The sequence below is a fragment of the Mya arenaria genome, chromosome 16 (genome assembly GCF_026914265.1).
Source record: "Mya arenaria isolate MELC-2E11 chromosome 16, ASM2691426v1".
Classification (NCBI taxonomy): Eukaryota; Metazoa; Mollusca; class Bivalvia; order Myida; family Myidae; genus Mya; species Mya arenaria.
Genome location: NC_069137.1, coordinates 36,039,508 through 36,183,686, shown reverse-complemented (window position 1 = coordinate 36,183,686; position 144,179 = coordinate 36,039,508). Strand labels below are relative to the sequence as shown.

Below are 144,179 nucleotides of genomic sequence, written 5' to 3'. Positions count from 1 at the left end.
TTATGCTTATAATTTTAAACGTTTCTAAATGTCACTCTCGTCTTTTAAGCGCGCTGTAGACTTAAGATTAATGTTTCCGCTTAAGAGGCAAAACATACTAGTCAGTTGCATCACGGTCATCGCAGTATCTCATATTTGGCGGGATTCGTCCGTGGGTTCAATAGTGATTTGATAATTATGATGATCGTAGAAAAGCGGATTTTAAGAAAAACTGTTGTTTCGGAATGGTCTATTCTGTTCTGTAAAGAAAGATTGATTTTATTAAGCCACGATTTCGTAGTGATAATGTATGTACCTTTTTTTCTGTCTGTTTATGAAGTTTGAACGATCGGAATCCGGCCTAAGTACGAGCCTACGAGCGGTATGAACGCACAGCAATGATTTGTACGTCAAATGTCAAGGACACAATACAATTTAAATATCAAAATGAATACTGTTGATAGAACTTATTTTGACTGAACTTAGTCCGGGTTGAAACTTTACCATGTATACAAGGATTTTCAACAAAACGTAAGTACATCAATCGATCCTGAGAAAACATTGTCTTGGCTATATTGATCATACATAGTAGGATTTTCAAAACGGTTTCACAATTATAAGGCGACGTAGCACACACATCAGCCAGGCCTGAAGGTAACACTGAGAGGTCAACATTTGAAACAGTACTATTGAAACATTAATTAATTGAGTACATAATAATTTGAGAAGTTCGAGTTTTTTTTAAATTTTTCAAGTTGATCGTTACCAAATAATATATCATACTAAATATAAATAGTTTTCGTCTTACTGTTGAACTCCATGTATGTCTGTGTTGCAATAACATGGAAAATATTCTGACTGTGTCTGAAGCTTTTTTAGCGGGCTTGACATGTCGCCACTTGGCGTGTATTATTGCCGTGGTTGAGTTTATAAAGGTCTCCCCGCACTCTATAGAGGCTGCGTTATTGCTTGACTCCGTCACAGCCCCAAGTGTGACTGAAACATATTTCTGAGGCCAAGGGGGTGGGTTAATCCCATTTGTTTGTGGGAAATTTGCCAAATGAGTAACCGCGGACTCTACGATGAATGAAATATGTGGTCACACAGCCCTGAATTTTGGATATGTTTTTTTTCATTGGTCTTGACTTGTTGTAATTTAAAAATTGGATAGCATGCGTGTCTTGAAAATGTAAAAGCTAGAGTACGGTAACTTTGATATTTTTAAAGTATGAGTAAGACTCGCGGACAGTTCATTGGCAAGAGAGTGTTCTGAGATCAGGACGTTTCGTCCAGTGTGCATACATATATAACAATGTGAACTGACCTCTTTGTTGTTGAATTCACAGTTGCCTCACTACTATCTGAATTCTAAAACTTCTTCAATACCAAAGAATATGTTGACATTTTGTATTAATTTATTTTTCTAGTTGTTTTTTTCAAATGATTATCTACATATTTATGTTGTTTTTGTTTGTTTTTGTTTTTCAAACGGCCCGCGTTCGATTGTTTTCCAATTAAGTATTCAATTACAAGGTAATTATTACCCATACTTGACTATCTAGACATAAACATGTCGCCCCTAGTTCAGTGTATGCTCTTTTTCACTGGATATAATTTATTTTCTATATTTGAATAGTTTTTATTGAATGAATTAGGCGTAGGTCAAAAACCTACAATGTGCTTGGACCCGAAGCTTACCATCAACTTGCATAGCATATACCATGTATCATTCTGGACTTCTATTAGTACAATGGTTGTGTACAAGCTTTAAATGAGAAGAATTGAAAAATTGTTTATAATATATACATTTTTCCGATATTTTTTTCTTGATGCGTTTGTTCATTTGACGTTATGTTTTTGTGGTGATATGTATTTAATTGTTTATGGTTAGACCTGATTTGTAAAATCATACTCTGAAATACCTCATCCTATCATGTAAAAACGAAAACAGAAAAGAAAAATATTTTTTGTCACCACAACGTGGATAATAGATCATCAAAATAATTGTAATAATAAGTGTTTGTTTACCGGGCTCGGTAGTGTTAAAAGCTGATTATTATATCGTTCTTTATGCCATGCGTAAGTCCATAAAGTCCTTTTCATTTTATTCCATAATTTCAAACAGTAAAATATATGTGAAACACTGAATATTCTATAAGTTGTTCGATTTAGAAAAAAATGGCATCTAGTACACTAAATGAATTTATTATAGACTTAAGGATAATATACCTGCCAAAAATGAATGAAACGGTTGTTTCTTAAATACAGAATCCTTCACGTTCTTACGCCAAGTTATGCGAAATCAAAGATTGAAGTAAATACATAAAAGTTGATGATATGCTTGTCACAATATTTTTAGGACATTCGTACTTAAGGACCTATGCAAAATTATATGTCCCAAAAGTGCAAATTGTCTCAGTGTAAGTCGTCTGGTTAAGAACTTAAAAAGATTATGAATACAATTCAAACAAATGTAAATATTCCGTAAAATTATGTTAGTGTTATTGTTCTGTTCTTCCCTCTATTTTATTGCAGGAAAAATGGCCTTTGTAAGCTTCATGTAAATAACGATATGATCTTAAGCGATCCTTCCTGAAGAAGTAATAAAAATCAATGTATATTGTATGTCGCTTAAACGTATTTCATATGAAAGCTCTTTTCCATGTAAATTAAATAAGGATTTCGTTTAAACCTTGATAATTATAAAACATACGTTTTTATTTCCGACTCAGTTATTTATTCAACGTATTGATTTAGATATATCATTGGTGTATAATTGAGGTAAAAGTCATGTTAAGAAACCTTACATAAACACAACTGTGCATTTACTGCTAGGACGTGTTTGCAAAATGTTTGTTATGTGTTAATTAGTCTTTAAAACATGCAGTAAATGCCTTTCAATAATATAAAAGTGATACACCTCTTCGTCAGTCAAAATAAAACAAAATCTTATGTCAAATAGTCAATAGGTTTGTCAAGCATTATGTTCTGTGTGTACCGAGGACTTTTCTAAACTTGTGATAAATCTTTTTCCGTTACAGGGATTTCAATAAAAAGTCGAATCAATTTCAATTTAGGCCTCATTATCCTGTATAAAATTCCGCTCCTGTGACCTCATTCTTTTCGGTTTTTTTATACTTCAACGGTTGTCTCGACTTCTATGGTGTAACCATAACCTGGGTTTAAGTGAAAACCTCAACCCCCAGTTATTTCATGCCCAAAAGTCGCCAGCGGATTTATGTGGTCCCTTGTTATTCGAATATAAAACAACATAACCAATTTTAAAGGTTTTACTGACTAAGAATTGTTCCAGGAACAATATAATCCTACAAATTAGTAAAAATATTATAAACTAAACTAGGTGTCGTGCAACCAATGAACACATTCTTAATATCTGAACAATTAATATTTGCAGTCGGACTCCTCTGGGAGAGATATCGTGAAACGAATGAGTATGTCTGGAAAACTGAAGTTCGATTTGTAATTGAAAAAAAATCTATAAATTGATGGGAAAACTATATAAGAACCATTTTTGAATAAATTAAATTGTTCCTAGATTCATTTTGATACATATTTAAATGAATCTTTGAATCTCAAACGTTCAAAATATCTTATATTTGTTATACATCGTCTACCCCCCATTTACATGTGTTATGCCAATGTTTAAAATACAATTCTACTTAATTAATTTCTGGAGCCGTATAATAATTAAGTATGTAAACCCCTTCTAAGGGGCGTAGGTTAGAAATGGGAAAGAGGGGCAACCAATCACCTTTATTAACCACAAAGTGTTCGACACAAGGAAGAAGTTGTTCGACCGCATACACGATGGATTCAAGAAAAAAACGGTTAGTGGCAATATCAACTTGATATTCAATCTAGGGAATGTTTGTGTGTCGCTTTGTTTAAATGCGTTATAGATACGCGGAAAGATGATGTACAGACAGTCTTGGCCTCGCGTCAGGACCTACCGCCTGGGGCGAGTGTTGTACTTTCTTATCTTAAATTGTGCATTTTCTCGCCTGCTGTAACCGCTTTTATACCGTATCAATTATTCAAAAATAATTGTCAAGTGCACCTTTAAATCTTTTTTGGAGAGATTAACTGAACTACATTCATTAAAACAAATCATTTTTCTTTGTGTAATTTTACTGTATGCTTTCTGGTGGATGTTTCTCAAGTGAAATAATACGTTACTGATGTGTTTTGCAGTCATTATTTTCTTGGAAAAAAAGCCTCACATAATTATTTCGATTGGTTTAACAATCAAACAGATACAAGTGAACCTTACATATATTCATAGCATTTCAGTTTTTTTTTTTCAAATTGAAAACATAATAAATTAACAATGTATATTGATTTCACTCTTTTTTCAGTTCTGAAATGATTTTGAAAAACGCACGTGCACTAGGTGTTTTGAGGAATGCCATAACGGTAGATATTAGCAAAGAGTGGTTTCTATTTGTTATTTAAAGTATAGGAACAGTGGGTTTGCAACGACACGTCTGTTTAAGTCTGAGAAGAAAACGTATGCAATCGCAGACAACATTACACCAGAGACATATTTAAAATCCAATCGCCAATTCTTCCTCCAAGTATAGGGCCGTCGATGTCTGACCCTCCATCAGACAATCGTTTTGGCATTGGCATAACAGGATGTGGACATCATACACAACAATTTCAACTTTTCGTATTAAACTATTACTTAAATGAGTCATTCATGCTGCATTTTGCATATAGTCATAATAACTTGTAATTTTTATACCCGTTTCATAATTATTGATGTTCTTCCAGCTCACGAAAATGAAATAGGCTAGCTGCTAACTACGCGTTTGGATACCAGGGCACGTTTTTGGCATACATAATCCCGCCGGAGGATTTATTCCGACAACCATCGCATTGCTCATCGGTATCGCCATATATAGGGAGAAAATACCGAAATACACGGTTAATAGCTAGCCTTGTCAACGTTTTCCGGGTGGTTCCGTGGTCTTGTGTCACACTAGTCAATCTAGGGACAGCAGTTTCTATTCCCAACCGCAACACTAATATACTAATCATCTTCCGGGATGGACGTTAATCGGGGTCCCGTGTGACAGTTCTATATTTTGCGGCACGTCAAAGAATTGGATTGGCTCAAACCAGGGTTTTATTGTGTCTGTGCACCATTATCGAATTATTTTAGATTACTAACACTCTTACCCGAGCACCCGTCGAATGGGCAAGGCCCGAGTGCGAGTTTAAAGAAGCATACACACCAATTGGTGGTTGAAGCAATTCAGCAACCCAGTCATAATTGCAAACAATGCTGCTTTTTTACAAGAGTAATGCAATGATGAAAACGGCAATAGAGCATGTCATTGGACAAACAACATGTATGTGGTTTATTAATAATGGCCTAGATTTTGTTGTTATTGTTTATAAAGGTTCATAAATCTTCGTCTTAGTGTGAGAGTAAAATCACAACCTAGCCCGACTTTAAATTAAAATTGGCTTCAAATATTGTTATGAACACAGCAAATAAAATGCAAGAAATAATAATTTGACAATATATTGAAAGGCTTGAGGAGATGGCTACATAAATCATGGTTACCGAACTGGTCTTAACGTTGTCAGTAGGACTAAAACATTCGAACAGGGTCTGCCGCGAGACATTCAGACCAATCTACCGGCTAAGTTAAGTAGTCAAATTACATTATATATAATATTGAACCTTTCGGCGACATATACAGTACAACATTTGGGGTACTTCTCCCAAAGGTTGTACTTTTTCATGAACATCCGGCGCTTTACCTTTAGGCGACAGTCAAAAATTGTATATTCTCGATGGCTAGTATTTTGGGAAAAAAAACATCATTAATTATGCTTTACTACATTTATTTATGCATATTTTATGAAGGAATATGCAAAGGATATATTATTATAGGATATATAGCATGTAATGATAATGTCTTCCAAAGGTTGTTCAAATAGGCAAAATGTCCCAAAGGTTGAATTTGTATATATATATATATATATATATATATATATATATATATATATATATCTACTTAGGGCATTAAGGAGACCGTATATATTTTACGGCATTAAGATGACAATTTGTATATTTTTTGTTTTATACTTTATTTTGCTTTTTTGTTGATAATTTAGTATTGAAATGATCATTTAGTATGTGTACAAGGCTTCTTAAATTAATTAACAAAAAATATACGTAATTTGCGGTCTCCTTAATAATTTGTAAGTATGTCGCAGGTTTTAAGGGGACAGTTATATATGTCGAAGGGTTTATGGAGACCAGTGTATATATTATATTATTTTTGAGGCATTAAGGGGACCATCCGTATTTTATGGCATTAGGGGGACAAATTATAAATATCTTACTTTTGACAGTAAAGGCTCCCTTAACCTTAAAAGACAACTTTGTAATAGTATTTTTTTTATAATTGTGTGTAATAAATCCACAAACAATGACCAGTCGAAACGGGAGGACTGCAAATTTCTTAGAATATTCATCGGAAATCTTTTACAGACCAATTCATTCATTAAATGCAATTCAGCTTCAGTCACTTGGTATGTGTACCGTTTGATAAACAAAAAATATAATGGCCAGGGGCGGATCCAGGAATTGTCGTTAGAAGGGGGCGTTACTTAGGGGCGTTTGCAGGAGGATTGAGGGTTACTCAATCAAGACCATCCATGTTTTAACAATTTGTAGTCGGAAATGATGCATTATGTGCGTATTTTATTATTTTCTTCTCATATATTGACACAAAAAGTAAACTTGGACGATTTTAAAGGGAGCGCACGCCGACTGCGGACCCTTCTCAATCCGCTAGTGAATGGTGACTTAATATTTGATATATTATGGTTAAATAGAACTTTCAGTTGACTAATATTAACAGTTAGCTCATGATTAAAAAACATTGTTCATTGGGTTCATTGTGACCCATAGAAGTTTTTTTTATTAAAATCCCAACTTCCCCTTAAATTTTACTTGCCTAAAACGCTAACCTAAGTCAATCAGGGGCCATAACTTGTATTAATGATATGGAGTTAAGTAACCTCATTGGCTGATAATCCTGAACAATTGTGTGAAGTATTAAGTCAATTGACATGTGTTTATTGTTTTTATTCCTCATAAGTATTTCTCAATCACAATCAGAGTATAATTCTTTCAAAAAGCACCTTTGAACCAGTAAATGCGCATTAAAAACACGTGTATTGTAATTTTAATTTAACGCTGAATACAAAAGTGCATGACATAGTTATTTACAAATAAATATGGCAAGATCCCAGTTCGTAGACAAGCATTCAAGCAAATATGTGTGATATTTCATAGTCATTGATCATTCAAATATATTATATAAGAACAGATTTCAATAAACTACAAATATAATAAAGCGTTAGGAGAGTAGAACTATAGAATATAAATGTGTATATGTAATCACATGTGTAACAACTCCACCACAAAAAAACGACATAACATTTTGTTTTCTGTTGATTTTTTTATTATTTTGATAACAACAATATATTTTCATTGTAAACTGCCGTCACATTTTGAATAGAGATTAATGTGAACGGAATATAGAAAGTTACGCATGCGAATTGAGAACAAATTGTCAGTCATAAATTCAAAAACCATAACTCTATTCTTGCTTATTACTGACTTATTGCCCTTTGTTACTTTTTTTTTGTACGGAGTATAACTTGAAAAGTACTCGATGGAATTCATTGGAACTTCATACAATGGTAAAGCACAATGAGAGGAAGTGCAATGTTTAAGAACCATAACCCTACTTAAGCTAATTACGGAGTTATTGCCCTTCATTTGTTTTTTTGTTGTCAAATATTTTTCCAGACATTAACTTGCAAACTACAAGATGGAATTTATTAAAACTGAATACAATGGTAAAGCACAATGAGAGGAAGTGCAGTGCACAAGAACCATAACTCTATTTCAGCTAATTACAGAGTTACTGCACTTTGTAACTTTTTTTGTCCGGTGCATAACTTATAAACTATTGGATGAAATTTAATAAAACTTCATACAGTGATAGATCATAATGAGAGGGAATGCAGTGAATAGAAAATGCAATTCTATTTCAGCTAATTACAGAGTTACTGCCCTTTGTTACTTTTTCTTGTCCGGAGCATAACTTGAAAACTATTGGATGGAATTTCATTAAACTTCATATAGTGATAGATCATAATGAGAGGGAGTGCAGAGTATGGGAACCGCAATTCTATTTCAGCTAATTACAGAGTTACTGCCCTTAGTTACTTTTTCTTGTCCGGAGCATAACTTGAAAACTATTGGATGGAATTTAATAAAACTTCATACAGTGATAGATCATGATTAGAGGGAATGCAGTGTACAGGAACCGCAATTCCATTTCAGCAAATGACAGAGAAACTGCCCTTTGTCACTTTTTCTTGTCCAGAGCATAACTTGAAAACTATTAGATGGAATTTAAAAAAAAAACTTCATACAGTGATAGATCACAATGAGAGGGAGTGCAGTGTACAAAAACTGCAATTCTATTTCAGCCAATTACAGAGTTACTGCCCTTTGTTACTTTTTCTTGTCCGGAGCATTTCTTGAAAACTACTGGATGGAATTTAATAAAACTTCATACAGTGATAGATCATATTGAGAGGGAGTGTAGTGTACATGAACCGCAAATCTATTTCAGCCAATTACAAAGTACAGCCCTTTGTTACTTTTTTCTTGTCCGGAACATAACTTGAAAACTACCGGATAGAATGTAATAACACTTTATACAATGGTACAGCACAATGAGATGGAGTTCAGTGTACATGAATCATTACACTATTTTAGCAAATTATAGAGTTATTGCCTTTTTCTGTGTTTTTTTTTTTTGTCAAACTTTTGTCCGGACAGTAACTTTAAAACTACTAGATGGAATTTCATAAAACTTCATACAATGATAAATCATAATGAGAGGCGGCGTTCGCGGGTATTATTGACCTTCAGTGATAGCTCTAGTTTACAAATAAATATGGCAATATCCCAGTTCGTAAACAAGCATTCAAGCAAATATGTGATATTTCATAGTCATTGATCATTCAAATATATTATATAAGAACAGATTTCAATAAACTACAAATATAATAAAGGAGAGTAGAACTATAGTATATAAATGTGTATTTGTAATCACATGTGTAACAACTCCACCACAAAAAAACGACATAACATTTTGTTTCCTGTTGATTTTTTTTATTATTTTGATTACAATAATATATTTTCATTGTAAACTGCCGTCAAATTTTGAATAAAGAATAATGTGAACGGAATATAGAAAGTTACGCATGCGTATTGAGAACAAATTTTCAGTACCAAATTCTTTTAAACACAGAGTGGAGTAAGACCTTGATATTCAGGCATGCTTTATTGAATAATTTAAAAGATGACCTAATACATGTTTATGTTCCTGTCAAACCAGTTCTTTCAACTTTGTTTTATTGAATTTTCACTCTTTAGATTAAAATGTCGTGTTAATTGGTTGCGTAAATTTACATTGCAGCAGATGTCGCTGTTTTTGTCAGATATTCTTACCGTTTTCGATGAATTCCTAAGTATGGACAGTCTGATTTTCCTTAAGCACTGGCTTTATTTTCATACGAACTCAAACCAAATTATTATTCTCAAAACAATTGGGATCGTTTCGACCAACTCTTAAAAGGCGATCGTGATTTTTCGGAAATTAACGTCAGACGGTCGGCAAATCTTTCGTAAGGACACAAAAAAAATCATTTTTTTGAATATTGAGTGCAAATTGGTCCATCGCAATGAAATCATGTGCTTACAGTTAAGACTACGCTTCAAGTGATTTAAAAAAGTATGTTGTAACGATCATTTTACCAATAAAGACTATAGTTAAACATTTTTTACATACTAATATAAAATTCAAATCTTAGTATGAAAACAGGACATGAATCTTTAAATAATTTAATTGTCATTGAAAAGTTGAGACAATATAGTTTTAGTAATTAAATATAGTAATGCTAACATTCTATAATTTTATAAATCTATAGGATACATTTATATGTTCAGACACCTGAGCATTCAACGATATAAAAGAACCATTAAAAGTGTTATTGGTATAAGGTGGACAAAATAGGGAATTTTCAAAGACGAAGGATTTGTTTATGATGAATGTTGACTAAACAGGGAATTATTAAACAAGTGAATGTGTTCATGTTTTTGGCGGTCTTAAAATGAATATTTAGAGAACAGAAATTGTTCATGATATAATGTTTACTAAATTGGGGGAAATTAAAAGATGGTTTATGTGTTCCTGTTAAAAGGTGGACTAGGAAGGGAATAGCAAGAGACATTGGTCCTGCTCATGATTAGTGTTGGCAAAATTAGTTAATATGAAGAGACAGTAGATATATTCATGAAGAAGGCGGACTAAAACGGTATAAGTAAGTAACTGTGAATGTGTTCATGTTAACGTACGGCTAAATAGGGAAGAGTAAGAGACATTGAATGCTTTTATGTGAAAAGGTGGACTAGGTGGAAAAAGAAAAACAGTATATGTGTTTATGTTTAAATGAAGACTAGATAGAGAATATTAAGCGACAGTGGCTATGTTTATGTTGAAGGTGGACAATATAGGGACAGAGGATGTGTTCATGTTTAACATGAACTAGATATTCATTATTAAGCGACAATTGATATTCTCATTTTGCAGTTTAACTAGATAGGGAAAGTTAAGAGACAATTGATGCATTTGTGTTAAAGATGCGCCAGATAGGTATTATTAAGAGACAGAGAAAGTGTAACAAAGTGGCCGATTTATCTTTATATTGATGTGAATAATTAATGTATTAATATTGTAGGTATAAACAGATGTTGTGGTGGTATACAAACGTCTCGGCTCGGGTTTTATTCATAGTGCAATTTAGTTTAAATATAACTTTTAAAGTAAAATACATGAATTTTTATCTTTGAAAACAATTCAAATTATTGGTCCGAAAGGTTAGCATGCAGTGTTTCTTATGCAATTGTACAACGTCAATGTGTTATGTAAATATCATATGGTACTAAAGTCTAATTATGATAAGTATAAATAATGTTTTGGAATGTCTGGTACTTATTATCAAACGTTGTCCATCTATTGGAGCTTTGTTCCGACAAAGGTTGTAGTTCATGTGCGTTGTAGACAATGAAGTAAACGCGCACTAAGTTGATGTTTTTATTCGAAATTAGATTGCAGTTTGGAAAAAGTTTGTATGTGTATTTGAATTCATTTTTGTGTTCATTATTAACTTTATTCATGATAATTAAACGCCCGACATAAACGCGCATGACAGAATTCAAAATGGTGTTTAGAGTTAATTTCAAATAAATATGTCAATGTGTCCATGCGTATACAAGAAGTAAATCATTTATGTGATATTTCATTGTTCATTGTCATCCAATAAATATATATTTTAACAATAATTGGTATTAGTTAATAATACAATAGTTTACATCAAATAAAGCGTGATGGGAGTACAACTTTCTACGTCCTTATCCGTAATCATATCTGTATACATAAGTATATCCCAACGAAACACATTCACGTTGTTGTTGTTTTTAAATATTAAAAACCAAAATATTTTTTTCATCCTAAACTGCTGAAGAGGTTTAAGAAGGCAATATGAAGCAAATTGTCAGTCCGATATGGACATATTTGGCCTTTAAATACAGTATGAAGGTATTCCCGTGAGATTCAAGCATGTGTTTTTATTCAATTTACTAGATGATGTTCGAACTATAAAAGAACATGCGTGAAAAGAAATGCAATTGTTGAGTTTGATTTCATTACAATTTTACTCTTTAGTCCAAAATGTCTAATTAGTTAACTTTGGTTATATGCAATAACAACATTTAGTAAATCACCTTCTATATGGCAAATAAAACATATTACTAAACAAGTATAACAGTTATGCATATAGTCAATGTCACTATCGCGACAATTCGCGACAGTCCGGCCGACGATAATGAAATACAACCTGTGTTCTTTGAAATGCATTAAACGTATTTTATACGTTTGCTTAAGTAATCAAGTTTGCACTTATCACAATTGTTAATCCTATTTTGCCATCAATCACAATGATGAATACTTGGTCGTTGTCATTATACAGTTACATCTGCGATTAATTCTTTTGTTGGCACCTCCAATGCCTTTCGTGTTGGTCTTTTATTTTGTCATCAATAATATGTTTCATTTGATTCCATATCTGAACTGTCGATTTGGGAAATTTCAAGGGAATATAATACATTCAGCAGTCTTCCTTTGCCACTAATCCATCGTATCATCTACCCTCTCAGTAATTTCTATTTTGAGCTGCTCCTGGATCACGGAATCATACTTTTCAATGCATCAGGATGAACTTGTAGTCTACGCACACATGATTTCAGTCTATCGTAAGAAAGAGTTCGGTTTTCAGGTAAATTTGGATTTCTTTTTTCCATGTGCATGTTACTTCATATCTACCAGTACTTGATTGTTTTGTTAATTTGTTTCAATATTTGTCGAATGTCTCAAACTTATCAGTGATTCCAATATATGCAATATTCCAAAAGCCGGTTAGGCCAGGCTTTTTCTGAATGGCACTGTCAAAACTGGCGTAAATCTGATTTTGTTAAATGTTTGAACCATATGTCAGAGTCAGCATATAAGTATCCGAATCATTCTCAACATCTGTGTTTTCACATGTTCTTCCACTAAATATCCATCCCAATTTAGAACTCAAGAGATACAAACCCGGCTTGATTTTTTCTGGGTCATAACTATGTCTAAATAATAGTCGCTTGCTATCGGTATATCAATGGTTAATATTTCTCTTTCAACAGGAATTTTATCTGCAAGGTGTACACTTTTAACAAGATATTTGACTTGATATTTCAGGAGACAACTATTTGGACTTCTTTGTATGTTACCACTGATTGTCGGAAAAATGTTAGCAGTCATGGTTTCTCCAATTATCAATTTGATTTGAATTTGTGTTGACTTTATCTTCATTGTTGAGGGTTTGACCTTACCAAATGTTACAAGTGTTATGTCTTAGTCTTGTTCAGATTTCAGTCCCAATAGTTTTGACAATCGTTCTGTTATGTATGTACGTTGGGATCCAGAATCCAAAAGAAGTCTTACACTTTTACCACTGTTATGTCCAGGTTTAAAAACATCCGTCTCTGCCGTTTGCATTAGCACAATGTCGTTTGTACTATAACCGGTGTTTCAGCACATGCGTTTGGAATAACAGGCTCTTCAGTCAAGTTTGACATTTCATCAGCAAGATTAGTGTTTGAAGCCTTTGCTCCAAACCCAATGTTCTTTGGGCATAAACTTCTATAGTGTTTACTGTAAATCCCACAATGAACACACACTATCTTTTCCTTGCAATCATTTGTCATATGGCCTTCTTTTAAACATTTGTAACATGACCCTTTTAAAACCTGTCTTTTTTCTTCAGTTGTTTTAAATTTGGTGCATTCGTCATCTCTATAATTTTCTTTGCAATATCTGCATTTATTTCCGTACACTTTAGTTTGCTTTGGTCCTGTTTAGAAAGCTTCTACAGAACTTGATGCTTTGTTCTCGTATTTTGCAAAATTCGACCCTGATTACCTCTCTGGAGTGTATCCCTTAAACAAACGTCGTTCACTCTCTTTATGTCCTGAAACAATCTTGCCAGCCTTTTCATTAGCAATAATGAATTCATGTTTTTCATTTCTAAGACTCTTCACAGTCCAATCAACACTTGCACCCTTTTGTAATTCTTACTACCTCAAAACATTTGGTGGGAGTTATGATGTTATTATTGACACAAATTATGTTTTGATTCACATTTTCTCCCAGCACTTCCAAACTTTCTGTGGTATCAATGAATTGCCTCAAACTATAAAGTCTAAATGTTGCTGGAGATACATTCATCTTTTTTTTGTAATGTATATTGATTACTTCTTGTTTGTTTCCGAATCTCTTCTTTAGTATGTCCACTGCAATAAGGTATTTATCGTTCGATAAGGCAAGTCCTTAAATTGCACGCTGTGCCTTTTTTTATTTTACTTTTGAGATAATCGAACTTCTCAATGTTTTACAGTTTTTCATTGTTATGTTCAATACACTCAAACGAGTCCAAAAAGCTGTCCATTTGAGTTTATATCCGTTGAAGTAGCATATATACAACTTCGGAAGCTTTACAGAAACACTTTTTTATATTAAATAAACTTTTGCTTTCTTGCATTTTTTATAGATCAGAATCAACAGATCCTTCTAGTTTCTTTGGCTTCGCATCACTTTAATCGAATATTTCATTATCGTTTTCAAGAGATTCAGCACATTGTAACGCTTACGGCACTTAGTATATGAGCAGTATCCTCCTCTAACACCTTTTCAGTTAATTGTGTGTCTTCGCATGTGTAATTCCAACTTGTTTGTGTAATAGACTTTCACCTTTGTTTTTTTAATCCACAATATTTTGCAAAACAATCACTTTATAAATTCGTTTTGCTTCTTATGCTTCCGGTTGTTGTTATTAGTCCCGGATTCCGGCACCATTCAATGTGGCGAAGTTTGTTTTTAACTTATTCATTTGGCCACAGATTTCGCAGTTTTCTTTCTTATATTTGTCCTCGTTTGCGACCAAATTCTCAATTAAAGAATGTCTGTTTTCAATCCAGCACATACTTATTATCATATGGACTCTAATCAAATTATTATTCACGGATAACACGTCATCGTTTCGGCCATATCTGAAAGGCAACGGGGCGGTTCGGATATTCACATGCGACCCAAGGTCATTAGGCCGGCCTAAGTACGGTAACCTACAAAAAATCATGTTGAGATATGAGTGAAAATCAGTCCATTTATTTCATCTTTATTTAAAAAGTGTCGTCATTTCTTCAAATTCAGTCTGATTTTACTGGAGTTTCAATCTTTAGAGCAAAACCTCTTGTTAATTGGTCACTTTAATGTGCATTGCTGTCATTCCCAATTATGGTCTGTCTCTTTCTCTGTAACACAGGCTATATTTGAGTATGAACTCTAACCTTAATAAATCACACGTGATCTATTTCGCCATATTCAAAAAGGTGATCGGGACATTTTTGGAAATTCCCATGAGACGGCCAGCCGGCCGATCTATATTCCATTTCCCTTGCAAAAACTTTTTATAGTTGGAATATTTTAAATTAGTCCATCGCAATGTAATTATGTAATGAAAATTTGTTCAACGCCTCTTTATGGGGGCCTTTTTCACAATTGGTGTGTCTTTTGTGTGTTTTTTAAATCCAAATATATAAATTATGACCTTGAAAATGAACACATGATAATATATAACCATACGCGATCGTTATTGAGGAACAATACTTTGCCTTCTAATACAATGTAGTTCAAAAGTTGGGAGTAACATAAAAAACAGTCCCTGGCAGGAATGAGAAACAAAGACAACAATAGGTCAAATTTATCCGATGATCGTTTAACCTTTAACAGTATAATGTAATATTTAAACTATAAATTGGATTATTATTAAAGTTGTAGCATAAAAACAACACCAGTCATTTTTATTTAGTTACATGCACATTTGAACAAAAGACACTGTTTTTTAGGGTATAACAAATTCCAAACAGTGTTGCTAACATCGAATAGGTAATAAAAAAAGATACCTGCATTATAAGCATTAATATATAAAGATACAAGAACGCGGGCATCAAACAATTTCTGTTGCTCTACTGAGCAATGCATCAGCAACGAGTTCGTATGTAATGGCATCATATTAGCTTCGATGATGGACGATGGAAGTTATGAGGAATAACGATATCTTTTTAGAATGTTATTATAGTGTTTAAGTTGTAAAAACTGCCTTGGTTAAAATGACTCCTAGCATCGTTATTGCACTTTGCATAAAACTTGCCCCGACTGTATTCATAAACACAATAACTTAGCTAAAAACAATTGTCTAAATCTAACATATTTTGCTTTAAAAGTGCCCTGTTTATTCGTAATATCGGGCGACATTGAGTCTAGCCAAGGACCAAATGGTGATCAGGCGACAAGCTTTTCAAATCTGCAGCGCAATATCAAAATAATGCGATCAAAATTAGACTGCATCAAAGATCAGCTTTAAAAACTTAGATAGTTTATGTTTTGCGTAGAAACATCTCTCTCCTGATATTAATGATGCTAGTGTCATATTAAAGAATATGAAAAATGGAAATTAATTTGATGTAAAAAATCCCATTTATTTGTTAAAATCCTGACTTCTAGGAGATAATTTCCTATTTAAAAATATGAAACCCGGGTAAATATATATGATATGTTTTGTTAAAATCTGTCCTTCCAGGCATTTGTTGTTCCATACATTTATTTTAAATATAATATCGAGTTGAAATATGTTGTTCCATACATATATTTTAAATATCATATCATGTTGCAATATTTGATTCATATATATGTGTAATATGCACATGTGTAATATAAAAATGTCACAACACATGTTTGTAGGCAATTAAATTGGAAGCATTTTTAATGATATCATAAAGCAGTTCATTTCCCGTCTTAACAGAAGAGGAAAAGGTAATGTCACTTCATGATTTTATAAATAGAATCATTTTCAAACGTTCGTCACTTCTGATATTTGACCAAGTAATAACGCCATAAACATTCTAAAAATTATGATGTGATGTCATCAAACTAGGGACGACGACACAATTTTAAAGAAAGCAATATTCATTAAAAGTTTATTGTTTTATGTTGTTTATCTTACTTGATATCATACCAGTATTCACACAAACTTTTAGCGGAATTAAAATGATCGGATATATAATTTGTTTTAATGATTCCGGGTACTACAATAAAGAAATGCTTGTAGCGCGGGAATTGGTTATTGCTTTGTCAGTTAATAGTATTTGGCCAATTATTAACGAAGGTTACTCAAGAAATTGCAGATGTTTTAACAATACAACTTTAAAACAGAAGCATGTATGCTTATTGAGTGCAGCAAAATGAGATAACGTTGTATGCATTTTAGAGCACATTTCAACAAATAAGAAATTTATGCAAAAAAGGTTGTGCCTTACACATTTCGACATCATGAATTTCTGTCACTAACTTCGTCATAAAAGATTGATTTTGTATAAATTTTAATAAAAAAATTCGTTGCTCGTTTTAATTATCTTTTATGTTTATTGATATGGTTCGGTTCGATTTAAATTTAGTAATATATTTTGTTCATAGTGGCGTTTTTCAAGACTAGCAAAATATGTACTATTGTTTTCATTATATTCTACATGTTGTGCTTTTGACTTTAATTTCAATCCGTTTTTCTGTAGTTATTATATCTAATTCTTGTTTAAGAACACCTATATCTTCTATCTGATTGCAATTATTACTTAAGTGTGTGTTTAATAGTAATATATTGATTCTTCCGATTAAATCGTTTTCATTTTGTACTATTTCTTTTTTAGTCTCTTTGATCAGTTCCCATAGTGTATTTGGGTTAGAGTTACTATTTACTTGTATGATTTTATAGTAACTTTGTCCTCTCATTAGCTCTTGCGTGTTAAGACTTAGTATTACTGTTGAATGGTCTGTTTTAAATCTTGTTTTAATACTACTGTTAGGTATTGTATTGCGTAAGTAATCAGAAATGAGAAAATAATCCAGACGAGAGAATATTACTGGTTTTATATTGGAATGCCAAGTATATTGGTGTAAATTTGGACTGTTTTCGCGCCAAATATCAATCAAGTTATAATTATATATTATTCTGTGAAGTGTTGCTTGACATTTTCATTTGTATCTGTTCTATCATTCTTCTTGTCAATGGAAGGGTTAAGCACAGTGTTGAAGTGACCTCCAATTATTATATTTTGTTCATTACTGTCAACTACAAACAATTCTAATATGTCGAACAACGTTGTTTTGTCAGCATTTAGCCCATAAACATTAACTTAAGTAATATATTTATTATGAATTTGTATCTCTTAGGTAATTAGCCCACCAGCTGCTAGCTCATAAGAATTTAAGCATTTATCATTCGATTCTTTATTAACAAGTAAGGCAACGCCTACTTTATTAGATTTATTTCCACTAGAAATGAAAAACCTTTCCACTCTCAAAGAAAGACTTGTTGAATGGGTTTTTTGTACAAATATTATATCATTATTTTAAGACTCAAGTATTTAGATACTGTGAGGCGTTTTTGCTTATGCCGAGTCCTTTAGTGTTTAAAGTACAGAACGTGATACTCATTATTTGAGGATTGAAAATAAGTGAAATCTTTTCCTAGGAATTGACCAGTTATCTTTCAAAAATATACGTTACGAAAACATTGTGGCATTAATACTATATTTGCCAAGAAAAATAATAAAATAATAGCTTTGTCAAGAGTATGAGTACAATGGTAATTTTCAGATAATTTGCAAAGTGATGTATTTTATGATTTGAAATTATGCATTAGCATCGTTGCAATATAATTTTACCAACAAACAGTATAATAACATGTTATCAATAATGCTATGTTTAAGCGCGATCGCAAAAACATGTCATGCTTTTTTTCAGATATTCAAAGAGATAAACACCAACAAATACATACAGCAATCGTCAAATGAAAAGTAATATAATTTACAAAATTTATTAATTTCGTACAAGTGAAAAATTAATTGAACAATCGTGTTATTCTATCTGAATAGTAGTCTCATTTGCTCATGTAATTGAACAAAATGCGTCAAAACAGTTTATATAAAATGTATCTAGATATAGCTTAGTTAAAAAGGTTCCAAAACTACCAAAAATATAACAATCCTTTAACGTGTCAACATACATGCTCTAGCACAATTTACCAGTTGCTAAGAATCCTAAGATAGGCTATTGACACTATATTATTTTTTTTGCAAGTACAAAACCGCACATGATTAAATTGTCTTATGAGTTACTTAAATAATATCGCACTAATTATAAGAAATGTATGGCTTATGCGACTGGTCATATTTATCGTACATCATATTTCATAATCCACTATACGAAGCATTGTGTATATATGGCTCCTAGCAACTAGACTGTCATGCACTAATATATATTTGACTCAATTTTAAAGTATGCATTCTAATTGTATATCCTTTTAGTAAACATATCATTTTAATAGGTATCAGTAGATGACAGAAAAAACTTGATGAAAACAAATTCTTTTATCAGGTATACTTGATTTATGGGTATAAATCTAACTTCTAAATGGATTTCCGAAAAAAAAAAACAAATGAAAACCAGGAAGGCTAGCATATCCAAAGTTATTGTATCAAAGAAAGGAAATAATTTAAGTTATATCTCCGGCATGACCATGGGTTCTGAAAAGTTTAGAAATTTAAATAATTTTGTTTTTTATTTTAAGGTACAATAACACCATTGACAATTTTCGCTGCACATTTTTGACTAAAAATAAATAAATAATTCCGAGTATTTAAAATGAACTAGATATTGGTAGTCTTAACATATTTGGATTGAGCTACGAAGTGGAAAAGGAACCTTATTTGTTATGTTCAATAAATTTAGGAAGTACATTAACAAGCCATGATATGAATATAAGACAGTTTGCTGAAGACTAGCATTTATTTTTTGTATTTTACCAATCATAAATTTAGCTGCATCGGGCGATATTTGGTTTTCGTACATACTTGTAATAAATGGAATAATCTTTAATAAAAAATGCCAGGAATGATATGTAATTACTTGTTTATTTTTCCAATATTCTTCCTTTTAAGCGATGGATGGTCATTGGCGTATCATTTTCTCGACAACTTATGACCATTTGTTTACTTATATTTCCACAGCAACCACATATTTCGTCTAGACTTACTTTGACTGCATTAACAATCCGTGTTTTAAACAACCCAATTGATTAAAAATACAAAACATGAATCATCATTATTTTCTTTGTTGTAATATGAAAAGAATCGGCGAGCCGTATACTACTGAACGTGTTTTTTTGGTTAAAATACCACTATTATAAAATAATGGGACGATTGTTTAGAAATCTGGTAAAGTTATCAACGTGATTAACGATATTGTTTGTAACGTTTAAATATCAACCTTTTGATGATGGGCACATTTATTTAAATAATTAAATTGTCTATAAACATGTGTTTTGATACTGTTTTCTTACACATGCGCATATAACACACACATATATATATATACATGAAGAAAGCAAACTACAACACCTGAAATAGTTGTCTCAAATCTTTGTTAGAAACACTGCAGATCATAAGTGTTTCCATTGATCCTTCAGAGCAGTCAATATTTTAAAGTGCACAACGATGACGTTAACAAAGTTGTTAACTTTATCAAAGTTCTGAACAATCGGCCCAATGTATCTCAAATTATTAATGATAATGAATAAAAAAAGTAATATTTCCTACCTTACTTATGACATTGTCCTGCGGATCTTAGGTATGTAACACTGATATCATCTGATTCGTGGGAAAATAAGAACAGTTAAAGACATTTGTACCTATTACGATCAAAACGTTAAAAATTAAAACTAAATTTCATGATATATTCACTACTATATGAATTGTTATATTTTTTTATCTTTACGTTTTGCATATGTGGCATGATATAAATGTTCATATAGTGCCAAACTATCCTTATGTATTGTAACACTTTGGTACACATGCTGTAAACCTGAAATACTTTCAGTATGAAACATTCAGTTTTATGAATAGCAATACCTTTATAATCGCTACATGTAAAGAAAACAGAATCATTTATTCACATACATGTATGTGTTGATTTCAAAAGAGTTTATTTTTTTGACGTTTTCATATACAGGAAGATACATTGAAAGTTAAAAAAAGGTAACTTTTTACAACAATTATTCGGCAGGGACCTACTGCTCGTTATTTCAAAATCAGGCAAGAAAATCTCCAATTGTCCGATGAAATGGGTGTGTGTGTTGCTGTTTGTTTTCTAATAAAATTGATTAAACACTGTTACCAACACCAACTATGTGAGTGAGCCAGAAAATTAAACGCTGAAAACTAACGCGCATGACATGGATCAAAGTTATTAATTCAATACTATAGTTCAAAGGAAGCGTGAGGAGAGTATAACTTTACATTAAATATATTTTCGTCATATTTGTATACAACGAAACAAGTTCACGTTGTTGATATCGCTAAGCATTGATAACCGCAATATATTCGTATCGTAATCTGGTGACAAGTATTGATAAGAGTGCAATGTGAACAAAATATTGAAAGGTACGCAAGGATATTTAGTGCACATTGTCAGTCAGAAATGAAAATACTTGGCCTTAACATACAGTGTGGAGTTAGCGTCTGAGATTAAAACATAATTTATTAAAGAATATACTAGGTGACTTTTAAACCATTTAACAATGTTTGCACAAAACTGCTATACATTTTTAATTACCTGTCATACCATTTCTTGCAACTTCATTTGAAAAGTGTCGTTTTCTTTCAAATTCAGCTGTAGCTTCAGTTTTAGGAGCTTAACTTCTTATTAATAGGTATCAGAAATGCTTATTGATGAAGACTTTGCAGTGTCAGATGTTGTTATTGTTTCCGACAAAATCCCCAACTCACCTCTTTATCTAGATTGAGAATCCGCAATGGAATCCTGCTCTAAAAATGGACTGAAAGTTATATTTACTTTTTTTTTTGCATTGAAGAGTGTTCCGTTTTGTTTTGTTTTCGGTTTATTTCTTTCTTTGCGGATCTCACTAAGAGTTGTTTTTCGACTTCGAAAATTAAGACAATTGTTTTCAACTTCATTTCATATGTGTTGTTTATATCTTCAACTTCGGTTTGTAGTTGTTCTGGACACTTTATATTTTAACATCAACATGACAGATATTTATTAACATTCGTGGTCTAAGTTAATGTTTGCTGACTGATCCACATTCAAAAATGTTTTTTGGGCACATTCAAACATGGGTACCTAGTATGCCGATGAAAACAGGGAAACACACATGATAACTTTTAAGGTAATTGATCATGTTTTAATAAACAAAATAACATGAAATAACATGATAAATAGGCTCACCCGATAAAATCCCTCCACCTTGCAAGATAAACTTCCTCCATCCACGGCACGAACCTAGTACTCTTTCAAAAAAGAACTATTTCATACTGCTGACGTACTTCTCGAACAGTATTAAAAATAAACGTCTTTAAAAAGCATCTGAATTCGACCAAACGGGTCTTATTTATTTTGTGTTGTACAATGGAAGCAAAAGCACACTAAGCTAATGTGTTTGTTCAATCCAAGAATATAATTCCAATCAAAGGGCATTTTGTTTTTAATATATAATATGCATTTAAATATTTATATGAAAAACTTCAGAAACAAGATCAGTAGTTAACAGTTTTAACGTAAACCCGGTGTAATGGATGGCACAGGGTAAACGCCCAGAACGTATAACATGAAAAAAAAATCATGACATGGAACAACAGCAAAAAACTCTACAAACAACAATGCAATAAATATGTTCTTTATAAACAGTATTCCTAATTATTAATCACCAAAGTCAATCGCGCACGACATAGAATTAAACATTGCGATTAGAGTTAATTTAAAATACATTTGGCAAAAGCAGTTTAGTATATATGTCATATTACATAGTCATTGGTCATCAAAAATCAATTTAACTACGTACAAAATTCAACGATTTTTAGTTGTTGATTTTCTTTTCAACAATGTGTTTTAAAGCAATCTGCTGAGAAATTTTGAATAGTTGGCGATTCGACCGACATATTGAACGCACTCATGAATATTGAGTGCACATTATCGGTCAGAAATAGAAATAATAGGCCTTCACATACAGTTTCGCGAAAGCCCCTTAGATTCAGGCATGTATTGTTAAACAATTACTTAGATGACTTTTGAACCATGACACTCTATTTTCAAAAATCTGTATCACATGTTTAAATACCTGTCGGACTATTTCTTTCAAAAGCGTTGTAATATCTTCAACTCATTCTAATTTCATTTGAGTGTCACGGTATATTATAACAAAAAGTCTTGTTAATTGGTCTCGTTAATACATATTACTGCAGACTAGTATAGATATTCTTACCGTTTTCGCTAAATTACAGTAATGATATGTCTATTTAAAAGGATCAGCTCTAGATTTATAAGCGTTTATGAATACCTCTTGAACGTTTACGCCATATCCGAAAAAGTCGTCTTCCAGAAATAATATTGCTGCAGATGTCGCTGTCAAGATATTCTTACCGTTTTCGACGAAATTCCCTATTATGGTATGTCTGATTCCGCTCTCGCACTGGCCTTACTTTTGGCACACTCTTAACAAAATTGTTTTCTCTAAAAGATGGGATCGTTTCCGCCAAATCTCAAAAGGCGATCGGGATGTTTAGGATTCACGTCAGACGGCCGGGAAATATTTTTTAGTGTACAAACAAAAACCTTGGTTTAATTATTGAGTGAAAAACAGTCAATCGTAATGGAATCCTGTGCTTACAGTTTACAGTTTAAGCAACACTTCAATTTGTAAAGCCTATGGAAGCTAGTTGTGTTGTTTTTGTGTTATTTGTGCCCTGAAACTGTTAATGAACATGAACATGAAAACTCATTTAATATAAAACAATACGCAATCTATTCCAATGAATAAAAAATAATTAGCCTTTTATCTGTTCAGAAGGTGAAGATATATAAAACTTTCACTGGCAGCAATGAAACACAATGACGGTGATTTGTAAAATATATCTAATTACGATTACATTACCCGTAAACACTATAATAGTTAAATATTTTTTTCGACATACCAAAATTAAATTTAAATCGTAGTATGAAGACAAGACTAGAACCATTAAGTATGGTAATGCTTACACCAAAATTAGAATTATAAAATGTTACAAATGTAGTGGATGCATTTATATGTTCAGACACCTGAGCATTCAACGATATTAAAGAAACATTGGAAGTGTTTATGGTATAAAATGGACAAAAAAGGAAATTTTAAAGACGAGGAATTTGTTTGTGTTGAATGTGGACTAAACAGGGAATTTTCAAAAAAATGAATGTGTTTATTTTTAGTGGCAGTGTTAGAGGTAATATTTAGAAAACAGAAATTGTTCATGTTAAAATGTTTACTAAATAGGGGAAAATTAAGATATGGTGGATGTGATCCTGTTTGAAGGTGGCCTAGGAAAGGAATAGCAAAATACATTAGACATGCTTATGCTAAGTGTTGGCAAAATGATGTTATATATATAGAGACAGTAGAAATATTGAAGGCGAACTATAACGGAATTAGTAAGTGACGGTGAATGTGTTCATGTTAACGTACGGCTAAATAGGGAAAGGTAAGAGACATTGAATGTTTTTATGTAAATAGGTGGACTCGATTGGAAATAAAGAAGAGACAGTATATGTGTTTATGTTAAAAGGTGGACCAGATAGGTAATATTAAGAGTTAGTGGCTGTGTTTATGTTGAAGATGTGCTAAATAGGGAATATGAAAAGACTGTGGATATGTTAATGTTGAAGGTGGACTAGATAGGGACATAGTATGTGTTCGTGTTTAAACATGAACTACATATTTATTTTTAAAAGACAATGATTGTTGTCAAGTTGCAGATAGGAAATAAGTTATAAAGACAATAATAGGTTAAATTTATCCGAAGATCGTTGAACCTTTAACAGTATGATGCAATATTTTAGCTACCCATTGGATTATTGTTAAAGTTGTAGTATAAAAACAACACCAGTCATTTTATTTGGTTTTATGCTCATTGCAAACAAAATACAATGTTAGTTGTTGTTGTTGTTGTTGTATTTTGGGGTGTCTATAAACGATTCAAACCATTGTTGCGAACACAGTAAATTAAAAAAAATGATACCTGCATTGTATGTATTAATACGTATATTAAGAGACACGAAGCTGTGCATCTAACAGTTTTTATTGATCATGGCATCTCATAAGCTGCGATGATGGACGATGGAAGTAATGAGGAATAACGATACCTTTTCATAATTTAAGTAGAGTGTTACTCACTTAAAACCTTAAATCCTCGGAATGCCCTGATGGATATGAGGAAAACTGTGTTAAGCGAACCATTTTATTATTATTGTAATTTTGACTGGCAATTGATTAATATGGTAGTTACCTTAACTACAATATATCCTTTGTATTTGATTTGGGTCGTTACCGTCAAATTTTACCTCATTCACTGTTAACTGTCGCCTCCCTTTTACTATAAAATCCTATAAAGAGGATCTTTCAGATAATATTTACCAATGCTTAAATTTACATTTGATAACCGTAATCGAATATGCCATTAATGCGTCTCTTAAGCCTATCAAATATATTTTTTTCTTATAGCCTAAGACGAATATTGAAAGGTTTTAATTTAATTTTAATTATTTCCTTCATTTTTATTGCAACGTTTTTTCTTGTATTCATATTTATTCATTTTCTTCACCCTTCTCTTTTCTCTGTCCAGTTCTCCTGTTCATTCTTATATGCTCACATGGACTGTTTCATGAAATCTGATGACAACCAAGTATAAATGTCAACGTCATCAAATGATGTTTTGTGGTCAAGGAACATACAGAATTGAGCAAGATTGGATTGTTTTTCTGGTTAATGAACTTTCGTTATGAGACAATTGTAGGGAATTTTTACTTGGCTTTGCAATGTTCGGAATTATTTTATAAATCTTGTCGTAAATTTTATACTGCCTTGTTTAAAATGACTCATAGAATCGTAATTGTGCTTATGCAACTACTACTGTATTCATGAACACTAAACCTAGTTGCTAACAAATGTCTAAATCTAACATATTTTTTATTTAATAGTGCCCAGTTAATCCTATTATAGGGCGACATTGAGTCTTACCAAGGAACCAACAATAATCAGATGGCATGCTTTTCAATTCTTAACCGCAATATCAGAAGTATTCGATCAAAATTAGACTACATTAAAGATCAACTTAAAAACCTTGATAGTTTGTGTTACGCGTAGAACCATTTTTATCCTGATATTATGATTATGATGATAAATGATTTTATTCTAATTGATGAACATATCTTTTCGTTCCGAAAAGACAATCCTTCAAATTCGGGAGGTTTATAAATTTTTATACGGTCTTTTTAAAACCTTTTAGACTTAAAGCATTATCTCACTGAATCGCTTAGGGTAGAAATTAAATATCAAAGTGATTTTTTCTTCTATATCTCAATCATCATCTTAGAATGGAATTCTGGGACAGTTAATATTTGCCTTGAAAAGACTAATGACTCGTGTTAGACTAGCATTGTTCTGGGTAATATCAACGAATACCTGCTGAACTCCTAAAACCGTAAATTAAAGGATATAATGAATCTTAAAAATCTACAAAATATCAATAAAACACCGACTAGAGTATACTTCTAAATTCGCATCAAGTGTTTCAATTAAAGAAATGTTATGGAACTACAAAACTGAAGCATTGATTGGCTTGTTTGATACACGATGGAAGTTTTGATGATCAAATGAGTTTACTACTATATTCATCAGAACGGGCGATACGGAAAACAGTAACTAATGGGATAAAATACGCAAAAGAAATATTTAACTGTAATTTGGAAAACATAATGGTTCAGTTTAATAGTTCAAATCTGCGTTTATATTGGAAAACTGTTCGAATGCTTCTAAAAGTCAATGCAAACAATGGAAAAAGAATACAACCGTTACTTAACTCAGATAATTCGTTTACTGACTTTGAAAAACAAAATCCCTGAATGTTTGTTTTGTTTCTATCTGTAGTATGGACTATCAAAATGTTAATATGCCGCCTTATAACATAAACACACTCAGCGAACTTAATAATAAATATGTTACCGAAACCGAAAAATATTACAATATTGATAACCTCGATACTAATAAAGCTAGTGGTTTAGCTATAAAATAAGTTATAAAACGTTTAAAGCTACTTCCTTTTCGGTATGCACTCCTCTTTGTATCTTTAATTGAATGCATTTAAACCTCGAAATGAATTTGTTTTGAAAGGCGATCGTACTTATTGAAATATAATCGTGTTTATTGAATTATTATCATAAATCTTTGAATAGCTGCGTTGGAAGGATATAGGAATGTTATTGTTTTCAAACACGTATACAACTATACAATTGTCTTTTCAAAAATCAGTCATGATTAATACCTCGCCATTCTATAACCATTCCTCTTATTGTTATCTACACTCAAATAAAACTCCATCCATCGAAAATTCAACGGATGATTTGCGCATGATAAATAAACCGCGCCCACATCTTGTATTTGATTTAACAGCACTTACTTATATGACATACAGAAGCACTTAGGTGTCAATTGAAGTTCTGACGGAACCTGGCACCAACATATTGGAAACATTATCATATATGCACAGAAGGTTCTTTGCTCAATGCAAGCTTCGTCGAAAAATTCTCAGTCAAATTTACCTTTCATACTTAAGAACACTCCTCGAATATGCTTCAGTAGTATGGGATAATTGTATTGCATATGAAAAAGAAAAGTTCGAAAAAAACTTCTATATAAGGCAGCACGGTCTGTGTCAATTGCAAACTTGACTAAAGAAATTGATTTGATTAACCTATCGGATATGTAAAAATGCAAAAACTTACCCTAGTATGTATATATAATCTTGGAAAACTATCATCTTACCTACCGCAGCTCAATCCGGTGACAGTAAATGAAACTAACCCTTAAGATCTACGAAACAGTGCAGATCTAGTAACTGTCTATAGCAGATTAGAAATCTACCGTCGTTCAACAATACCTTCCGCCATATCATTGTATAATAAGCTCAATATAGACACACGACACTCGCCTTCACTCTCTTCTTTCTAAGCGTATTTTTTTCAACAAATGTTTTATGGACCTGATGTTCCAACTTCATTTGTCGTTGGAGAACGCCGCTAGTCGGTTTAGCATGCACGTATTATGTCGTAAAGGAAATTACTGCAGTGCTCTTAATTCAGACATGTTTAAGAATGCTCACCACTATGTGGTCACTTTTATGTCGAGGAAAATGCCTAACGCTATTTCTATAACTGCTCCCTATTATAGTCGAAAGGCAGATACTTTTTCAGAACACAAGATAAGATCATCCTTTCAGCACTTACAAACTACATTTCGGATCTTCAAATCTCCGAATATAATCAAGATAATGTTGTAATATTTACGAAAGTACATCGATATAAAATGTACATTTTATCGTTTCCTTTTCACTCCACAGAAGACAATAAGCTCACCACTTCTTCCTCCTATCCTTCTCATTTTCACTCTCGATATATCTATCTCTCAAAGTTATTTTTTGCACTATTTTTTTTACTTTTCATTAGTTGTATTTATTGCAATACACGATATATAGTTGTTAAACCACTTTCTCGTAGTTATAAAAAACCCATTATTATCACACATGAGTGTATGTTCAAATGATATATTTCATTTGGTTTTATAGTTTATCTGACAACGTATTCAGCTTGCTTTTTATGTTACGTTTTGGAAAGAATTGTAATTGGTGATGGAAAAAACTCGTGGCCCAGTTTATTTGCAGGTCCTTATTATAAGAATGCAAGACTGTTACATTGCACTGTTTCTGTTTGTTTATCGTTATCGCCATCAAATATTGTGTAAATGTATCGTCATGTATTTTTTTTTTTATTTAAATGTTTTTTTTATATAATAAGTTTTGTTTATACCAATCATAATCCGTTCAATCAAAATACAAAATCGGACTTTTCCATGTATGAACGTGTAGGTCGACATCACGAAAGACATCTGAAAAAGAATTCCACATTGACAGGCGTAGCCATTTCACGAATACTTACATAGAATGATTCGTCAGTATTACCATTCTGTACGGTAGGGCGAACTGTGATAGCCTGCTCATACCACTGTACGTATATTTGTGAGTTTAAGATAACCAAACATTCTTCCCGGAAACAATATAGACTTCGTCTTTCAATTATGAAGAGACAGTAGATGAGTTCATTTTAAAGGGTGCTTTAAATAGTTAATATTTAGTTGATGTGTTTTAATTCAAAGTGTACTAAAATGGGATTATTAAGAAACATTGGATGAGTTCATGTTAAAAGGTGGACAAAATATGGAATATTTAAAACAGAGGAAATAGTTTAATTTAATATGGACTAAACAAGGAATATTAGAAAGTGGATAAGTTCATATAAAAAGGTGGTCTAAATAGGGAATATTCAGATAAAAGGGACGTGTTCATGCGAAAAGGTATACTATTTAGGGAATGGTCAGATATGTTGAATATGTTCATATTAAAAGGTGGACATGGTAATGCATACAAAGAGGCAAAATATTTTTCATGTTGAAAGTGGGCTGAATAATAATATAAAGAGACATAGTTTGTGTTCTGGTTCAACTTTGGCTGGAAGAGAATACTAGAGAAAGTGGTTGTGGTTATGTTGAAAGTGAACAAGATAGTGATTATTGTTATTATTTAGTGTTCATGTTGCAGGGGGCTGAATGTGGAATAAGACAGTGGTTGAGTTCATGTTTAAGGTAAACTAGATAAGGATTATTAAGACACAGTGGGTGTATTTGTGTTAAAAGGTGTATTAAAAAGGGAATATGTAGTGTCACTGGGCGTGGACATGTTAAAAGGCGAACTAGACAGGGAATATTTAGAGAAAGTTTATTTGTTTTTGTTGAAGGTTGGCTAGATATGGACTATTAAGAGCCTCGGATGGATTCATGTCAATAGGTGTATACAATTAGGAATGTTTAGTCACAGTAGAAATTTACATGTTAAAAGCCAGACTAGATAGGGAACATTAAGAAACATTTGATGTGTTGCGGTTGAAGGTGAGCTTGGTAGGGAACATTAAGCGACATGCATTGTGACCATAGGGTAGATGGACTTCGTATGAAACACAGACAGAGACGTGTTCATGGTAAGGTTCGACTTGATTGGAAATAAACAGACAGTGGGTGTGCTCATGTCGCTGGTGGACCAGAGGCAATATTGACAGTCAGTGGATGCGTTTATGTTAAATATGTACTAGATAGGGAATATTAAGAGCCTTGGATGTGTTCATGTTAGAAGGTCGACTACTCAAGGACTGTTTAGAGGCAGTTCAGGTCGACATATCAAAAGGCAAGCTAGATAGGAAATATCAAGAGAGAGTGGATACGTTTATGTTGTAGGTGTTATAGTTGGTTTGTTCATCTACAAGGTGGGCTAGGTATTGAATATAAAAAGACAGCGTGTGTGTTTATGTTGAAGGTGGACTAGATCGGTATATTAATACACAGAGTATGTGTTTATGTTGAAGGTGGACTAGATAGGTATATTAATACACAGATTATGTGTTTATGTTGAAAGTGGACTAGATACGTATATTAATACACAGAGTATGTGTTTATGTTGAAAGTGGACTAGATAGGTATATTAATACACAGATTATGTGTTTATGTTGAAGGTGGACTAGATAGGTATATTGATACACAGAGTATGTGTTTATGTTGAAGGTGGACTAGATAGGTATATTAATACACAGATTATGTGTTTATGTTGAAGGTGGGTTAGATAGGGAATATTACGAATCAGAGGATGTGTCCATCTCAGAAGGAAGACTACATTTAGACATTTTAGAGACAGTGGGTGTTTCAGTGTAAAAGATGGACAAAATAGGAAATATCCAAGGACTAGATGTGTTCATGTTTTGAAGACGGACTTAAAACGGAATGTGTAGATAAAGTATGTGTGTGTGCGTGCGTGCGTGCGTGCGTGCGTGCGTGCGTGCGTGTGTGTGTGTGTTGAAATGTATAATAAATAGGGAATATTTAGGGACAGTTGTTGTGTTCATGTACTAGTTTGACGAAATATGAACTATTTAGAGACAGAGGATGTGTTGAAACAAGGAATACTATTGAATATTTAGAGAATGTCGATTTCGTGTTACAAATTTGAGTTAATAGAAAATATATGGAGACAATAGATGTTGTCATGACAGTTAGAGACAGTTAATGAGTCCATATGACATGATGGAGTCAATAAGACCTGTTCAGTGATTCGGTTGATACAGTGGAATTGGGCCAGGCTTCGTTGCCTGTGTAAATTCGATAATATACCAAAGGTCGCGTGGATGTACTTGTAAAGAGGCAACAAGATGTAATATACTCCCATAGCTCAAGTGTAAGGTGCCATGTCAAATTAAGTTTATTAGGATACTTGACCACGTGATGCTTATCTGCAGTCAGTTGGTCATGTGACATCAAACTCGGATTTTTAATCTGAAATGTCAAAAGAAAGGCACAAAAATGTTTCGAAAATCTTATACAAAATCCGCCAAAAACCGACCTCAACAATCACTTGCCAACAAAGTTTCATCACTCTACATGATAATGACACTGGCAAAGAAATTCGCCCAGAAAATATACATGTGCAGTTACCCCACCTGCAAATGCTGAAAATGCGCAGCATTCAACGATAGTTAATTCCATGTCTGCGATGAATGACAAAATCTCAATATCTGTGCCGGTGTTGTTCTGCACATCTAACACTTAATTGTTTATCATTAACCTGAATTTTATTCATTGATCAGAAAATGTTGCGATTGTTTGTAAACACTCATGATCTTGAACTGTGTAATCTGCGACTAGCGAATCAATTGTAACATGATGTGATAATGTTTAGTGACTGACACGTCTATATATATTTTTTAAATTTTTATTGATATTGAGGTATTGAAATGCAATTTCATTTGCTATAAACGTATTGAATATAATTGGACTTTTTTGAGAACTAGTGTTTGGGCACATTTAACATGGGGAATATCGTGCCGATGGCATTATTAAGAAAACAGTTGAAACAGTTAAAATTTGAGTAGCATGTATCGTGTTTATTAAACAAAAAAACTGGATAAATAGAATACTAGGTTAGTGCCGTGGATGGAGGAAGTTTATCTGGCTCGGCTACGGAATTAATCAGTATTCTGTACATGTTAACAATTATTATTTAATGATACAATACTTACCATATTTTTTATGAATAGTGAAGTGTTGCACAACACTTATATTAGGAGTCCATTTAAGGATAGTTGTGCTTGTTTTTTTTAACCCCGATACCTTTTATTACATTAAATATGAATACAATTAGTATATAACCATAAGTAATCGTAACCGAGGAAAACAATTTTGCATGTGAACAGTTCAAAAGTTGTGAACTACAAATCAAAAGTAATTTCAGTTTCGAAAACAAATAACACTAAGTGGTGAAAGTAATCCGAGTATCGTTCAAACTTTGGGCACTTAATTTGAACATTTTATCCACACATTGAATTCAAATTATAATATAAATTATTAAACAACACTAATGCATTTTTAGTAACATGATATATGTGTAAAACGTATTCATTTATTCAGAGACGAGAACCTGTGCATCTGACAAGTTCCGTTGCTCTTCCGGATTGTGTATCGATAAGGGTTGGATATGTGACGGAGATTTGGACTGCACTGATGGAGCTGATGAGGAAAACTGTGGTATTTTAGCGATAGTTTATCGTTTTAGTTGTTAGGAACGGTCTTCGTCTGTAATCCGTCTGTCTGTCCTTTCGTACGTCCATCCGTCTGTCCTTTCGTGCGTCCGAACGTCCGTTAACAACTGTTTGAAAGACATATTCTCCGAAAATATAAAGACAAATTCGATGAAACTTCAGGTACCTTTTGGTGTGAATTTCTACAAACTAAAACAAGACGTCTCGATTGACCTAAACGACAACATCAAAATTGTCGACTTCTTGTTTTTTTCCCCTCTCATTTGTTTTAAACGTCACATGAAACTTCGTTGGGTGACAATCTACAAAATATACAACAACGCATTTAGAAAATATCTTTTTTGTCTAGCTGTAAATAAGATACAGCAAAAACATTTGTTTCTTCTTAATCGTCATTTCTTAGCAATATTCCCTCAAGATTGTGAAACAAAAAAAAAGGTTTTTTTTGCAGATTGTAAATCTCATATTGTTAAAATCCCATAATTCTCAAAGCAAGGGCAGGTAATATTGCTACATTATTACCTTGATTTTGAAGGAGTTTGGATTTATTGTCTATATTTTTAGGAACAAAATAATTGATTTTATATTTCATGAATTCTTCGAATTAGTCACTTCTAAGGTAATTATTGTTCTTTTGATATACTTATAGGTTTAAGTTATTGTTATATGCCTTAATTTCGTAGAAATATATTGTTTAATTGTTTTCCCCCGATACTGGATTTAATAATCAGCCTTTTCCATAAACCCTTGTACAGAATTGAACATAAGTCAATATCTTGCTTACTTTACCACTATCAACTTTTAAAAACATGAATTTGAATTGTTTGTTAAATTAAATAAGAAAATCCATTATGTGCACCGTCAAGTTATAGTGAATATGGGCGGAACAAATCTGGTCGGTCTTGGTGTAATGATAATTTATTAAGTATACATGTAATCGAAAGACTTGTGTGTAGATACTACTGTATCAGATTTAATTGTTTCTATTAACACACTTTACTGTACAGGTTGAAGGCCCAAATTCGTATATTTTAGGAGGCGTATTACAATAATCTTGGACAGTCTTTGTTGAAGTAGTTTTACATTTCGTTTGAAACAACTTTGGTAAATGCGTCAACAAGTTCACAATCTTATCAAGTTTATGGCGAAAATCAAATATTGACAGTAAGTTACCCTTCAGTTTATGGACGGGTATGGTACCGTGTAATCTTCAGCTATTCAGGGAATGTATTTATACAGTGGTGTTATAATTATAGACTAGGTTATGTATTTATTTATACGTTTGATATACGCCTATTTGTGAGGTTAAAATATCTCAACCATTTTCAAAGGATTGTGATGGCAACAGAGATTGCTCGTAAGAAGGTGATGAAAGCAACTGTAATATGCGGACAGTCACCTTTTCTTGTATTTATATTGAACCATTATGATGATGGATGTTTGTCATACTCGAATATATATTTTTGGTATTTTGGACGCGTGATCGAATATTGAAATCATATTATCGTCGATGGACGCTCAACACGGTTGACAATTAAATCTGATCATACACCCATGGATCAATGTACGATTTTCATAGGACGCTGTTTTATTTGTTCAAGTGAAATGCAAAATGCTTATATTAAGTTGTTAAGGGACAACATAATGAAATACCAAATTCAAAATATGTTATTGTGTTTTCATTCATACCACCATTTTGTATTATTCATAAATATTATCAGCATACAAGTTAAACTTGTTATTGTACAAAACACAAATCAATTGTTTTATTTATTATTTTGTAAAATAGTTAAAATCAGAGTTATAAATATAAACATACATGTTATATTCAATTTAATATTTAGCTCGGAAAATATTGTTAGATGGTTTTCGTGTCGATGGTCGATGCTGGTTGTTTATTTCGATTCTGGATTATATATCCAGCACTTAGCGCCACTACCAACTTATTTAATCCGCTCAATTATTGAGGGTCTGTTTTTAAGTGCGTCTGGTTAGCGTCTCATGTGTGTATGTCTTCTCCGTTTGTTAACAAATATACTATAAGCATACATTTCTATTATTTTCGTATTTACAAACATCAAGACAAGCTTACAATTCATTTTACGCATATTTATATTTAGCTAACTATTCTATGTGTGATTGATCTGCATTGCCTTGTTAACAAAGACAGAAGTAAACACGTGAACTCTTTAGTCTAGCCGTCTTTATATTAAAATGTGCTCTTTTTCTCTTTTAATATGCTATTCCAGATGACTGAACAACACGTGTGTGGCAGGACATTTGACTTTCCATTTTTGGGTCGCGTGATGCATCGGCCGCCTGATACTTGCAGTGCTACATACATTTATACGTCTTAAAGCAGCAACCATATAAGAAGACTGATCCTCTCACCTGGACCGTCGTATTATAAACTTTTCTCGTTCAAACAAAACTGATAACACACAAGAACTGTCCACTAAGACATTACAATTACTCAATACACATACGTAACTAAACACCATATCAAACAAGAATTCGTGCACGGTGATGTGTTTGAAATTGTCAACAAATGTAGACAAGCGATTTTGTTGGACAGTAAAATATCTCCAGAATTTATAAATGCCCTATCCACAAATACACCTACTCACTGATAACCCCATTAAGGAAACCGACAAACAAATAAGTTAGCTTTCTGATTGCTTCATTAAGTAATCCGACCAACAAAATAGCTCGCACTCTGATACACACATTAACATTTATGTTAAATGTTACCTCAATTATGTTGTTACTCTTATATAAATAGTATTGAGTCACCAGACATCCAAAAGACACATGATTGTTGGTGGGACTATATAAATATAAAAAAACAATTGGGTCACCAGGCATACAGAAGTCAAATACTTGTGGGTTGGATTCTTTAAATAGAAATAATATTGGGTTACCAGGCATACAGAAGTCAAATACTTGTGGGTTGGATTCTTTAAATAGAAATAATATTGAGTCACCAGCCATACAGAAGTCAAATACTTATGGGTTGGATTCTTTAAATTGAAATAATATTGGGTTACCAGGCATACAGAAGTAAAATACCTGTGTGTTGGATTCTTTAAATAGAAATAATATTGGGTCACCAGGCATACAGAAGTCAAATACTTGTGGGTTGGATTATTTAAATAGAAATAATATTTGGTCACCAGGCATACAGAAGTCAAATACTTGTGGGTTGGATTCTTTAAATAGAAATAATATTGGGTCACCAGGCATACAGAAGTCAAATACTTGTTGGTTGGATTCTTTAAATAGAAATAATATTGGGTTACCAGGCATACAGAAGTCAAATACTTGTGTGTTGGATCCTTTAAATAGAAATAATATTGAGTCACCAGGCATACAGAAGTCAAATACTTGTGGGTTGAATTCTTTAAATAGAAATAATACTGAGTCACCAGGCATACAGAAGTCAAATACTTGTGGGTTGGATTCTTTAATAAGAAATATTATTGGGTCACCAGGCATACAGAAGTCAAATACTTGTGGGTTGGATTCTTTAATAAGAAATAATATTTGGTCACCAGGCATACAGAACTCAAATACTTGTGGGTTGGATTCTTTAATAAGAAATAATATTTGGTCACCAGGCATACAGAAGTCAAATACTTGTGGGTTGGATTCTTTAATAAGAAATATTATTTGGTCACCAGGCATACAGAAATCAAATACTTGTGGGTTGGATTCTTTAATAAGAAATAATATTTGGTCACCAGGCATACAGAAGTCAAATACTTGTGGGTTGGATTCTTTAATAAGAAATAATATTTGGTCACCAGGCATACAGAAGTCAAATACTTGTGGGTTGGATTCTTTAATAAGAAATATTATTGGGTCACCAGGCATACAGAAGTCAAATACTTGTGGGTTGGATTTTTTAATAAGAAATAATATTGGGTCACCAGGCATACAGAAGTCAAATACTTGTGGGTTGGATTCTTTAAAAAGAAAAAAATATTGAGTCACCAGGCATACAGAAGTCAAATACTTGTGGGTTGGATTCTTTAAATAGAAAAAATATTGGGTTACCAGGCATACAGAAGTCAAATACTTGTGGGTTGGATTCTTTAGTAAGATATAATATTTGGTCACCAGGCATACAGAAGTCAAATACTTGTGGGTTGGATTCTTTAATAAAAAATAATATTTGGTCAACAGGCATACAGAAGTCAAATATTTGTGGGTTGGATTCTTTAATAAGAAATAATATTTGGTCACCAGGCATACAGAAGTCAAATACTTGTGGGTTGAATTCTTTAATAAGAAATAATATTGGGTCACCAGGCATACAGAAGTCAAATACTTGTGGGTTGGCTTCTTTAAATAGAAATAATATTTGGTCACCAGGCATACAGAAGTCAAATACTTGTGGGTTGGATTCTTTAATAAGAAATATTATTGGTCACCAGGCATACAGAAGTCAAATACTTGTGGGTTGGATTCTTTAATAAGAAATAATATTTGGTCACCAGGCATACAGAAGTCAAATATTTGTGGGTTGGATTCTTTAATAAGAAATAGTATTGGTCACCAGGCATACAGAAGTCAAATACTTGTGGGTTGGATTCTTTAAATAGAAATAATATTGGGTCACCAGGCATACAGAAGTCAAATACTTGTTGGTTGGATTCTTTAAATAGAAATAATATTTGGTCACCAGGCATACAGAAGTCAAATACTTGTGGGTTGGATTCTTTAAATAGAAATAATATTGGGTTACCAGGCAAACAGAAGTCAAATACTTGTGGGTTCGATTCTTTAATAAGAAATATTATTTGGTCACCAGGCATACAGAAGTCAGATACTTGTGGGTTGGATTCTTTAAATAGAAATAATATTGGGTCACCAGGCATACAGAAGTCAAATACTTGTGGGTTGGATTCTTTAATAAGAAATAATATTGGGTCACCAGGCATACAGAAGTCAAATACTTGTGGGTTGGATTCTTTAAATAGAAATAATATTGGGTCACCAGGCATACAGAAGTCAAATACTTGTGGGTTGGATTCTGTAAATAGAAATAATATTGGGTCACCAGGCATACAGAAGTCAAATACTTGTGGGTTGGATTCTTTAATAAGAAATAATATTGGGTCACCAGGCATACAGAAGTCAAATACTTGTGGGCTGGATTCTTTAAATAGAAATAATATTGGGTTACCAGGCAAACAGAAGTCAAATACTTGTGGGTTCGATTCTTTAATAAGAAATATTATTTGGTCACCAGGCATACAGAAGTCAGATACTTGTGGGTTGGATTCTTTAAATAGAAATAATATTGGGTCACCAGGCATACAGAAGTCAAATACTTGTGTGTTGGATTCTTGAAATATACATTATGTTGGGTCAGCAGGCATCGGGAAGTCACATCTTCGTTGGATGGATTTTGTAAATAGAAATAATATTGTGTTTGCAGGTTTCGAGAAGTCACATATTTTTGTTTGGAATCTTTAATTAGAAAATATTATTCCAATGACTTCACATTTGTACGATGTATTCAATGACATGAGTGCATTGATAAATTGTGATTTATTTTAGAAGTATTCAATTGTAAAATATCTTTATGTATCTAAAATAAAGCAAAGTTAACTACAGGGGTCATGGATGAAGGAAGTCACCTCGAACGTCATTCCCACAATGGCAGCCAGTTTCAACAATGACAAACTCAATATTCTTAAGTCCCTTGGTGCTGTTTAAATAAAAAAAATCGATTTTAGTCGTAAATGGAATGTCTTATTTTCATTATTCTTATGTGTTTAAACTAGTATTTCGGCATTATTAAATATGACCTTAAAGTAAAGGAGATGAAATTACCATTTGTTGCCATAAGTCACATTAAGACAGATTTGAGAGTTTTAACGTAGCAACTTAAATCCTTAAATTGAAACGGCCCTCAGCTTAATACCTTCTGACGCCCCTGTTTTTTTTAAACTGACTATTGATCATTTCATGACATGAGTGCATTGGATTTTCAAACAACCAAATTAATACCACGTTATTTTGTGTATTGCAATTTTCTGCGTTGTATGAGTACATGAATTAATTTTCTACCTTTGTTTGCAAATAATGAGTGTTCATAAATTGCCAATTCAAGGTTCAACTTTGAGATACGTAAGCGATTTTCCACTGAAGTCGCTTGTTGTACGCCAAGTGTGATAGTCATAAAGTATATAAAAAAATCAATGAAGATGTACATGTATATAAATTCGCATTGATGTATTTTGTATTTAATGTAACAATTATTAGGTCACGAGCTCAATCGTTAGCCTCTCTCTGCATCTATCCTCAAAAATTCTTTAGAGATACTAGCTTTAGCAGAAAAATTCGCATAACTTTCCCAGATCTTCCTAGTTCAACTCAACATAATATATATAATATATTAACATCATGTTTTCGAACAAATGAATAATACAGAAAAAACATAATCATAACGTTATAGTAATTGAATCAATTGATCATTTTGAATCCGAATAATTATTCACCCATTCTTCAAGTGGTTTGTTTACCCAAATTGTATTTGAATATGTATATGTACTTACATTGATGTATGTTGTGCTTATTCTAACAATTATGGCGTGTATTTTGTCATTTTTATTTAAAATTATGGTGGTTTTTAGTCGTGATATCGTCAGAGGATGTCAAACTCGTGTTTTGTACATATTTTTTACATTGAATAAATATCCTTTTCACTCAGTGTTGTTAATTTTTCACATGTTCTAGATCGAACTTGACATGGCCAGCCCACAGGTATCTGAAAGGAATGCATACATAAGGTCACACCAAATAAATATTTCGTCCCTCGGATTTTTCCAAGAAAAGAAATGGAGCAAGCGAGCAAAAAAAAAAAACAACACAATTTTGTCATTTTTCATAAAAACCAAAGCGAGCGAAGAATGTTTTTCTTATAATCAATATGAATGAGAGAGATTGTTCAATAGAATTGCCTTTAAACCCATTTGAATGCAATCTTGAATTTAACCTTTAACGGACATTGGGAAAATGTCCGAAAACATACTTTTTGTTCATCCATTTTTAGTACACACATTATATGGATAAACCAAATTTCTAATTAAATTAAAACATATTTAAAGGATGATGATCATTTATAATTAAAAAGAACGCTGCTTTTAGGAGAAATTTGAAAAGACTTATATAAATGTACCTGAATTACTTTAACATCACTTTCAACTGTATTTAGACATTCATAAGGACTGATTTCGGATGTTTAAAAAATCAAATTATACACTGGCATTATCAAACATCAGACTCCATATACATTTAAATTTCTTGACTTTATTTCGTTTAGAATATCACAGTAAATGCAATTGCATACATGTGCTTATCAAAACAAAAAGAACAAGGGTATGTTCAGAATATTTTTATGGTCAATTTTATGCACCAGCCAATTGTATATGGCCCCCAAGTCCGGAATAGCGGGGGCGGGTCAGTGGTTACAATTGACTGGTGCATTATAATCCCGGAATATGCTGCATTTCTAATTTAATTAAAACATATTTTAAGTATGATGATCATTTATAATAAAAAAGAACGCTGCTTTTAGGAGAAATTTGAAAAGACTTATATGAATATACCTGAATCACTTTCAGTGGTTACAATGGTAACTGGACAATTCGGCACCAAACGAATTCGGCATAGTCAATTTGGCACCAACACATTCGGCACCCAGTCGACTCGGCACCACAAAGCATAGTCAATTCGGCACATAATTCAAATTAATATCTCAACTTTTCTCACTTTCATTCACAGTTAAATAGAAACATTCTTCAACTATAACTAAAAATCAGTCTGACTGAATATATATGCACACAAAAAACATTCAGAAAGTTGCCACGCGACCCCCGTGTACTCAATTATACCATATGGTTATCAATAAACAATGATATGTTAAAGCTTATTATTAATTTTCACACCAGGGGTTGAACGGATAGGGTTGATAAACGAGACACATGCCGACACACTATGACATGTGTTTCTACAGATAATAATCTCATCACACAACAAATAACTCTGTAATAAATTTAAAGTCGTCTTTTTATTTAAATTATGTTTTTAGTAGTTCATGAAGATATTCGATTTAAGTATTCTATGCATACGGAATAAGAAAGCAATTTGTCAATAAAATAATTTAAGTTTAAATAATAATTATATTCCTTTCCGTGTAAATGAATTTAGGTTTAAAATCAACTTTAACGAGTTCATTTTTATAAAATCACTTACATTGGGTATTATACCATAGCATCTTTATGTCATTTTTGCAAAATATTTTCATATGTTTTTTGGGTTTGTTTTTTTTAACAGCGAAAGTTTCAGCATAAAGTTTTAATGTTAACATTTTTATTATGTCACGTATATTGTTTGTTATCTCGAACATTCCCTTTGAATTTAGTATAAAATAAACGGATTTAACTGCTTTTAAAATATTTGTATCCGTACTTAAAATTAAGAATACGGTACGTTATATCAATGACAATGAATACAGAAATAAGAATTGAAAACAAAATAAAAAATAAAGTAGCTCTATAAATATTTCCGGGAAAAATTATTATTCTTGAATAACATTTAAACCCTTAATGCTCAAATACATGAGTAAAAACTAAAATAAAACGGTGCCGAATTATCTTGGTATCCAGTCGGATGGTGCCGAATTGGCGGTGCCGAATTAACTTAGTGCCGAAAATGTATGTATGCCGAATTCGTTTGGTGCCGAATTGTCCGGAAACCGTTACAATTGACTGGTGCATTATAATCCCGCAATATGCTGCAAAAGAAAAAAAAAATATGGTGATATACTTAGGCTTACCTATGTTTTGGTCTATCCAAACCAGTGTTTAAATCGCCATTTGTGAAAATGTTTTTGTTCAAAACTGTTATTTTGTCCGAATCAGATAATACTTAGTTCATCCTTCCGATTTCAAAAGAGTCACTATCAACGCAATAGTACTGTATATCTACCAGTATCAGATACACATACTTTATTGCATAGTAATTGCTTAAATTAATGATTCTATAGTTCATGAGACGATGAACAATGACTTCAAGCATGCTCAATACATATTTATTGTCAAAAATAAAGTTTAATTTCCAAAATTCCAGCCACATTGTTTATACCGGAAGCCGCCGTTTTGATTCAATTTATTGAAACCAATGCTAAACCGATCGATATAGAGTTTATAACACTATGCATCCGTAACTTCTCTTTACAAAAACACGTAAACTGGCGTTAAAAAAATAGATATGATTATTTTTCAGCCTTTTAAAAAAATCCTGAAAAAATCTAGTTTGAGATCAAAATGTAAGTGCGGGCGCACAAAAATATTATTGTTTTTTTTACATTTTTTAAAACAATAGGAGCGGTAAATCCCCGGAACGAAGCATTTATTTAGTGTGGCCTAAGTTTAACTTTTAAATGCGGGTTAAACTGAATCATCCTAAGCTTATTATAGTAGCAGTAACAGTACATAGCTAAAGCGTGGCTTATAAGCTAATTTATTTATTAATAAAGTCGCCAGAGGTCACATGGCTTTTAAGGCTTATCAACGACGACTCAGGTCCTGTGCCCTATTAATTAAAGACCGTACCAGGCATATATGGCGTAACATGTTTTGCAATTAAACGTATAGATTCTGAATAGCTGCGTAAGGTTTGCGACTTAGATATCTGATTGAAACGGGAGCTTGATATGTTGAATTTTATTGTTTATGTGCCAGGATTTTTTAATTTAACAATTCAAATTGGGTGTTTATATGACCCGGAGTTCAGGGGCAGTTTTATTATTTTGAGTAAGAGGGGGCGTAGTTTGGGAGCACAAGTTAGGAAGAACGCCCCCTTTTCAAAGAATACAAAAACAATACATTGCTAAATGAGTTTAATTTGGGCGTAAAGTCATCCGCAAGAAATGCTTTAACCATTTTAGTCAGAAATAGTACATTCAAGTGCATTCAAGTGCATTATTTTCATATTGTTTCTCGGATATTGACATTAAAAACAAACTTGGAACAATTTTAGAGGGGGCGCGCGCCGGTTGCGCCCCCGCTAAATCCGTTTGTGGAAATAGATGTGCAAGTGGTGTTAACAATTGTTTCAACGGTAGTCCGTAACGACACTCGTTTAATATGACGTCATAATGTTATTGCTAGTTCATTATTGTAAGGCTGGTGATTGTTTACACGAGTGAAGCAATTTAATGGCAATTAAAAAATGAAAGTTGGAACAACATATTTTTTGTTGACAACCCAATTATAGCATGTTATCTTGATGACGCATTTTGATTCTTCTTTTCACGTACAAACTTTTCAGAATAAGATGACTCAGCCATTTGTTTTAACAAATAAAACCTAACAATAAGCTGAAATAACACTTAATATGGAATGTATGCGTTACTAACAAAAACATCAAAAGGTTTCATGCCCGAGTTAAACTTTTCTTTGGTTGATAAATTTACTCATAAGTTATATCAAAATAAATAGAACAAAACACATGTTTATTTCCACACATAACATCACACATATAAACATCAATGAAGTAGACTATGATTGCCCATAATTACCTAAGCATCTTACAGACAGTCGACCTATAGCCTTGCACGAGGGACACCATGCATGTAGATAAAAAAGGCAGGTAGTAAAATTAAGCCATGTGCGAGGAATACCACTCATGTACATTTCAAATGTTATAAATTAAGCCAATTACGAGGGACACCACACCTGAACATTTTAAAAACAATCAAGGTAAAGCCTTGCACGAAGGACATCACACATGTACATCTCAAAGATTGGCAAGGTAAAGTCTTGCACGAAGGACATCACACATGTACATCTCAAAGATTTCAAGGTAAAGCCTTGCACGAAGGACATCACACATGTAAATCTCAAAGATTGTCAAGGTAAAGCCTTGCACGAAAGACATCACACATGTAAATCTCAAAGATTGTCAAGGTAAAGCCTTGCACGAAGGACACCACACATGTGCATCTCAAGGATTGTCAAGGTAAAGTCTAGCACGAAGGACACCGCACATGTGCATTTCAAAGATTGTCATGGTAAAGCCTTGCACGAAGGACACCACATATGTAACTCTCAAAGATTGTCAAGGTAAAGCCTTCCACGAGGTGCATCACACATGTACATCTCAAAGATTGGCAACGTAAAGCCTTGCACGAGGAACATCCCAGATGTACATCTCAAATACAGTCGACGTAAAGCCTTCCACTAGGTACATCACACATGTACATCTCAAAGACAGTCGACGTAAAGCCTTTCACTAGGTACATCAAACATGTACATCGCAAAGATTGTCAACGTAAAGCCTTCCACTAGGTACATCCCACATGTACGTCTCAAAGCCAGTCGAAGTAAAGCATTCCACTAGGTACAACACACATGTACATCTCAAAGATTGTCAAGGTAAAGCCTTGCACGAAGGACACCACATATGTAACTCTCAAAGATTGTCGAGGTAAAGCCTTCCACAAGGTACATCACACATGTACATCTCAAAGCTTGTCAAGGCAAAGCCTTCCACGAGGTACATCCCACATGTACAACTCAAAGACAGTCGACGTAAAGCCTTCCACTAGGTACATCACACATGTACATCTCAAAGACAGTCGACGTAAAGCCTTCCACTAGGTACATCACATATGTACGTCTCAAAGTCAGTCGACGTAAAGCCTTCCGCTAGGTAAATCACCGTGTACATCTGAAAGATTGGCAACGTAAAGCCTCCACTAGGTACATCCCACATGTACATCTCAAAGACAGTCGACGTAAAGCCTTCCACTAGGTACAACACACATGTACATCTCAAAGATTGTCAAGGTAAAGCCTTGCACGAAGGACATCACACATGTAAATCTCAAAGATTGTCAAGGTAAAGCCTTGCACGAAGGACATCACACATGTTCATCTCAAAGACAGTCGACGTAAAGCCTTCCACTAGGTACATCACATATGTACGTCTCAAAGACAGTCGACGTAAAGCCTTCCACTAGGTACATCACACATGTACATCTCAAAGATTGTCAAGGTAAAGCCTTCCACTAGGTACATTCCACATGTACATCTCAAAGACAGTCGACGTAAAGCCTTCCACTAGGTACATCACATATGTACGTCTCAAAGACAGTCGACGTAAAGCCTTCCACGAGGTACAACACACATGTACATCTCAAAGATTGTCAAGGTAAAGCCTTGCACGAAGGACATCACACATGTACATCTCAAAGACAGTCGACGTAAAGCTTTCCACGTGGTACATAACACATGTTCATCTCAAAGACAGTCGACGTAAAGCCTTCCACGAGGTACATCACACATGTACATCTCAAAGACAGTCGACGTAAAGCTTTCCACGTGGTACATAACACATGTACATCTCAAAGACAGTCGACGTAACGCCTTCCACGAGGTACATCACACATATAGATTTCAAAGACAGTCGACGTAAAGCCTTGCACGAGGTACATCCCACATGTATATCTCAAAGACAGTCGACGTAAAGCCTTCCACGAGGTACATCACACATGTACATCTCAAAGACAGTCGACGTAAAGCCTTCCACGAGGTACATCACACATGTACATCTCAAAGACAGTCGACGTAAAGCCTTCCACGAGGTACATCACACATGTACATCTCAAAGACAGTCAACGTAAAGCCTTACACGAGGTACATCACACATGTACATCTCAAAGACAGTCAACGTAAAGCCTTGCACGAGGTACATCACACATGTACATACATCTCAAAGGCAGTAAAAGTAAAGCCTTGCACGAGGGACAACACACCTGTATATCTTAAGGGCAGTCGAAGTAAAGCCTTACACGAGGGACAACACACCTGTATATCTTAAGGGCAGTCGAAGTAAAGCCTTACACGAGGGACACCACACCTGTATATCTTAAGGGCAGTCGAAGTAAAGCCTTACACGAGGGACAACACACCTGTATATCTTAAGGGCAGTCGAAGTAAAGCCTTACACGAGGGACACCACACCTGTATATCTCAAAGGCAGTCAAAGTAAAGCCTTACACGAGGGACACCACACCTGTATATCTTAAGGGCAGTCGAAGTAAAGCCTTACACGAGGGACAACACACCTGTATATCTTAAGGGCAGTCGAAGTAAAGCCTTACACGAGGGACAACACACCTGTATATCTTAAGGGCAGTCGAAGTAAAGCCTTACACGAGGGACAACACACCTGTACATCTCAAAGGTATTAAAAGTCAAGCCTTGCACGAGGGACACCACACCTGTATATCTCAAAGGTAATAAAATAAAGCCATCCACTAGGGACACCACACCTGTACTTAGCAGAGGCAGTCAAACTAAAGCCTTCCACTAGGGACACCACACATGTACATCTCAAAGGTAGACAAGGTAAGGCCTTGCACGAGGGACTCCACACCTGCACTTCTCAAAGGTAGTAAAATAAAGCCATCCACTAGGGGCACCAAACATGTACATCTGAAAGGTAGTAAAATAAAACCATGCACTAGGGACACCACACCTGTACATCTCAAAGGTAGTACAATAAGGCCATGCACGAGGGACACCATACAGGTTCTTCTCATAGGTAGTCAAAGTAAAGCCATGCACGAGGCACACCACACCTGTACATTTCAAAGGTAGTCAAACTAAATAGGCCAGTGACAATATGGCTGAAATTGCAAATAAAGGAAAAAAATGCATAGAAATGATTTTTTGCATATTTGTGTATTTGTGTTGTTTGATATATACTGTGAGTGGACAAAAAAAAGTAAAAAAAAAATATAACAGTGCAAAATGTGATTTTTGGGGTAAAATGTTAAATATTGTAAACAAATGTATGAATTTCTGGAATTTTTCTGTATCAAATTTGGATTTAACAATACAAAATCCATAATAACTCTATTTAATAGGTATTATACAGCACCATAACAAACCTAATGTTTAGGCACATCATATATTGTTAAACTTGATTTTTGGGGTAAAATGTTAAAAAATGTAAACAAAAGTATGAATTTTTGGGACTTGCCTATATCAAAATCAGATCTAGCAAAAAAAAATCAGAATAACTATATATATTAGATAGTATACAGCCGTATAACATATCTATTTGTGTAGACACATCATCTATTGTTAAATGTGATTTTTGGGGTAAAATTTTAAAAAAAGTATGAATTTCTGGGATTGGTCTATATCAAAATCAGATCTAGCAGTAGAAACTTCAGAAAAACTATATATATTAGATAGTTAACAGCACCATAACATATCTTTTGTATAGACACATCATCTGTTGTGAAAAAAGGAATTTTGGGGTAAAATGTTAACAAATGTAAGCAAAAGTATAAATTTCTGGAATTTGTCTACATTGAAATTAAATTTAGCAATAAAAATTCCGTAATAACTGTATTTAGTAGATAGTATACAGCACCATAACATACCTAATGGGTCGACTCATTATTTATAGTGAAATATGATATCTGGAGTAAAATGTTAAAAATGTCAACAAAAGTATGAATTTCTGGAATTTGTCTACATTGAAATTAAATTTAGCAATAAAAATTCCGTAATAACTGTATTTAGTAGATAGTATACAGCACCATAACATACCTAATGGGTCGACTCATTATTTATAGTGAAATATGATATCTGGAGTAAAATGTTAAAAATGTCAACAAAAGTATGAATTTCTGGAATTTGTCCATATCAAAATTTTATCTAACAATAAATGTCAAAAATAACTTTGTTGAATACTTAGTATACAGCACCATAACATACCCTATATATTTACACATCATCTTTTTAAAAATGTGAGTTTTGGGTAAAAATGTTTGAAAAAAAAACAAATTAATGTTCCCTTTCTGGAGTTTGCCAAGAACTGGACAAAATTAAGCTGAACGGGTACCTAAATAACTGTATTCAACTTATATTTAACTGCTCTACAACAAACTTAAGTTGCAGATTATCATAAAATGAGAAAGGTGATTATTTGGTTAAAGTGTTATAACTATAAATGAACTTGAGAATTTCTTGAATTTGCCAAAAGTCATAATGGAATTTAGCATTGACACATCAGAATATTATTATTATTATTATTATTATTATTATTTTTTTTTTTTTTTTTTTTTTTTTTTTATTTTTTTTTTAATTTATTTATTTAAATTATTTTTCATTAGATAAATAATCAATCATAGCAAGGAAATGAAGTCAACGTCATACAATATTTAATATAACGGCTCATCGTTTCGCAGCAAAATCAATGACGTTGATATAAACAGAAATATGAAATACAGACAAAAAATCGGACTATTAAAATTTTATATGATTTTAATCATGAGGACTTAGTTATTGAGCAGATGCTAATGTGGAGTGAGCAGATGTTAATGTGAAGTCTGAAAGTGTTGGAGGTTTGACAAAGGGGTCGGGGTATGAATAAGATTTAAATGCTGTTGGAATTCTGTCGCTGCACTTGCAAGGAAGATAATGTAAGCCGATACGAAGAGTATAACCAGTGGTGTTTCATCATATGAGGGTAATGCTAGTGAAGCAAAACAGATTGGTGAAAATGTGGTAGATAGAGTGGTTGGCAAAACTACCAGTATGAAAGAATTCACGTTTAGAAAAAGACATTGTTGTGCTTATGAATGACAATGCTTGGATCAAAAGTGATGATGAAGTACTATGTGTTAAGTAGTACATATTGCGGGTATTTCTACAAGTTTAGGACTGGAAAGGACACACTGTTTTGAACCCGGTTGAAAGGGGTTGGGAAGTAGTGAGTAACAAACTACTATATCCGGTGACCACTGAAACAGCACCAATTCAGGCTGATATTATGAAAGTTGTACAGTGCGCTTGTCAAACTGTCTGCCCTAATACAGTAACATACGGCTTCAAGAAAGTTGGATTTGATTGTGTAAGGCCTGCTCCGCATGCAAATGCTGTGGGAATGCCATCAGCGTTTAAGGTTGTGCATATCTTATGCTACATTAAGGCACTGACATTGCTACTCTAATCAACTAAAAACAGAGTTTAATGTATGTAAAAAATAACAAATTATACATATCTTACAAAATATCTACAAATTCACTTTTAGTATAAAACATGAACTTTAAAAAGTTACACATTAATTATTTGGGGCTTGTATTCATTGTTTGTGATCAAATTCCAGAAATCAACATTTTCGTTCATGCTTTCAGAACTTTTTATCTCAATACCACATGTCTTGTTTGATCTGATAGCATAAAAGTTTCCAATGTTATTTTCCAGAAAATGTAGCTTATGTCAGTTCTGCTAAATAGTCATTGTTTGTGAAATAATTGTTCTGTCGTTGATCCAGGTATAGGCAAATACCAGAAATTCGCAAATACATTTCTGTTTTTTTTTCATTTATTTTTTTATTAATATTTTACATAATATTCAGCCACATAAGCTGTTTCTATACTTTACAGTAAATTATGTTTCAATATATGGCAATTGAACGTGTAAGTGATTAATTCCTAAAATTCCAGGTTTTGTTATGTTTTACCCTAAAAATCGCACTGCTTACAACTTGATGTTTCCATACTTCAGGTATGTTATGCTCAAATATAATAACTATTAAATACAGTAATTCTGGTAGTTTTGATGCAAATGTGACAAAAGTTATTGACAAAATCCAGAATTTTTCATTTTTATCTAATGTGTCAAACTTTTAACTTCAAAAATCACCTTTCACACAATACGATGTTTCTATACTTAAGATTTGCTATACTGTAATATAATACTTATAAAATAAATGATAAATAAATAATTCTGGCTGTTTTCTTGCAAAATTTGGCTAAATCATTGGCAAATTCCAGAAATTCTAACTTTTATTTAATTTTTCAAACATTTTACCTCCTAAATCTCATTTCTCACTCTACAATGTTTCTATACTTAAGGTTTGTTATACTGTACTATAATATCTTTTAATTACAGTAATTATGGAAAATTGTATTGCAACAATTGACACAATTCTTGGCAACTTCCAGAAAATCTCATTTTTATTTAATTTTTCATACATTTTACACCAAAACTCACATTTCACACAATACGTAGTATCTATGTAATACTATGTAATACTGTAGTGTGATATCTATTCATTACAAATATTCTGGTAATTTTATTGCAAAACCGGCAAATTCCAGAATTTCTCATTTTCATTTAATTTTCCAAACATTTAACCCCAAAAATCACATTTCACAAATTTACGTACCTTTAAAACTTTAGGTATAGTATAATATAATACGATATCTATTATATACAATAATTCTGATGACTTTATTGCAAAACTTGACAAAGTAATAGTAATTCTGGTTATTTCAATGCAAAATTGGATACAGTTATTAGCGAATTCCAGCATTTTCATTTTGTTTTCCAATCATTTTAACCCAAAAATCACTTTTCACATAATTACGTAGTTTCTATACTTTAAATATATTTTACAGTAGTATAATATCTTTTTAATAAAGTAATCCTGGTAATTTTATTGCAAAAAATGACAAAATTATTGGCAAATTCCAGAAACCCTCATTTTTGTTTATTTTTTCAAACATTTTACCTCAAAAATCATATTTCTCAAAATACGGTATATCTTAACTTTCGATATATTAAACTGTATAATAATATCTATCACATACAGTAAATCGGGTTATTTAATTGCAAAATTAGACACAGCTATTGGCAAATTCCAGAAATTCTCACTTTTATTCTAATTTTTTCAACATTTTACCCCAAAAAACACATTTTGCACCATGTGATGGTTCTATACTTTTAGTATGTTAAATGTGATGCCTGATTTGACACAAATCCATCAATAGAAATTCTGTGCATTTTTTTTCCCCATTTTTTTTATTTTCCCTGGACTAAAAGCCTTATACGAGGGACACCACATCTTTATATCTCAAAGGTAGTCAAAAATAAGCCTTGCACGAGGGGCACCACATCTGTACATATCAAAGGAGGTCAACTTAAAGCCATGCACGAAGCACACCACTCCTGGACATCTTTAAAAAAAAGCAAAGCCATGCACAAGGGCAACACACAGTAAACAAGATACAGAACGCTAAAAGACAACACACATTAAACAAGATACACAACGCTACAAGACAACAAACACCAAACAAGATACGGCAAGGCCACAAAACAACAAACACTTAACAAATTACGAAACGCTGTTAAACAACACACACCAAACAAAATACGCAACGATGCAAAACAACACACAACAAACAAGATACTCAATAACACACACAACAAACAAGATACTCAATAACACACACAACAAACAAGATACTCAATAACACACACAAACAAGATACTTATTAACACACACAACAAACAAGATACTCAATAACACACACAACAAACAAGATACTCAATAACACACACAACAAACAAGATACTCAATAACACACACAAACAAGATACTCAATAACACACACAACAAGCAAGATACTCAATAACACACACAACAAGCAAGATACTCAATAACACACAACAAACAAGGTACTCAATAACACACAACAAACAAGATATTCAATAACACACACAAACAAGATACTCAATAACACACACAAAAAAGATACTCAATAACACACACAAACAAGATACTCAGTAACACACACAAACAAGATACTCAATAACACACACAAACAAGATACTCAATAACACACACAAACAAGATACTCAATAACACACAACAAACAAGATACTCAATAACACACACACACAAGATACTCAATAACACACACAAACAAGATACTCAATAACACACACAAACAAGATACTCAATTACACACACAACCAAGATACTCAATAACACACACAAACAAGATACTCAATAACACACAAAAACTAGATACAAAACGCTACAAAACAACACATACCAAACAAGATACATAACGTAACAAGACAACACACAGCAAACAAGATGTGCAATGCTACAAAACAACAATTACTAAACAAGATACCTAACGCTACAAGAAAACAAACACCAAACAAGATACGCAAGGCCACAAAACATCACACACCAAGAAAGATACGCAACGCTGCAAAACAATACACACTAAACAAGATACAACGCTGCAAAACATCAAACACTAAACAAAAGACGCAACGCTGCAAAACAACAAACTTTAAACAAGATAAACAACGCTACAAAACAACATATACAAGATAAGCAACTTTACAAAACAACAAACTACAAACAAGATATACAACGTTACAATGCAACATATACAAGATAGGCAACTTTACAAAACAACAAACTACAAATAAGATTCGCAAGGCCGCAAAACAACACATACAAGAAACTCTAGAAAACAACAGACTACAAACAAGATTCACAACGCTACAAAAACATATACAAGCTAGGCAACTCTACAAAACAACAAACAACAAACAAAATACACAACGCTACAAAAACATATATAGTAGAGGCAACGCTACAAAACAACAGACACCAAACAAGATGCACAACGCCAAAAGACAATACACATTAAACCAGAGATGCAACTGCACAAGACAACAAACATTAAACATGATACGCAACGCTACAAAACAACACACACCAAATATATATCAAAACATTAGATCAAAACTAAATTTGAGTGCGATAAAAATAACAGGGTTTCATTTTGCAATTTGAGCTCAACTTTTAAATTTATATTTAGATCATTAGATCAGCGGTACAAAAACAACGGAATACACTTTTATTTTACATGTATTTAAGTTGATCTTAGTTACTAATTTAAGTTCCATTATGACCATTTAAAAATCATGATGTTCAAATCAATGTCGATTTTATTTCTTCTACAACAAAGTAGATACATGTATATCAGTCATATGCAAGGATTATTTCATAACATTTAACAAAAAGTCTATATGTCTTTATGCCACTTATCGACCCTTAAGATTCCCATTTATGTGCCTTCGTTTTATGTTGTGAACTGTGATTTATACACAGTTGGTTTGAGATCGCAATTCCTAAAAATAACGATTATCATTATAGCTGAACCTACAGTGATAACAAACCATGATTTGATTAATGTCTCCTTTTGCCTAATAGAACCGTTATCATCAACCTAATTTGAACAATTTATAAAGCGATATATTGTGAAAGTCGTATATATAGTAGATTGATAAAGCTTAGCAAGGTTTTAATATTTGTGGATTTTTAGGAGGTCGATCAGAATTATAACCTTCAATATAACATTGCTTTTGAATGATTAGATAATGGCGTCGTGAATGTTTAACCCTCGCAAAATTGGCCAACATCATAAACGTAATCGTGACCAAGGGAACTCACAATACTCAAACATTGTGACTACCACAAGCAAGCACTTCAATGTGATGGATTATATCCGCATCCCTCCACTCAGTAGTAAATACATCGGTCATGACATTTGCATAACTTCAGTCGACCTTTGATACTTTTTCTTAATAGGTGTGTTTGACTTGATTTGAGTACGAGTGTATTTGATATATGAGCGATCTTACTCATAGAATTATAAACAAGATTTGATTGATCAGTTTGAAGCGTGACGAAAAAAGGTCAGATCAATTTTATTTTTAGCGACGGATTATTTTCTGATTTTATTTACGTAGAATACCGACCTAATAATGAAATTGCTTCAATTTAATTCAGTTGTTTGAAATATATTCTAATTTTAAAACTTTCATTTCTTTCTATAATGACTATATGTATGTTTGTAACAATTATAGATACATGCATCAGTATTTCTTATGTATGTTTGTAACAATTATAGATACATGCATCAGTATTTCTTATTGAATTTATGCTCGGCATAATCTTGAACAACTGTCAGATGATTATTGAAACATCAACTATCAGATAATTATTGAAATTACAAATGTCAGAAAAATATTAAAACATCAACTGTCAGATAATTATTGAAACATCAACTGTCAGACAATTATTGAAACATCAAATGTCAGATAATTGTTGAAACATCAACTGTCAGATAAATATTGAAACATAAACTGTCAGAGATTTATTGAAACATCAACTGTTAGATAATTGTTGAAACATCAACTGTCAGATAACTATTGAAACATCAACTGTCAGTTAATTATCGAAACATCAACTGTCAGATAATTATTGAAACATCAACTGTCAGATGATTATTGAAACATCAACGGTCAGATGATTATTGAAACATCAACTCTCAGAAAATTATTGAAACATCAACTGTCAGATAATTATTGAAACATCAACTGTCAGATGATTGATGAAACATTAACTGTCAGATATTTATTGAAACATCAACTGTCAGATAATTATTAAAACATCAACTGTCAGATAAGTATTAAAACATCAACTGTCAGAAAATTAAGTAAACAACAATGTGTAACTTCAAACAAGCAATGGTTCGGGTTCCAACAACTCAATAAACGGTTTTCGGAAAATTGAAGTATTTGCTGTCACATATCAAGCATCTAAGTATTTTATATAACATATTTTAACTTTTTTATGACAACTGACCATTTTTGCAATTTTATTGCTCGTATATGACACAAATGTTAAAACAAAATTCGATGGTTTACTCTAGAACACGTTACTGAGTTTCCCTAACGGGTAGATGAGATGTGAAACTATAGCTGACTCTTTACCATGTGTGTAGGTCTCTTTTGCGGGTATTTGATATGTCGAACAATGGTTGATTCTATACCAGGTGAGTGAGTCTCCTTTAGTGGAAGACAAAATGACAAAATATGCGTTGTTACATCATCAGGTCAACAGAAACATTAACACGTTCATAGAACGTTTAACTACGGTGATGTGAAATACACCCTATTATTTATCGCGTTAAAACGAATTACGAACCTAGTTAAAACGACCAACGAATCTAGTATAAAAGACATACGTTTCTCATTTAAACATCTTGTTGAAACGCCATATAGGCCTTTCAGAATAACTTAACGATATCACTCGAAATTATAACGTGGAAAATATTGCTATGAGGAGATAATTATTATGCGCAGTAATTTGGCGATTCTGATCGGCCAATTATGTCGTGTTTACGAGATACGTATGTCGTTTTGACGAGTTACTGAGTCCTTTGAACGAGAAACATATGTCGTTTTGTTATTCTTTGGAATAAGATACAAAGTTGCTTTAACGAAAACCGTATATAGTTTTAACGAGATAAAACATCACACTAATTCACATTTATTCCATCGGATTAAAAATACTATCAAAATACTTGTAAACAATAGTCATGGAACTGATAGGGGAGAGATGCAATACCCCGGGTAAACTGAATTTGGCGGAAGGGGTCACTTAGGACACAGGTGCAATTCCCCGGATAAACGGGGATTGGCGGAAGGGGTCACTTAGGGCACAGTCGCAAATACCCAGGGTAAACTGGGTTTGGTGGAAGAGGTCATTTAGGGCACAGATGAAATACCCCAGATAAACGGGGTTTGGCGGAAGGGATGGAAGGGGTCACTTAGGGCACAGGTGCAATACCCCGGATAACCGGGTTTGGCGGGAAAGGGTCACTTAGGGCACAGGTGCAATACCCCGGATAAACGGGGTTTGACGGAAGGGGTGTCTTTAAAAGGCATAAACCATGTTACCAACGATAAAACCCAAAAAACTATACTTGACGCGAGATGTAGAAAATATTATATACATTTTTTGAGAAACGTCTGTTGTTGGTTTACAATCGCTATTATATCAATCCTGTTGCACTCTTCTAATACTGACTACAATAAGGCGAGAAGTCATTTGACCACTTATAAAAAACGGCTTTCTTAGAAACATGGAAATCTCCTTGTGAAGATCCTTTATAGAAACAATTGAAACCCATCAGATAAAAACGTATGAGTGGCATGGTCATTGTTTCATTAAAGTTGACAGTTAGTACTTCTTGACTCCACTTACTAATATAATCACTTTATATGATGAATGCATACTTTGTAATCTCTTATATTTAAAAGTGTGTATGTGTTTGGACAATTATCTGGAGGGTTGCTCACATGCCCTAGTGCGTACTTGACAACATGAGCGAACGGAAAAATGCAATACATCCTTATATTGACATATTAAAGTATTCATTATCATTAGATATTGTTAAATTTGCTGCAATTGAGTATTGATTGATAACGAAATGGTTTTCGGCAACAGACTTTTGTAATTGTGATGTCATATATGTCATTGGTCAAATGCTAGTGTGAACGCCATGTTGAAATAAAGAAGACGCCTTGACCTTTGTGTGTAATATAATATGAACGGCAAGTGTCCTGTTTACAACATGCTAGACAAAAGTAGATATTTGAATAATTATAAAACGTTTGTTTATACCGACAACAAAAGTTGGAATAAGTTGATTTAGACAAGTTACACGGTTAAACAAATTATGCAATGCAGAGTGCCAATATCAACATGGTTGTATTGAAAATGTGCTTGTTTTATTGCAAGACGATTACGAATTTATGCGAGATGTACCATAAAGCCAGCACTGAAAGGGTGTTGAATTAGCGACAAGCAGCACAGGCAAACGTGCATGTTTTTGTATTTCATTTTTTTCGAGGTACGCCCGTTCTATTTTCAAAAGATCGCTATAATTGATTTCTAACATATACTTGTACACCTTTTGGAATACTTAAATGAATTTTAAAGTGAACAAATTCCATGTACTCCACAATACCCATTGTCTTGGCCAGAACAATTTAACCACCACTTAAAAAGCTGAATCACGGAAAGTATATCATAAGTAGAAAGATCATTGTTAGATCGAAACTGGTACTCAGCCATGAGAGTATAAAACAGATACTCAATATACAACTGATCAGAGCCTGTTCATTGAATGGCATTCGCGGTTTTAACTGAATAAAAGGTTTGAGGTTACCAACAGCTTGGTAAATCTGCAACAATGTCGAGAATCTTCACCTTCTGGATGCTTGCCATATTCGTTCAGGTTTCTCAGGCCGCCACACTGAAGTTTGAAAAAGAATCTCTTCAGATTACGACGGATACTCAAGGTAAGCCTGTTATGGTCATTTATGAGATATTTTCAGGCGAAGATGGTTTAAGAATATAATAAAAACCATGAATTCAACGGTTTCTATTTGATTAAAAGACAATAATGTTCAATCGATTAGTCGTAATAATGGCGCTAAAATAAATAAGATTTTACTTGAGACAAGATAAAAAAGATCAAAAAGTCGTGTTGTCATGGGAACATAAAATCCACATGAAGCGTTTAATAAAATATACAATTACTTACTTCCCATTTTCCAGAGCAATTGTTATTTCATGTTACTATTCCACGAACTTCGAGGTCAACCATCATATATTTCTTAATTCCATGTGGTATATTTTGCTTTTATTTTACAGGTCCTAGTTTCATATGTAAGAAAGGGGAGTGTAAGCTGTGCGGTAATTCCAGCAAAACAGACACGGGTAAGCTCTTGTTTCTTGTAAAACATGTTGAATAAGCTAACACATAACAATATATGTAAGAAAGGGGAGTGTAAGCTGTGCGGTAATTCCAGCAAAACAGACACGGGTAAGCTCTTGTTTCTTGTAAAACATGTTGAATAAGCTTACACATAACAATATATGTAAGAAAGGGGAGTGTAAGCTGTGCGCTAATTCCAGCAAAACAGACACGGGTAAGCTCTTGTTTCTTGTAAAACATGTTGAATAAGCTAATACATAACAATATATGTAAGAAAGGGGAGTGTAAGCTATGCGCTAATTCCAGCAAAACAGACACGGGTAAGCTCTTGTTTCTTGTAAAACATGTTGAATAAGCTAACACATAACAATATATGTAAGAAAGGGGAGTGTAAACTGTGCGGTAATTCCAGCAAAACAGACACGGGTAAGCTCTTGTTTCTTGTAAAACACGTTGAATAAGCTAACACATAACAATATATGCAAGACTAATCGGTAGTTTGCGTCGAGACAAACGCAAACTGGGTTCAATGTAATTAGACAACTTGCTTGTAGGTTATTAATCTAGTCCAACATTTTGAAAGTAAAAATATAACCAAAAAACGGAGGACCTACGATTTATTTAACTAATTATCTACTGTTAGGACGACGCATACATGTTTACTAGGATTAAGAACTGATCATCGCCTTTTACAACATAAAGAACTGGTCAATAAATACTTTCTTTCTTCAACTTTGAATTGGGATTTTTATCATGACTTTAAGTTACCCCATATACATCTAATGGGGGGGGGGGGGCATACATATTTTACAAACATTTCTTGTTTATTTTTAAATTTTTTACTCATTTGTAAATATACATATTTTACAAACATCTCTTCTTGTTGTTTTTGGACTCAGTTTTAAATATGAATTATTGTACTATTACATTTTAGTTTGCATTGTGGCAACTGATAAGGGCGGGAGAATTCATATAAAGCTGACCTTGAATGACAAGTCGTTGGTAGAAGGGGATATATCAGGTAAGATAGTTAGATATGACAGTAGTAAGAAAGTTATGTTGCGGAACGCTACTTGTATATGTACGTGCACATTGGAACTACTTTTTGAGTGCTGCGTCATCACGATATGCGTACTTTAAAACCGTTTGAATTGTGTAATCGATTTCCAGAACATATGCAAACTTTGTGACCTATTCCACACAGGTTAAAGTTCAACGGTACGATAGCAACACTCGCAAATGACCTATAAGACTAACTGTCAATGTAACGTGTGTATTCACTTAGAAGTACTAGCAGATTCAACCTTTTAATCATTTAACATAACAGAATTGCAATGTGTAGATTGCCTGACATACCTGTATTACTTTGGTCAGTTTTGTACTTCTTGTATGTGCCATTGCAGATCTTGCAACATAATATGATTTACATATATTATTCAACATGATAGGATCGTGACGTTTATAATTTTTGAAATAGAATGCAGTTTATTTAGCATTCATTTAGTTTTACAGTATTGATATCTGTAATTTATTTGACATAGTACAACTGCCACATGCAGCCATTTACCATAATATAACTGTCATGTGAGGACTATAAAATTTAAAAAGGATTTTCATGGGTACTTTATTTTGCATATTAATTAATGTTATTAGCATGGGTATATTATTAAGCATAAACTGATTTTCATGGGTAGATTATTTAGCATAAACTGATTTTCATGGGTAGATTATTTAGCATAGTATGATTGCTATGGATATATTATAAAAGATACTAGCAAAGTCATGTGAAGTTTATTCAACATTAAAGGAGTGTCATTTGCCTACTGTTTAATATTATGTGTTCGTGATATGTTAATCAACATATTACGTATACCGGGTGTTGTTTATTAACCAGAGGCGTGCAAAAATCCACGAGAGTCGAATACGACATTCCGGATCAAAACGCTGTACTAAAACCCTTTCATTATAAACATAACTGGTGAGATCACTTAAAAGCCACATGTTTTCATAATAGATGTCGTTTAATCGACGCACTATTTTGTTTTATGACGTCATTTTTACATCGCGCAACGATACTTGTTATGACGTGACATCACAAGAGTGAAAAACGGCCGTATTGCACTGGAGTGGAATATGGACTACCGTAATTTGCGATATGTATTGCGTGTGGATTTATGAAGGGTATACAAAAAAATGCTATTTGAGTACTTGATATTGTAGTAAAACATCTGTGAGCGAAGCCTAATCTGCCCATATTCAGTTTCTGTTCATCTTGTGTCCCCTTATTGTTTACCAGAACCTCCTTAAAACCCTTAAATATAGGTAACATAAAGGGACTTTTGCCTCATCATAATGGGTTGTTTATTTTTTCAGGACCTGGAACTCGGTCCATTTGTTCTCGTAAGAATCCCATACCTAACGTAGAGGAAATATGTATTATCCCGAAAGATGTGGACATCGCAAAACTGCACTCTTGCCTCGATGTTTCTGTTAAGGTAGGACCAAAATATCTTTAAAGATGAATTGATTTGAGAGTTACCTAACTATTAAGTATGGTCCCTAGGAATCATTTTTCGACAGAACAGTTTCATGGCTACCTTCTTATTGCCCTCTGGTGTCAGTTATCATCGATCAGATCTTAATGCATATTGATAAGTCAAAAGATTTACTGTGACATACTGTGCCAATCAATTATAAAGCTTTATTCGCATTAAGACCCTTTTATTTGTTCTCTGCCACTTATATTTACATATTACGATAATATGACCCATAGTTAAAATCCTTTTCTTTGAAAGGTAAAGAAAACGACAATCAGCACATCAATTGGCTGTTTCACTATTCCGAAAAAGAACTTTCTAGATCGCATCGGTAAGCTACTTTTTGTTTCCATTCAGATTCTAAATATGAGATACTGGAACAGAAACTAGAGACACAAGCACACAACGTTCAATAGACACTCAAACAGGCACACGTAGTTCAATATAATTTCAGCGAGGGACACCCAGTCCAATATGGACCAAACAAGGCAAACACTCAACGAGGCACACAGTTCAATAAGCACTCAACGAGGCACACACAGTTCAATAAGCACTCAACGAGGCACACACAGTTCAATAAGCACTCAACGAGGCACACACAGTTCAATAAGCACTCAACGAGGCACACACAGTTCAATATACACTCAACGAGGCACATACAGTTCAATTGGCACTCAACGAGGCACACACAGTTCAATAAGCACTCAACGAGGCACACACAGTTCAATTCAATAAGCACTCAACGAGGCACACACAGTTCAATATACACTCAACGAGGCACACACAGTTCAATAAGCACTCAACGAGGCACACACAGTTCAATAAGCACTCAACGAGGCACACACAGTTTAATAAGCACTCAACGAGGCACACACAGTTCAATAAGCACTCAACGAGGCACACACAGTTCAATATACACTCAACGAGGCACACACAGTTCAATAAGCACTCAACGAGGCACACACAGTTCAATAAGCACTCAACGAGGCACACACAGTTCAATAGGCACTCAACGAGGCACACACAGTTCAATAAGCACTCAACGAGGCACACACAGTTCAATAAGCACTCAACGAGGCACACACAAGTCAATAGGCACTCAACGAGGCACACACAGTTCAATATACACTCAACGAGGCACACACAGTTTAATAGGCACTCAACGAGGCACACACAGTTCAATATACACTCAACGAGGCACACACAGTTCAATAAGCACTCAACGAGGCACACACAGTTCAATATACACTCAACGAGGCACACACAGTTCAATAAGCACTCAACGAGGCACACACAGTTCAATATACACTCAACGAGGCACACACAGTTTAATAGGCACTCAACGAGGCACACACAGTTCAATATACACTCAACGAGGCACACACAGTTCAATAAGCACTCAACGAGGCACACACAGTTCAATAGATACTCAACGAGGCACACACAGTTCAATAGGCACTCAACGAGAAACACTCAGTTTAATAGACACTCAATGAGAAACACTCTGTTCAATCGGCACTCATTAAGAAACACTTGTAATCAGGAATGGAATTTTGTTCCGTAGTTATCACTTTGTTATTGATTATCGTTCTTATGTGACGATCTCCTCCAGATGCCACAAGCAGTGTTGATTGAATATTGGTGAACATAATGACACAAAACCACATTAATATTGTCTAAGGAATTCCGTAAAAACACAATTGGAATTTTAAGAAACCTCTGATGAAAGAAATATATTCGTATAATGAACTCTTTATTACACCAACGAAATGCTTGCCAAAATATGTACGTCAATACAAGAGGAAAAAAAAGAGTTTTAAAACCATTCGAATTTTTTATTTTGGCCTTTCCCAGCAGATAAGACCTTTTTAGCAATATTGATCATCATAAATCGACATACAATGTATAAGGTATCTACTTAGACAAGTTGCTTGCTGCGATAAATAGCCAATGTTTATTTTTCAGTTGGTGAAGGCGATATTTCCATCAATGATATCAGTAGTATACTAAGCTTTGATGCATCCCCCGAAACCGTTGACGATGACATTTACGGAAGCACCATCTGCCATAAGGGAATATGCAGAATGTGTAAAACTTACAAGCATCATGAAGGTAGCATACTTGATAGTATCGTACCACCGATGAACGTATCCTATGTAAAAGTATGTGAATAGTAAATGCCTGGGGCCGTTATCATGAAGCATCTTAGTGAAATGGCTAGATTTCGCGCAATACTGCATTTTTTCAAAGTTGAATTTAAAGAAAACGTTCAAAATATATACACCACAATTATGAAAATAAGCAAGAAAATGGTCTTAATGGTAAAAAGATATGAATTAATTTTATGAAAAGTAGCTAGTTTTTTGAAATAATCGATGTCAATCATTTTGGATTTTTTCACGTAGTTGAATTTGTGAATACGTCCACCGGTGACCTCATAATAATTTGGTCTTATTTGGGGTTTTATGAGCAGAGAAAGAATAAGATAATATTCAATCGAAAATTATGTTATGGCACTTATGGTTTGAAACAATTGCAAAACAGTCTATTTCACGTCCGTTCCATTTGAACTAAAAGAAAGAAAAATCACAGTACAATGACTTAAAACCTTGACTGCATTTTCTGTGATTAACATATAAGTTATCAGCGAGCACTTCTCGTTCAAATGCTACCAAAAGTATACGGGGTAACCGGGCATCAACATTTAACATTGTCGCCACTTGCTCGATAAACTGGCAAGCTTACTTGTGCATTGTAAACCGTAATTGATAAATGTTTCAAACGATCGTAATTTATTTCAAAGTCGGAAATTAGTAAAATAAAAAGAATGCACTAACATTAAGATACAGTTTATTATATGATACGCACGAATGATAAATATTCCGTTTGTTTTGTTCTTTTATCATTATTTACGTGTATGTATTCCACGATTTTTTTTCTGATACCACCAAATTTTCGCTATATTCAGCAGGTCATATGTATATCTTTGTTTATCTATTCAGCGTGTGTAATTGCAAAGGCCCTACACAACGGGATGGAAGTAAAAGTAGTTTCGAGCAAATTTGTTCTTGTCCAAGGGAAGATAACAAGTATGTTTATTTCATGTTATACTTAATTTTAATCTTTTTTGAGAAGTAAAATGCAGAAGCACATACGCATAATAATTTGCCATAAATTTTCATTGGCTGTACCATTTAGCTAGTCTGAAAACACGAAGACAATCAGCCTTCACCCTGACGACAATCAGTTTTCACGATCAAGACAACTAGCTGTCACCATGAAAACGGGTTAATACAAATTGACATCATATAAGTAGCATTTCCAGGGTTATACAAAACGCATAACTGCTAAATGTTGTATATTTTGCAACTATTAATAACTTGATTAATCGGTTAACGACAGCAATCGATCAGTATCTACTCTTTTAAACGAAGTACAATTTAGCTTACTAATTCTTAATCCATGTGCATGTGTTTGTCCAAGTTTGTCCTGTGACTAGCACATTTCTTCCATTGGATTAACAGTTATGAATATTTATATCAAGGTGTTTAATTTTGCGTCATGTTAATAAAATCAAACTTGTAAAATGTTCTGGCCTATTTGCCAGTTTAGGTTCCCTGTAAAAGAAATTAATATTATATGTACTCCTCCTCTTCATTATATATTCATTCGGATAACAAAGGGAGTGTGTTACCTCTATTATACAAAAAAAAAACGTAATACTTGTAATTCAACCATTTGGTTGACCTGTTATAAAAGTACGAGATTTAAAACGAAATTTCACCCTTAAATACGAATCCAATGAATCCAAGTGTTGTTTGTTTCTTTGTTTGAACGCCGACAAATTGTATATATTATACACTTTCTTTTTACTTGTACAAAAGCATAATGAAATTTAAAACTAAACATGAATATACGCAACAGAAATTTACTACTATTTGCAAATAACATTAGCAAAATTTACTTTTTCATTCCGGTAAACCAAGGGCTTGAAGGATTTGAGCGGAGTTAAAGCCAATATCATTCAAATGCTTTTGAATTTTGAAACGCTGAATTGATGTGCATAGAGAAATACATGTACCCTTCGTTTCATATTGTAAAATATCCCTATCGTTTTTCCCCAGACAATACGGATGTCTCCTTCTGTAAGCAGTACCCTGAACTCAAGGCCATTTGCATTGTTGCATGGAACATCAGTCTGAGAAATATGTCAGCCTGCGTCAACATCTCAGTTCAAGTATGATTTTTTCAATACATGTGTAGTGTATTTAAACGTATTAATGCAATGATTAATAAAAGTTTCATAGATAATTGTTGTTTTCTTCATTGATGTCAAAACCTTAATTATAATCCAAAATTAAGGTCAGTTAATAAAACACCATAATAACACCATAAAACGTGTCTGATGGCATGTTGTCTCCTATAACGTGTCACATGTAAGTGCACTGGACAACGTGTCAAACATTAAAGTACACCAGACAACGTTTCTGATGGCATGTTGTCTCCTATAACGTGTCATATATAAGTGCACTGGACAACGTGTCTGATGGCATGTTGTCTCCTATAACGTGTCATATGTAAGTACACCAGACAACGTGTATGATGGCATGTTTTCTCCTATAATGTGTCATATGTAAGTACACCAGACAACGTGTCTGATGGCATGTTGTCTCCTATAACGTGTCATATGTAAGTGCACTGGACAACGTGTCAAACATGTAAGTACACCAGACAACGTGTATGATGGCATGTTGTCTCCTATAACGTGTCATATGTAAGTGCACTGGATAACGTGTCAAACATGCAAGTACACCAGACAACGTGTATGATGGCATGTTGTCTCCTATAACGTGTCATATGTAAGTGCACTGGACAACGTGTCAAACATGCAAGTACACCAGACAACGTGTATGATGGCATGTTGTCTCCTATAACGTGTCATATGTAAGTGCACTGGACAACGTGTCAAACATGTAAGCACACCAGACAACGTGTATGATGGCATGTTGTCTCCTATAACGTGTCATATGTAAGTGCACTGGACAACGTGTCAAACATGTAAGTACACCAGACAATGTGTCTGATGGCATGTTGTCTCCTATAACGTGTCATACGTAAGTACACCAGACAACGTGTCTAATGGCATGTTGTCTCCTATAACGTGTCATATGTAAGTGCACTGGAAAACGTGTCAAACATGTAAGTATACCAGACTACGTGTATGATGGCATGTTGTCTCCTATAACGTGACATATGTAAGTGCACTGGACAACGTTTCAAACATGTAAGTACACCAGACAACGTGTCTGATGGCATGTTGTCTCCTATAACGTGTCATATGTAGGTGCACTGGACAACGTGTCTGATGGCATGTTGTCTCCTATAACGTGTCATATGTAAGTGCACTGGACAACGTTTCAAACATGTAAGTACACCAGACAACGTGTCTGATGGCATGTTGTCTCCTATAACGTGTCATATGCAAGTACACCAGACAACGTGTATGATGGCATGTTGTCTCCTATAACGTGTCACATGTAAGTGCACTGGACAACGTGTCAAACATGTAAGTACACTAGACAACGTGTATGATGGCATATTGTCTCCTATAACGTGTCATATGTAAGTGTACTGGACAACGTGTCAAACATGTAAGTACACCAGACAACGTGTCTGATGGCATATTGTCTCCTATAACGTGTCATATGTAAGTGCACTGGACAACGTGTCAAACATTAAAGTACACCAGACAACGTGTCTGATGGCATGTTGTCTCCTATAACGTGTCACATGTAAGTGTACTGGACAACGTGTCAAACATATAAGTACACCAGGCAAACGTGTCTGCTGGCATGTTGTCTCCTATAACGTGTCATATGTAAGTGCACTGGACAACGTGTCAAACATGCAAGTACACCAGACAACGTGTATGATGGCATGTTGTCTCCTATAACGTGTCATATGTAAGTGCACTGGACAACGTGTCAAACATGCAAGTACACCAGACAACGTGTATGATGGCATGTTGTCTCCTATAACGTGTCATATGTAAGTGCACTGGATAACGTGTCAAACATGTAATTACACCAGGCAACGTGTCTGATGGCATGTTGTCTCCTATAACGTGTCATATGTAAGTGCACTGGACAACGTGTCAAACATGCAATTACACCAGACAACGTGTATGATGGCATATTGTCTCCTATAACGTGTCATATGTAAGTGCACTGGACAACGTGTCAAACATGTAAGTACCCCAGACTACGTGTATGATGGCATGTTGTCTCCTATAACGTGTCATATGTAAGTGCACTGGACAACGTGTCAAACATGTAAGTACACCAGACAACGTGACTGATGGCATATTGTCTCCTATAACGTGTCATATGTAAGTGCACTGTACAACGTGTCAAACATTAAAGTACACAAGACAACGTGTCTGATGGCATGTTGTCTCCTATAACGTGTCATATGTAAGTGCACTGGACAACGTGTCAAACATGCAAGTACACCAGACAACGTGTATGATGGCATGTTGTCTCCTATAACGTGTCATATAAAAGTGCACTGGACAACGTGTCAAACATTAAAGTACACCAGACAACGTGTCTGATAGCATGTTGTCTAATATAACGTGTCACATGAAAGTGTACTGGACAACGTGTCAAACATTAAAGTACACCAGACAACGTGTATGATGGCATGTTGTCTCCTATAACGTGTCACATGTTAGTGTACTGGACAACGTGTCAAACATGTAAGCACACCAGACAACGTGTATGATGGCATGTTGTCCCCTATAACGTGTCATATGTAAGTGCACTGGACAACGTGTCAAACATTAAAGCACACCAGACAACGTGTATGATGGCATGTTGTCCCCTATAATGTGTCACATTTAAGTGCACTGGACAACGTGTCAAACATTAAAGTACACCAGACAACGTGTATGATGGCATGTTGTCTCCTATAACGTGTCACATGTAAGTGTACTGGACAACGTGTCAAACATGTAAGCACACCAGGCAACGTGTCTGATGGCATGTTGTCTCCTATAACGTGTCATATGTAAGTGTACTGGACAACGTGTCAAACATTAAAGTACACCAGACAACGTGTCTGATGGCATGTTTTCTCCTATAACGTGTCATATGTAAGTGCACTGGACAACGTGTCAAATATTAAAGTACACCAGACAACGTGTCTGATGGCATGTTGTCCCCTATAACGTGTCATATGTAAGTGTACTGGACAACGTGTCAAACATGTAAGCACACCAGACAACGTGTATGATGGCATATTGTCTCCTATAACGTGTCATATGTAAGTGTACTGGACAACGTGTCAAACATGTAAGTACACCAGACAACGTGTCTGATGGCATGTTGTCTCCTATAACGTGTCATATGTAAGTGCACTGGACAACGTGTCAAACATGTAAGTACACCAGACAACGTGTCTGATGGCATGTTGTCTCCTATAACGTGTCACATGTAAGTGCACTGGACAACGTGTCAAACATGTAAGTACACCAGACAACGTGTATGATGGCATATTGTCTCCTATAACGTGTCACATGTAAGTGCACTGGACAACGTGTCAAACATGTAAGTACACCAGACAACGTGTATGATGGCATGTTGTCTCCTATAACGTGTCATATGTAAGTGCACTGGATAACGTGTCAAACATGTAAGTACACCAGACAACGTGTATGATGGCATATTGTCTCCTATAACGTGTCATATGTAAGTGCACTGGACAACGTGTCAAACATAAAAGTACACCAGACAACGTGTCTGATGGCATGTTGTCTCCTATAACGTGTCACATGTAAGTGTACTGGACAACGTGTCAAACATGTAAGTACACCAGGCAACGTGTCTGATGGCATGTTGTCTCCTATAACGTGTCATATGTAAGTACACTGGACAACGTGTCAAACATGCAAGTACACCAGACAACGTGTATGATGGCATGTTGTCTCCTATAACGTGTCATATGTAAGTGCACTGGACAACGTGTCAAACATGTAAGTACACCAGACAACGTGTATGATGGCATGTTGTCTCCTATAACGTGTCATATGTAAGTGCACTGGACAACGTGTCAAACATGTAAGTACACCAGACAACGTGTATGATGGCATGTTGTCTCCTATAACGTGTCATATGTAAGTGCACTGGATAACGTGTCAAACATGTAAGTACACCAGACAACGTGTATGATGGCATATTGTCTCCTATAACGTGTCATATGTAAGTGCACTGAACAACGTGTCAAACATTAAAGTACACCAGACAACGTGTCTGATGGCATGTTTTCTCCTATAACGTGTCACATGTAAGTGTACTGGACAACGTGTCAAACATGTAAGTACACCAGGCAACGTGTCTGATGGCATGTTGTCTCCTATAACGTGTCATATGTAAGTGCACTGGACAACGTGTCAAACATGCAAGTACACCAGACAACGTGTATGATGGCATGTTGTCTCCTATAACGTGTCATATGTAAGTGCACTGGACAACGTGTCAAACATGCAAGTACACCAGACAACGTGTATGATGGCATGTTGTCTCCTATAACGTGTCATATGTAAGTGCACTGGACAACGTGTCAAACATGTAAGTACACCAGACTACGTGTATGATGGCATGTTGTCTCCTATAACGTGTCATATGTAAGTGCACTGGACAACGTGTCAAACATGCAAGTACACCAGACAACGTGTATGATGGCATGTTGTCTCCTATAACGTGTCATATGTAAGTGCACTGGACAACGTGTCAAACATTAAAGTACACCAGACAACGTGTATGATGGCATATTGTCTCCTATAACGTGTCATATGTAAGTGCACTGGACAACGTGTCAAACATGTAAGTACACCAGACAACGTGTATGATGGCATGTTGTCTCCTATAACGTGTCATATGTAAGTGCACTGGACAACGTGTCAAACATGTAAGTACACCAGACTACGTGTATGATGGCATGTTGTCTCCTATAACGTGTCATATGTAAGTGCACTGGACAACGTGTCAAACATGCAAGTACACCAGACAACGTGTATGATGGCATGTTGTCTCCTATAACGTGTCATATGTAAGTGCACTGGATAACGTGTCAAACATGTAAGTTCACCAGACAACGTGTCTGATGGCATATTGTCTCCTATAATGTGTCATATGTAAGTGCACTGGACAACGTGTCAAACATTAAAGTACACCAGACAACGTGTCTGATGGCATGTTGTCTCCTATAACGTGTCACATGTAAGTGTACTGGACAACGTGTCAAACATGTAAGTACACCAGGCAACGTGTCTGATGGCATGTTGTCTCCTATAACGTGTCATATGTAAGTGCACTGGACAACGTGTCAAACATGCAAGTACACCAGACAACGTGTATGATGGCATGTTGTCTCCTATAACGTGTCATATGTAAGTGCACTGGACAACGTGTCAAACATGCAAGTACACCAGACAACGTGTATGATGGCATGTTGTCTCCTATAACTTGTCATATGTAAGTGCACTGGACAACGTGTCAAACATGTAAGTACACCAGACAACGTGTATGATGGCATGTTTTCTCCTACAACGTGTCATATGTAAGTGCACTGGACAACGTGTCAAACATGTAAGTACATCAGACAACGTGTCTGATGGCATGTTGTCTCCTATAACGTGTCATATGTAAGTGCACTGGACAACGTGTCAAACATGCAAGTACACCAGACAACGTGTATGATGGCATGTTGTCTCCTATAACGTGTCATATGTAAGTGCACTGGACAACGTGTCAAACATTAAAGTACACCAGACAACGTGTCTGATGGCATGTTGTCTCCTATAACGTGTCACATGTAAGTGTACTGGACAACGTGTCAAACATGTAAGCACACCAGGCAACGTGTCTGATGGCATGTTGTCTCCTATAACGTGTCATATGTAAGTGTACTGGACAACGTGTCAAACATTAAAGTACACCAGACAACGTGTCTGATGCCATGTTGTCTCCTATAACGTGTCATATGTAAATGCACTGGACAACGTGTCAAACATTAAATTACACCAGACAACGTGTCTGATGGCATGTTGTCCCCTATAACGTGTCATATGTAAGTGCACTGGACAACGTGTCAAACATGTAAGTACACCAGACAACGTGTATGATGGCATATTGTCTCCTATAACGTGTCATATGTAAGTGCACTGGATAACGTGTCAAACATTAAAGTACACCAGACAACATGTCTGATGGCATGTTGTCTCCTATAACGTGTCACATGTAAGTGCACTGGACAACGTGTCAAACATTAAAGTACACCAGACAACGTTTCTGATGGCATGTTGTCTCCTATAACGTGTCATATGTAAGTGCACTGGACAACGTGTCTGATGGCATGTTGTCTCCTATAACGTGTCATATGTAAGTACACCAGACAACGTGTATGATGGCATGTTTTCTCCTATAACGTGTCATATGTAAGTACACCAGACAACGTGTCTGATGTCATGTTGTCTCCTATAACGTGTCATATGTAAGTGCACTGGACAACATGCCAAACATTAAAGTACACCAGACAACGTGTCTGATGGCATGTTGTCTCCTATAACGTGTCACATGTAAGTGTACTGGACAACGTGTCAAACATTAAAGTACACCATACAACGTGTATGATGGCATGTTGTCTCTTATAACGTGTCACATGTAAGTGTACTGGACAACGTGTCAAACATGTAAGCACACCAGACAACGTGTATGATGGCATGTTGTCTCCTATAACGTGTCAAACATGCAAGTACACCAGACAACGTGTATGATGGCATGTTGTCTCCTATAACGTGTCATATGTAAGTGCACTGGACAACGTGTCAAACATTAAAGTACACCAGACAACGTGTCTGATGGCATATTGTCTCCTATAACGTGTCACATGTAAGTGTACTGGACAACGTGTCAAACATGTAAGTACACCAGACAACGTGTATGATGGCATGTTGTCTCCTATAACGTGTCATATGTAAGTGCACTGGACAACGTGTCAAACATGTAAGTACACCAGACAACGTGTATGATGGCATGTTGTCTCCTATAACGTGTCATATGTAAGTGCACTGGATAACGTGTCAAACATGTAAGTACACCAGACAACGTGTATGATGGCATATTGTCTCCTATAACGTGTCATATGTAAGTGCACTGAACAACGTGTCAAACATTAAAGTACACCAGACAACGTGTCTGATGGCATGTTTTCTCCTATAACGTGTCACATGTAAGTGTACTGGACAACGTGTCAAACATGTAAGTACACCAGGCAACGTGTCTGATGGCATGTTGTCTCCTATAACGTGTCATATGTAAGTGCACTGGACAACGTGTCAAACATGTAAGTACACCAGACAACGTGTATGATGGCATGTTGTCTCCTATAACGTGTCATATGTAAGTGCACTGGATAACGTGTCAAACATGTAAGTACACCAGACAACGTGTATGATGGCATATTGTCTCCTATAACGTGTCATATGTAAGTGCACTGAACAACGTGTCAAACATTAAAGTACACCAGACAACGTGTCTGATGGCATGTTTTCTCCTATAACGTGTCACATGTAAGTGTACTGGACAACGTGTCAAACATGTAAGTACACCAGGCAACGTGTCTGATGGCATGTTGTCTCCTATAACGTGTCATATGTAAGTGCACTGGACAACGTGTCAAACATGCAAGTACACCAGACAACGTGTATGATGGCATGTTGTCTCCTATAACGTGTCATATGTAAGTGCACTGGACAACGTGTCAAACATGCAAGTACACCAGACAACGTGTATGATGGCATGTTGTCTCCTATAACGTGTCATATGTAAGTGCACTGGACAACGTGTCAAACATGTAAGTACACCAGACTACGTGTATGATGGCATGTTGTCTCCTATAACGTGTCATATGTAAGTGCACTGGACAACGTGTCAAACATGCAAGTACACCAGACAACGTGTATGATGGCATGTTGTCTCCTATAACGTGTCATATGTAAGTGCACTGGACAACGTGTCAAACATTAAAGTACACCAGACAACGTGTATGATGGCATATTGTCTCCTATAACGTGTCATATGTAAGTGCACTGGACAACGTGTCAAACATGTAAGTACACCAGACAACGTGTATGATGGCATGTTGTCTCCTATAACGTGTCATATGTAAGTGCACTGGACAACGTGTCAAACATGTAAGTACACCAGACTACGTGTATGATGGCATGTTGTCTCCTATAACGTGTCATATGTAAGTGCACTGGACAACGTGTCAAACATGCAAGTACACCAGACAACGTGTATGATGGCATGTTGTCTCCTATAACGTGTCATATGTAAGTGCACTGGATAACGTGTCAAACATGTAAGTTCACCAGACAACGTGTCTGATGGCATATTGTCTCCTATAATGTGTCATATGTAAGTGCACTGGACAACGTGTCAAACATTAAAGTACACCAGACAACGTGTCTGATGGCATGTTGTCTCCTATAACGTGTCACATGTAAGTGTACTGGACAACGTGTCAAACATGTAAGTACACCAGGCAACGTGTCTGATGGCATGTTGTCTCCTATAACGTGTCATATGTAAGTGCACTGGACAACGTGTCAAACATGCAAGTACACCAGACAACGTGTATGATGGCATGTTGTCTCCTATAACGTGTCATATGTAAGTGCACTGGACAACGTGTCAAACATGCAAGTACACCAGACAACGTGTATGATGGCATGTTGTCTCCTATAACTTGTCATATGTAAGTGCACTGGACAACGTGTCAAACATGTAAGTACACCAGACAACGTGTATGATGGCATGTTTTCTCCTACAACGTGTCATATGTAAGTGCACTGGACAACGTGTCAAACATGTAAGTACATCAGACAACGTGTCTGATGGCATGTTGTCTCCTATAACGTGTCATATGTAAGTGCACTGGACAACGTGTCAAACATGCAAGTACACCAGACAACGTGTATGATGGCATGTTGTCTCCTATAACGTGTCATATGTAAGTGCACTGGACAACGTGTCAAACATTAAAGTACACCAGACAACGTGTCTGATGGCATGTTGTCTCCTATAACGTGTCACATGTAAGTGTACTGGACAACGTGTCAAACATGTAAGCACACCAGGCAACGTGTCTGATGGCATGTTGTCTCCTATAACGTGTCATATGTAAGTGTACTGGACAACGTGTCAAACATTAAAGTACACCAGACAACGTGTCTGATGCCATGTTGTCTCCTATAACGTGTCATATGTAAATGCACTGGACAACGTGTCAAACATTAAATTACACCAGACAACGTGTCTGATGGCATGTTGTCCCCTATAACGTGTCATATGTAAGTGCACTGGACAACGTGTCAAACATGTAAGTACACCAGACAACGTGTATGATGGCATATTGTCTCCTATAACGTGTCATATGTAAGTGCACTGGATAACGTGTCAAACATTAAAGTACACCAGACAACATGTCTGATGGCATGTTGTCTCCTATAACGTGTCACATGTAAGTGCACTGGACAACGTGTCAAACATTAAAGTACACCAGACAACGTTTCTGATGGCATGTTGTCTCCTATAACGTGTCATATGTAAGTGCACTGGACAACGTGTCTGATGGCATGTTGTCTCCTATAACGTGTCATATGTAAGTACACCAGACAACGTGTATGATGGCATGTTTTCTCCTATAACGTGTCATATGTAAGTACACCAGACAACGTGTCTGATGTCATGTTGTCTCCTATAACGTGTCATATGTAAGTGCACTGGACAACATGCCAAACATTAAAGTACACCAGACAACGTGTCTGATGGCATGTTGTCTCCTATAACGTGTCACATGTAAGTGTACTGGACAACGTGTCAAACATTAAAGTACACCATACAACGTGTATGATGGCATGTTGTCTCTTATAACGTGTCACATGTAAGTGTACTGGACAACGTGTCAAACATGTAAGCACACCAGACAACGTGTATGATGGCATGTTGTCTCCTATAACGTGTCAAACATGCAAGTACACCAGACAACGTGTATGATGGCATGTTGTCTCCTATAACGTGTCATATGTAAGTGCACTGGACAACGTGTCAAACATTAAAGTACACCAGACAACGTGTCTGATGGCATATTGTCTCCTATAACGTGTCACATGTAAGTGTACTGGACAACGTGTCAAACATGTAAGCACACCAGGCAACGTGTCTGATGGCATGTTGTCTCCTATAACGTGTCATATGTAAGTGTACTGGACAACGTGTCAAACATGTAAGTACATCAGACAACGTGTCTGATGGCATGTTGTCTCCTATAACGTGTCATATGTAAGTGCACTGGACAACGTGTCAAACATGCAAGTACACCAGACAACGTGTATGATGGCATGTTGTCTCCTATAACGTGTCATATGTAAGTGCACTGGACAACGTGTCAAACATTAAAGTACACCAGACAACGTGTCTGATGGCATGTTGTCTCCTATAACGTGTCACATGTAAGTGTACTGGACAACGTGTCAAACATTAAAGTACACCAGACAACGTGTATGATGTCATGTTGTCTCCTATAACGTGTCACATGTAAGTGTACTGGACAACGTGCCAAACATGTAAGCACACCAGGCAACGTGTCTGATGGCATGTTGTCTCCTTTAACGTGTCATATGTAAGTGTACTGGACAACGTGTCAAACATTAAAGTACACCAGACAACGTGTCTGATGGCATGTTGTCTCCTATAACGTGTCATATGTAAATGAACTAGACAACGTGTCAAACATTAAATTACACCAGACAACGTGTCTGATGGCATGTTGTCCCCTATAACGTGTCATATGTAAGTGCACTGGACAACGTGTCAAACATGTAAGTACACCAGACAACGTGTATGATGGCATATTGTCTCCTATAACGTGTCATATGTAAGTGCACTGGATAACGTGTCAAACATTAAAGTACACCAGACAACGTGTCTGATGGCATGTTGTCTCCTATAACGTGTCACATGTAAGTGCACTGGACAACGTGTCAAACATTAAAGTACACCAGACAACGTTTCTGATGGCATGTTGTCTCCTATAACGTGTCATATGTAAGTGCACTGGACAACGTGTCTAATGGCATGTTGTCTCCTATAACGTGTCATATGTAAGTACACCAGACAACGTGTATGATGGCATGTTTTCTCCTATAACGTGTCATATGTAAATACACCAGACAACGTGTCTGATGGCATGTTGTCTCCTATAACGTGTCATATGTAAGTGCACTGGACAACGTGCCAAACATTAAAGTACACCAGACAACGTGTATGATGGCATGTTGTCTCCTATAACGTGTCACATGTAAGTGTACTGGACAACGTGTCAAACATTAAAGTACACCATACAACGTGTATGATGGCATGTTGTCTCCTATAACGTGTCACATGTAAGTGTACTGGACAACGTGTTAAATATGTAAGCACACCAGACAACGTGTATGATGGCATGTTGTCTCCTATAACGTGTCAAACATGCAAGTACACCAGACAACGTGTATGATGGCATGTTGTCTCCTATAACGTGTCATATGTAAGTGTACTGGACAACGTGTCAAACATGTAAGCACACCAGGCAACGTGTCTGATGGCATGTTGTCTCCTATAACGTGTCATATGTAAGTGTACTGGACAACGTGTCAAACATTAAAGTACACCAGACAACGTGTCTGATGGCATGTTGTCTCCTATAACGTGTCATATGTAAGTGCACTGGACAACGTGTCAAACATTAAAGTACACCAGACAACGTGTCTGATGGCATGTTGTCCCCTATAACGTGTCATATGTAAGTGCACTGGACAACGTGTCAAACATGTAAGTACACCAGACAACGTGTCTGATGGCATGTTGTCTCCTATAACGTGTCATATGTAAGTGCACTGGACAACGTGTCAAACATGCAAGTACACCAGACAACGTGTATGATGGTATGTTGTCTCCTGTAACGTGTCATATGTAATTGCACTGGACAACGTGTCAAACATGTAAGTACACCAGACAACGTGTCTGATGGCATGTTGTCTCCTATAACGTGTCATATGTAAGTGCACTGGACAACGTGTCAAACATTAAAGTACACCAGGCAACGTGTCAAACATTAAAGTACACCAGGCAACGTGTCTGATGGCATGTTGTCTCCTATAACGTGTCATATGTAAGTGCATTGGGCAACGTGTCAAACATGTAAGTACACCAGACTACGTGTATGATGGCATGTTGTCTCCTATAACGTGTCATATGTAAGTGCACTGGACAACGTGTCAAACATGCAAGTACACCAGTCTACGTGTATGATGGCATGTTGTCTCCTATAACGTGTCATATGTAAGTGCACTGGACAACGTGTCACACATGTAAGTACACCAGACTACGTGTATGATGGCATGTTGTCTCCTATAACGTGTCATATGTAAGTGCACTGGACAACGTGTCAAACATGTAAGTACACCAGACAACGTGTATGATGGCATGTTGTCTCCTATAACGTGTCATATGTAAGTGCACTGGACAACGTGTCAAACATTAAAGTACACCAGACAACGTGTCTGATGGCATGTTGTCTCCTATAACGTGTCATATGTAAGTGCACTGGACAACGTGTCAAACATGCAAGTACACCAGACAACGTGTATGATGGCATGTTGTCTCCTATAACGTGTCATATGTAAGTGCACTGGACAACGTGTCAAACATTAAAGTACACCAGACAACGTGTCTGATGGCATGTTGTCTCCTATAACGTGTCACATGTAAATGTACTGGACAACGTGTCAAACATGTAAGTACACCAGACAACGTGTATGATGGCATGTTGTCTCCTATAACGTGTCACATGTAAGTGTACTGGACAACGTGCCAAACATTAAAGTACACCAGACAACGTGTATGATGGCATGTTGTCTCCTATAACTTGTCACATGTAAGTGTACTGGACAACGTGTCAAACATGTAAGCACACCAGGCAACGTGTCTGATGGCATGTTGTCTCCTATAACGTGTCATATGTAAGTGTACTGGACAACGTGTCAAACATTAAAGTACACCAGACAACGTGTCTGATGGCATGTTGTCTCCTATAACGTGTCATATGTAATTGCACTGGACAACGTGTCAAACATTAAAGTACACCAGACAACGTGTCTGATGGCATGTTGTCCCCTATAACGTGGCATATGTAAGTGCACTGGACAACGTGTCAAACATGTAAGTACACCAGACAACGTGTATGATGGCATATTGTCCCCTATAACGTGTCACATGTAAGTGCACTGGACAACGTGTCAAACATGTAATTACACCAGACAACGTGTATGATGGCATGTTGTCTCCTATAACGTGTCATATGTAAGTGCACTGGACAACGTGTCAAACATGTAAGTACACCAGACAACGTGTCTGATGGCATGTTTCCTCCTATAACGTGTAATATGTAAGTGCACTGGACAACGTGTCAAACATGTAAGTACACCAGACAACGTGTCTGATGGCATGTTTCCTCCTATAACGTGTCATATGTAAGTGCACTGGACAACGTGTCAAACATTAATGTACACCAGACAACGTGTATAATGGCATATTGTCTCCTATAACGTGTCATATGTAAGTGCACTGGATAACGTGTCAAACATGTAATTACACCAGACAACGTGTATGATGGCATGTTGTCTCCTATAACGTGTCACATGTAAGTGCACTGGACAACGTGTCAAACATGTAATTACACCAGACAACGTGGATGATGGCATGTTGTCCCCTATAACGTGTCACATGTAAGTGCACTGGACAACGTGTCAAACATGTAATTACACCAGACAACGTGTATGATGGCATGTTGTCCCCTATAACGTGTCATATGTAAGTGCACTGGACAACGTGTCAAACATTAAAGTACACCAGACAACGTGTATGATGGCACATTGTCCCCTATAACGTGTCACATGTAAGTGCACTGGACAACGTGTCAAACATGTAATTACACCAGACAACGTGTCTTATGGCATGTTGTCTCCTATAACGTGTCATATGTAGGTGCACTGGACAACGTGTTGAATATGCATGTTAGTACACCGGGCAACATTTCTAATGGCGTATTGTCTCCTATCACGTGTCATTTGTAATTCACTGGACGACATGTCAAATATGTAAGCCACTAGATATACACACAGTGTGAACTGCAGACCAATACGCATGGATTAAGGTAAACCAACACTGTTATAAAAATAAAGACAGTGTATATGCAGGTACACAATAACTTCGAGCGCAGCAACAACATTCATGGTATTCAGAGACTATCAATGCATCCATCATTAATTTTTCTAATTAATATAACGAGTTATTAATTAAACTATTACGTATTTGAGGCGATATTGGAACAATCATAGTTCTAATACAATGTAGTTTATAATTGACGACAATATATGCCAAAACTCGGCCAATACGGTCGGCTAATACTGTTTCTGCCGTTTAGATTGGCTACTGAACTCGCCAAATACGGGATAAGAGGAATGGACTGTTTTCTTTGGCTGTCGAAACTCGCCCTAATACCTCGGAAAATAACTCGGCCAATATGAAGTCGCCTTATTAATAACATGATAGTAGATATATTAATTTTATACTATTTTGCTAGTAAAAGCATTATAGGTTATTAAAAGGTAGAGTTTAATAAAATTTTAAAGTTAAAGCTATTTGATATGAGGTTCCAAAACCGACAGTTGAGATTGAACAAACGGAGATAATCGCGGCATAATGTATGTGGCATCAACAAAACAAGTGACGTCATTGACGCTACCGCTGTTTAAACATCCGAATACATACTACGTTCAATATAATTTAGAAGCATGGTTTCTCGTCGTTGTAGTCATTTTGTGTTGTTCAATGTTTTCTAATTTTGTAAATACTGAGTATAGATATAAAGATTTAATATTATAGAATTGTTGTATATCGGTGTATAAAAATAACTCATCTGACAGTGCAATGACCAACTGTTTTTATACACCGATAAACCACAATGAAATCTTAAATCCTTAATAACACTATTTCAATAAGTTGTTCATCAAATATACAGGGAAACATTATTTAATGACTTCGACGACGCTTTTGACGTAATATCATTGATACGTTTTTCCAGCCTGCTTGGAATTTGACCTGTCGAGACACGCAAGCAGTGACGTCAACTACACCTACAACACTGTCAGCACGGTTGACGAGAGCGCATGCTTTCTGGAATGTTTTGACACATCATACTGCAGAACTTTCCGGTATTCAAGCGGCACGTGCTACATATACACATGCGGAAGTGATTGTGTAACATCATATTTGATTCCCGGTTCTTTCGACATATATCATCGAACGTGTTATGGTAAGTAGGAACATTTATGTATGGTCGTATCTCATTTATTTTGTTATTTTTTATGTATCTTTCTTAAGAATCAGTAACATATTAAAATAGCGGAATACACGCAAATAATGGCAAAAGAATTAATATGTTGTATTTATTTCAAATAAGTAAAATATAACTCGAATTCGATCTCAAAACCATGAGATCTTATACATGTATAATAAAACATAAACTGCTTACGTAATTGGTAAATGTATAGTTTTGTCTACGTAAGATTAACATTGCCGGATAACCTTTTTGAGCGTTTTCTGTCCATCCATGCATATTCATTTAAACGAGATTTTTTCAGTCAAGTGACCAACGGTATTTATGAGGTATAATGGACTTAAGTAATATGGTTACCGACGATGTCTGTCCATTTGCCAATATTCAGAATATTGCGCTTGCTTAAGATATTCCTGCTTATAATATATTTTTTGGAATTTAAGTTTATTTAAAGTATTTCCCAGTAATGTATGAGCCCAAATCAGATAAAACATGAACTCGAAATATGCGCACAAATCTTTTTTACTACTAGATGTGTATCAAAAGATGGAATGTAGTGTGCTTGTTAAATATTGAACATCACAACTAAAACAATGTTCAACGTTGTTTATTTTGATCCTTCAAACTTATATAGCCACAACGGATATACACAGTTACTAAGATCATAGTGCCTTTAAATAACCCACATTACTCAATATGTCCAAAATTAGCCAAAACTACTACATACACTGTACACTGAGACGACTAGGATCTTTTTTCAGAATGCCCTAGAATAGCCAACACCAGGGAATACACAGTAACACTGACGCGGATATGTTCCTTTTCAAAATGCCCTATAATAGTCAACACCACTGAATACACAGTACCACTGACACGGATATGTTCCTTTTCAGGATGACCTATAATAGCCAACACCACTGAATACACAGTACCACTGACACGTATATGTTCCTTTTCAGAATGACCTATAAAAGTCAACACCATTGAATACACAGTAACACTGACACGGATATGTTCCTTTTCAGAATGACCTATAAAAGTCAACACCATTGAATACACAGTAACACTGACGCGGATATGTTCCTTTTCAAAATGACCTATAAAAGTCAACACCATTGAATACACAGTAACACTGACGCGGATATGTTCCTTTTCAAAATGACCTATAAAAGTCAACACCATTGAATACACAGTAACACTGACGCGGATATGTTCCTTTTCAAAATGACCTATAAAAGTCAACACCATTGAATACACAGTAACACTGACACGGATATGGTTTTTTTTCAGAATGCCCTACAATAGCAAACACTAGGGAATGCACAGTACCACTGACACGGATATGTTCCTTTTCAAAATGCCCTACAATAGCCAACACCACTGAATACACAGTACCACTGACAGTATATGTTCCTTTTCAAAATGCCCTATAATAGTCAACATTACTGAATACACAGAAACACTGACACGGATATGTTGTTGTTTTTTCAGAATGTCCTACAATAGCCTAAACCACTGAATACACGGTACCACTGACACGGAAATGTTCCTTTCCAAAATGCCCTATAATAGTCAACATTACTGAATACACAGAAACACTGACACGGATATGTTCCTTTCCAAAATGCCCTACAATAGCCAACACCATTGAATACACAGTACCACTGACACGGAAATGTTCCTTTCCAAAATGCCCTACAATAGCCAACACCACTGAATACACAGTACCACTGACAAGGGTATGTTCCTTTTCAGAATGACCTACAATAGCCAACACCACTGAATACACAGTACCACTGACAAGGGTATGTTCCTTTTCAGAATTACCTACAATAGCCAACATCACTGACTACACAGTACTACTGACACGGAAATGTTCCTTTCCAAAATGCCCTACAATAGCCAACACCACTGAATACACAGTACCACTGACACGGAAATGTTCCTTTCCAAAATGCCCTACAATAGCCAACACCACTGAATACACAGTACCACTGACAAGGGTATGTTCCTTTTCAGAATGACCTACAATAGCCAACACCACTGAATACACAGTACCACTGACACGGATATGTTCCTTTTCAAAATGCCCTACAATAGCCAACACCACTGAATACACAGTACCACTGACAAGGGTATGTTCCTTTTCAGAATGACCTACAATAGCCAACACCACTGAATACACAGTACCACTGACACGGAAATGTTCCTTTCCAAAATGCCCTACAATAGCCAACACCACTGAATACACAGTACCACTGACAAGGGTATGTTCCTTTTCAGAATGACCTACAATAGCCAACACCACTGAATACACAGTACCACTGACAACGGTATGTTCCTTTTCAGAATGCCATACAATAGCCAACATCACTGAATACACAGTACCACTGACAAGGGTATGTTCCTTTTCAGAATGACCTACAATAGCCAACACCACTGAATACACAGTACCACTGACACGGGTATGTTCCTTTTCAGAATGGCCTATAATAGTCAACACCACTACATACAGAGTAACACTGACACGGATATGTTTCTTTTCAGAAAGCCATACAATAGCCAATACAACTGAATACACAGTACCACTGACACGTATATGTTCCATTTCAGAATGCCCTACAATAGCCAACACCGCTGAATACACAGTAACCCTCACCGGGCTATACTTGGGAGACACTTTGACAACAACTTGCAATTTCGGCTACGAACACTCCTCGGGGGATTTAATAAGGTTTTTCTTTTACAAATATTGGTTGTAATTTAAGTACATCGTCCGTACCCTGGTACTCGAATTCTCTTCACACTTCATTATGAACTTGTAAAAACTACTTTATTGAGACCCAAATGAACAAACGATGGTTTTGGTGATTAGAATCATTCTTAACAAACTTACTAAGACGTATGATTCCATATAGCGGTCAGAACAAGTGCAAAAGCCAGGGTTCTTATATCTGTATGTATGTCGATCTAAAGATCTCTCGTGATGCATTTTTTCAAATTTCCTCGGTATCTAGGACCTGCCAAGGAGGTTACGCGTGGGGCGGAGACACGGCCAGTTGTAGCCCAGTAGATTGCGACATACCTTCCACCATTGCGCATGCATCATTCACACTTACTTCAGGAACAACAACATACGGAAGCTTTGTAACGTATTCTTGCGAATCCGGATACATTCCAACAGGCGAAAATAGATTTGCCTGTGCCGACACCGGCCAATGGACTGGTTTGGGCTTTTCTTGCGAAGGATGCGGTTTTCCACCTAACGTTTCAAGTGCAACGTATACTTTGACGTCTGGTACAAACTACGATAGTGTTGCAAATTATGTTTGCGTTACAGGGTACGTATTTAGTGCGACATCTCAGCTCTTTTGTGACTTAAATACACAGGCCTGGTCGGGAACGCTTTCATCGTGCGTCCTGGTGGATTGCTTATTACCTCCAACTGAACCTCATGCGACGTACACATTAACGTCAGAGTCTACAACTTGGCAAAGTACTGTGGAATATGCCTGCGAAAATGGGTATAATCTAAACGGCGATCCCATTATGGAATGTTCGGCTGGCGGTGTTTGGGTTGGAAGTGGTTTTTCTTGTGAAGGATGTGGCAACCCCCCAATAATTTCCTATTCAACGTATTCTCTTACATTTGGTACGGGAGTTGGAAGCATTGCACAATACACCTGCAGTCCAGGCTATACCCTTGAAAGCTCATCTGAATTGATATGCATCTCAAATGGAACATGGGGTGGAATACTTCCTGTATGTAGCTTCATAGATTGTGGAAGTCCTCCTAATGTGACAAACGCGAGCTACATTTCATCACCTGACACAACATTAAACAGCTCAACGGTGTATTCCTGTAACACAGGATTTCAAATGACGGTAACCGGAACGCTCCTGTGTGAATCTGATGGTCAGTGGATTGGAATCCTTCCTGTCTGCATCGAGGTTTACTGTACAGAGCTAAACAATCCACCGAATGGATTTGTAAATTATGGATCAAACGTTTATAACTCAACAGCGAGTTTCAACTGCTCAGATGGGTACAATTTAGTTGGATCACCGTACATCATTTGCTCCGCTGATGGCTCTTGGAATGCTACTCAACCAATCTGCAGTCCAGCGGATTGTTTACCACTGTATGACCCACTGAATGGATACGTTAGTCATACTTCGGGAACTACATATATCCATGTCGCAAATTATACGTGTGAAATTGGGTATTATATAGACGGGGATTCCTTACGAATCTGTCAAGCTAATGCATCATGGAGTGGAAGCGAACCGTCCTGCATAATCGTGGATTGCAACCAGCCACCTATTCTTTTGAATGGAATATACCAGCTCCTAAATAATGGGACGAAATATTCGGATCATGCAACTTATTCTTGCAACCTGGGTTACACTATTTCTGGTGCCTTGCTGGTAACTTGCCTTGCAAATGGAAACTGGAATCTGCCACCACCTGCATGCACTATACTAGATTGTGGATCTATTGCACATCCGGTTAATGGATTGGCACTAACACCCGATGGTGAGGCTTTTTCCTATGTAAGATAGTTCTATATTTTACCGATTCAGCACCACCAGTTTTATTTAATAAGTGGTTTGGTGTTCGATTGACCTCTTAATGCAAAGTTTTGCGAAACGTTTACCGGATGACCTTATACCGAAAAAGACTTTCTTTCCAGCACTGTGGTCGATTACGGTTAACATACTATTAACATACAGAAATTATTACACTAGTTAATGTTAATTCCGTGTAGTTGACGTACATGTTCACAAAAATAATAATGGTAAACATTCATTAATTTAACAAATCAAAGAAAAATAAATATTCAGTATGTATTCCCGCTTGGCTTAATAATGGCGAGGCCGGAAGTATTTTGGCCGGTACTTGGAATATCGAGCCAACGGGTTTCGACTGTATATCTAATTTGAAAACCGATTGAGAGGTCTTGCTGAAATCTCATTAGAAGTGCATTTAGTGATATGAATATAAATAAGAATGTAAAATTTATTTCGCTCATTCCCGTTTCTTAGGAACGAAATTCGGGGCAACTGCAACATTCTACTGTAATCAAGTTTACACCATATCAGGTCCGACTTCAGCATTATGTAACAGTAGCGGAGAGTGGGACAGCGAACCGCCTACATGCGTATATACAGGTGATTGCAGTAGACTGGTGACAACTCGATGACGTTCAGGATTGACCATAAAGCTCGAGTTACCTAACGTTTTGAGTAATTGTACTATTGTCAATTCCAACATGCTTATATGATGTATATTTTATTATTCAACAATAACAATCAGTGCATGTATGCACATTTCGTCGCAAATTTTATGGATTACTTGAATTTAACGAGGTCCTATTTTCGCGATGTCCTTTTATGTTTTCAAATCTCGCGAGATACAAATTTCGATGTTATAATTTAATCAACAGAAGCTTTTTCAACATTTTCTTATGAGTTTTGAAGAAAAAGCGTGCATTGCCGAAGTGTTTCTTAAAATATCTGGAGATAAAATGATTCAGTAATTACATTGATTGCTTTATCACCAAAAGTCTCACAAGAAGCGCATACTCAATTCATTTTATGATCTAACTTAAAAATCGATAAAAAAAAGGATATAATCACCTTTACTTCAATTAACAGTCGAAATATAAAATTTGAGACAATAAAAGAAACTCAAATCCGAATAAAAAATATACGATCTTGAATGGTTAGCGGTTTTAAGGAATACATTTTTTTTCTCGTTGAAACTAAGACTTTTTGTATAAGCGGTTTTCATGATATGTTATACACCTTTTAGGGGGAGTGACAACGATACCAATGCTTAATAAGGCACTTTACTTCAAATCTTATAACAGTAAAGTTTTTTAACTTTCTTGTTTTGAATTACTTCCAGGAGAAGTAATAACGTCTTCTAGGCCTAATAACCCACGTTATACCATACCGTTTGACTGGTTCTGAACTACTTCAGGCGAAATAATAACGACACCTACGCCTAATAAGCCACTTTATATACTACCGCTTGACTCGTCCCGAACTACTTCAGGTGAAATAATAACGACACCTATGCCTAATAAGCCATTTTATATAATACCGCTTGGCTGTTTCTGGACTACTTCAGGCGAAATAATAACGACATATATGCCTAATAACCCACTCTATATAATTCCGTTTGACTGGTTTTGAACTACTTCAGGCGAAAAAATAACGACAACTATGCCTAATGAGCCAATTTGCGTCATACCGTAGAAAAAGCTTTTACTGTCTGGATTTGAACTACTTTCAGACGCCGGATTAACGACACCAACGACAAATAACCCACTTTACCTCATACAGTAGAACAAGCTTTAACAGTCTGATTTTAACTACTTTCAGGCGGAGTGATAACGACACCTAAGCCTATTAAGCCACTTTATATCATGCCCTGCATTTGCTACCCAAACAAAACCTTCGTTGGGATGACACAAGAAGAAATAATCCAACAACTGATCAAAGATACGAGAATTGAACGGAATAGCACTACTGCATCCATTAACAAGCTGAAATGTCGCGAAGATAATCGGCCGTTTTCGAGAATGACGGGATACATTAGTATTGCAGTTATTTCAGTTTTGCTTTTTGCGGTTGTTGCTTCGGATATGAGAATGCTTGTTATGCATGTGCGTAGGTATCATACAATATATAACTGAAACTTTAAATTGTAATACAATTGTTAAGACTGCTATATATAGCATTCATGACACAATTTGTGTTTCTGCTAGAGATATATGAATATAACACAGAGGAATAACTTACTTGTATGAACTGTTTCAATAATTTAATTTCAAATGGATTATGACGCAATACATAAACTCATATGTGTCAATGTTTTCTATATAGGCTCTGTCCTTCCTTGATTTTTTTCCGTTTAAGGTTAGAATCTCAATGTCCCGTGTACACATGATGTTGTTAGTGTATATGTAAGTGTGAAATAATATGTTTGTTTAAATGTGTTTTAATAAGGTTTACTTTTTTGTATGCATTTAGTGTGCACTGTTTTAATCAAATTGTGTGATATATTGGGAATAGTATGTAAGTCTATTGATCTGTGATGGAGTATTACTTCTAACTAAATCCGTAAAATTCACAATCGAGCTGAATGAAATCCATCCATCCATCAATATATCCATCCATCCGTCTTTTTCCATCCATCTACCTGTCCGTCCGTCCGTCCGTCCATCTATCAATCTATCCATCCATCCATCCATTCATCCATTCATTCATCCATCCATATTTTTCCATCAGTCCGTCCATCCGTCCATTCATCAATAAATCAATCATTTCATCCAAGATTGCACCCACCCACTGTAATCACACATCCATCCATCATTATTTTAAGATAAAGAAAGCTATACATGGGTTTTTCAAATTCAACATACAATCCAATGAAGTATACAAATTGTTGTGAATATTTCATATTTTAGCTCTGTATGCTCTCAATAAAATTAAAGTCATGAAACTTTTTGACATTGGCGACCCTATTTTCCAACCATTAAAATGCTTTATAAATTATGTGAAATTCGTGTTTGATTTCGAAATGATTCTACCAATGGCGTGTTTATATCAAGAGAATGAACAATTAAATTATCCTATGTAAAACTATTTTACATTTCTATGCCTGGTGACCTTGTATAGTTTTTTTAGTATCGTTTTATTGGTATGAAATAAATACGCAAGTACTACCTACGCGGTAAAAAATGCTACAAAAATCTAATTTTTACCTTCAGTTGAAGATTGTAAATTTAGTCATTTTACGACCGATTCCAGTTGAAAGAGGCACGAAAATACAAATCCTTATTACTTTGTCCATGAAACATTTCCTGTTATGACATTATTTTGTTTGAAACTGTGGTAAAATTCTTAAACTAAAACGTAGAACTATGATTAAATCATAGACCCGCCAAATATCAGTTTTAAGGACAAGCCCTTAAAATTGAAATTCAGTTACTTATTTCTTTATCCCATGAATACATATCGTTGTTATACATGCACGTTAGTTATCCTACTTAAGTACACACTATATACGTTGTTCGTTTGATTCACTCTTCGTGTTTGATGCTCTGTTATTGGTAATAAATGAATCATAAAAAATCACATTATGTTTTCGTTCATGTATTTGAATTAAAAAACAAAGACATATTTAAACTTACTGCAACCTTGAACAACTGTTAAGAACAAAGAACCAGCCTCTATATTCAAACGATCAAACTCCTTTGGTTGACGTATGGAATAGTATTGTATAGTATATTCTCTGGTATTGTATAGTATATTTCTCTAGTATTGTATAGTATATTTCTCTAGTATTGTATAGTATATTTTTCTAGTATTGTATAGTATATTTCTCTAGTATTGTATAGTATATTTCTCTAGTATTGTATAGTATATTTCTCTAGTATTGTATAGTATATTTCTCTAGTATTGTTAAGTATATTTTTCTAGTATTGTATAGTATATTTCTCTAGTATTGTATCGTATATTTCTCTAGTATTGTATAGTATATTTCTTTAGTATTGTACAGTATATTTCTCTAGTATTGTATAGTATATTTCTCTAGTATTGTTTAGTATATTTCTCTAGTATTGTATAGTATATTTCTCTAGTATTGTTTAGTATATTTCTCCAGTATTGTTTAGTATATTTCTCCAGTATTGTTTAGTATATTTCTCTAGTATTGTATAGTATATTTCTCTAGTATTGTTTAGTATATTTCTCCAGTATTGTTTAGTATATTTCTCCAGTATTGTTTAGTATATTTCTCCAGTATTGTTTAGTATATTTCTCTAGTATTGTATCGTATATTTCTCTAGTATTGTATAGTATATTTCTCTAGTATTGTATAGTATATTTCTCTAGTATTGTATAGTATATTTCTCTAGTATTGTTTAGTATATTTCTCTAGTATTGTATAGTATATTTCTCTAGTATTGTATAGTATATTTCTCTAGTATTGTATAGTATATTTCTCTAGTATTGTATAGTATATTTCTCTAGTATTGTTTAGTATATTTCTCTAGTATTGTATAGAATATTTCTCTAGTATTGTATAGTATATTTCTCTAGTATTGTATAGTATATTTCTCTAGTATTGTATAGTATATTTCTCCAGTATTGTTTAGTATATTTCTCTAGTATTGTATCGTATATTTCTCTAGTATTGTATAGTATATTTCTCTAGTATTGTATAGTATATTTCTCTAGTATTGTATAGTATATTTCTCTAGTATTGTTTAGTATATTTCTCTAGTATTGTATAGTATATTTCTCTAGTATTGTATAGTATATTTCTCTAGTATTGTTTAGTATATTTCTCCAGTATTGTTTAGTATATTTCTCCAGTATTGTTTAGTATATTTCTCCAGTATTGTTTAGTATATTTCTCTAGTATTGTATCGTATATTTCTCTAGTATTGTATAGTATATTTCTCTAGTATTGTATAGTATATTTCTCTAGTATTGTATAGTATATTTCTCTAGTATTGTTTAGTATATTTCTCTAGTATTGTATAGTATATTTCTCTAGTATTGTTTAGTATATTTCTCTAGTATTGTATAGTATATTTCTCTAGTATTGTATAGTATATTTCTCTAGTATTGTTTAGTATATTTCTCCAGTATTGTTTAGTATATTTCTCCAGTATTGTTTAGTATATTTCTCTAGTATTGTATCGTATATTTCTCTAGTATTGTATAGTATATTTCTCTAGTATTGTATAGTATATTTCTCTAGTATTGTATAGTATATATCTCTAGTATTGTTTAGTGTATTTCTCTAGTATTGTATAGTATATTTCTCTAGTATTGTTTAGTATATTTCTCTAGTATTGTATAGTATATTTCTCTAGTATTGTATAGTATATTTCTCTAGTATTGTATAGTATATTTCCTACTATTGTAGAGTATATTTTTCTTACCGAATGTCATAGATTACAGGTGTTAATGCATTCTTACACTGAGAGTGCGACCTTGTTAACTGCCGTTGTTCAAGTCATTGTGTTTTAAATGACGTTTGAGGTAAAATAAAACTTCCCACAAATAATTAAATGTGTACAGTGTAACTCAAATAAAGTAAGTTTTAATATTTAAGTATATTTTATTCTATCATACTGCTTTAAAATGTGATTATTTAAATAAATTACAAGTAAGCTCTAGCATACTTTTGTTTGGCGTGTTGTTGATCGTGACTCATGAGGTAAAATATACTTTTTAAGCACTCATCAAAGCAGAGGCATAAACATGTCCGGTTTGCAAAACATATTTGTTTGTCTAGGATTGTTTGTAAAACTAGCCCCAGGTAAATAAAAAAAATCCGAGAAAGTATTATTCGCGACATTTATCTTACAACTTACAACTCGTCAAACAACTTAATGGCTGAACGGCTGCCGTTGCTGTCGGTGTCTTGAACAATAGCGCGGTGATTGGTCCTGTGCTGGATGACTTGCTGTCGATGCTTGACTAGCAGCGCTTCTGTCGTCGTGGCTGTCGTTGTCTGTACTAATGGCGCAGTACCGTTCAAAAAGTGTTTGGCCCTGCGCTGAATTCCGTGCTGTCGCTGCTTGTCTAACAGCGCTTCTGTCGTGGCTGTCGTTGTCTGGATTCATAGCGCGGTAAAGTTGTGGAAGTGAATGGCCCTGTACTGAATGGTTTGCTGACGATGCTTGTTTAACAGCGCTTCTGTCGTGGCTGTCGTTGTCTGGATTCATAGCGCGGTAACGTAGATGTGAATGGTCCTGTGCTGTACGGCATACTGTCGATGTTTGTTTTGAAGCGCTTCTGTCGTGGTTGTCGTCTGGACTGATAGCGCGGTAACGTAGATGTGAATGGTCCTGTGCTGTACGGCATACTGTCGATGTTTGTTTTGAAGCGCTTCTGTCGTGGTTGTAATCTGGACTGATAGCGCGGTAACGTAGATGTGAATGGTCCTGTGCTGTACGGCATACTGTCGATGTTTGTTTTGAAGCGCTTCTGTCGTGGTTGTCGTCTGGACTGATAGCGCGGTAACGTAGATGTGAATGGTCCTGTGCTGTACGGCGTACTGTCGATGTTTGTTTTGTAGCGCTTCTGTCGTGGTTGTCGTCTGGACTGATAGCGCGGTAACGTAGATGTGAATGGTCCTGTGCTGTACGGCATACTGTCGATGTTTGTTTTGAAGCGCTTCTGTCGTGGTTGTCGTCTGGACTGATAGCGCGGTAACGTAGATGTGAATGGTCCTGTGCTGTACGGCATACTGTCGATGTTTGTTTTGAAGCGCTTCTGTCGTGGTTGTCGTCTGGACTGATAGCGCGGTAACGTAGATGTGAATGGTCCTGTGCTGTACGGCATACTGTCGATGTTTGTTTTGAAGCGCTTCTGTCGTGGTTGTCGTCTGGACTGATAGCGCGGTAACGTAGATGTGAATGGTCCTGTGCTGTACGGCATACTGTCGATGTTTGTTTTGAAGCGCTTCTGTCGTGGTTGTCGTCTGGACTGATAGCGCGGTAACGTAGATGTGAATGGTCCTGTGCTGTACGGCGTACTGTCGATGTTTGTTTTGAAGCGCTTCTGTCGTGGCGGTCGGTGTTTCGAGGGATATCGCGGTAAAGTTTTAGAAGTGAATGTATCTGAGCTAAATGGCTTGCTGTCGATGATTTTCTGATAGCGGTTGTGTCGTGAATGTCGGTGTCTGGACTGATATCGCTGGAACGTAGAAGTGAATGGTCCTGTGCTGAATGGCTTGCAGTTGGTGTTTGTCGAGCAGCGCTTCTGTCGTGGCTGCCGTTGCCTATAGCGATATCGCGGAAACGTTGTATAATGCACCGGTCCTGTTCTGAATGGCTTGCTGCCGATGCTTGTCTTACAGCGCTACTGTCATGGCTGTAGGTGGCTTGGGACATAGCGCGGGTACTCTGTGTAATTGATTGGTCAAGTACGGATTGCCGTGCTGACACGGATTGTCTAACAACCCCTCTGTAAAGACTGTCGGAGTTTCGGTCGATGAAAAATCTAAAATCATTTGTTCGTTGTGTACATGTTGTTTGACCATCATTTGCACCTGACCTATGTGATTCGATAGTGTCCGTCTCAAACAATGGACTATGTGTTTGCGGAGACACATATGATGAAGCTGACGGTTGATTCGTTTTGTTCCCATTACCCTTTGGATAAGGTGTCTCCTTATCTGATTCAGACCAAGCCAATTTACGACTGCTTCGCAGATCAGTTGGTACACTCACTGACTGTTTTCTATATGTATGTTTCATCTGTTCCTCTGGTATTGCCCTTATTCGCTTATCGGGTTCTAAATACCACCGCCCACCTGGGGGTCCTCTCACTCTTATATACACTCCACCGTTATTTGATGTCATTTTCCTCGATGGTATGTACCCGGCTATATGCACGGTGATCGTTTCTACTTTCCCGAGACGCTCTAGTTGTTTTACCACCCACAGTCGGCGGTTGTCCGCTGATATCCATTTTCCGGATACTGACACTACGGAAATTGTAGGTATCGACAGGACGCTGGTTCTGAAAAACATACGAATATATCAATACTTCATGTTTTCATCAAGCAGAAAATATAAACTCCGTAACTAGATCAAATTTCATGTACAGATCGTCGTTCTCCTATGCACGGGGCATGTCTTTCAAAAAACTAAAGCACAGTATAACTAATTTACTACAAATGTCCGGGGAATCATTGCCTTGAAGAAACTATGCTTGTAAATATAAATGCTAACCCAAAAATTTAAAGTATAGATTGGATTCGATACGAAAATTAGTAAACGTTTTATGGAGTTTATAAAAACGAACCTTGTCGAATTTATTTAATTTCGTGTTAAATGAACATTACATCGAAACTCTATTTACATATTACTCATATGAAGATTTATTGCGTTAAATACATAAAATGTCGTTAATTAGCGCGTACATTTACGCAATTTATTTGTGACGTCACGTCAAATGTAGGTACACTAGTTACACATTTACAATAAATAATTATGTCATTTCATGATGGCGATGGTATTAAGGATATAAAAAGTTATTATGTGATGTTAAATTCATAGTATGTTACTAAACAGCACTCGTACGATGATCATTCAAAAATTCGTAGGCAATGAACATACAACTTTTTAATAGAGTTAATTATTTGTTTTACATTTATCACAGATATCGTTGGAATCTTTTCACCTTATGTCCAAAATTTAATTCAGCTACATTATGATTGTCACATTTAGAGATTGTTGATGCAAAGCAAGACGGCGCAACCCAATAGCGTAAATTGACGTTGTTTTTATTTGTTCAAAAATACCATTTCTCAGCGATGAAATGTATATAGTAAATAACTAGATATTGACTACAGACTTATACGTGTCTTTACATCATTATCATTGAAAGTTAAATCTAGTTTGGATAACAAAATTATTATAAACACAAATGTTACTATTAAAGAATAGAATCGCTCTATAAAGAAAATCCTACATGTATTGAAAATTTATTTTTTAAGATAAGATAGCAATATTAAAAATGACGGACATAGAAAACAGTCTTGTGAATGCATGCTAGCACATTCTGAATGCAAACAAGCTATAAATAAAATGAAAATAAAAAAGGCCCTGGTTCGGATGGGTTAAGGGAAGAATTTTACAAGCATTTTTGGCAAGATCTAAAAGAACTCTGTTTAAAAAGCATTATTTTTCTTTTGAAACATGAAACCTCAGAACCCTTCAAAACCAAGGAATCAACTCATTGATACCGAAACAATGGAAAGCTGTAGAAAATCTAACAAACTGGAGATCTATAAGTTTATTAAATGCTGATTTCAAGATAGCAACAGAAGCTATTGCAAACAGACATAAAGTTCACCCAAATATAATACCAATAACTCAATCCTGTTTCTTCAAAACAGATATATTTTGTTGGAACTATCGGACTGATCCATGAGGTCATATATTTGAACGCAAATAATGCCCGTGCTTGTTATTTATGCCGACTTCGAAAATGCGTTTGATAGTATAAATAAAGGCGGTATAAAAGTTCTAAACATAGGGAGTTTGTCCTACCAAAAGCTTGCTGGATAAGGCGTTATATTGACGAATCCAACCAGTCCGTTGAAGGAAGTCCTTATTTAAAAAAGGCGGGAGTTTGATTTGTAAATGCAATTCGGACAATACTTTAAAAAAGAGCATTACAATAAAATATGTTTTATTCGATATATTTAATGCATGTAAACAACTTATAGAAAGTAATCATGAGTCTTAAGAGAGAAATGTGATCACCTGGAATAACGAGTCCATTAAACTTTACAACGAAATCCTATATCATAAATCTTGGTATGAAAGGGCAAATAAATTTATATGGCAACTTTTTGATTGTCGGTCAAAAACATTGTATGATTATAAAACATTTCAATCAATATATCATGTAAATCAATACGACTATCTAATATGTTCCTCCCTAATGACGAATGAAATAAAGATACACTTATCTAAAGGTAATAATCAAATCAAAAGTGTGAAATAAATGAACCAAATTTGTGCGTTTTTTGACAAACTCATATTAAAACACCGGATTATCTTCTGGGAATGCCCGAAAGTACAAGAACTATGGAATTGACTAAATCAGCTCTAAAAAGATAATCATATTAATTTAAACTTAACATTAAAAGATATCAGGAATATTCGGAATGGTCAGCAACAAAAACCACACCGCATTTACTAACTTCTTAACTGTGCTGATATACATCTACATTTTTGGTTCGGAGTATAGAAAAACAACGCCTTAATTCATTCAGTGCAGGCAACACATGATAAGGAGAAAGAAATTGCGCTGATAGATGATGAAATGAAGCAGCATTAGAATAAATGGAGTTATAGTCGTTATTATCTTAATCAACCATAATCATCCCATGCCCAAATCGCTTGGTGTTTTTATCCTTTTTTATACAAAAAAACCTATGATGATCTAAGTTCCTCATGTGTTCATATTTTAATCATGCAATGATCATGAAAAATCTAGTGTGAAGTGAGAAACAACTTTTAGTAAATGTATAACTAACACCATTTGCTAAATTCCATCTAAGGCCAAAAAAATAATACCTGTGTTTCCGGTAACACGGCGAAAAAAAATAGGGTCGGTCGGTCAGTATTTGTTTTTCTTTTTTTTTCTTTTTTTACAGTTTCCATTTCATGCAATTTTCTGTTGAATCAGATCAATTATTTCATATCTAAGCGTTTCGTAATTTACAAAAAGTCGGAGAAGAACAGCATTGTTTCATGTTTGAAATCATTTCTTTACCTTCGACGACCTTATTTTCCCGCCAATTTTGCCCATGAAATCTGGTGTGTTTTTTGTATACAATACTCGTTTATAAGTCGCGATCGGGTTTCAGAACAAATCCAACACTTCAATTTCTACGAATTTGTGATAATGTTCTACCCAAACAGTCAATTATCAACTCAATGTGTTAATTTCCTTGAGGAAAATCGCTGATATTCTTGTCAAATGTGAACTCCTTAAACAAGGCCTTCAAGTGGAGGTAGGTTAAAAATAGAACAAGTAAACGCGGATATGGATTTATTTAACTTATCTTATTTTCGTACAATCAAAGTTTCATTCATATTAATAGTGAATTCAAACATTTCGGTCATTGTTTTAAGATTCCTAACTATTGATTATTATTTTTTCGATCGTATGGTATTTTCTTAACAGCCTAGGCGAAATCCTGGCAATCAAATGACTGACCGAATTAAATACAAACCATAGTCACTCGCCTTTGATATTATCACCGCTCGTGCTCTGACGTCATTATTATGACGTTATTATTGTTATTATTATTATTATTATTATTATTATTATTATTATTATTATTATTATTATTATTTGTATAACTACCTTAATGTTTCTCTAAATGAATTAATATTCGTATAAAATGAAATGCAAAATTGATCTAACAAGCAACATAGAAGTTAGAAATGCCCAAAATCATTATAAATGCACAGGATTATACTTTGATTAGCGTCATTTACAAAGATGATTTTGTTTTATCTATACGTATATATATTTTGTGACCTTTATTTACATATCAAAAATTGAATCATATTTAATTAAAAATGTAACTCAAATCAACTTAGTTGTCTTATTCACTTATATGTCCAAACAAAATTTTAAGCAATTGTATATGCTTTGGATTTAAAACTTTACGCATAGGAAGGAGACAAATTTCAAAATAAAAATAAACCGCAAGATATCATCGATATTAAACACTAATACTCATAATGATATTTCTTGTTTAAGACTAACGAAAAATATACGTATATTATGTACGATTAATTTTAATGGTTGAAATAGTCTACTAAAATGTTTCCTGTTAAACAAATAAAAAATGCATAATTTGAGTAGCATTAAGGGAAAATGTCTGTATTTCGGATTTCCTCAACTGTCTTTATTATCTCTCAGTTATGCGAAACATAATTTGTGTTAAACAGCGTAATTACACTACTATTGATATGTGCAGGTTTACGGAGATCATGGCGGATAGCAACGGCAACTGATAAGCCCCGCCCCTTCTGGACACTGATTGGTCAGACAGGTATCGACCAGCTAGTTTGACTGACAGGCCGCGTCATGTTTATTGTTCATTGTTGTAACTCAATTAAAATAAAAACGGTGGGGTAATAGAAACTTGAAAAACTCGATTAAAATGTGAGATTGTTTTCAAAAGTGTGGAGTAATACTCAAATACATTGGAGAACTTATCTGTAACTCTGTATACAAGTTGTTTTGTACAAGAAAAAAACAATCAGCTGCTATCATGAACTCATTGAGTACAAAGAGTGAAATGGACAATGTCTGTATCCAAAAAGGTTTTCAGGCGCGTAGCTAGGGCCAATTTTGGATCGATGATTGACAGCATATTAACCCCTTCACCCACATCCCCCCTTTGGTTATTATTTCAAATTGCCATGGCTAATTTACATCTAAGGCATGGTACTCCTTTGTGAAGCCAATGTTAGATTCAGCCTCCTTCAAATACAAACTTTATTTATTTGTATTTAGACCATAAGCAGATTGTACTACATCAATTAACAAACACCTAGTATGTTTAAGCTACTCTCTCAGACCCGATATTTATTTGTTATTAAGTGTTAGCGGGTGGGGGTAGAATTTCCCCAATGTTTTGTAACAATTCAGTCCTATTTAAAACAATGCTGCATTTTGGAAGTGTTTTATTACTTTTTTCTCCTAAATTGAAATAAATATACGATCTTTTTTTTCTTTTCTTTTTTTTTTTGGGGGGGGGGGTGGGGGGGGTGGGGGTGGGTGCGCCCCCTCCCCCACCCCAATGCCATCCACCCTGTACCGCTTTTGACATGTACTTAACGTGAAACTTTCCAATCTTTTACATAAAAATGTAATAATTAGTTGTCAAATATGATTCAGTTCTAGACTACTTAAAGCAGATGAACGTGGATACCAACCACGCCCATGTTTATCTATACGGGATATAAGTAAATTCATTGCTATTCTTTTGAACATTTTAACAATGATCAAATTATGATGGATGACGTAATAAGTTGATTTGTTTGATTATGAAAAGGATAATATTATAGTTAACGAAACCTACCTCCCATCACAAATAGCATCCAGAGTTTCACCAATCTGTATGTTCCTGTGTTGTGAATTTCTATCAAATACATTGTTAATTGAATCCTGTGAGTAAAATATTTCAGATGGCTTTAAACAAAAAGTCATAATTATAGTTATGAAATAGAAACTACAGAGCAGGTAAACAAAATATAACACCTGTTCATATCATATATGCCTTTCTAGTAATCGATATCTGAAAGATTGTGTTTATCAGTTGTCATTTTCTGAAATTCAAAATCCTTTGTTTTGTGATTGTTTTGGCAAATCGTAATCAATCAGTTAACCATAATGATTTTTAAATCAAGGCTAATGTTAGTTGTAGTGGTGGTAGTGGTATTGGCTGAAGTTGTTGTTGTTGTAGTAGTAATAGTAGTAGTAGAAGTAGTAGTAGTAGTAGTGGTGGTGGTGGTGGTGGTGGTGGTGGTGGTAGTAGTAGTAGTAGCAGTAGCAGTAGCAGAAGCAGTAGCAGAAGCAGTAGCAGTAGCAGTAGCAGTAGTAGTAGTAGTAGTAGTAGTAGCAGTAGTAGTAGTAGTAGCAGCAGTAGCAGCATCAGAAGCAGCAACAGCAGCAGCAGCACCACCAGCACCAGCAGCAGTAGCAGTAGCAGTAGAAGTAGTAGTAGTAGTAGTAGTAGTAGTAGTAGTAGCAGCAGTAGCAGTAGCAGTAGCAGTAGCAGTAGCAGTAGTAGTAGTAGATCTTGATTATATTGCCTGTTATAGTTCATGGTCAATAAAATGATACAAATTTCAACTCATATTTAATTAATGTTTATTTTAAACAAAATGTATGTTTATAGAGATTTTATCAGTTGTTGACTATTCGTTATTTTCTAAAAATGGAATTCCTTCTTTCGATATCATTATTCTCGATTTTCAAAAAATGATGTTTAAATGTAAACCCGAATGAATCTGTACTTGATGCATGAAAGTTGCATCGTTCTCTAACGATAGTAAGGATTTAAAGTATGTATATACATACATACTCCATAATTAAAGGTTAACCTGGTAAATGCATGAACATATTTTCAACAATTATTAAACAAAACTAAGCCCGATGTAATGCACACGTATAAACAGTGTGTTTTATTTCAAAGAACAATAAGTAAAAAAAATATAAGAATTAATTAAACGGTGAAAATGTTGTTTTGTTTTTTTCTTTTTCATAATGGTGTTCTTTTGCCATTGTTCGTCATTCTTCATGAGCTTCATAGACACATTTATTTGGTCGCATATCTTATCTACAAAAATATTTAAACCACATTATTGCATGATGTAAACACGCTTAAGGGAGGTAAAAAGTGGTAGATTGTGTCGGATGGGGCATGTTACCACATTCATGAAAAATTGCAAGTGTCACTATTAACAATATTCACCTTGTTCATCAAGTATTTCTAAATTATTTGGTTAACAAAAAATTAGTAAATATCTTCGCATAACTTAAAGTTCATATCTTATTCTAACGATATCTTTCAAACACCACAATTTCATTTGCAATTTTTGCTTCAAAAATCTTAATTATAAGGGAGTTAACTCTTGTACCTCTAACCCCTTTCATTTCTTTTCGGTAATTCTACGCTTGATTACCTGTATTTGGCGCTCACATTCATTGTTAAAATTTAAGTCACGGGGACGGTCGTCTAATATTTTTATCCATGGCGGATTCGGGAGCTCGGCCGAAAACTTCGCGTTCGAAGAGGCCCTCGTCGCTGGACGAACAAATTTCGGAGTTGGAACGTGAGGAGGATAATAGTTTTTTGGATAATAGAATGAGCCAAAAATGAGCCCACGTGAGCCTTTTTTTTCCCACGTGAACCTAACCCCTTTTATTCCTTTGGATGCGCTTATTTTCAGACCGTAGCTAACTTCGCGTTCGTACAAGCCTCAAAACGGGTCATGCATATCAATTTCATTCTTATTACACTTTGCATTTAGTAAAATGTCTTGTCAACATATTTTGCAAAGAATACACAAACACATTGACATCTGTACTAAGTATTTAAAACATAGTTATGGATTTTAAATATTGCCAGAAGACAAGGTTTCCGACAGACGACAGTCTTCAACAAGGGAGGTAATTGTGTGATTACAATAAAAAATAAGTTCCATACGGTGTTGTTTTACTTTTGTCCGTGGGCGAGATAAAAAAATTCCAGCAGGGCCATTTTTTGGATCTACTTATCTGAATTGGGAGAGAAATATCGATAGGGACCCTTTGGTAATGAACATAGCTGTTCTCCATCCGAGAACTTCAAAAACACCAGAATACAATTTCGTATTTGGGGAGCATTTTATTAGTTGCCGCTTTGTCCGTCTAGCCCGATAGTGACGTTCACGTTGATTTTACTTATAATGTATGCACAAAGAATATCCTAATAAATATATGATACTAAATTTGACAAATATAATATTGATTTTTTTTCTAAATTTTCAAAGCGTTCCATAACACTTTTTCGAAAATGTATTAAGGGACATAATACGAAGTCAAATTAAAAAGAGGATAGTTGGTTGTTTAAGAGAAAGAACTCAATATATATTTATTTCCATGCTTTTTGGTTAACTATGGTGTTTTATCAGTGATATAACAACGATAACAAAAAATGATAACTTAACGGCAATGAAGGAGTGAAATATAAACTATAAGATCTACTTTTAAAATCAATAGTAGTTACTTCCCTTTAATAAAAACTAAAATAAACTAGCATTTAATATTTGATATTAAAATATCGAATATTTTTATAAAAAAATTAAATAAACACATCTCACCGTTTGTAAAGGAAATGGTTAACCCATTTTTTTTAAAGCTGTATGCTCGAGCATGAAAAACATTAGACGAAAACAAATGCTCTAACATCAGATCGATGTTATAACATCTACTGTCTGACTTGTAATTCGAAATTCAAACTCACACATCAATTTACTGATAATATCCAACCACACGTCGAATGTCAATAACCAAGTGTGGTGTTCTATTTAAAAGAATACAGTAACGAGATTCGAGTGTTTATGCAAACGACGTATTTTGAACGTCTACGAAAACTTGATATGTTCGTCAAAAAATTCATTAAAAGATGTTTGTAAACGATTTGTTTTAAAGTTTGTTGTTGTTCTATTTCTCTGTTTCCTTCTATGGTCGTACCAAAACGACCTTAACATTGATGTATACTATAGAAATCAATGATTGATTGTTTGCTCTCAAGAGAGAGCTTCAAAAACACAAATACAATGTCTATCGTATTCGGGGACATTACATATTAGTAATCGCACCGTCCGTCTAACTTGGTCAGATATTTACAGAGTATATACAGATACCAGCAATATCATGAATTTTTGCAAAAAATGTGTAAAATATTTTAAGCTATATATTTTATGCAACTTGCTAATTACTTTCAGTGTAATGCAATTAAGACGTTCTTTATTTTGTAAAGGGAAGTAATAAAGAAGCTTTACAATTTCGTGACTTGTGAGATTGTTTGAACCATTGATAAACCGGCATATTTTATGACATATCTGTGTCATATAATTTTCTCCAATACAGCGGATGGTTATTTCCTCTTATCAAGTTTAACTCAAAAGGAAACCTGTATTTTCAAGCCCACTTCGCCAGGTATGCATTGTATACTAACGAAAATATTAAATAACTTAATAGTTTGTATAAAAATAGAATTATTTAGATATCTAAAAGATTTCAAATGCTTGCCGCAGAACTGCGAGTTTCTAAACAGGAAATACTATGGCACGAGCTCATAAACCTTAAAGCAGTGGCAACTTTAAACATAAAACAAGTTCAATTTAACCCTTTTAGGTTAAGCAACAATAAGCAGTAAGAAAATTTCAGGAATACCTAGTCGATCATTAATGCAAAAATACGGGTAAAATTTCATTTTAAAGTTACAAAAAGTTATATTTTAAGAGTTTAAAAGCTTTTGCTTGGGCCTTTTTTATTTAGACATTATGTTTTTAAAGAAACAAATTAATAAAATTACTGTATTATAATAGCAGTTTTTTTTATTTTATTACCTCCCTTTCACAGAGCAGTTCATAATAATATCGTCATATTCGGTTTTATTAAAAAAATAACTACACCCGCCAATTCCTTTGTATAGATAACTCGAAGATCATATTGATGAACATACATACTCTAGAGAAAACTAGGTTAGTGCCGTGGATGGAGGCAGTTTGTGTACTTCCTTACGTTTGACGCTATATACACAGTATGGTAAGCTTTACTTTTCGGCCATGCCCCATTCGGATATATAAAAAAGGCTTTTCAAACTTTACATTTATGTAAGCTTATTAAAACAATAATTAATTATAAAGTACATTATGAGCTGTAACAGTGCGTGTATATACCACGTGATAAGTGACGTCATCAATGTTACATGGGAAGGCAACCTTTTTTTTAAAAATGAAGACTTAAAACAAAGTTAACTTTTCTTTTACTACATCATTTAAATGAAACAAAGGGCAGTCTATGTCTTTAAAAGAGCCCCGCCTTCGTTTTATTACCGTAATTTCATAAGGTTAGTTTCATCAAACACTTGTCTTCGACAAACCTGTTTTAAAAATATTGTTTTGACAGTGCTACGTCAGACGGCCGTTCTGTGAAAAGGTTTGTCGAAGTGTTTTAAGAAACTAAACTCTCAATCAAAATTTGGTAAAATACCGAAGGCGGGTCTCTGTAAGTGGCGTGGACTGCGCTAGGTTTCATTTAAAATGGTAAACAAATAATATTAATGTTATCTTTGTTTAAAGTCTTCATTCGAGGCAAAATAGTGCCTAAAGACGAAGCATTTATGACGCAATTTATCACGTGGTATACACACACTTTGTAATGTTGTAGTGGAAAAAGATAACGTGCATAAAATTACGCATTATGCTATTTCTGCTGATTATTATGTATAAAAGTGTCCGTGTAAAAAGGTGACATTTCATTGGACAATATAAGGTCTTAAAGAATGTTCACATGCACATTTTCACAACCCTTTAATATCCATTCCGGTAAAGTCTCTATGAAGTTGTGTTTGAATTAATATTTTATAACGTTACTTTTTTAATGTCTGTTTTGCATAGCATTTATTTTTCTAGCGTACTTTGACCAAGTTTCCAAGTTTATTTTAACATCCCTCATGTCATAAGTACATGACAAAAGAGCATAATTACATGTAAAAGTCCACAAATGTGGCATTACAGAATGTATTGGCCATAATGATAATACAGATTTTCTAAATATAAATATGTTTATGCTATTAAAACTTTAATATCAAACATATATTAATAAATGTGGAGGAGAACATAATCTTAGATTTTTATACTAAATTTGTTAACAATACACTTGAGGAATTTACATAATTTTATGAATTTTATTTCACCATTGGGATGTTATTCATAATTTCTTTAAATTCCAAACATAAGGATATCGGTATAATTGTCTGTCAATAAATCTTATTCTATATTCGGCAAAATAGCTACATTCAATAAATAATGAAATTCATCACCAATACTGTTTTTTATCAAAAAGTTCGCATTTTTTTATCATTCAGTTCTACATTAGTCCAGCTTCCTACTTCGATTGGTAGTCTATTATTTCTTGTCCTGAATTTTACTAAATAGTTTTTAAAAAAAATAGGTTTTTTAACTAAATATTTTTCGAATTAAAAATTCTCTTTAAACAGTATAAAGCAACATTTTCTTGACGTATTTAAAGATGAATACACTCGTTTTTTAAATAGATGAGATAATTCCATAAGGACATTTTAAGCCATAATGTGTCATGACTTTCTCATACCAACCCAGTTGCGTTCATATCCCCAATAATTACATCAATTTCGCATTTCATTATTTATATTTACACCTATAGTTCATTATTCCATTTAAGAATTGTTAAAAAATGCATCATTCCATTTAAGAAAACTTCATTCTGTAAATAGAACTGAAACCGGAAACAATTTATCAAATGACGTCACAATAATGCGGAAAAGAACAACCACTTGAAATATTTTTTAAACGTAAAATTGAAACACTAAATGCAAAAGTATATAACACGTATCATGAATAAACACTTCCGAAGCGAATGTTGATTTATTTTTACGGGACCTGCTGACACAATACAAACAATAACAAGATAAACAATTTCCATGTACATTGTTATACGATGATTCACGATCCTCATATATCCGAAGATGTTGCGTTCATCGGATGATAATCGCATTTGCCGAAAGGCCTGATCATAGAAAAACAAGACAGCGGTTGAACAAATTCGCCACTCGTTAAAATATGTTTTTCTATGACACTCGTGAAATAAAATACGCTCTTCTGTTCTGATAAGTCGAACCCCGTTGGCTCGAACTCGCTTGACTCGATTTCCATGTTGATTCGAACTGGATGTAAACGACCGATATTGTTCTACCGAATGTAAGCATGCCCCTTTGGCTCGAATTACCCAAGGCTTGAGGTATTTAAGTTCGTCCCTGGGTGTTCGAGTTAACGGGGTTCGACTGTTGTAGGTAAAATATATTATTTGGCAAATATCAGGCTATCCAGGTCAATTGTCTAATAATTCAACCCTAGGAAAGATAACCACATTTTCTTATCCTTTGGTTTATTATCGACAATAAAGGTACGTTTGAACTTTTCGTTGTGTTCTAATGAATACATTCCCTTCCAAACAATATATACTTGAAAACCGCCTTGTTTTTGACATTTTTTCTAAACTGCCATTTAAACCAATATTCCGATTTTCGACAGAATGAAATTGGCTCTGATAAATGTGAACGTTGACTTCAGCGTGTAGTTGGTCGACAACCGGATATAATATGAGAATGTCGTACCTTTAATTTGATAGCAGCCACTATTTAAAGCTGCACTCTCACAGACTGAACGTTTTGACAACTTTTTTATTGTTTGTCTTGGAACGAGCCGTTTTTTGCGAAAATCCATGGAAACCAGTTATATAAGACTGCTGACAAAAAGTTAGATTTCGCAGATTTTTATATTTAAGTTCCAAAATTGATGTTTTATGCATTTTTCTTAAACCGTTAGTAACGGTTTAAGCCATAAAACGTGAATTTTGGAATGAAAATATGAAAATCTGCGATCTGATTTTTTGTCAGCAGTCTTTTATCACTGGTTTGCAGATATTTACCAAAATTTTGCTCATTCAAAGATAAAAAAAATAATAAAAGTTGGAAAACAGTAGATCTGTGAAAGTGCAGCTTTAAGCAAATAAATCCAACTCAACCAATGTTTTCTTGTCTTATATGCAATAGATAAGTATTACGGCAGCGTTGCGTTGACAATCCAACAGGGGCGTAGCTTCCTATAGGCCGTGTAGGCCGCGGCCTACACAATTTTCAGAAAAAAAATGCCAAATCTGCCATAAAAACTTAATTAATATATCGGAAACCAGGTATTTCAAATCTATCGTTTTCCTTTTCACTAAAATACACATGCATACGACATTAATGTTACGTATATGATTTGTCGAAATGTGCATACCAGTAGTCTGCACTTTGACGCTGTTCATTACATAAAACATTTATTAAAGGTAAAACATATTGATATCGTTACTCTCATTAATGTTTTTACAACAAAGAAATATACGCTAAAACGCACCCAAGACCACCTAGCTAAAACGAAATCCCGGGGATGCATGCCCTCGTGACCCCCCCCCCTCCTCCTCAGAAAGTGACCTACACATATACTTTCGTCAAGCTACGCCCCTGTCCAAGAAGCCTTAACATTTAAACAAGACCCTGTTAATAATATTTATGTGAAAAGCTACAGAAACAAGCTCAGTAGCAAAAAGTTTAAACATAAACCCGGTTTAATGGCACTGGGTAAACGCCAAAGACATATAACATAAAATCACAAACAAGGAACATGGAAGAACAGCACAAAACTCCACAAGCAGCACAGTGCATACATACTCTATATGTACAAAACTAGGTATGTTTATCAAGGATTGTTAGGTACCGCCTTGGAACGGTCAGTAAAGTGTAACTTTACTGGGGGTTTAAACCAGTTTGTGTGCACAACCTCACTTTTATCCCAACAATCCTGAATAAAGTAAAAACGTAATCTGATCAAGATTTGCATAAACTTGCGGAAACATAAAATCCGTATAATTGCACATGGTAAACCCCAAAGACAAAGAACACTAAAACAAGCAATCACAAACCAGAAACATAATAAGCCACACTTATCAAGGACAAACAAACACTAAAGGAGACACACACAATGTCACAACGAACATATAACACACATATCGAATTTCCATAACTAGTAACTGTCGGGGTAAGCGCCTTCACAGGGTCAGTGAAATTTTAGTACGCTCACTGAGAGTTTAAACCAATAAGGGAGTGATAGGGTGTCAAGTAGCACACACGCAAAAAAGACTTCACACACAAGAACCACGACAATACGACAATGGAATACTAGCGCAAACCAGAGAAGAATCATTGAAATGAAGAGTAGCTACTTATATAAGGTAAGAAATAAATTCAATAGAGCCCAATGCTGTAAAATGTGCGAGACTGAAGGAGGTGCTATACTCATTGGGACAGAGCTCCGTCTTTTGTGATGACTTAGCTGAAGATAAAAAAGTTCCAATCTGGAGCATTTTTTTCGCAAATTCAATTGGGCAAGCCAATCAAACCATCTCGACTATCGCCTACAACCCAATCATCATGGTCAAACAACAGATTACAGCACCGTATACACAACACTTCTTCGGGCCAAAGAGGTTATGCATGAGTTAGGACAGAATCATATCCCTGTAATTTTTGACATGGGACTGCTGTCAAAAGCTTGTGAAATTGTATGGAGTCAAGACATTTCTCTGGAAGGTGTTATTCCCGTCAAAGGTGGGATGCACCTTCTCATGTCTATTTTTGCTGGAATAGGCTACTTGTACGGGGAAGCAGGTCTGAAGCATCTTTTAACCGATGCTGGAACATATGCCCAAGCTTCAGCAGCCAACATCATGACTGGGAAAAATTTCGCATTGACAGCCTTCAAGTTGATTGACGAAGTGTTATACAGCCGTCTGCTCATTAACTTTGAAAGCTGGTGTATAAACAACAACAAACATCTACATCATGACGTTATATCGGTCTTGTCAACACTCAGATGTATGAATGATGATTCTTACCCAGAGCCTGAAATAGAAAGTTTCTGCCAAGCTATTGCGACTCATGTGGTGCGTCTGCTCGACGAATTCCGAGAGGAGAGTCGGAAAGTATCCCCAACGTTCCAGGTATGGAACAATTATTTATCAAGAGTATCAACACCCCTTAAACTTCTCCTGGCTTCTACAAGGTCTCCAAGTTGGACAGTATATCAACATGCAAAATTACAGCTTATGCCTCTACTGTTCGCTTCCAATCATACAATTTATGCTACGTTTATGTCAATTCAAATTCTGACTATGAACAGGCTACCGACGGAAGTCGAAGAGGGATTTCTTGCATGTCTTTTCACGAAAACGGTAACACGAAAATACAGAGGTGATTGTAGCAGTTGTAGAATTGTTGATGTCCGGGGTGAGCTTAAAGTATCGAAGGACTGGAAAATGTTTTTGAGTAACGGGCAGAATAAGGAGAGACTGATCCAGTTTTACAGTGGATACATGGCCGAACATGCATGTACTAAATTAAAACCGCAGGAAGTCCTGTTGATCAATGGTGGTAAAAGTACACCATGCGTTATTGTCACCACAAATGGGTGTTGCAATCAACCCATACTCGATACTAACCAAGAGGAAGCAGACACTGTAATGATACTTCATGCCAAGTATGAGGCGGATAGAGGGTCAACTTGTATAGCAATCCACTCTCCAGACACAGATGCTCTTGTGCTCTTGCTGCATCATTATCGATATATAGGCGCTGCCCATCTGTGTATGTCAACTGGAAGGGTTACTCTTCACACGGATGGTAGACGATTTATTCCAGTCCACCAGTTGATCAACAAACTGACTAAAGACCAATTAAATATTCTGCTGTCAGTGTACTGTATCACAGGATGTGATACTACCAGCGGTTTTTTCGGAAAGGGAAAGCGAAGAGTATTCAAATTGCTGACGGAGCGCACGTCAAACTACCAACCTCTCTTGAACTTGGGCGAAGAATAACTGCTTTCCGACCTTCAAAGAACAGCATGCACTAGGTTTGTTATCAGTTTGTACGGGGGAAACGACGTGCAAACTCTTCATTCACCAGTTACGATGCATCAAAGCAAAGTCTTCTGTTCATCCCAGGAACATTCCCCCAACCGCTGACAGTCTCAATCTTCATCTGCAAAGATGTGTGATCCAGTTGTGGATATGGAGACACGCCACTACAGCACAACACGATCTTCCTCCATTTACCTACTTTGGATATGAAATAGACGGAGATGGTTTGACACCAAAAATGATGAGTCAGCCAGCCGCTGCACCGGAACTCTTGAACGACCTCGTTTGCGAATGCGAAATATGTAGCGAAACATGTGTTTGCTTTGCAAACAGACAACCATGCACAGTGGCTTGTTCTTGCACAAGAAACACTAACACAGACGAAATGATGTGCACGAACGTTTACACACTTGAATCCGTCTTTGTCGAGGACACCGAAAGCTCCGACGATGAATAAAGAGAATGCCATCACTTGTTTCCAGTGTAATATAACTATGACGCATTTCTTAAATAACACGCATTATTTATAACACATTGTCCTGCAGTTAGTACTAAATTAATTTAAAACGTGAAATTTACTCATATACTGCCATGTGATCAATTAAATCTGACTTTCGCTGTCATTTCATACACATTTATTCAACATTTGTTCAGGAAAACATCATACATGCATACCCATATTCTGTATTGTCATTTAAACAGAAAAAACAAATGTTTTTTTCAGTCAACATATAGAGGTGCTAACTCAAACCCCTATTTTGCGCATATTTAAGCATATTTTAGCTTAATAAATAAACAAAAACGCCAAAAATAGTAATAAAATACACTTATCTTGCATTATTTATATTCCTACTAACATATGAGTAGATATATGTCAGTGAAAACTTAAATGTAGTAATGGAAATAGGCAAATACGAATACTTTCTAAATGTTTTTGATTTGGCGGCCATCTTGGACGCCATCTTGGATTTCTCAGCTCTGCATCGGTCTTGACACAAACGATTAACTTTTCCAAAAACTACATATCATTGCGAACATATTGGTATATGAAACTCCTTGTTGGCAGACATAGACCAGTTACTCCTCTAAATATTCGTGTAATGTGATCTGATTTGCAGCACTAGTATGTATTCTTATATTATTGATTTAAAATATGTTTCTTTTAATATACTTTTGTGCTGTAAACAGCAAAATGTAGAAGTCATAAAGATAACTTACAGGTCACATATCTTGAGACAAGTGCGTAAATTAAGATAACTATATACGGCACATGACGGAAGTACTTGTAAACAAAGATTGGACAATGATAACAAAAAGAGAGTGGAGAACCATCAAAAAGGATTGGTAACTTCTGTTATGTCTTCCTATTCATCTTCATAGCTTTATAAATTTCCAATTTATTATTGAATGACAACGTAGATCTAGTTAGATGTTATTTCTATTTCCATTTCAGCGATGCTGTTAAAACTTCTCTTATTTGGTTGTCTTTCGTCAGGTAAGCAATTAGTTAGCGATTGGAATTTCTTTTATTTATCTGTATAGTCTTTATTTATAAGAGTGGTTAAGGGATGGAGTTCAGACATGAATTTATCTAATCCTGAAGGCCAGGGATCATATTGACTAACGTATTAAGTCTGAGTTTGATCTTCAAGACTCAAAACTACAGATTTGAAATTAATTGTAAAATTGCTAATTGAAGCAAAGCATTATTTACACAGAATTGGAAGAAAAATGGCATTACGTAATACAAAATGACGTCAAAAATGGTGTCAAATAATGTACGCGATTGATATTGTACAATGGGAAAACGACTGAACCCCGGAAGCCATCGTGATTCTTCTGTTAAACATGCCATGAAAACCTTGCTCACACACATGAGCAACGTATTTTTCTCTGTCCTTTTTACGTTTGTTTTGTGTATCCTTTAATTGCATTTAGAGTATACATAATGGTGGTGAATATGGAATTGACACAGTATGGTCGTTTTAGCTCAATTCGTATGATGATTTTCGCGGACACCGTTTTCAGCCGGATTTCGCACCAACATTGCTACAAACAATAGATATTTCCAGATAGTTTGAATCCACGATGTCTTTGTTTTGAACACCGTCGGCAACCAGGAAACTGTCTTTCGTTATACTTTATACATACCGTGGACAAATTGACAGACACATTCTCATTTACATAAGTACGCATGAGGCCAGGGAGACAATTCACCTACCAATGAAATCGCATGTTACAATTAAATACTATTCGATAACCCTGTTTTATCAGATTTCCCTGCAGGCTTAGTGGTATGTTTAAAAATTCGTTTTGATCTGGCGAACAGAGTTCAATTCTCACTTTTGCCAAACTATTTTTCTAAGGAAAATATGAGTCTTAGTGTCTGTGCACATTTCTTCATTGGCTCCTTGGAACCAATGAAACTGCCTCATTAATAATAAATAATCATTATTACGAGTTGTTCCTAGTCAAATCGCCAACTGTACAAAACAAAGCATAGCGCATTAGCGTATCGTGGGTATCCGACGATGTGTTTTGAATTAGGAGCTTTTTGAATTAACTGTCTAGATGAAACTACGCAATGTGAAATGCGGCATAAGGCGTTATCCGCGACAAAGACCATGCTAATACGTGTACCGTTTTCTTTCAGTATGTTCGGCCCTACTCTGCTACTCTTGCAGCAATCTGAAAACCAACGAACAATGTTTCAACGTCACTAAGTGTACTTACCATGAGGTAAATTTATGATGACTTCCAAACGAGTATTTTAATTAAAATTAGATTATTATAAAACTGTGAATACAGATGTAAACTAGTATATGTTTTACTGTCAGATAGAAAGGTAAAAATTACAAAATTGTGAATACAGATGTAATCTGGTACAAGGTAGAAATTACAACAAAGTCCGTGCCCAGGCCAATGTTTCTCGAGGAACTCTGAAGACTAAGGAACAAATTATTTGGTTTCTCATCGGGTTGCTATAATTTTTGTTTATCGGATTATAAATTTCAAATGGGAAGATATTTTCACGTCTAAGATATTTGTAAAACCGTTCTCTTTTTGCATTTTTTACGCTTGATTTAGATTTATACTCATTAAAAATGTATCGTAGCACTAGGGAATGCTTTTTAGTATTAAAGTTTGTCTTTTTATAGACGTTCAGGTCATCTCTTCAGCTTCGAATCAAAGCACGATATTTCTAAAATCGTTAGAAACTAATTATAATAGTGTATCTCTTGAATTAGAAAAGTGTTTTTTTGTGGTTTGTTTCAGCATTGCTTTGGTCGCTCAGACGGTCAGTTGGATGGAAAGGTGACACATACTACAGGATGTACCTCTGATTTGGTGAATATGCAGAGCTTCTAATGTGTTCTTGGTAATATTTAATGCGGATATTAATTGAGTATCCTAACAACAGTCAAACATTTAAAAAAAATGTGTGTGTTTTATACCAGACCATATTATTTTGATATCATTTGAAAAGGTTTGATAAGAGAAATATGTTTAAATAAGATACAAAATCCTTAAAAGGTGGCAAAAGATGCAAGTTCAAACCCGATCTCAGTTAAAACAATTGAAACAATTACTAACTAAAATAACTTAAGCTGTTATGCGTTTTCATTCATTAATTTTTATTAGTAATCAGCATAATTGATATCAATTTTATGCGGGTTCGCCTGGCATAAACCATTAGCAATACCAATAATTAATGAATGACGACAAGCTTATTTGTTCTTCGGATACCTCACCCAATACTATGGCATTTTGGTGAGATGGTGTTGCCTTGTATCGTTTTTGGCTCTATTTGGGCTTGCTGTTATATTCCATGTGATCTCATTCTACAAAACAAAGCATAGCTTTTTAGTTATAATTTGTAATTTTTTACACTACAAATACCGTATTTTAACGACATAAGGGTATTCTGATTTTAACAGTTTAGTTTGTGAGAATTTAACCTACATCTTAAGACAATGACATTGCAGATTGGCAATCATTAAGTACTATTCCTAATCATTAATATTTCACTTTTCGCGGGTGTTTAAAAGTCCGCCTATTGCCACACACTCCCTGAGTCAGTTTTGCGTTGACAATGTGTCATCCAATGACGTCGTATTCAAGCTCTCTCATTCATAATCATTAAGAGTTTACTTCGTGACTTCTAACAATTGTTAAGACCATATATAAATGGGTTGGTAAGATTGTCTGATGCCGCTCTGCCGCTACGACGATGCGGTAACACAGTCGAATAATGTATTATTTAGTGTTAGTGTCGTAAAGATTCATTCCTGTAATGTTCAGCACTGTCCAATACGTATTAACGCGAAGTGAATTCATTAAGTATTTTGAAACGCCATGAAAAATTGATCGTATGAATGACCTGCTAATCAAATGAATAACGAATGCTTTAGCTGAAAATTTCAATCGTTTAATGTTAGTAAATGTGTTAAACATAACAGGTAGCTCCCAAAAACAATGGCAGTTCCGGATTTACCTTCTGTGCCAGGACGTGTACCGACAATCTTTGCAACCTTTACAGTTGTATGGGAGGTAACTCCGATTACGTTTGTACTGTTTTTAACACGCTCATGATTATTTGCGAGGCACTCTGTTCGTAGTTCAACGTTTATCTTATTTTGTAAATGGATGACGTATTTATATGTCTATATAAAATAAAAAAGCACGGCGTAAATAGTATATACTAATTTACTTTAGCTCAATTGTGACGAAAGCAACTACCTTATAGAACCACCCTCGAATTTGTTTCCTGGGCAGAAACCAGTACTGAGTCCTTTTTGAGAGGCCATGGTGGGGATCGAAAATACAACCTGTAGGGTGAGGGGCGGACACCTATACCACTAGACCACTCCTCTCACCCACTTGTAAATCGTAACTTTGCAAATAACCAAAACAACATGGATATCTTTTACTAGATGTTGATACAAAACAATAATACACATTCTATAGATGTAAACTTTTTTTCTTTTTTTTAAGAAAATGTCACGCGGCCGGTTCGGTGTTTGGAATGTGACATGGCAGCAAGTCCTGATGATTGCACAACTGTAAAACAGTGTGGGTCGAATGAGGTACGCGACTGTTTCGGGGTGTTTAAACTATCGTCTTTATCTAAAAGGCCTAGTTCAAGGAATGTTTGGCATGACAATCACCTGCTGTGCATCTCCTGCTAATTGCACTGATGTGACAGTAGGGGCCAATTTCCTGTTTATTTGTTTATTGGCTCAGGGTCATTTAGGGTCAATTTCTATAATAAAACCTCCAAAACTGCACAGCAGGATACTCAGATGGTAGATCTGATAAGACATTTAAGCAATTACATTGAGATCAATACACAGAGGTTGTGTACGGGGTTTTATTTTTTTATTATTTTTTTGTTTTATTTTTATTTTTTATTTTTTTTATTTTTTCGGGGGGGGGGGTCACTTATAGAAGGATTAAACTAGGCATTTAAGAATCTTAATAGACTTTTGATTGTAACTCAAGAATACCCCCATCTTGTAACATAAAAGATGATGTATGTTGTTGTTTTTTAAATAATATAATGAAGACTATATGGACAAGCCCGGAAGTAAACATTTGATATAACGCCGACTGGTATTATTCATTATCGTTCACCAGCTGATGTTATGCGTATGCCTTTTTTATAATCAAACGTCTAATGAATGGGAATGGTATTATTAAAAACATTGGATTTGATTTTAGAAACAGTTACATTAAATATGTGTTTATTTAAGGAATTAATTGCGGGGTTAATGTCATTATCGGGGTATGAACGCAATTGGGCTGGGCAAAGTGTTTGAAGTCCGAAGGACTCCACGCGTACTTGACCAGCCCAATTGCGTTCATATCCCCGATAATGACATCAAACCCGCAATTCATAACTTATATTTACACTGATAGTTCATTATTTCATTCAATAATTGTTGAAAAAATACTTAATTTCATTTATAAAATTTACATTCTGTAAATAGAACGACCCGACTGTAACCGGAAGCATTTTTTTCAAATGAGGTCACAATATCGCGGGAAAAGATCAACCACTTGAAATCACTTTTAAACGTAAAATGCAAACAGTTATGGCAACTATACATTTAAAATTAAAAAAAAAACACTTTCTAAAATGTTGATATATATTTTACGGGACCTTCTGACACAATACAAACAATAACAAGATAAATAATGTCCATGTATATTGTTATGCAATGAAATGAGATCCGAACATATCCGAAGATGTTGCGTTCATCGATTGAACGCAATTGCCAAAAGGCAGTTCATTTAAGGAATGGAAGTTGAGGTCTAAATATTCTGAAATGTTTAATAGCTAAATATCAAACATCTCATTGTGTATGCATAATTACAGGTCTGCTTTGCACAAAAGTTCCATACCTTTGGAAACATCAGATACAGAATGGGATGCATGGATAAACAGGTACCGAGTTTTAAATTCATCAATTTTCAGACGAGAAAAAAAGTTGTTACATGTAAAATGGTTTAAATCCATTACTTTATTTTCTTACATTGCCAGTATTGCGATACGCACCCACGAGCACATGTCCAAACTTTAGTCGGAAGAAGAGCAACGGACGACTCAGACTGTGATGTTTGTTGTATGCAAGATCATTGCAATATTGATTCATGTTCTCAAGCAGGTAATTATCATGGTCTTTATGAGGTGTATTTTTGTTTTATCTAGTTCGTTGTTCAAAACTTCAATGATGGTGGTACATAACACGTTTTCAATGGCAACGTGTAGATGTAAAGCAAGTCGATTCACACACCGACGTTTGAATTATAATGAAAAAGCCTTTGTTTATATAGTAATTAAATTTGTTGTTTTTAAAGAAAAAATGCCAATAAATTATAAGACTTTATTTGGCAAGACAGTCATTTTCAAACATTTCTGAGCCGGTATTTACAAACAAACAAAAACTGTTTAGTCAAGTAAGTCCACTTCCTAAAATGGAATTGTCTAATTAATACAAAAGTAAATTGTTTTTTGGCATTAAGTATAATTATTTATTGATATCAATTAAAGTAAAACATCAACGATAAAATCATGTTATTACTAGTATATCATACTATATCGTGAGATACTTTACCTAAGATAATGTCTTAAGTTAAGAAATTACGTAAGAAGGTCCTGGATGGCTACACAACTCTCATCAAAACCAAATTTATAAGAAGTTTTGCATCGAATTGACATTGCAGCATCGACAACGACCTATCAATTGAACTCCCTGTCTCCAAACAATGGTTGTCAAGACAAGGATGAAACGATTTGTGCTACCTTCGGACGACTGAGCCCAGAAAGTTGTAAAGAAACGAGTGTTGTAAATAATTGCCCAAAATCGTGCGATATTTGTGGTAAATTGTGTCCTTGTTTAGTCAATAACAATACCTTGATTGTCACATAGTCATTCTTAAATACTATTTGTTCGTGTGCCCTGTTATTTGTTCCTAAAATCAATATCACCCAAACACATTGCTGTAAATAAAGCGATATACTAGTACCTTATACACATTACAAACCAAATGTACATAACTTAAAATGCATTTGTTTTATTTTGAAGACCATGTCGGGTGGTCTTCTTGGCAGTCCTGGGGAAAATGTTCATCCTCATGTGGACCGGGAACAAAACATAGAACTAGAAATTGCATTCATAGGGTCGGAATAGCCGCCGGATTGACCTGCACAGGGTCACATTCAGACAGCAGTGGATGCAACGACCTTCATTGCCCGAGTATTCTAAATTCCATTCAAATTACATGCATAGTCTGGACGACATTTATCGTTTAGTTTTGCCTATATCATAGTATTTCCGTTGTGAGTTTATCTCACTTTTTTCGCAATATCATGGATAATAAATAATAATCCTTTATAGAGTATATTCATCGTATGTCGACTTCGTCGCTTAATGCGCGTCGTCAATTAGAACATTTATACTTTTATTTCAGTTCATGGCGGGTGGTGTTATCAGGAGGAAAAGTACAACTGTAGACAGGTTACTATAGCATATTCCACGTGTGACACAAGAACTGTGAAAACGACCTGTGGTTGCCCAAGACCACAATACGGCGGCAATTGCTTTTAAGTGTTATTTTCAGAAAGAGATTCAAGAAATAAAAATGGGCAATGATAAGTCAATTAAAGGAAGCAATCGCTCAAATCATTAAATAATAAAATATAAATTCATGTTGTATTACATTTTGTTGTGTCTTTTCACATTATATTTTGTTGCAAAACACATTTTATGATAAGAACATACTTTACAAGACTGGTTTAATTTTAAACATTTTATGTATATTTCAAAAATTAACATGCTAACAAAGCAAACTAAAGTATATTAACTTATGGCTTACTTTCATGTTTTAAGTAGATAGATATATTAAATAATGTTTAAAAAAGAAGCAAATTTCATATTACAGTTTTCTTAAAAACACATTAGCAAACATAAACACTTTACGACATAGTAGATTACTTAAGTAATTGAATCTTCATTCTTGTATTCAACAAATGGTACAACAAATTATTTTAATTTTGTAAACACAGAAAATGCAAAAGATAAGAAAACTTTCCAAAAATTAACAAAAACAACATGATTGATACCCATAACACTCTAAATAAACATATTTATTAAACATATATCAATTAAATGAAGCCAACTGGCAAAACATTTTAACATAATTACTGATGGGTCAATGAAATGACAAGCTTATTTTTGCCTTGGTTACCTTTATACCGTGGCACTTTGATAAAGTGTTGCCTTTAATCGTGTGTTGCCCTATTTGGCTTGCGACGCATGACATTTGAGCTCATAGTGCAAAACAAAACAAAAATGATTCAGTTATAAACCATTTTTAGAGATATAATACTATTCTGATGTGAACAGTTTATTAATAGTAGTATGTAACAATGGGGTGGTGAGATTGCCTAATGTCGTGCTACCACTGTGACGCCACGATAATGAAATCGAACAGTCTACAAGACCTTTTTTGATGCACCAAAGACGACGACTCTTGCCATGTTTGAGGTACCTCGATACAAGCATTCATAAGTTATAGAACGAAAGCACATTTTCAACTCAAGGTCACAACGACCTTGACCTTTGACCAACTTACGTCCTGTGCCATGTTCGAGGTCTCTATGCCTAATCATTTTTCAATTTGTAAAAGGAAACTGCATATTTTCAGCTTACGGTCACGGTGAACTCTTTACCCACCTACCTCAAAATCAATAGGGTTCATATGTTGGTCATGACCAACCTGCCTACAAAGTTTGAGGCCCCTGGACCATATTGTTCCGATATTGATCGGATCACCGGTTTTACGCTTAAGGTCATCACCAACTTGACCTTATTACACTGACGTCAAAAGTATCATGGTTCATCTGCTGGTCATGTACAAACATACTTCCATGTGTGCGGTCCCGTAGCCAAAGCGTGCTTCAGATATTGAATGCAAACAGATTTTCAACTGAAGGTTACCATGAACTTGACCTTAGACATACTGACCTCAAATTCAATTCCAGTTCATATCATGGCCATGACCAACGTACCTAGAGAGTTTAATATGTGCTTAAGCGTTCTACATATATCGATCGACAAATATCCTTTATGTTTTATGCACTAGTCCCAGTACATTTAAGTAATGTAAACTTATCAAAATGTATATATAATCAAATGGCTACTCTTAACCCTTTTTACATCTTTTTACTTCCTTCATTCAAAGAAATACCATATTGCATGTTATACTTATGATTTTCATATTTTAACAAAAAAGTAATCCGTTTAAAAATATTTTAAACAAAATATGCGATTTGCGCAGACGACGCGTATGTACACATTGACTAAGGTCGTCCTATTTTTTTTATTTCAATTGCTTTATATTTCAAACTAGTATATGCAAAATTATAAATGCTCCTTTTTCGTATTAGAAATTTATTTCCAATAATGGGCAAAAATTTATGGACAAAAAATATAGATTTTAGTATTCAACTTCTAGGATTTGGAGAGATGGTTGAGAGGGTAATCAAACACACCACTGGAACATAATGAGGTGTTTATAGTTGTTTATATTTCAATACTAAACAAATCCATTTAAAATCACATCCGGGAGACTTAAAATGGACGACATGAAATCTTTTACATATTTTAAGAGAATTATCCACCTTCCATAGATGTAATGTCCACAAATGCATTGGGTGAGGTTATTGAGAGCAAAGACTGTTAACGGACTATCTCATAAGCAGGTAAACCTTAGTGCAAGCAGCTTTGCCAAGAAATATCAAATCGCCCCTTCAATTGATTTAGTCGTAAATATACACCATCATTTTTGTACAAAGTTTCTGTTTGATACCCTGAGTAGGTTAGGATTTTGATCATCATACGTAGGAGTTCAAGGATTCGAGAATGCGCAGCAGTGAGTGAAAGACCTTTATTGTATGGAAACAATAACCAGTTTGTTCAGTTTATTTGTGATAGTGATGATCATACTTCTTGTAATATCGATGGCCACAACAGATTTCATGGCAGGCGGATCATTGCTACCGTGACCACAAATAGGGATCACAAACGTGTTGTTCCTTTGGACGTCTTTTCACGTCAAGACCTTATCAAATTAGGAAAAATATCAATCATTTTTTTGTTTAAATAATTGGATAATAAATGGAACTGTTCTTTTATACATGAGGATGAACACAGCTCTGAAGAAGACTTGGGGTTCATGAATATAATTGCTGATCCTTTGAGACCTGAGGCTCTCGGCTCTCGACTGGTCGGTGTCATACAATGAGTTCAACAGGTAAACACCTGCAGTAAAAAAGTGAGCACTGCGAAAACGACTCATCAAAAACAGACTTTGCTACCAACAAAGGCAGCTACTGAGTACCATAGTTATAGAGCATATTAAACGCAAAAATGAACTGATGAAAGAGATGCAACATTAGAGTGGGGATGCTACAGACATGATGAAAATGTTTTTCCTTTGAAATGTGACTTTTCATGGGCACCAAACAGACTGTTGGGAGTAATACGCTGAATCTGCAAAGTGAATTGCAACACAATGCGATGTAGCGTTTGAAAACACGGATTTACATGCTCTGTATGTTGTTGTCACTGTAAAGTTGAAGCAACATTGACCGTCTGGAAGACATTTACAATATGAAGATTTAATGAGCTAGTATGTTGCTCTTTACTTCGCCTGTGCAGGAACTTATTTAAAAGCACGATATGTTATGGAACTATTTTTTAGTTAAACTAAAATAAAGACAACAATTCATCCGTAATTCGAACATACCGAAAAACATACCTCGTTCGACGCACACTATTAAACAGTTTCGCAATCATCATGACTTTCTTTCATGTCACATTCCACACACCGAACAGGCCGTGTGGCGTTTTCTTGAATTATGAAAGAAGTTTATTTCTATCGAATATGTTTTTACTGAATTGTATCACCAAGATCTCCGTGCTATTTTATTTTATATAAAACTTAAAATACGAATGCAATTACAAAATGAGATAATGGTTAAACTACGAAAAGACTTTGATAAGAGTGACATGCAAATAATAATACTTAAACGGCCCTGTCGCCTCTACAACTGTAAAGATTGCAATAATTGTCGGTGCAAGTTCTCAAACAGAAGGTCAATCCGGACCTGCCATTGTTTCTGCAGGCTTCCTGTTATATGTAACAACGTTACCGACATTAAACGACTTAAAAGATAAGCTTTAGCTGTGTTATTAATGTATTAGCTCAGTCACTATTGAGTGATTCGTCATGGCGTTGCGAATATACTCGAATGCTTTCTTATGACGTTAATACAGGAATGTAATAAATAGAAATCATTGGCACCTCTTATATTTATATTTATTATATTCCTGTATTAACGTCATAATAAGCATGAGATAGGTAATAATAAATAAGTATTATGATATAAATAATGAATATTTTTCTTTCAGTATGCTATCATGTTATTAACAGCAAACTATAGAAGGCATAAAGAGGATTATCAGGTCACATAAATTGAGTCAAGTGCGTACATTAAGATAACGGAATACGGTGCATGACAGTCAAGGAGTGGAGAACTGTCAACAAGAATGGGTAATTTCTATAATTTCTTGTTATTTCTTCATAGCTATCAAACCAAAACAAATTTCCATATCATTATTTAATGACAACGTCGATTAAGTTGGATTGTTTTCCATTTCAGCAATGCTGTTAAACCTTGTGTTATTTAGTTGCTTATGGTCAGGTAAGCCTTTATTAAAGCAGTAAAATTATCTTAAATTGTCAATAGAAAACAGAAATGGCATGGTTTGGAGTACAGACTATAAATAAATTATGTCTCAGTGATTAAAACCGACGAGTGCGAACGATTACCAATGTAATTTTCATCGATTTAGCACGAACACGTACAAAAGATCTACTATTCCAACACTTGTCGATTTTGCAAAACACTTTTTATACAGCACGTATATTAAAATAACGTCACGTTATACAAATAACGTCAAAATATGCGATTGATATTGAACGAGAATAGTGTTCACGAACTTTTTAGCCATCTTGATAATACAGCTTAAAGCTGCACTCTCACAGATTGAAGGTTTTGACAACCTTTTTTTTGTCTTTGAACGAGCATTTTTTTTCAGAAAACACATGGAAGGCAGTGATATAAGACTGCGCTGACAAAAAATAAGATCGAAGATTTTCATATTTAAGTTCAAAAATTAATGTTTTATGTATTTTTCTTAAACCGTTAGTAACGAAATAAGCTATAAAACATTGATTTTCGAATGAAAATATGCAAATCTGCGATCCGATCTTTTGTCAGAAATCTTTTATCATTGGTTTACAGATATTTAGGCAAAAAATTGCTCTTTCCATGTCAAAAAATAACACAGTTGTAAAAACGGTAAATCTGTGAGAGTGCACCCTACCAAAGCTGACACAATTGACATTATGACGATTTACTATGTGCTAAAATTAGTTTTTTGCTCTTTGAATTGTATTAAGAATCTTAATTAAAGTGATGGATATGGAAATGATACAGTATGGACAAGCTCCATGTCATTTCAGCTCATTTTGTAAACTATTTTTTGCAGACATCGTTTTTTACGAATCTCGCATTAAAAACGCTACAAAGACGATCAAAAACAAGATCTTTTGAATCCACGTTGTTATTGTTTTGAATTTTGAGCTGAACTATCCTTTTTAAAATATGCAGTGTGAAATTCGAAATGTGCCGTATCCGCGACAAAGACTATGCCAATACATGTCTTGTTTTTCAGAATGTTCGGCGCTCCTCTGCTACTCTTGCAGCAATTTGAAAACCAACGAACAATGTTTTAACGTCACTAAGTGTCCTGACTATGAGGTACATGTATTTCTCCCACCTTAGATAAGCAGATCCATTAATTTAACCATGCTAGAAATTCTTATCTTGCCCACGGGCGAAGATAAAATGCCCGTATGGAACTTCTTTTAATGGTCACCACATTGTAATTACCTCCCTTGTTAAACACCGTCGTCTGTAGCGCATCATGGAAACCTTGTCTTGTGGCTATTGTTAGAACGCTAGTAAATTATTTCTCGCTTCAAATGTCACCAGAAAACAGTTTTTACGCACCTTTCAAGAAATAATGCTTCACGCTTCTAAGAACAATTTAAAGACCGCTCAGACCATTTACATACGCTGAACCACTGCGCGAATATCCATGACAACCACGAATTATCACATATCCGTACGCAATATTTTCACTAAGCACAAAAGAGTTCCAGCAAACAAAATACATTTTTACTTAATTTTGTTTAACTGAGGTGGGAGGAAAAGCATCTACCATAGCCGCTCGTGTAAGATAGGTTCTCCCGACCCTCGCGCAGGGTGTTTTGCGGAAACTCGGAAAACCTCGTTTCCGAAAAACACCCTACGCTGGGGTCGGAATGAACCTATCTTACACTCTCGGCCATGTAAGATACTTATAATCTTCCAAGCGTGTATTTTATCTTCTTTATTTTTACTCAATTGTTAAAACAGATGATAGGAGATTTATAACGTTCAAGTCTGTTCCAAGGGTAAAAAATACAACGGATTCCAGGCTCAGGCCCTGGAAGTACTTTGAACGCTAAGCAACGCCTGTTCTTCTGTCTGATTCGATTGTTATTATTGCTGTCTTATCTTATCAATTCCAAATGGGAAGATATTTTCACATCATAGTTCAAACGTGAAACCGAATTCTATTGAACATTTACAAGCGGGCGTTTTAAATAAAAGCATTAGTTAAGGTTTTAGGTATTGAATCTCGTTTTTTATAAGCTTTGCACCTTTAAAAGATGACGTCGTCACCTTAGTGCAAGAACTCAATATCTGCTTCTATTTCTATATGCAGTTATTGAGTTCTTGCACTAAGGTGACGACGTGCAAACAGGGTATTTCTTAAATCTTTAGCAACTAATGCTAAATGTGTATCTCTTTAATTAGAAATAAAGTGCATGGATTGTTTCAGCACTGCTTTGGTCGCACAGATGGTCAGTTGGACGGAAAAGTGACGCATACTACAGGATGTACCAATGATTTGGTAATTTTTTATAATTATTGCTGTCTAGATAATGATGTAATGCGGATATTTGTGAAGGAATCCAATATAGCATGTGTGTTTTGATGCCTGATGACCTCATTTTATGTCGGTATCATTTGATTTGTTTTTAAAGGGATGAACAGTAACGTGTGAAAACAATCACCGAAAAAGAAATATTGCAATGTAGGTCATTTCACACCAGATTTCAGTTGCAATTGATTACAAAAATTACTAATTGAAATAACCTTTTTATGATGCTTCGACTTTATTTCTCTCATATATAAGTAAGCTGCAAAATATGCGTTTCAAATTTTACCAAAGGAGAACAACTAGTATAAAATTTCAACACTATTACCATTTGATCAATAGTATGAGGTCAACTGGTCTAATGATAGCGCTGAAATGTTGAAAGTTATTAGGCTCGATAAGCGCGATTTTACTTTTTTTCACAGGCAATAACCATCACAACCAAAAAAATTATGAATGGTCTCCAACTTTAACCAATCACCGTGTCTGTCATCACCTAAGAATAGGTGATATTAAGTGAAGATATGTTACTGATAAACCTATATGTTCTAGCATATAGGAACATTGTTTCCATCTCGCAGTTTATTGCTAGTGTAAAGTTAATTAAATCAAACTCGATATTGGCTTAGTACGTTTTGATTATTTATCTAGGTATTGTAATGCAGGGTCATTTAGTCAACACATTTCTATTTTCTACGTAATTATCTATAATTATTTATTCCCTCGGTTCCTCGCCAACATTTGAAAATTTTCCAAAATCATTATGAGAACACCTGTGTTAAATACAACAGCAGCCAAATGAATAAAATGGTTACCCTTTTTGTTTTGTGTTATGCTTTTCTTGCTTTTGCCAGAGTAAGAATTGTGTTTGTATTGTCAATATGTATCCAATATTTTTTTCTAACCAAACAAATATATCATTTAAGTGTGCAAACTAGCCTGAAGACCTGTGGACAAACTTATCCAAGTGTTTTACAATTGGTTGCAGGTAGCTCCCAGAACAAATGGCAGTTCCGGATTGACCTTCTGTGCGAAGACGTGTACCGACAATATGTGCAATCTTTACAGTTGTATGGGGGGTAACTCTATTTACGTTTGTACTGTTTTTAACAAGCCCATGATTATTTGCAAGGCATCATTTTAATGATATTTATAAGTTACCTTTAATATTGTAAAAGTCTGTCATATTTATAGTTGAGAAGTATAGCAAAAGTTTTGATCATGCAAATATACTCTGCAATATTTGCACTGAACAATATTCTATCCTTATTTCGATACATTGAAGTGAAATATTTTGGTAGAAATAAACATATTCTATACTTTCAGAAAACGCTACGCGGCCTGTTCGGTGTCTTGAATGTGATTTTGTAGCTAGTCCCGATGATTGCACGACAGTAAAATTGTGTGCGTCGAACGAGGTACGTGATTGTTGTACACAATGGTTACAATTGGTTTGGAAAGTTTGTGTTAATTTATTATTTGGTTGCAACCAATTCTCTTTTCTTTTTACTGACAAAGTAAGATCTGTATTTCAAATTTAGCTCAATGTTTTGTTGACGTTTAATATTTAAAAAACAAACGACAATGCAGTTACGTTGACGCCCGCGAAGGACTGAAACTAATGTTGTTATAACTTCGAGCCCTACCCATTTGTTTTCTTTGTGTGATATGTATGTATACCTTTATAATTTTGTATGTCTGGTTATTGACAACAAAATATATCAAATTAGATATTAATAAAACTTAACTAGAATAAGCTTAACTGAAGTAAACTAAACTTAACTTCATTTAACTAAACCTATTACGTTTCAAAATTTCAAAATGTTCCTGATAAACTATTGTCTTTATGTAATGGAATTTATTATGTCTTTCTATTGGTACAACAATGCACTACGCGATGCTTTTTTAAATTATTCTTTTTCATATTAAAAATACTGTGAAAATTATTGAGACAAGCCTGGAAGAGAACACGTGGGATTAAAGCTCATTACCGACGAGACACATTATAAGAAGCGAACGGATTGTATTTCAGAACGCTAGTAGCTTTTATTTATACTGCAGTGATACTGATATGTTAAGTGGCTAATTATCACATACATTTTATCCTTTTGCAGGTCTGCTTTTCACAAAAGTTCCATACCTATGGAAACATTAGATACAGAATGGGTTGCATGGATAGAAAGGTATTTCCGCAAAATTATATTACTGTTTAACACAATAAATAAAAGGTTCTGCTTCGTACGAATTTGTTATTCCTTTGCTTTTAGGCATAATTATGTATTGTAAGTGTGTGCATCATGTGTAATGTGACATCCAAAGTTATGTGCGTGCATCATGTAAAATGCGACATTTAAATTGTAAGTTTGTGCTTCAAGTGTTGTGTCAAAAACAAAGTATACGTGGTTTGTGATATCTAAAGTGCGTGCATCATGTATTTTGTGAAGTCAGTATTGAACGTGCGTAAGTCATGTATTGTGTGACGTCAGAAGTGTACGTGAGTGCATCATGTAGTGTGTGAGGTCCGTAGTGAACGTGCGTACATCTTGTATTGTGGGAAGTCCGTAGTGAAAGTGCGTGCATCATGTAGTGTGTGAAGTCCGTAGTGAACGTGCGTACATCTTGTATTGTGTGACGTAAGCAGTGTACGTGCGTACATCTTGTATTGTGTGAAGTCCGTAGTGAACGTGCATACATCTTTTATTGTGTGAAGTCCGTAGTGAACGTGCGTACATCATGTATAGTGTGACGTCAGCAATGTACGTGAGTGCATCATGTATTGAGTGACTTCAGCAACGAACGAGTGTGCATCATGTATTGTGTGGCATCAGTAATGAACGAGTGTGCATCATGTATTGTGTGGCATCAGTAATGAACGAGTGTGCATCATGTATTGTGTGGCATCAGTAATGACCGAGTGTGCATCATGAATTGTGTGACATTAGTAATGAACGAGTGTGCATCATGTATTGTGTGGCATCAGTAATGAACGAGTGTGCATCATGTATTGTGTGGCATTAGTAATGAACGAGTGTGCATCATGTATTGTGTGGCATTAGTAATGGCCGAGTGTGCATCATGAATTGTGTAGCGTTAGTAATGAACGAGCGTGCATCATGTATTGTGTGGCATTAGTAATGACCGATTGTGCATCATGAATTGTGTGGCATTAGTAATGAACGAGTGTGAATCATGTATTGTGTGACATTAGTAATGACCGAGTGTGCATCATGAATTGTGTGGCATCAGTAATGAACGAGTGTGCATCATGTATTGTGTGGCATTAGTAATGACCGAGTGTGCATCATGAATTGTGTGGCATCAGTAATGAACGAGTGTGCATCATGTATTGTGTGGCATTAGTAATGACCGATTGTGCATCATGTATTGTGTGGCATCAGTAATGAACATGTGTACGTCATGTATTGTGTGGCATCAGTAATAACATGTGTGCATCATGTATTGTGTGGCATTAGTAATGACCGAGTGTGCATCATGAATTGTGTGGCATTAGTAATGAACGAGTGTGCATCATGTATTGTGTGGCATTAGTAATGACCGATTGTGCATCATGTATTGTGTGGCATCAGTAATGAACATGTGTACGTCATGTATTGTGTGGCATCAGTAATGAACATGTGTGCATCATGTATTATGTGGCATAAGTATTGAACATGTGTGCATCATGTATTGTGTGGCATGATAATGACCGATTGTGCATCATGTATTGTGTGGCATTAGTAATGACCGATTGTGCATCATGTATTGTGTGGCATCACCAATTAACGTGTGTGCATCATGAATTGCGTGGCATTAGTAGTGGCCGAGTGTGCATCATGCATTGTGTTACATTAGCAATGAACGTGTGTACATCATGAATCGCGTGGTATTAGCAATGAACGTGTGTGCATCGTGCATTGTGTTACATAAGCAATGAACGTGTGTGCATCGTGTATTGTGTTACATAAGCAATGAACGTGTGTGCATCGTGCATTGTGTTACATACGCAATGAACTAGTGTGCATCGTGCATTGTGTTACATAAGCAATGAACGTGTGTGCATCGTGCATGGTGTAACATTAGCAATGAACGTGTGTGCATCGTGCATTGTGTTACATAAGCAATGAACGTGTGTGCATCGTGCGTTGTGTTACATTAGCAATGAACGTGTGTGCATCGTGCATTGTGTTACATTAGCAATGAACGTGTGTGCATCGTGTATTGTGTTACATAAGCAATGAACGTGTGTGCAACGGGCATTGTGTTACATTAGCAACGAACGTGTGTGCATCGTGCATTGTGTTACATTAGCAACGAACGTGTGTGCATCATGTATTGTGTGGCATTAGCAATGAACGTGTGTGCATCATGCTTGTGTTACATTAGCAATGAAGGTGTGTTCATCGTGCATTGTGTTACATAAGCAATGAACGTGTGTGCATCGTGCATTGTGTTACATTAGCAACGAACGTGTGTGCATCATGTATTGTGTGGCATTAGCAATGAACGTGTGTGCATCATGTATTGTTTTGCATTAGCAATAAACCTGTGTGCATCATGTATTGTGTGGCATTAGCAATGAACGTGTGTGCATCATGCATTATGTTACATTAGCAATGAACGTGTGTGCATCATGTATTGTGTGGCATTAGCAATGAACGTGTGTGCATCATGTATTGTGTTACATTAGCAATGAACGTGTGTGCATCGTGCATTGTGTTACATTAGCAATGAACGTGTGTGCATCGTGCATTGTGTTACATTAGCAATGAACGCGTGTGCATCGTGCATTGTGTTACATTAGCAATGAACGTGTGTGCAACGGGCATTGTGTTACATTAGCAATGAACGTGTGGTCATGTTGCAATGTGTCGCCAAAACAATGAACGTGTGTGCATCGTGCATTGTGTTACATTAGCAATGAACGTGTGTGCATCGTGCATTGTGTTACATTAGCAATGAACGTGTGTGCATCGTGCATTGTGTTACATTAGCAATGAACGTGTGTGCATCATGTATTGTGTGACATTAGTAACGTAAGTGTGTATATCATGTATTATGTGACTGCAAAAGCAACCAAAGCTTGAATGATGAATTTGCTGAAGCCTGTTATAAAAAAAAAAGAAACCGATCGTCATCTGTGATATTAAATCCGTTCTATTCTGATGGGATTGGGGGGGGGGTAATTTATTCAACTAATAAACAGATAAGTTTTCATAGTATAAGATTAATATTTTATATTCAGCTTCTGGGTGCATAATAACCATGTGTGTATTTAATTGTTTCATTCAGAAGGTATGATCTCTCATTTATTTTAAATGTACTGTACATTGCCAGCATTGCGACACGCACCCACGAACACATGTCCAAACTTTAGTAGGAAAAAGAGCAACGGACGACTCAGACTGTGATGCTTGTTGTATGCAGGATCATTGCAATATTGATGCATGTTCCCGGTCAGGTACTTAGCAATCATGTTAAGTGTTTGTTTATTTTCCGTAAATCGTTTTGAACTTGTTTGATCTTTGGTAAAAGTTCCCAAATATGTTTTACAGTTATTCAATTATTTACTATAACCGCCGTGCAAATGTAAGCCGTTAACACAAATAACGAAACCGCTTATCGGTTAGGCTATAACGAGACCTTGTATATTTGTTTCAAATACCATTAAGCATATCTATGGTATATAGTGTATCAATTTCTATCACTCTAGGTTCGAGATTTTTAAGTATTGGTATTTAGAGGTTTTATCACCTGAACAAGACCAAAGATTTATTAAATTTAACACGAGAAAATCAGTGACAGTCTTGAAATTTACACAAGAACTACCCAAAAACCATATTAATTCATAGAAGTAGTTGTATGAAACTTCAGCCTCAACAACGACCTATCAGCTGAACTCCATGTCTCCCAGTGTATGTAACGATAATGATGTTGCGCTCTGTACTACTCTTGGAAGGCTGAATCCTGATTGTTGCAAAGAGGACTATATTGTTAAAATCTGTCCAAAATCGTGCGATATGTGTGGTATGTACTTCATGATAATTTACAGTAAGTCTATATGACAGTTTTCATTGTGCTTATTATATACGAATAGTAACCACTTATTTTGAAATAGGAAACCGCTAAATGTCATTGTGCAAAAATGTAACCAATTAAACTGGTGCATACTTCAGTGCATACCAATATATAAATTAATTTATTAATTCATTTAATATTTACTTAGATCGTAATGTATCATATTCTTTTTCAAAGATCACGTTGGTTGGTCTTCATGGCAGCCATGGGGACGTTGTGGAACAACATGTGATCCAGGGAAAAGAACGAGGACAAGACAATGTCTTCATCGGTTACGAAAAGCAGATGGCATAAACTGCACTGGTCCACAGACAGAAAGCGGGGATTGCAACACCGATAACTATTGTCCAAGTAAATTCTTGAAAGTGCATACTCTATTTAATTCTTAGCGCCATGTTGGTAGGTTTCTCTCGTGTTTTTCATTCGAACCTAGACCTTTGGTCACCAAAGCTGTCAATGTAGAGCCCATCGCCGAACACAAAATAACAACATGAAACAGTTCTGAGAAAGATTTTTAGATTGAATATCAAAGTGTTTTCATTAGTTTTGCCTAATAATGAATGTGTGAACAAAACAACTGCATGTAAAGTGTGAGATACATGATCTAGCAAATTCGTTTAACCTAAGTTAAACGTTAGAAATTTAAATGACGACCTTATGTCACCGATGCATGCTGATAGTATTTTCACAAAGTGAAACCTGGTTATTAAAATGATATTTTGTTGTTAGGTCGGGCGGGCGGCGTCAAATTCACCTATGGAACTGAATAACTGTAATTAGGGTTGACATATTGTGAACAAACGGCATATAAAGAAAGCGTTTATGGAGACCTTTCATGAGGGTCAATGGCAAAACCAAGTGTTAATCAAAATAGAAAACGGTATGAAGTAATAGTTGACATATATAATGGGTGACATAGTGTCCCCAAAAGTGGTACGTAGGAATAGTTTATGGGTTTTATGGGATTGCCATAGCATACACACAACACGCAACAAATTGTCAGCTAACGTAGTAATTTCATTACAAAGTTCGTCTGCCAATTATTAAATACCTGGTGTCGTCGCATTGCGGCGTTTCAGAGTGGTTTTTATAATAAAGAAACAACAACAATAAAAATGGGTTTAAAATTTCAAATATTATGACATATTGGGATTATAATGCCAAGTATTCTCTAAAACGAAACAAATATAGAAAATTATAATCATCAATGTGTCATAAGAACTATACTAAAAAATGTTTTGTATTAATACTTATGTGAAAAACTACAGAAACAAGCTCACCAGCCAAAAGTTTAAACATAAACCCCGTTTGATGGCACTTTTTAAATGCCAAAGACATAGAACACAAAAAGGAAACATCACTTGATAGAAAAGAACTATAGACAATATTTTACCATAAATGACTGTTATGGCTGTTCGAAGACTATAAAAATGCCCTTGGTGAGAACAAATATATGCCGTTCTGATGGACTTCTCAAACGCATTCGATTGCCTGTCCCATGAGCTCACCTTATAAAAAGGTTAATGCATATGGTACGACAGCCTCAGCATATTACACTTATGCACAGCTATCTTACAAACGGAAACAACGGGTCAAACTTGGTCAAACTACCATTGAGAGTGTCCTGAGAGGCATGCCACAACGATTAACATCTAGTCATCAACATCTTTCTCAATGACATCCTCTTATTTATTTATGTATTATTAACCTCTGTCGAACGCCCACGACTACTTGTATCGTTTTTATCGGCGAGTATTTGTTAAGGTGTTATGATTTGGAAATTTTAATTATCATTGTCAGGACGGTGGTCGGGCTGAGATGTGGATACTTACCTGAAGGTAGCGATTGACCCAATCGTAGAAGAAACCATGCCTTATTACGCTACTGTTTTGATGATATCAGCAAAATCTAGTAGTATACAAATTACATGTTAAATTAAGTTCCTCTTCTTTGCAATACTATACCAGCAATACGTTTCTACCTAGATAAATTAATTATAACATTTTTACCAACTACACACCACTGTACCTAGCTGTAGTTTACATAATGCTACTTACAATTTTGCTGTTTTAAATGAATACGATTATCATTAATGTATACTTTAAAAAAAAACACTATTTTACAACGGTCAACTAGAGAAATCGTGCGCGTACAGCCGGGAAAGCTTGTTGATGTTGTCGCTCTATGTATACAGTGCTCTGATCCATCATAATTTTTGTAATTGTATGCATGAAAATAATAAGACACGGCTTTGGAAAATACTTTTTCCTAATAGTGTACCTATTTTAAATTGCATGCTTTTATTTCCAGGTCAGCGGCTCTTTGTTAAGTTGTGATATGTTATGCATGTTTGTTATTACTGTCGGAAAAAAGCTCATTGAGCTAATGTTTCTTGTTAGCATATACCCGATATATATATATATATATATATATATATATATATATATATATATATATATATATATATATATATATATATATATATATATATATAGGGCTTTACTCCGTATGATGAAAAAAGAAGAAAATTGTCGAAAACTGACATAAACTTATGATCGATGTGTACAATACACTATGCATTGAAACTTACTAACCGAAGTACCACATAGTTTACATTTAATTTATTTCTCGCAGTTTTTCGTATTTTTCCATTAAATAAGATTACTATGTATGTATACCAAGTAGAATTCATTCTTATGCATGATTGGCTTGTCGCTGTTATCACGTGATATTACCAAGTTAGGTATATAGATTAAATATTCCAAATGGTTAGAGTAAACTTTGGTATTGTTTTACAATTATGATATCAAAGAGTAAAACATTTTATCAAATAATTGTCCTGAGATTTGTTACAGAAAAAACCTTGTTGGTGCCAATCTGGTGTATAGTCCCTTTAAATAAAGGTTATTGTATCTTGTGTCTTAACTCTACGTTTGAGATTCGGAAAAGCAAGATCTTAATGTTCTTAGAGAAAGGATGGTAAAAATGCTCTATTTGTCACAAATAAATTGTAAAACGTAAAAAAAAGGGTGATATAAATCGCATGTATGCGGAACCACTCAAAATAATAAGTGGTCTTAGAGTGATGCTGCACCTGAAAGTTGTGGACATTCTCAGTTATTTGACTACCGTTTTCAATAATGCAGGTATCATTTTACAGTTTCTGTAAAGGCTTTGATTAAAAAATATATATATATATATACATATTTGAATATTTTATACCAAAGACCTTGTTGTGTTTTTTTAATCATAAAACAACACGTCACATGTTTTATGCTTATGCTATTTCTATTCCTAACTATGCTTGTGAAGTCTTTGGACATGTTAAAAACAAAGAATAAGAGGAAATTTATATTGATTGTTGTAAATCATTACTGCATGTAAATAAGTCTTCTTCTACAGTTGCTGTTGCTGTTGACGAGGGGGGGGGGGGTGTTACAGATTACAATTGTATGTTAATAATGTTTTAACATGTCAAAATGGTTAAAAAACTGTTGATATTCTGTTAACAGTAAAATATGGTTTAGCTCTCTGTTAAAGTAGTTATCATATGATTCATCTCGTCAAAACTGTTAAATCTTTGTTCGACAGTTCTAGTTAATATGCATATGTTTGGTTAACCCTTCTAGCATGGATTTTGAAGAATATCCATAGTACTTTTGAACAATGGCTGGTACAATTCTGTCCAACTAGTTTAAGTTTATAAAATCTGATTTGGAATGTTTAACCCTTGACGGTGCAAGTACCAACCATTGAATCTCATCGTTTCGGTAATACTCGTACTCGATTTGGGAATTCAGAACGGTCCGTGTATAAACCGTATTTTCGTTTTTCGTTTTTACAATTAAAAGTAAAAAACAAAAAGGGACATACAAATCCTTCTTCGTTAAAAACGGTATTAATGAATCAATTTCTTGTCTTGATTTCTGTTGAATTTGAAGTTGAATTGAAATCATGGAAAATAGATAGCCTATCAATTTTGGTCTTCTATTCTAATCAGTCATAAGAAAAACGAAAAATGATTTTCATGTTTCTTTTTTGTCTTTTTCTTTTAATCATAAAACACAAAAAACGGTATAAACAGTATATATATAAGATAGTTTGTTTTTTGTTTTACACTTTTGTAAAACGAAAACAACTAAAACAGTATAATTAAATAGTTTCCTTGTTTTGTATTCCGTGGTTATAATAAAAAACGGAAAAGGACAAAAACTATCAATCTTGTTTTTTTTCTAATTCAATCATTAGAAAAACGAAAAAGGATTTGTATATTCCTTTTTCGTTCTTTATTTTCAATTGTAAAAAATGAAAAAGGAAAAGAAGGTGTATACACGGACCATAAAACCAATGTATTTTTGTTACTTTCAATGTATCAAAAAGTAAAATAATGAATTATTTATAAGTGCCTTCAGGAGTATAACATAGAACTTATTTTTATCTTAAAACATGAGCGAGTGCCTTTAAATATATTTAATTCAAACGTTCTTCCTCTGAAACAAAGTTTGGAAAAAGGTCCATTCACGTAATAAATTGCGGGATTGATGTCATTATCGGGGTATGAATGCAATTGGGCTGGCCAAGTGTGCGGAGTCCGAGGAACTCCACGCGTACTTTGACCAGCACAATTGCGTTCATAGCCCCGATAATGACATACATATTTATATTTATTTTATGTACACCAATAGTTCATTATTTCATCCAATAACTGTTTACAAAAAAACTTCATTTCATCGAAGACAACCTTTAATTTATCCTTTCCCACCCATTCTTTAAATGGTACGACCCGACTGTAACCGGAAACATATTATCAAATGACGTCACAATAACGAGGAAAAAAATTAACTACTTACAAAATACAAGATACAAGAATCTTTATTTAAAGTAGGGTATGTGTTAACAAAAAACAATAGCTCAATGAGCTATTTCCTTTCTTCAAATCACTTTTCAACGTAAAATTGAAACCTTTATGGCAACAATACATTTAACATATCATAAATTAACACTTTCTAAAATGTTGATTTATATTTAACGGGACATGCTGACACAAAAATAACAGTAACAAAAACCGTCTCCGTGTCCAAAAGGTTAAATAACCGCTTACGGAGCGAGAGGTCGTGGGTTCGATCCCAGTCCGCGTCATACCAATAGACGTTAAAAGTTGGTACAAGTAGAGCTCCCTTGCTTGGCACTCGGCATTTAAAGGGTAACGCTTGGAAAAGTGGTGTACTCAGTACTGGTTTAACCCAGAAAGTTGTACCCAGTGCTTTACACCGAACACGTAAAAGAACCAAGCGGTCTCTCCGAAAAAGAGCTAGGGTATCGTACCCGAAGTTCCTTGTATCCCACCACTGTCTCTTCTGCGTGTTGTTCCTTCAGCAAAAATTGGAAATAAGTGCTTGCACTTTCACGGGTTATCCTTGACCGCAAGGTTTAAAATAATACATACATACATATACATAAACTAACAATTTATGTATGTTGTTATGCGATGAATTGCGATTCGAAAGTATGTATCCACATGATATCCGAAGATGATGCGTTCGTCGAATAATAACCGCAATTGCCAAAAGGCAGTTCAATTAAGAAATGGAACTTGATGTGTAAATATTAAAGAATAATCTAGTACTGACTGAACTACAAAAATGTTTTTGATTGCTACTTTGGACCAATCTTATGACAATTATACACGATTTTGATTAATTCAAACCTTCTTTGTAAACACTATGTGAGTTTAGTAAAATCTGAGACACATGCATCCGTGACACTAGGGTGATGTTCGACTATCAACATTATTTTCTAGCACTGGTATTTCAATGTAAACGACGAATGGGAAGTTGATAAACAAAATAAATGAAAGCATGCATGTTCATCTGATGATGTTAAACTTGTAACAAACTTGTTTTACGACACTGTGAACTTTAGAAAATTTTCCTTTTCAGTATAGACATCAGATGATAATTATTATATCGAGATATTAGTCGAAAACTTTGAAGCTCCAGTTTTTAGAATAAAGCACTATTCATTTTATATGTCAATTAATATTTTAGTTAATGGAGGATGGTGTACTAAACCGAGGGAAACATGTCAATACGTATACCAGTATGGTAACAACTGCGTTACAGTTTTCGACAGAATCTCCTGTTCGTGTCCGGCTCCTAAGTACGGGGGAAGAGGTTGTGACTAAAGCACGAGCAGTACTGTGAAACTGTAAAATAAAAGTCGAGTTTTGTTCTGTACAAAATACAGTATAAAAATGGTTGCACTTAATACCTTTCTTCATTGTATTCATTTGCATGTAGTTTCGTTGTTTGCAACGAAAGTAGGTGCAATTCCGTCTATATTTGACTTAATATAAAAAAATGAAGACATATGAACGAAAAATATCATAATTAACAATTACTTCTAAACTATTTGTTTGCTTTAGTTTCCGTTATCAGACTGATAATGTACGTCCGTCCGTACCTTTAACTGGGTCTTGCAATATCTTGTATACATGTAGGCTAAGATTATGAAACTTAGTACTTTATAAAATGGAGAACAAGGAGATTATGGCCATCACTTTTTCCTTCAGTCTGACTAAGCCTGCTATGGCAACAAAATAGTAAAAAGATAACACCTTTTGTCAATTGATAATTCGTAAAACTCAAAAGAAGTTAAGCTAGAAGTATGATTGTTGTCATTATTTCATAGTATTTTTGTTACCTGTGGAAGTTCCTTTTTGCACCATTGGCACCCGAACATGTTATTTCAACGCGGATGTCCTTCATGGCAGCACATGTGCTGCCATTTGTCCTAGGTTAACGGGGAAAATATGGCTTGGGAAGCCGATGGAAAGAGGAAGAAGGAATTTTAACTCATTTCATCAGGTTTTATTATAATAAAATTGTTTCAATTCATGTTTCGTTTTGTTGCAAAACTCCTAGATATTAATTATATAATTGGCTGTTTCCAAACATGTGTAACGGTCCGCTGTAGGAGGCGGATGTGCGTTCGTAGTATAACATTATAGACGGAAGTACGTTCATATCACGTATATTTACTTGGTTAGTAATATGCAAATTAGCAAAGCCCGGGTTCTGTGTGGATAGAGAATCTACTGTATATAAAGCCCAGCAGACCCCTTCAGGGTCGAGCATGACCTTCTCTGAAAGGATCTGCTGGTGTTTGTTTGACGTCGAACGATACACATGTTATGAAAATAATAAAAAAAACATGTCAACATAAGTGGTTTAAGTAATGCGATACACATATTTATGTTCTAAACAATTGTATGTCTATTTCACGCAACAGTTTTCAAAAGGAAAAAATTACAAATTTTTACAATAATATATAGTAATTTCAATTATACTTAATAGTAAGGGTTCATTCTCTTAATTTAAAGAAGTACATTTAGTTTGTCTGAGTGTGTGAAAACTATTGGTAAGTATAAAATTATTTCAAACGTAAAGCTGCCCTCTCACAGATTGACCGTTTGACAACCTTTTTGTATTTTGTCTTTGCAATTCTTTTATAAATGTCTGTTAACCAATTTAACAAGACTGCTGACAAATATCGGATTCAGTGTGGACATACCACGTGGCTTGTGACGTCACATTCGGTTATAACAAATATTGCATAACGTTAAGATTCCCAAGAGTTACGTCATCAAGTGTAATTGCTAAATAAAATTACTACCGCATCTACTTGCAGAGGACTTAAACGTACCACTTTTTGAGTGTGTAAACCGTCATAATACATCCGAGGTTGTTGTTTTTTATAACAAGAGGCACATGAGAGTCTATGCTCTACTGGCATGGCTTTTGTGGTCATTTTTAATCCAGAGCATGTATGTATGAGTAATAACATATAGTTCACGTTTGGGTTGTTTGGGTTATCTAAAAACATTGCATGTTCAACATCTGAGGACAGAAAGTGTTGTAAGCAGATAAGTTACATGAACTATTTTAATATGTGCCAAGTTAAGGTCATCTGACAAAAGAATGCTTTCAAAACTGTACTCATGGTCAAAAATTCATTTCTGTAGCTTTAAAAATGTAAAAAGTTGGTCAAAAGGTCAAAGTCAAGGTCATCAGAGGACAACATTGACGCTCGTTTGCAAAACTGTACACACGGTCCAAATATCATTGTTGTAGCTTTAAAAAATATTTTAAAGGTGATCAAAAGGGGTGGGGCCAGCTTTGGTCCCAGGGGCAAAATTTCAACTGTTTTGCAAGACAGTCACCATGTGATGCTCCACATCAAATATCAAAGGTATGAACCTTGTGGTTTGAAACTAGAAGATTTTGAAAGTATTTCTTAAATCAGTATCTAGGAAACTTGTGACCCCAAAGGCAGTGCAAGGTTTGACCCCTTGAACAACCATGGTAGCAGACCACCAAATTAGGCCTTATTCAAAATAGCAAGTGTCTGAATAGCTGGTTCAGACAAAAAATGTTCAAACATTCCCAATTTAAGTACACCAAACCTGTGAACCCCGAGGGATGGCCAGTAATGACCCCAGGGTCATAATTTAAAACAATAGGCCCAAAAGGGCGTATGCTCTACTGGCATGGCTCTTGTGGTCATTTCCAATCGGAGCAGGTATTTATCAACAAAGTTGACCAAAACCAATTTAATCTTGACACCATACTCTTCCTAAACCTGAATAAGGCGACGCTTTCTTATCTTTATTTCCATGTAACACATTAAATTTCTTAAACGAAGAAAAACAACTTAGCTGTCCATTTCTTTACATTTATTTTTGTTCATTTAAATTTAAACGGTTTGGAATGTTTGGCGAGACTCCCCTTTCACATATATAAATATCTGGGCCAAATTGATCACAGCACAAATTATTTAAGCCCAAATGGCCATAGCGCAAAAACTAATTTGGGCCCACTTGACCCCAAATGAATTTTGAAAAAAAATGGTCCGAAAATATTGACCCGATTAAAGGCCAACTGGTCACCTGCCAAACTTTGGCGTCTTCCATGGCGACCTACCCCCAAAGCCTCGGGGTTGAAAATAAGCAATCAATTATTGCACTGCAATCACTTATTGCAGCAGTTAAACAATACAATTTAGTTCAGCTCAGCAAATATGCAAATCAGTATCAAATATCAATTACAAGTATTCATTCTTTAGCAAATGTAAGTGAATTCCGTCACGGAAAAGCAATGTTCGGAAAGCACTTTAAAATGGTGAATGATTAATTTGCTTAAGATTTGGATAGAAAGGTGCTGCCGAGCGCTAACCAATAGAAGTATGGCGTATTAAGTACAATAGGTATTGACGCGGTGTTTAACCCTTTGAACAAAAGCAAGGTATCATGATAATTTACACATTCTGCTTAGGAGACACAAAAAAACAGTTTTTCATATAGTCTATATGGGAGCCTCGCCGGACTTGGATTCTTCGGGGTATACGTCTGGCGACTTCTAATGGCCGTTGCGCACATTTAACTTTATGCACTGGTTCGCCAGCTTCCCCGGTTTTACGTCATTCAATAGAGCGATGGTAATGGCATAACTAAAATTTTCGAACAACACAACAGAAGAGAGCAACTATTTACATCGAAAATGATAATACAATGCGTTTCATGCTAATGTTTGTGTATAACGCGTACAGCTCGGCTGCCTTAAATATGCAGGGGGGTAGGTTTTTTTTTGAATGACGATGAAATTAATTCCATAACTTTAAGCACATCTTGTATTGACGATGGCTTGATTCGAAAGAAAGCTTTACCACAAAGGATTAATACTTATAAAGCGAGAATTTACTTGACCAATAGAAATTTAGAAGAGCAATAAACAACTCATGCGAATTGACCCTACGTTGACCTTCGGTTAATAACAACTAACATTCCATTTGTTGATGACCTCGGTTACTCGACATGAGTAACCGGAAGTATGGGTAAAAGGCAACTTACATGTAGTTCACGATTTGTGTTTGGGTTACCTGAAAACGTTGCACGTTCAACATCTGAGCCCAGAAAGTATTGTAAGCAGATTAGTTGCATGAACTATTTTAATATGTGCCAAGTAAAAGTCCTCTGACAAAAAAATGCTTTCAAAACTGTACTCATCGTGAAAATTTCTGTAGTTTTAAAAATTAAAAAAGTTGGTCAAAAGGTCAAAGTCAAGGGCATCCGAGGACAACATTGATCATTTTGAACAAACATTCACAAGCAATTGTGCTAAGATGGATGCACAAACACACAAAAAGATTTTCAAACCTTTCCCAATTTAAGTTTACCAAACCTGTGCACCCTGGGCGTGGCCAGTAATGACACCATGTGCATAACTTGAACAAACATTCACAACCAATTTCGTTAAGATGAATGAGCAAACTACACTTAGAGCTAAAAAATGGCCTTGGGGCTTTCAACAAGAACAAGGCAGAGTTATTCACAAAATCAACTGCAGAACCAAATCAAAGCGCTGAAAGCGCTGCAAGACTGTCGGTGACGTAACTGAAGCAAGCAAACACTACCGCAAAGTTCTTTCAAATGAAACGTGATCAAATGATTTCATACAAATGATGAACACTCTTTAAGGTAGATGAAGAAGGATAAATGTGATTATAATAAGCACAAATATATTGGGCCTACTTAATCATGTATTCAATGGCCTACAAGATTCTTAATTCAAATTTCCTAATTTTGAACCGCTTTAAATTAGTTAAATGCATATTCATAATGTTAAAATTGCTTCAATTTATGACGTCGCTTATAACAGTTTCAGTAAGCAATTACATTCCTTCATTTCATTAGGGTCTGTTGAAGCCAATGTCTTTAAAATGCAAATACAATACAAACTATACCCAAGATTCAAGGGACATAATAAAAATATAACTTTAAAATGATGCTCTTTCAAGCCTAAAAATGCCTCCCAGAATTTCTATCAACAGAGTCCACATATCTACAAAATTTGTGCTCCAGTTTCTTTGATATAAAAGTGAAAACAAATCTGCATGGTGCTGTGGCATCATACCATGAAAAAAACTAATATCTTTAAAATTTGTTTTCTAGTTTGTTTTTATTATAAAAGTGTTAATAAATCTGCATGGTGCTGAAGAAAAAAAACTAATGTCTTAAATTTCAAACCTGCAGCATTAATTAGCGCCATGTTGTCAAGAATATCTGGACAATTGAATGAAATATGCATGGACCGAAATGACAGCTGGTTTTTCATTGACAAAAGATGCCTTTGAGGCAGTTTTAAGATTATGCTATTCAAAGTATGAGGGTAGTTGGTACAGTTTTCACTCATATTCAGATGATGGCTGATATTTGCTGATAAACATGTATCCTTTTAGCAGCAGGGAATAAGTAAATGACATAGTTTTAATGACCGATATTGGAGATGTGACCTTGACCTCCAAATCCAAAGGGGTCATCTGCTGGTCACCCCAAACCTAAATTTCAAGTTTGAAGGCCATGGGTGCAGACTTTGTCGAGTTGTCACACAGGCAAGCTTTTTGCGTTCAATGGTCTGTGACAAATCAATAGGGCTCACTTACTGGTCAGGCCCAACCCCAAAGTCAAGTTGTTCAAGGGCCATGGGTGCAGGCTTTGTCCAGTCATTATTAGTACAACCTTTTAGCATTCAAGGTGACTGTGACCTTGACTTTTGACCCAATGGCCCCTTAAATCAATAGGATCTTCTAATAGTCAGACTTAGCCTCCATGTTGAGTTTGAGGGCCATAGGTGCAGGCATTGTCAACTTATCAGTCAGATGTATGGTTTGACACCTTCCTGTTCAAGGTCACTGTGACCTTTGACCATATTACCCCTAAAATCAAAAGGGGTCATCTACTGGTTAAACCAAACTTTCATGTCAAGTTTGACAATAGGTCTAGGAATTGTAGAGTTATCACCCGGAAAAGCTTTGGGTACTGTCAGACAGACGGACGTAGCGGCCAACATGTGCAAAGCAATATACTCCTCTTCTTTGAAAGGGGCATAATAAATTGAAATTGATTAAATATTTTTGTCTATTACGTTAATTAACTTACACTACATACAACAAGTACCATTTTGATATTTTCGAATGCTCATTTGGGCATGTACATGGGTTTTGATCTGACTATGAACATGAAACTACATAGTGATGTTCCCTCCTATCAATTCTAAATTTAAATAACCATGAGAAAAAAAGAATGTTTTCACTGCACCATGAATAAATATGTCAAACAACATCAATGTCAAGTTATTCAAGATTAATTTAACACTGTTCTTTTGATGATTTCCATGCATTCCTGACTGCAGGTTTTTCCCATTTTCCCACACAGTTATTTCATATTGGCCTTACAAGGTCAGATCTTGAGTTGGGTCTTCATTGCTGGACACTATCTTTATCTCCCCACACAGTTATTTCATATTGGCCTTACACAGTTATTTCATATTGGCCATACAAGGTCAGATCTTGAGTTGGGTCTTCATTGCTGGACACTATCTCTTTATCTCCACAGAAAACACACTGGTGCAAGTTTCACTGCAACAACTGCAAAAAAAGTTATATTATATTCTAACTGAACTCTGCATCAATATTCAATTATTTTTTATTGGATTTAGGAAATGTCTTTGTTTGAAAGGGTTCATATAAATTAATGATTTTTTTCAATTTAATGCATTATCATGCTGGACTCTTTGACATTGATGGTTAAAACAAAGAAGGCATATGATTTGTGTACAGATTAAACAGTATTAATTATAAATGTGTTCTTTAATTAATAGACAAGTGGCAACAATTTCCCCAGTTAAAAAAGCTTACATTTGTATATCTGCAGATTAATCATTTGCATTTCTTTTGCTTAGATCATTTAAGTCAAATGAGTTAGACATGATAATGCATTAAAATAAGAAATATATTTTTTGGCATCAATCTATAGTGTGTGCCTTCAATCTAGAAATAAATTTCTTCTCAACAGATGCTAAATTATAAAAAAAATATATAAACCAAGATTTTGATTATGACACCTGCATAGTTAGTGGTCTCCATAACTGCTCAGAAATGCTCCCTATGACAAACTAAGTGCTGGTGTATGGCTGGGTAATAGTGCTGCTCCAACCAATAGCGCAATTCTTCCTACAAGTGGACCAGCTCCTCAATATGGTTTCTGTCATGGCAGTGATAACAGTATGTAACATGCCCTTTTCTACTTTCCAGAGAATGAATCTTCCAATCTAAATTACAAATTTAAGAACAAATTTATACATATGCATGTGTAATGTTGTTAAAAACATACCATTTAGGTGCAACAAAACTATAAGATTTTAGGTGAAAATTGAGCCAAATCAAAACATTTAGTCATTTAAAGCTGCACTCTCACAGATTTACTCGTTACTGTTTTTACTTTTGTCTTTTTTGTCTTGGAATGACCTATTTTTTTGCTAAAATATCTGCAAACCAGTGATATAAGACTACTGACAAAATATTAGATTGCAGACTTCCATATTTCAGGTCGAAAACAAAGGTTTTATGGCTTAAAGCGTTACTAACGATTTAAGAAAAATGCATAAAACATTTTGAACTTAAATATAAACATTTTCTGACAAATTTATTGTCAGCAATCTTATATGAATGGTTAACATGCATTTTCACATAAACTGGCCCGTTCCAAGACAAAAAATAAATAAAGTAGTCAAAACATTCAATCTGTAAGAAAGCTGCACTCTCAGTCACAGATTAAAGGTTTTGACAACTTCTTTTACTTTTTGGCTTGGAATAAGCTAATGAAAAGCAGTATGAAAACTGATGAAATAAGACTGCTGACAAAAGATAAGATCATGTTTTTTATATTTACATTTGTAACTATTGGTTTTATGGTTAAATCTCATTATTAGTAAAGCGTTAGTAATGCTTTTAACTTAAAAGCATTACTAACGCTTTACTAATAATGAGATTTTTGGCACAGAACATCATCTTTTGACCGTATTAAAATAAGAAAACAGCGTTCCAATATTTTCAGTTGTCTTTTTTGACTGAATTAATATAAGAAAGCAGCGATCCCCTTTTTCCAGTTGTTTGTTATGTCCAGTGTTCAGAAATTCGCATAAAATAATTCATTACAAGACCAAGAAATAAAAAAAAGAGTTGGTAAAACAGACAATCTGTGAGAGTGCAGCTTAAACATATGATATGCATTATCAGACCTACTCACATCCTGGCTACACAACCAGTACATTCATCAGCTTTACTGATTCGAACCAGGCACATTTATATTGGTAGACTAGCATTTTACCATTCTGTGCTGGCCAGTAAAGTTCTCATTTGAATTAGAATTCAAAATGTATATACCTTTGTTCATTTTTTTTGCCAACTCTGTTTCAACTGAACTTTTTAAATGAATGAGAAGTTTCAAAAAATAATTACAATATCTCAGTAAATACCTGCATTTATGTGTTTCTTGTGCAATCTGTCAGCTTTGGTAAGCTCAGGTTTCATTTTGTCCACCTCAATACTTGTAATCTTCTAGTCTGATGTACTGCCATCCAATTTTTAAGTCAGGTCAGGCAGCCATTTCAGCTTTGTTCCAGTTGATTGTATCAGATGATGTTAACAATACTAGCCTTGTATCCAGGCACTTCTCAATCTGAAAGTTTACAAAAGAACATGGCCTGTAATATTTAATAAAAAAATCATAATTGTTTACTCCTGGATGATGGGTTCTAAAGTAAACCTTTGAGAAAAGATGCTACTGGTATGGTGCTTGAACCCACGACCATGTGAACACTTGCATGGAGATCTGTCAAACTGAGCTAACTGGGTAACTGATTTTTAGGCAGCTCCCAGCTTGGCTCTACAATTGACAAGTGCATTATACATTATAGAGACAATAAATCAAACACTTGAAGCACTAGTCCAAATAATAGTAACTTAACTGATCTTTTTACAAATTTTGAAATGGCATATCCTCCACATACAATTTTTTTGTACCAAAAGTGGGTAGCTATTCCGATTGGGATTCCAGGTCAGATAATTATATATATCTAAAATATGAGTTATGTACACAAAAAATAAAAGCTGACGAATTATTATGAGTTTGATGAGTGTTTTTCTTCATTTCATACTGTCAAAACATAATGATATAAACTGTTATACATGAAGATCACCTGCAAGGCTGCAGTGCATAGATTTACATACCCCGGTAGATGTAAAATGGTTTTGTTTAAATGCTTGTTTTGTGAAAAAAATCTTTGCACTTACATGGTAATAACTAAAATACGAATATAAACCTTTAATATCTATTTCAAACATATAATACTTATCTAACTACGATTTCAATATCTTTCAACCGCCACCCTGTTTTGCACAAACCCGATTAGACGTAAGGGATTGGAAGAATCCCATATAACACGTCTATTTTTTTAGACTATTGAAGCATATATGTTCTTTTTTGATGGTTGAGACGTTTCAGGTTAAACAACAATTAAAAATGCGAAATAATTTTAGTGAATAATCAACTCTGAATTGAAAGTAACATGAAGATGTTGTAGTGAAGGATTTGCCATATATATATATATATACATTTTTTTTTAATCGTAAAAAGAGTCCGTCAAAGTACAAATATTTAGACTAAGGGATGTAGATCAGCTAGATGTACCTTCTAGTCCAAATAATTGTACGTTGACAGATTTTTTTATGATTTTTGATACAGCAAATCCTTCACGTACAAATTGTTTTGTACGAAAAGTGGGTAGTTATTCCGATCGGGATTCCGGGTTAAAGCATATTGCATCTATAACATATCATAAAAACAAGAAATATTACCAGATAATGTTATTTTATAAAAATTCCGTAACCAAAAAGTAATATCAAGCAAATAATTATGAGTTTGATGGTTTTTTTCTTCATTTCATTCTGTCAAAACATAACAATATATACATGAAGGGCACCTGCAAGGCTGCAGTTCACAATTTTACAACAATCGGAACATTTCGGCCATCAATTGTAACAACTCGCCATCTTTGGTAAGCTTCGAGATAGTCAATCCCTATTGGATACTGGCTGAGGTGTTCAGATTGTTCGGCCAAGGCTGAGTTGTTACGATTGTATTATCTCGAAGCTTGTCGGAGGTGGCCGAATTATTACGATTGGGTCAAGTTGTTCCACTTGGCATAATTGTTGTCTGTGTCAGTCAACTTTCCTTTTAATGAAAAGGTGAATAATGTGTTTTAATGCATTAAATGCTTGTTTTTTGCAAAATAGCTTTGCACTTCCATGGTAAAATATGAATATAAATCTTTACTTTATTATCCATTTCAACCATAAAATATTTCACTTAATACAATTTCAATATTTTTCAAACACCCCCGATTTTTGCACAAAACCGTTTAGACGTTAGGGATTGGAAGAATCCCGTATAACACGTCTATTATTTCAGACTAATGTACATGTACCTTCGTGTCCGAAATCGATCACTTCCTGGCAGCTCATTTCTGGATTGTCTCCATCTAAATTTAACATTTTTAGACGCATACATTGATGCCATTTTTGCTTCGATTGATGTTAAAGCAATAGCACTAAATACAGGTAGGTTATTTTGTAGAAGAACGTGTTCGAAGTAACATTCAATTTCATTTCC

The 144,179-nt window shown here is 34.9% G+C and overlaps 4 protein-coding genes and 1 long non-coding RNA gene across 12 annotated transcripts in view; 3 read left to right on the top strand and 2 right to left on the bottom strand.

The window, feature by feature from the left end:
* LOC128222502 (low-density lipoprotein receptor-related protein 2-like) overlaps positions 1–39,265 on the top strand; it is a 588,217-nt gene extending 548,952 nt beyond the window's left edge. For 3 of the 4 annotated variants that reach the window (XM_052931542.1, XM_052931540.1, XM_052931538.1), the window contains one exon: positions 32,419–34,763. In XM_052931542.1, coding sequence (XP_052787502.1) covers positions 32,419–32,570 — 152 coding nt within the window. In that variant the 3' untranslated portion in view covers positions 32,571–34,763. Of the gene's footprint in view, positions 1–32,418; positions 34,764–34,798 lie in introns of those variants that run through there. The other variant, XM_052931539.1, reaches the window with a different exon arrangement.
* A 16,895-nt stretch (positions 39,266–56,160) lies between these two features.
* LOC128221122 (sushi, von Willebrand factor type A, EGF and pentraxin domain-containing protein 1-like) lies at positions 56,161–87,205 on the top strand. 5 transcript variants are annotated; one of them, XM_052929580.1, is made up of 10 exons: positions 56,161–56,611; positions 56,967–57,032; positions 57,965–58,051; positions 59,404–59,525; positions 59,826–59,898; positions 61,533–61,679; positions 62,570–62,656; positions 63,692–63,804; positions 78,816–79,046; positions 81,684–81,783. In XM_052929580.1, exons 1-9 carry the CDS (start codon positions 56,503–56,505, stop codon positions 78,993–78,995), a joined length of 984 nt encoding a protein of 327 aa, XP_052785540.1. In that variant the 5' UTR covers positions 56,161–56,502; the 3' UTR covers positions 78,996–79,046; positions 81,684–81,783. The 5 variants fall into 5 exon arrangements, with proteins under 5 accessions (XP_052785540.1, XP_052785541.1, XP_052785536.1 ...); XM_052929581.1 differs by lacking the exons at positions 56,161–56,611; positions 56,967–57,032 and adding an exon at positions 57,360–57,456 and having other exon boundaries at positions 81,684–81,800; XM_052929576.1 differs by lacking the exons at positions 56,161–56,611; positions 56,967–57,032; positions 57,965–58,051; ... (1 more) ...; positions 59,826–59,898; positions 61,533–61,679 and adding exons at positions 82,088–83,607; positions 84,117–84,242; positions 85,461–87,205 and having other exon boundaries at positions 81,684–81,804.
* Positions 87,206–89,485: 2,280 nt separating this feature from the next.
* On the bottom strand, positions 89,486–96,851 carry LOC128221599 (uncharacterized). Its single transcript, XM_052930205.1, has 2 exons — positions 96,724–96,851; positions 89,486–91,625 (listed from the first exon to the last, which is right to left on the bottom strand). Exons 1-2 carry the CDS (start codon positions 96,849–96,851, stop codon positions 89,486–89,488), a joined length of 2,268 nt encoding a protein of 755 aa, XP_052786165.1.
* A 13,345-nt stretch (positions 96,852–110,196) lies between these two features.
* On the top strand, positions 110,197–115,027 carry LOC128221598 (A disintegrin and metalloproteinase with thrombospondin motifs adt-1-like). Its single transcript, XM_052930204.1, has 8 exons — positions 110,197–110,264; positions 111,377–111,467; positions 111,912–112,003; positions 113,296–113,364; positions 113,461–113,584; positions 114,144–114,299; positions 114,506–114,676; positions 114,891–115,027. The coding sequence occupies exons 2-8, from the start codon at positions 111,461–111,463 to the stop codon at positions 115,025–115,027; spliced, it is 756 nt and encodes a 251-aa protein (XP_052786164.1). The 5' UTR covers positions 110,197–110,264; positions 111,377–111,460.
* A 23,919-nt stretch (positions 115,028–138,946) lies between these two features.
* LOC128222443 (uncharacterized) overlaps positions 138,947–144,179 on the bottom strand; it is a 5,248-nt gene continuing 15 nt past the window's right edge. Inside the window, exons 1-4 of the long non-coding RNA XR_008259141.1 lie at positions 143,995–144,179; positions 141,985–142,187; positions 140,572–140,778; positions 138,947–140,095 (exon numbers count right to left, since the gene is read on the bottom strand). The exon at positions 143,995–144,179 is cut by the window's right edge and continues 15 nt beyond it. This is a non-coding gene — a long non-coding RNA (uncharacterized LOC128222443). The remainder of the gene's footprint in view (positions 140,096–140,571; positions 140,779–141,984; positions 142,188–143,994) is intronic.

Coding starts and splice junctions, on each gene's coding strand:
- LOC128221599 (XM_052930205.1), bottom strand. CDS start 96,851: ATGACTTTTTGTTTAAAGCCATCTGAAATATTTTACTCACAGGATTCA. Junction 91,626..96,723: donor GATGCTATTTGTGATGGGAG/GTAGGTTTCGTT, acceptor TATGTTTTTCAG/AACCAGCGTCCTGTCGATAC.
- LOC128221598 (XM_052930204.1), top strand. Junction 113,585..114,143: donor TGATTCATGTTCTCAAGCAG/GTAATTATCATG, acceptor TTGACATTGCAG/CATCGACAACGACCTATCAA. Junction 114,300..114,505: donor AAAATCGTGCGATATTTGTG/GTAAATTGTGTC, acceptor TTTATTTTGAAG/ACCATGTCGGGTGGTCTTCT.
- LOC128221122 (XM_052929576.1), top strand. CDS start 63,753: ATGGAACATCAGTCTGAGAAATATGTCAGCCTGCGTCAACATCTCAGT. Junction 63,805..78,815: donor GCGTCAACATCTCAGTTCAA/GTATGATTTTTT, acceptor ACGTTTTTCCAG/CCTGCTTGGAATTTGACCTG. Junction 79,047..81,683: donor ATATCATCGAACGTGTTATG/GTAAGTAGGAAC, acceptor GTTCCATTTCAG/AATGCCCTACAATAGCCAAC.